General features: G+C 36.0%; 4 protein-coding genes across 5 annotated transcripts; 1 reads left to right on the forward strand and 3 right to left on the reverse strand.

The window, feature by feature from the left end:
• Positions 1 to 22,779: 22,779 nt before the first annotated feature.
• Positions 22,780 to 41,016, reverse strand: LOC100371284 (transmembrane protein 151B-like). Its single transcript, XM_002740801.3, has 3 exons — positions 40,639 to 41,016; positions 39,906 to 40,308; positions 22,780 to 24,483 (listed from the first exon to the last, which is right to left on the reverse strand). Exons 2-3 carry the CDS (start codon positions 39,933 to 39,935, stop codon positions 23,155 to 23,157), a joined length of 1,359 nt encoding a protein of 452 aa, XP_002740847.3. The 5' UTR covers positions 39,936 to 40,308; positions 40,639 to 41,016; the 3' UTR covers positions 22,780 to 23,154.
• A 12,965-nt stretch (positions 41,017 to 53,981) lies between these two features.
• LOC100371132 (TOG array regulator of axonemal microtubules protein 1-like) lies at positions 53,982 to 86,115 on the reverse strand. Of its 2 annotated transcripts, XM_085492624.1 has the most exons (22): positions 84,001 to 86,115; positions 76,048 to 76,183; positions 75,113 to 75,262; positions 74,926 to 74,976; positions 72,765 to 72,956; positions 72,373 to 72,656; positions 68,689 to 68,888; positions 67,976 to 68,307; positions 65,919 to 66,014; positions 65,329 to 65,501; positions 64,441 to 64,675; positions 64,097 to 64,211; positions 63,495 to 63,671; positions 63,064 to 63,256; positions 62,598 to 62,746; positions 61,878 to 62,036; positions 60,530 to 60,656; positions 59,485 to 59,603; positions 58,631 to 58,838; positions 57,743 to 57,959; positions 57,302 to 57,388; positions 53,982 to 57,103 (listed from the first exon to the last, which is right to left on the reverse strand). In XM_085492624.1, the coding sequence occupies exons 1-22, from the start codon at positions 85,909 to 85,911 to the stop codon at positions 56,850 to 56,852; spliced, it is 5,565 nt and encodes a 1,854-aa protein (XP_085348750.1). In that variant the 5' UTR covers positions 85,912 to 86,115; the 3' UTR covers positions 53,982 to 56,849. The 2 variants fall into 2 exon arrangements, with proteins under 2 accessions (XP_085348750.1, XP_085348751.1); XM_085492625.1 differs by lacking the exon at positions 74,926 to 74,976.
• A 5,950-nt stretch (positions 86,116 to 92,065) lies between these two features.
• On the forward strand, positions 92,066 to 117,134 carry LOC100370828 (kelch-like protein 28). Its single transcript, XM_002740798.4, has 4 exons — positions 92,066 to 93,278; positions 108,290 to 108,733; positions 112,838 to 113,046; positions 113,858 to 117,134. Exons 1-4 carry the CDS (start codon positions 92,359 to 92,361, stop codon positions 114,019 to 114,021), a joined length of 1,737 nt encoding a protein of 578 aa, XP_002740844.1. The 5' UTR covers positions 92,066 to 92,358; the 3' UTR covers positions 114,022 to 117,134.
• Positions 98,482 to 99,493, reverse strand: LOC146748261 (uncharacterized). Its single transcript, XM_085495902.1, has one exon. The coding sequence runs from the start codon at positions 99,406 to 99,408 to the stop codon at positions 98,482 to 98,484; it is 927 nt and encodes a 308-aa protein (XP_085352028.1). The 5' UTR covers positions 99,409 to 99,493.
• Positions 117,135 to 121,896: the final 4,762 nt, after the last annotated feature.

Below are 121,896 nucleotides of genomic sequence, written 5' to 3' on the forward strand. Positions count from 1 at the left end.
TTCCCTTCACATTCCCCTATATTACATAACAATCTTTGAGCTGAGGCAGTTATGGTTCTACAACCATCACCAGTGCTCTTGTACAAATATATATTTATTACTGAGGCCAAAGGTAACAACACAAATGAGATTCTCCGGTGTAACACTGACAGGTGATTATTCCCGAAGGATCGTGCATTATATGTTAGTTGTATATAATTTCCATCAGAAAATCCTGCTCTTGTCAAAAACAACGAATTGATTACACGTCAACTTTTTGAAAATGTTATTACACAATTCTCTTCTATTTGGTGAATTTATTATGTTGGGAGATTTCCCTAATAGGTCAACTTACCGACTTACTGAATGAAGAAAATACAGGTAATCACCATCTCTTGATTTCGCTAATATTGCAATACAGAAATATACATAGAATTCAAAAAATACATAAACAAACTAGACCGGAAATTAATTCAGGTGTGCTTTGATTGAAATATGATGATATTGAACCTGTGTGCCATTCGCGATTACATGGGTGAATTCACTTGAATCTGTTAAAGCAGGCTGAAGTTAAACCGCAAACCACCTTAGTAATCAGTAATCGATTTATTTCCAATAACTTAAAAAACAAATGACTTATTTAGGGCCATTGTTTATTTACATATCTGCTAGAGAATGTATAATGCCTGTGAAAAGAAGACAACCATCTCAGTTTTTGTAGTTTTGATCTCTTGACACGTTTAAAGAAAATGAGCACCCAAATAAAAATAAAGTATTTGATGTTAACATTCCAAACATAATTTTTAAATATAATTAAAACGGGGAAGAATACTCAGGATCAGTAAGAATGACTCGATGGTTTTTCTATAATATGTTGAGTGAAATGAATGTTGATGCTAAGCGTAACAACCAAAACGACGTAATTAAACAAACTGTATGGGAGTCATTCTATAAAACATATATAAACACGGGGGGAAAGATCTTGTAATGTAAATCACTTCTGAGTGTTAGACAGAGAAATAACTCGTGAAGAAATGATACGCCGTTAACAAAAGAAGGATTATTAAAGTCTGTAAAAGTAGTGCAATACAATACAGTACAATGCAAAACGACGTCAACAGAGAGACAGATGTGCTCAATATTAATCGCTGAATTCAATTGTTCAAGGTTCCAATCAACCACTTCAATTCTGTTTCCGGTTGTCCTTGAGGGCTTTCAGTCCGATTTGGTTTCAGAAGGAATTGCGATGGCAATAGACAATATTTCGTTCTGATAATGATGATTATTAATAAGCCTTTATTCAATATTAAGGAAAAACTGATTTCACATGTTCCGTGACCTAACAAAAGTGCGCCACCTCATGGTAGTGGTGTATAACTATTACTGATAATGGAATAACAGTCACATGTATAACGTAATCAAAGACATGTAGAGTTAAAACCAGTATTGCATAAATAGACTTTTCAATTATATTAAAGTAAGGCTGCAACCGTGGTCCGACATTATTCAATCTATTTGTGAACAAGCATCCAAATTAATTTGATCTTTCAATGATAAATTATAGCCTAGTTAGACGTGTTCTTCCTGCCAAAGTAAAATGTTTCAGCTCGCTTAGGGTCGGTTATTATTTCCCTCCAAATACATTGTATGCTAATTTTCCCAAAGAAGACTTATATCCACTCCCAAATACACCCTAGTTTACCATTCATAACCTCTGAATATTGTCCAGTCATATGCCGTACACGTGGTCATTTATACTGTGCATATAAGAATGCTTTTAATGCATCTTTGCAAATATCTGTCAATACCTAGTCCACTCTTTCATAATTCCATACTTAGTATAACCTAAAGCCCCTGCCACACAGAGTAATCCAAGTTCAACACAGGATATTTACATCATTTTGAATAGGTGTGAAGAGAATGAAAGGCATCTGATCAAAAGTGTGGGCGTTATATCCGATAATCCACACTTTCGAGTGCGTGTTTTTTAATTATACCACGAACAAACGATAAATTGAAAGATACATCGATTGGTAGCATTACCAGTGCACATCGCGTTGTTATTTGCTCATGATTAATTCAAAATACCACTTGACTTTGAAATGAACCTTCTTATTCCATTCGCCAGAGGCTGTGGTTGACGTTTTGAGTTCGAACACCTATCTTTGCCAACTTTATCAATAGTTGAGAAAAAAAAACTTTTTCTCATAGTCAACTCCAGACGTTAGATCTTGACTAAAGCTGCACAGGTGCAACATCTGATTCACAATAGCGGTTTACAAAATATGTTACAGTTAGTTAGCTAAGACAAGTTATGTACAGTCATCTGTTTCAATTATACACAATGAAAAGTGTGGCTGGCGCCCTCATGCAATTTACTTAACTCTGACCAAAACAGTTGGTTTATATATGTGCTTTGCTAATACATACATATATTATATAACGAGAACAATTATTAACGGTAGATTTTGTGGCAAAGAAAAAATGGCGACCATCTTCAAGAGCAATATTTATGATTCATATTTGAAGTGTCGACAATTCCTAAATGTGTTCAAGATTGTTTAAAATAAATTGTAGTGAAGAAATCTGATAACATGCGATGTGAGGATCCGCCTTATCATGCTCCCAAGTTATCTTCTTCGTTGAACAAAAAAAACCACAATGCACACAACTTTTAAGAAATATCATACAGATTGTAGACATAAGTGTTAATTAAAGTTCGAGTTACTTAATGTGGACGTTAAAACAACAAAATCAATCTGTGCCCAACTCACCCGTAACCAAAAAATTGGTTGACTGGTGAAGTTCAAGTTTAATAGTAAATCAAATTTTACCAAGTTCTAAAAAAAGTGGATGTGGTTTCTAAATTAAAATAACTCAAAGTCGATGTTCGTAACCCAATCGATTCATGGTCAGCAACTTATTAAGAGACAGTGAGAGTGACGTGGTACGTACCGTATCTGCATGCAATGACGAGATGATTGTCGTGATCGTGAGCTTGAATCCCGTGATCCATGTTGTAATATATGTGTGTGTTTTTTTACATGTAAAATTACATATGTATTTCAATTACCACACTAATCTTAAATATTAAACTTCGCGCATATTGTAGGACTTCGCGTGTTCTGCTTGACTAGGTTGGTTTTGTTTTGTAAGTTGGAGAACTGTGAGTCAATATGTGGACAAATTTCAGTCAATTTCAGTCAAAATCCACACATTGACAGGTTCTTCTCAAACTACGTGTTACTAAACTTGTACAAAAAAGTCACTAATTACTTCTCTAATTACGTCACCGTAATAACCTACAACACGGCTACTGGCTTCCTAATACGATAATCTATGGCCTTTTCGTCATTTTAGCGTTCACGAAATCAATCATTGACTGTCCTTGTGAACGTAATGTCCCTCTATATTCAAATCTACCAGCACTGAGCTAAATCACCATGAAATGACCCCAGACATAATTTACATAATGTAATTAACTGGACAGCAAAACCCTTAAAACTGGTATATTTGGGAAAAAAGGTAAGTTTCATGATTTGAAGGAAATAACTTTAAACCTGACCTTAGGGGATATGGCAAGGATGTGATGGGCCCGTATTGATCGATTGAACGTGTAATACAATGACAAATGAAAAGAGCCTATGGGAATTAATTGTCTAGCCTCATCTCGCCCAGACTAAAAATCCATCATATTAATATAAGCAGGTACAGTGTAATTACATGTGATTAACGCGAGAATATTAACATTTGAACTGTGTATGGCGCTCTTGGCGTTTTTGAAAAATTATCCTTTGATAAAAATGGTCACATATCATGATAATCTAGCTCGTGTGTGGGAATAACGCGAGAGCTTGTGTGTGGGAATAAAGTGAGTGTCCTTGTGCACGAGAGTACGTATAGCCGAAAGCAAGCTTACATTGATGTCGAACTCAGTGTTGATACATTTAGTAATCTATCACCGGCTTTATAAACAATGCATGTTTTAATCCATCATATTTAGTGACAACCCATAACAGCGCCCTACTATAAATAAAATGAAATAACGACGATCAATAGACGATTATTTTCATTCAAGACGTTTCAGTCTTCTTCGTTTTTCGTGATAGGAAGTACAAACAATGCAACCTGTTGTTCACCGGCATCGTAATGGTTGATGGCTTTTCAATATTTATTATTTGAGAAGAGGTTTTAATGGATCATGAATATTCAAGAAAGGCAAATATTCGAAATCGAAAGAAGTTAATTATGTCATCTATTATTTAAAGTACAATCAATTGATACGTCCGATGAAGTCTCTGTCTCAGTAGAGTGGAGATATTTGATTTATTTGCATATGCAAAAGGAAGGCTGGAGAACTCCCCAGATAATTCCACAGGGTGACTTAATTTATAGATGGAACAGACAATTGTGAAAAAAACACGCACATGCATGGGACAAACGAATTAAAGTATACTAGTATACCTGTTTTTTTTATTTCTGCATATTTAATAGTTTGTAAACCAAATCACATCGCCTATTAGCACGCCTGGCTAGTATTCAACGTGACCTCTGAACTAATCAGATCCCAACTGATAGTGCAGACAAGGAGTGGATGTACGTATATTCATGATAAATTATGGGTCGTCAGTTCTTAGTATGAATCACCTTTATTGACCTTCAATCGCGGAGTTTGACTCATTGTTTTTCTCGTTCAGAAATTGAAAGGTTTAATCTCTAAATTTACATTTTTTTTCTGTACGCGGGCGTGATTTGTAACAATCAATGTGAGGGGAATATTTAGCTAGGCCGCGTACATAAGCGCGAATTAAACGTGCAAATTGGTTTACGCGCATGTCTGGACGCCACCTTGTTTCAACTGACGAATACATCCAGTATATCTTGCCGTGGAGGTTCTTTTACCTCCATGATTTAACTCAGAAAATCTACTTCTATATGTATATGAGCTTCTTGACACACACTTCAAGTAGATAAAAAACGCCAAGTAATAAATTTTACTTTTTATAATAAATTAGATAATTAAAAATTGACACGATTTCCACGTTCGATCTGATTTTTTTTCAATATAAACCTTATTTAATTTGGAACCCATAGTACATCTGATATAATTGGTGTGTGAGTTGAATACGACTTTGACGTTGGACATGGACGGTTAATTGAAGGAAACATCGAAATATATTGCCTCCTCGATGTGTTCTGATGAATTATGTCCATCTTTCAGGTGCAAGTAGGCGTGTTCATAAAGAATGTATCGAATAATAACTCATCTGTAATTGCGTTTCCATAATAATTTATTTCCTAAAACAAAACACTTGTACATGCAGTTATATCACGTGAAAGTAGATAATAAATAAAGTAGCAAATAAATAAAAAGGAAATATCACTTTAGATAATGAAGATCATTTATAAAGAATATACCAATTCCCTAGGGCATCACCCGATATGATAGTATGTACCATCATTACTGATACAAGACAGCCAACTTGTCAAAATCAACACCAATTTCACAATATTTTGCAGAACATACACATGCTATACAATTTTGTTTTCCATTTTTGTCATTTGCAGTACGCTATGTCAGCCGTTTTTCTGCGTCTTATCGTCACATCGTTACCAAGGTGACGGTATCTGAGATTTGCATATATGTAATTCCATCAGTACCGTAATTCGATTTATTTAACTCGGTTCTGTTTTCTCTCCGACCTGTCCTGTCATATTAAATAATAACGACTGTAGCGCAGAGACTGTGTTTATTCACGTGACGCTCACCCCATAAAGTAATTAATTAGCGGAGTCATCGTGTTTTAAAATATAAAAGAGCTTTGTTTTGATTTAAACCGGCAATGTCACATTCGGTATAGTCCATGTCACATTTCTCATCACAGTGATGAATATCACGTGACGGTACACCTTGTTCTTTTATGACAAGTCTTCCCACGGTGTCTCCTCTGGTCGTAATATTTTACGACTATGTGACTTAATGGCAGTATACGAGATCTCACTTTACGGGATGTTAAATCGAAATGGGTGTACCAGAAAAAACGTGCATAATAAGAAGGGGGATTGTATGTATAAACACGCATATTAAGAAACATATTCATACTAACTCATCTGTGTATATGTATGTGTGTGTGTGTGTGTGTGTGTGTGTGTGTGTGTGTGTGTGTGTGTGTGTGTGTGTGTGTGTGTGTATGAGTATGTGTGTGTGTATGTGTGTATGTGTATGTGTGTGAACAATACCGCGTTAACAACGGTACTGGGTTGACGTCACCTGAAAGTCAGGTATGGTTAGTTGCACTGGTTCTTCTTATTTTGCGATTCTTTGTAACTTTAAATAGTGTGATTCTACATATTTCCCGAGGAAGAATTTTAATCATAGTTGAACTGAAAGAAACGCCACTTCCTAGTAGTTGTCGTGTTCGATATAGGTCACATATGCGTGCAACAGTACATTGTTGTTTATATGTGATTTGAACGCACTACATGGCGAAAAAAACTTTCTCCCCTTTGGGGATTTTTCAAGGTGATGTACTAGTATTTCGCATACCTTAGGGTGTGTCTGACAAGAATCAGGTTGTCTGCACAATGGTGAACGTGGCCACATGGCCGCCATTTTGAATATATAATGAGTAAACCGGTTTTCAGGCTCTGGTACTGGAAAATTATATTTAAGCTTTACGTTTTACATTGTACAGTGACACTGTCATTTTCCATATCCAACATACATTAATTCGGCACCTTTCTTATAGGAGCGTGGTTAATAAACCATCTGTTTTGAATATTTCGTGAGATTGGCTGTTATAGTTGTTTCTATGTTTGTATTCAATATTAAATGTTAGAAGAAATGCATTGTCAGTAACTTAACAATATCTCTATTTAGATTTCTTGAGTTGAAAACATCTTTAATCATCACAATCAAATATTACATCTGTTAAGTTGGCAAATTCTCTCATCCATTACTACTATTAAATCAACAATCTCTTGTGGCATTGCATCACCCTAAACCCATTTGAAATCAAGCTTTTCGTTAGAAATGTACCAGCCATGGCCATCTGGTATTGGTACCTTGGATGTATGTGATTGCGCTGCACCAAATAATTAGCTCTTCTTATATGCTTCTGGAGCGCTGGTTTGCAAGGTGGTAGGATACTAATATCAACTCCACTGTAGCTTGACAAAACTGTAACCTGCTTTGGGCTGAACTTTTGCATGAATAACTCAAGTCGAAGCTTGTTTATATCACATGATGGATAGATTTTATTGTACAAAATACACGTGAAATGCTCCAAACTTTCAAATACACGATCTTCTACATCAGGTGTAGTTCCTTATGTTAGGAATGTCTCAATAAATTCTGGATGCTGCTTTAGAATTTTCAGAGGCAATATTTTCCCTTTGCAAACAACGGCACTGATTGTGTCCCACCCAGAAAATGCATGAAGTGGGGGTAATGCTGGACATATGTCTTTCCCTGTTTCTGCAATGACTTTATGAACGTCTATAAGCCGTCTTTTAATAGTGAATTTGTAATACATTGTCCAAACAAAACAAAGACATCCGTATCAAGGGATCTTACAACAACTGTTTTATCTGGTGAATTTGAAGCAATATGAAGGCAGTGAAGGCCCTTCGACTATCAGTTTCGTCTTGTGTGAAACTCTTCGACCTCTGCCACTTCAGTAGTCAGTCCATCTGTACTGGACATATGCACATCTTCTCACACACAAACTTATCTTCCTAGTAACCTAAATGTATTTGCATATTTGTCCTTCTTCCATTCTTCTAGAAGCAGTTTAATCAATTGTTTTCTGCATTTGACAACTCTTGTGGTATTTTTGTAAGGGCACCTTTGATCATGTATGATTTTGATACACCTCTTTTGATTCTCTCTGCATATTTTATGGACATGGGAAAATATGTGTCGGCTACAAAATCCGCATGTTGTACCTTTGGAAGCCAGGTAAAAAATCTTTCGGTAAGTCTCCTAACATACTTGGTAGACCTTTTGGATTGGAAAATGCATTTCCATCAATGACATAATGTGTAATACTTTGGCTTGGCCGTTTTGCTCAGGCTACATTCAAGGTAGTGCATCAGTTTTGACTTGTCTGTCTTTGCAGGCGACCCATCAGATGTGGGAAAGGACCACGGTACAGGCCCCAGTGGATAGCTAAGTGCCTTTCCCAAGTTGATGTTATGTCTGGTTGCAAGCAACGCAAGTTGGCCAAGAACATTTCTTTTTGCTGTAATCTGTTTTGTTTTCTTCTTTCACAGTTTTGGCAAGTGGCGCAAATATCTTCAGTTTCAACTTCTTCATTGAATTGAATTGCTTTGTTTTATTGACCATTCGCTCTTCAACAAAAGAATTATATGCTGTTTTTCCAAGAGTTGAAGGTGAATGGAGGTCCCGTTCCACATCAGTCGGTGCTGGTGCGCCAGAGGAAACGTTCTGACATCCTTCCACGATGTGCTTCCAGGGCTATCCATCTCAACTATTTCCATTGTTGCTGAAACATACGCTGCTATGGTATACCATACACCATCTATAATAAGCTAAATAATTCGGACTGAAACCTACAATTCCTCCATGTGATTCCATCTGATTTAGCATGCCGATTAATACTCTGTTCTATAGTACTGCATTCCTGAAGGATGGAACATCTGACCTATTCACGCTGAATCCGTTCTGCCTTAGAAGTTCTTCAGCACCAGGATATGACTTGTCCAAATTAATTCAACTAGAATGTCTTCAAACCCACTGCACTGCAAGTGTTGACCAAGAGCACCAAGATATGAACATGTTGTGTGGAATATGCCTAATCTTACTAGAAAAGCACTGAAAAGCAGTGTGTTCTGCCAGATAATTGTATAGGCCTTCTTGGCTACAGCCAAATCAAAAGTGTTATCCAACTTCTCTTGATACAGCCTGTGGCAATCTGAAAATGTGTTGTAATATTGAATTCTCAATGTTGAGTCCTTCAACAAAGTCTCCAGATCACCCACAGACTGTTAGAAGCGTTGGCATACTTTACTGCCTCTGGGTTTGTTGCACCTGTTTTATCTATTTTCAGGTTTGGTTCTGTTTTTCCTTTTGCATAGTATGATTCTATTTTAGTGGAAATGTAGCTACAGATCGTTCTTTTGTGTCAGAAGAAACCTCTTGCATAATGATACCATGAGTTGAATGTGTTGTACCTGAACCGGTTGGTGTTTCTTCATTGAGGTCAAAATTGTTCCAGCACAAATGTGTCACAATATTGTTGTCACATATCACAGTTGACGGGAGAAGGTTGTTCTTTCCACTATAACATTACACATTGCTGTTTCAAGTTCAAGTTCAAGTGAATTTGAGTATGAAGCACAATGACCAAATCTATTCAAAAAAAATGGTCATGTGAGATGCCTAAGTGTCATACCAAGAAGAAGATGTTTTGGCATCACCATTGTGACCTGGTAACAGCTTTACAAAGATCCTGTGAAAGGGAATTGACCAATCTCAGTTTTTTGCCTGTTATCATCCATGAGAGAAATTCATAACAGAGGTGGGGTTGAATGCTACCACTAAGTAGGAAACTTTGAGATGGTGGCCATGGATTTGTCTCTAACATAAACTCCAAGTATATCTCTTTTAGCATAGTTATTCGTTTCACATTGAAACCTTTGATAATACTATCTTAAACATACTGGTACAGGTATTCAAATGCCTTGCCATGAGCTTTTTGTTCCTCCGTGGCCTATCTATCCTTAGTGTTCCTTTCATGTTGATCCCCTGTACGACTATAATCCTTACGACAAGAGAGATGATGGTGTGCTTCTCTGGCAATTAGGTCAACAACCTGCAACATGACCAACACAAGTTGGTCTTGTTTTTTCATTGCAGCATCTTTAATGGACATCTCTGCACTGTACCAGCTTTTCCTCTTTGCCTTGTCTATTTATACGATTTTTGTGGCAGAACAGGCATTCATTTGCAGGAAACAATACACATAGAGACTGTGTTGTTCTTCGCCTCTTTGAAGTACTTGGTCCACCTTCATCCTCATCAGGAAAGAGATCGTCGTTTCAATATCTTGGATACATTTATAAAATTGCTGTAGCACTACTTATGCAAGTTCTTGTTGGAATTGTTTGGTACATTCGTCCAAATGTCATGCAATTTTTCATTTGTGCCTCTTTTCCATAGATTGTTCGATCTTCTGAAAGCTTGTTTCAGTCAAAGATCTAATTTTCTTTTCTGATTTGTTTCTGGAATATTGGATTATGCATTACAGAGCCTTGTTCTTTGTTTGTTTGGATCTCAATCTTGAGGATTTCAAGTTGACAGGTTTTTCGTCAGTGTTGTTTACATTAGACATGTTGAAGTATTACTTACTGGCAAACTGGGTCGTAACAAAGGGACCCATTTATTTTTACTTACAATGAATGTTAAAAAACTTAATATGTCAAATAATAAACAAAACAAAAGTATTGAATTCCATGCATAAAAGAAGTGAATATCAACTGAAACAAATTACTGAGTAGATGATATAATCATATCACTGAAAGAATGATTAAAAACATTACACATGAATGAATGAATAAATAAATAAATAAATAAATAAATAAATAAATAAATAAATAAATAAATAAATAAATTGATTATTCAATTTATAACTATTTGTGTCTTACATTAATTAAAAGCACAATATCTGTATCTGGCAGTAAATATCAGCTATGTTTGAATATCGTTGGCTTTAATTTGTATTTTGACCAATGTCTTAAAGCATGGAAACAGATCAACTAGTACTACACGTATGTATACTATTTCTAAAAGACTTTCAAATCTGTAAATATACTGTAAAACATGTTGAAAAAGCGGCATGCAATTTTAGCGAATTGTGGTAAAATGACGTAATAGCGAAATGTTGATTTAGCGAATCTCTCTTGTCGTTGTTGATTTCTTTATTTGGCGGCCATTTTGAATTGATAATAAAGTCATGAATTAGCGAATCAGTTCTCTCGCTAAATTCGCGAAAAAGACATGTTTTACAGTAAATAGTTATTCAATCATTATTATTAGAGATGCAAAGTAAATGACATCGTTTTTTTCTATTTAGATTGACTGTTTTCTATTTAGAGTGACTGTTTGACGATTGTTATAAGGTGTTGGAGTTAAAATGAGTGCCAGTGTGCCACTGACACAATTTTCACATACAAGTGGTTTACATTAGTGTTAAAACAAAAAATCATGTGGGTTAATATATATCCCCATACAATTCATCTTAAGCGTCTGCAAACACGTTTTCTCATTATATATTCAAAATGGCGGTCGTGTGGCCACGCCCACCGTTGGGCAGATGGCAGACAACTTGATTCTTGTCAGACACACCCTAAGGTATGTAATAAAACATTACTTTGAAATATCCCCATAGGGGTGGGGGTCAAGGACCGGCCCATGGTCTAACTGTAGCGCCTAAATCATAAATGAATGTACCTATATATTGTTTTCAATTGTGTTCTACGGAATTATTCTGAAAAATATCTATTTTTGAAACCTGTTGCAACAATTTTATTAAAATATGCTACTGTAACACACAAAAGAATGCTGTTTCATGCACTACCTTGAAACTATGGCTTCATGGTTGTACATAATAAACCAACGAACACTGTCATGCGATTTATGAATATTGTCCTAAGAGAATATAATGTAATAATATGTTTTTCTACTGAAATTCATTGCTTTTTAAAAAAACTATTTATAAAATCCAGGTAACCATTGCCATGGCGCCGTCATTTGTAACATGAGAAATCATCGGAAAGTGTTGTGATCTTCTGGCGAAGACGAGCTGATGAATTATTGAACAAATTGAAAAAGGGTCTTACAAAAAAATCTTAAAACTCCCTTTTATATTATTTACTCCCTGAGGACGTGTTTTATATATTCCACGTAATTCCAATCGCTTAATATTCATCGCGCCAGCTGCGGGTACGCTTCCTGCCCAGACACAACGAGCTAGAAGCTCTGAGAAGTTGAATAGTATCATTTATATATAATTTATAACATTGTCTGAACTCTATCTATCTATGTAAAATGGTCCTGTGAGGTATTTAAGACTTTACGCAGATACCAGGCTAGTGTGAATGACAGTTTGTTGCTGCATTGCCAAATATTGAAAAGCTGTTCTGTGACCGTGTAACCACAGTCTGAGCATACCGTACGTAATTTTAAGACATGTGCACTTCAGCTTGGCTAATTTATTTCGCTGAATGTAGATATGCAATACTCTTTTATTAATTACATAGCATATTATAATAGTTTAATTTTATCTGAGACCTTAGTGCGTGCTATATTGTACGTATTTGTTCGATGAAGTGTTATTCAATAAACCAATTCACGATTATGTAGTGTGCTGTTGCTTTCCTGACGGCACTCACTAGATTGGTTGGTTATATTAATAAATAACAAGCCTTAGATCATCTTAGTTCATTTGTATAATGTGATGAGCTAGCATGTACAACATGTGTGTTTTCTTTACCACGAAACAATTCGCGGTACATTCTGACCAGTTGACAGGTGGCGACCAAAAACAGGGGGGTTACTGGCAGCCACGCCATTATGAGTAATGGTGCATCCCTGAATAGCCCACGTGTTGCAGCTGAGTACTAGGGGATAACGTAATCGTGAAACTGTAATTAACGCTTCGAGACGCTAGAAACACTTAGATATTTTGTAAACTAAGTGTCTTCTTGTCGATGTAGACACCGGGTCAATGCCGTGATACATGGAGAGACATAACAGTTATATAACAGTTTTTTATACTAATAAATTTTAAAAAAACGAAACCATTTCACGCTGACCTTCCTCATTTTGTTATATGTGCGAGGTGCCTCTGCCCATAAGTTCTGTCACATTTGAAAGCGCCCAAATGGAAAAGGAATAACAGTCACATGGCCGGGACCTTGCATCCCGTCAATGTAAGTAGATGGCACGCGTTCGTGGGTACGCCGTCATAAGTAGAATCGATGAAGCTAAATGTATAGATACATCATACAATGAGTTTTTTTTTCTCGAGTCAATTTCCTTTTATGGGCTTTCACGAGATCAATAAGTCGATGCAATGTTATTCATGTCAGTCTCCCCTTGAGGTACTAAGGTCGAATGTAGATATCGAACAGGATCATAGTATACTGAATAATTGATACGACCCAAGAGGTAGTCTCTTGTTTTGGCTGAATATATTCTACACTATGTCTGATATATTATACATGTAAGTGAAATATTTTGTCAACATGCTTCCAAATCAACTCTAACCGAATAACTGATGTGCGTCAATGAGTGATTAAGGGACGAAAAATGAAAAGGTCATTACATGGATCGTGATCTTCCTATATTCGCGTATTCTTTCTCTGACAATGACTTGAAATACGATTATATAGCGAGGTGGTTGGCTAGGCAGTCCTTGTGGTCGCCGATAATAAAATTATTAAAACAGTTATCAATCAATGAGCATATACGTAATAATAATAATACAATAATAATCTTTATTGAACTCGTAAATACGTTGGGACTTTTATAACATGACAATAAATAAAATATAGATAAATTCTCCAAGTTTAAGAACACTTACATAAGTAGCAATTTATTTTATTTTTATGTCAACCTTTCTCATCTTAGTAACACATATAATCTTACAGTTGAATTATAAATGTTTTAGTCACTGAAACATCGCCTTGAGTTTTCTAAAGAAATATTATACTATCGCGTGACCATGCCACGTGATGAGATGGTGTGAATGTGTGGATATCAAATGCCTAAGAAGTGTAACACGTGGGTGATTATTTTTTTAAACGTTGATTATTTTTTCAATACACCAGCTAGCTACTGACTCTCCAGCGTATCAGATGTTCTGGATCCAACGTATAGAACGTGGGGTCAAGTTATATCGGTACATGTTTAGTGATTAAATATTAAACGCATCGCCCAGAATACATGTAATTTGAAATTATGTAGAAAAAAACAAATTACGCTCGATATTTCACAGCCCCTCGGCAGTATGTGTTGAATTCGTATTAAAGATAGCGATGTTTTTTGCCGGCTGACAGATAAGCATACAGAATACGCTGCGCCAAAATTATCTGATTATTCAACGTGGCGGGACCACGAACACTCATTGCAGCTGAATAACTGTCAAAATTTAACTGTACGTGCCTAGAATACAGAATTCAGTGTTTTGCGGAAACAAACTCGGCATTTGAATAATAACGCCACTATTAGGTTATGCTATTGGGAATATCGCACAGGATCAAAGGTGGGAACTCTCTCCAAATAAGGCAAAGATGAACAGCCCCGTTCCACAGTGCGTTGAGGGCAGACATACCCTATAGAACTAAACAGTCTTGTCACGCATACTTCTTTGCATACGTTGTTCCCTTGCACTCCCGTTCGGCTGCCTCTGCAATGGTTATTTAGTAGAGTCGGTCATACATGTTATATGTTCTCAGATATTGTTAATGCCACTCTAGAGTATCATTGCATTACATATATTTTCCATTTATGTACGTCTGTGTATTCCGAAGCCGCAAGAAGGGGCAAAAAAATACAGCTCTCAATAATCTCTACTCCATCTCGGGGGTAGAAGTGATCTAAAAGTATCTCCTCCACCTGCCTTTGGGCTATTACGGCTGTCCATATTATTTAGCCGGCTTAGATAACCATTTAAACGCGAAGACGAATCATGCCTTTCTCTTGAGTGGGTTTTCACTCGTTATATTATTTATTTGTGCTGTCTCGACACAACTTTGCTTTTCTTCAATGTATCTTTAATTTTCTTGCGTGTTCTTTCCAACGATGAATGCAGATGACAATAGTCTATAATGAAAGCATAGTTATTCTCTCGAATTTTTTTTTCTTATTTTCTCAATGAGCCATGATTACTCGATGATGTACGCATGGGTGATGCGAGGGGACGGGGGGGGGTAATTATCACGTCTATACTACAGGTCCTAATATGGAAAATGGTACAATTACCATTGTAACCGGGGAAAATTGGTCACCTGTCGCTCAATTCTTCTGTGCAATCGTTACGTCTTGTCGGCCAGCGAGCTAGATTATAGCAGCGAGGAGTGGACAAATTATAGCTGTCAGGTGACAAAGGATTCGGACTGTCTCTATACTACATTAGACATTCAGCATGAATCTTAAAAGCAATTTGAGCATATTTTGTAGACTAGCTTATCGTGTTTCTTCATCTGAACTTAAATGATACATGCCTGCCATTTTGATCAGATTGTGTGCAAAGCTTGCCAACACGAACTGAAATACGTCATGGGCGGCATGCAAAGCAGATGCGTTATGACTTGAATATAAATTACATAATGGTATCGGTATCCGAGTCTATTTCCGAATATTCCGACATACTCATACATAAAATAGAACGACTGCTATAGGAACTATATCCTGAATAGGGTACCACTGGCTAACATTTCGTCGTTTCCTTATTTTTCAGACGGAACTGTCATTCCTTGATGGATCGGTGGGGGGGGGGGAATGGATTTGGTGTTATGATTGGGGATGACGGTTGTACGAATCGAGTTTATAAATGACCCACGACTCGTAAGGGTTCACGTCCCAAGTATGTTAACCATGAAAAAGAAAATCTTGCGAAATTGGAGAATTGGTTTGGGATCATTAAAATTGTAACGAACATAGATTGTGCTCGGAATATGTAATCGACATTTATTCAGCTGGAAACTGACCGTATTCTCTTGTGAAATGAACGAGATGAAATTCTGATCACAGAAACCTAAAGATAAACACACCACGGAGACTGACTGTAGTTATACGGTAATGCTGTGAATTCAACCACGAGTAACTAAGGGGTCTTAGTGAATCAATTTTTGATCGGGAGCTATTTTTTAGCTTTATTCATCGAAATTGGAAATCGTTATTTGCTGAGTCTGTGTGTGTAACAGAATGTTCAATACGCATTGTGATTGTTAATATATTTGCACATTCTAAACGGGATGATGTTTTTTTTCTCTTCAGAACTTACAGATGAACCCAACTCGCTGATATTAATTAAATTTTTGCTGTGATACAACAATGCATTAATAAACAACAACGACCAGAGTCGTACAACGCAATTTCAGTCTATCTTCAGTCCATTTTAAAGATCGGCTTAATTGTTTTCAAATTAGCAAGTGATGATAAAACTGTAGATTTACGTCGACTTAAACGTCTGATAATAGTAAGTGTGTGAGTGGTTTAATATTGTATACAGAATTGGACATTACTATCCAATGACTGGCACATATTTATTTGACCCTAAACTTACAACGTTCGTGTTGTGTTATTTCGCCTGGATGGGTTTCTTCAATTCCCCCACCTTCCCCACACTCGCTTCCACCTATGTAGGCGAAGCTCTCATCATTAATATAACCGATACGATCTAAACGTCTATTCCCATTCGCCAAGTAACCATCACAAATTTGTATGATCCTAACCGGCTTTATAGAGGTTCTTAGTGCATTCATTGAAAACGAAAAGCCTTCATCGAATCCAGAGATCTCTATCACCCCCTATACTCTAGTACCATTACAGGTATCGTATACTCGTACCTTTCAATCATTAACATGCAAGACCACTAACTAGTCAGCACTGGGACTTTCCCTTGGGTGATCAGGATTACTGGATGACAATCAACGTATCGGTCATATTCACAGTCGTAAAATTCATTAGTTTCGTCGATAATTCTCCAAGCCTCTGCGATGAGTTTTTATTTTGCCTAGGGTGGCAGAGAAGCGTATACACAATAGCGGTTTTATTGAGTTGTGGCGATGATTTACAGACACATGTCAAGAATTTTTGTAGTGAATTCGCCATGCAAATCAAGTCACCCTCACCCCATCAACAAAATACATTATAATGCGAGCTCTACGCAGGGTATGTATTACACGTAATAATTACAAGCAACAATTTCATAATATTGGTACAGAAATACACCACACACATTCGTGTAACTAGAATCTCGCGAATGCCTGCCTTTCGAATGAGATGAGAAACGTGCTGCCAATATGGTTTATTAAATAAATAATAACACAACGTAAATGTATGATATTCTCGATGCACAGATGCACAAATAGATTTTGTGCAAAAAAGAAAAAATACAGAACTTAGCGTAGTTATGGTAATATCTCCGGCAAAGTGAAGAAGTTGGGGGGGGGGGTGCCGAGCATCTACGGCGCCGTGTTAATAACTAGAACGTACATGATTTCAACCATGTATCATTACGGCTTTTAGTTACGCCAGAGAAAATTAAGTGCTACATTTTAATTTCCACACTTGAGTAGCAGGTGACACATTTGGGTTTTGGATACAAAATTAAAATCACGATCCAGCGTACGCTGCCAATTTGGTAATTCGAGTCGATGATTGTTATCACTGAGTGGTCTCTATTGGCTAGAAATAAATGAAGAAATTCAAGGAATCCTCCATTGGGTTCCGGACGGCGTAACTGACACGTGCCGAGACATTTTTTTGTATCAAATGGAATTAAAATGGGGCGCTCCAAACCTTGAATTATTTGTTTTCTTTGTTTCAGATATATAAATATGAAGAATCCAAGTGTGTATAATCAGGAGTAACCTTTGACCTTGTATGATTTTTTTGTATATATCTCCCCCTGCTAAACTAGCCTTTAATATCCACAGAAATGAGTGAACTGAACAAGAAAAAGAAACCCCCACTGTTATCTACTTACGGTTTAGATCACGTAAATAACAAAACGGCCGTCAACTTCAAGACATTTGATCGATGGTCTGAAACCTTATTTCAAACCAGTGTATATAATAAATGGAAGTCTCTGTATATTAACAAATGTCGATTAGATTTCGGATTTATCATTATAGAAAACGTCACTTTTAAAACCCAATTTGCCAGTTGTATTTGTAAGTGGATAGGGCAATTAGCCTCCGTACTGACCGAGCTTCAAAGAACACGAAGTAAGGTATAAAAGATACTCATCCACATGGAATTAACCCGTCACTAGGAAAACACTGTAAATAACGAGACAGACTGCTAAGATTACTTCCATGTCTTTTCAAATACCACCGTGGCTTGCGTTTTACCCGATAGGATGGACCGGAAAAAAAAATATTAAAGTCAGTGTTCGAAATAAAAAACTTTGCAAGTTGAGGCACACCGTATAAATATACATTCATTATTAGTTTATGTATATATTTAACTTGATCACCATGACGACTTCTGTGTTTTTTTTTACTGACTTTACGGTACGTACCTATATTGCAATTTTAAAAAAAAAATGGTAATCGTCTGCTGCTGACTCATGACCTACACGCACACGCTTTGAACATATAACTATTTATTCATCTTATAAATCACAATTCGACATTAAAAACTGACGAACCGATGAAATATCACGGCCCCATTCATTATGTTGCATACATTTTGCATACATTTTATCGTGACGTCACGTTACCGCCGTGATGATACACAATTACCGCCGTGGTGATACACAGCGCATTCTGGTGACCCGCTGTATATCAAAACTAACATTTCGCGAGAAAATATTTCACGAAATTATCACCTCGATTTGTGAAAATTTAACTTCAATAATTGCATTATTATGTCAAATAATTGGATTGAATATTTTACTCTGTGAGCCATCAGAATGTATAAACATCACTGTTCACGACAATTAGATCGCACTGAAAAACACTCTCATCTCGTTTGTAATCATGGTAACGGTTACCAAGTATATATAATTATTGTATATCATGTCCCATATTCTTAATTACGAATTCATCACTTTAATAATCGATATTGCAAAGGTCGATGACATTAGTTGTCAGATACGGGGTGTGGATCAACTTACACTTACACAATATGTATCATACACATAGAGAATTCTTATTACTGATATTAAAAAAAAGTGGCGCTGTTTTATTGTGAAAGAAATTAATGGGTCCTTTAAGATGCAATTATATACCTAGCATTAAACAAGATTAGAGAGGTGAAATACGTTTCTAATAAAACCGTTTTTATCGCCTTGCTTTCAAGAATATTTCTGTGAATAGCGACGACGGCTATTGAGAATTGTATTTATCCTCACTTACTGCGTCTAATAATGCCATCTCTGCAAATGACCGTCAGATTTTGACGACCACTGATGCTGTGGAAATAAGTGAGACAGTGAGCGGGCCGCCGGAACGTGCTAATATGGCGACCCCAAAAGAACAGTCACATTGCCACGTGTACCACGGTGATAGTGCACAGTGTATGTTATCATACAATAGACATCATCTAAATAGAAGATGGCACATGGCGATGGAAATGATTGTAAATGATCCATTATCTCATCAATCTGATAACAGGGTCTTGTTCACTTCATTAAAATAACAAAAAGCTACTTTGGCACAGGTAACGTAGATTCGCAGAAAAAAACAATAGACGTTTATTATTGTTCCCAACATACTACGAATCGCAGGTAAATCCGTGTGAGCATTGGACTCTATTATGGTTCTTTGAATTATCCGTTATATAAACGATCAAGTAAATACATAATTAAACAAACAACAAACAAACAAACATATACCACATTGTATTGCCATTGTATGCCGTTTATAGCATAGTAACAGCCTGGGGGATACTGAGATCTTTCCATCATGATCAGTATGGTAGAACTAACCTGTCTCACGACGTTCTACTAGCCTAGATCACTGACAAAGCCCCAGTCATTCTCGTTTATTTAGCATTGTCTAACATTCAATTGTCTTGATATGTTTTCTGCTTTGTTGTTCGTTTTGAGGCGCCTAATACAGTCACTATACCACAATGACAACCATATTTGCATGTATTTACTGCTGGGCCAATCTAAGTGCTGAACGACTACCATGTGACCCATGACGTAGAACCTATGCCTTTAAAAGAACGGAAGCGGTCTAGTTCTATGTCGTCATCATGGTCATCTTGTTATACTGTGAAAGGTCTCAATTGAAAGATACAGTACAGCTCAGTGATATATGGCTGGTTGCTAAGTAACAGTTTCACTGTCACGCTAAGAGATAGACGAGCATGCTCTAAGGTGATTGGACGGCCAAGAACCAAAACGTTCTTCCAATGGCATAGGTACCAGGTCGTGTGTCGTGCAACACTTTGATAGGTCCAGAGATACAAATATAATTGTAATTGACATGTGGTATAGTGCACATGGCTGTATTGAACGTCCGTCAATGGAGCAACTCGCAATCTTGGTAACCCTTTCAAAATAAACGAGAATGCGTGAGGCTGTGGATATATGATTTAGCGGCTGGTTTAGTATCATTTTAGCGTATCTCAGCATGGTAGTGCGTTTTTTTCTAATAAATGGTGATTCTTGTGAGATTCTGTGCTAATTAGCCCGAACAATTCACTGGCGTGCTGTACACGCATTGTAATCTATTTGTGATGTGTATATCTTAACGCTTTCGAACATACTCTTGTGTCGAGTGACGAACTTTCAATATCCGACAATGATTGTCACTTGTTCAGATACTCCCCCGTTCATCGTACGATGAACCCAAGGACACTCGTCGCTGATACCACCACTAACTGTAAATGTGTCTTTTTCATTAGCCAAGGACGATTCGATAAAAGCGCCGTTCCACTATGCAGTTGTACATGTGAAGAAAGCGGCGATCACCACATGTTTCCAAGAACGCATTGTTAACGTCTTTCGCAGACACACTGGCATCAGCACTATTGAGCGAAAAAACGGGTTTCGATGACAAATGAAAGCATTCAAATGATGTTTACGGAAACCGACTTAAAAAACGAACGTTGGTTCGTGCTCAATGCCGTTTTGATGGACAGCTCTATCTACGTAACATTAACCTCATTTCAACCAAGAATTTTCCCGGCAAAGTAGTTCTTCCGTCTAATAAAAATGAATTACAAACTACAGCCTGATATGCCTCTGACAACTACGAATTCCCAAGTTACTGTAATTACGCATATTGCGAAAGGCACCCTGGGTAAAGCTATTATAGAAGTTGAGTGAGTGGCCTTGCTTTTATGATACGAAGCGCCTGTGTGTGCGTGTATATTTTTTAAGGCTGAAATAACGAATAAGACTTCGTAGAAAACAGAAAATAGAGTGACAGTACGTCAAATAGAAGTCTTTGGGTTTAATTGAGAGTAGAAGCCCGGAAATCAGAGACTTTTGGTTTACGTCCGAATGAATAAATAATCCGTATTGTGCTGAAGGACGAAGAAAAGGTCTAATTTCCCCCAAGCGCATTAGCCAGCCTTATATTTAGTCAGAGTTTGGGTGTTAGTTAACCGACTGAGTGTGACGTGTCATTAACTTTTCTCATGCAGGCTACATAAGCTTCCTGTACAGGTTTGTATTAATAGCTTGTGTTTCATGTTCAAACCGCCGTCCAAGCGTGTGTTAGGAATTCACCGCCACACACAGCCAATACGTTATGTCATGTATTGCCCAGTGGCCCGCACAGTTCTGTATCTAAATATGGACGCGGAAAAAAATCCCCCACAGATGATGTCATTAATATTATCTGTATAAATCTGATAGTATAGAGTTTTAACAATATATCAAATCAAATTGAATCACAGACATGTCAGTACACACGAGACTACTGACGCGTGTTTACATCATATACACACACTCCAAGATAAAGCGTGTTGGCGACATTCGAGCTGATTTAATTGAAGTCATAAGTCTCGAGTGCAATGAATATTTTCTGTTTTACACGAATATGAAATTTATTGAACGGGGAGATGGTCGCGTGGCTTCTTGTGTGTACTTTTTATTTTATTTGCACGATCAAAACTGGGTGTATATTCGTCTATCTGTGTTATTATCTTCATCCAGTATATGATGTATCGACATGAATGACGATGTAATATTAATTTATCTTCTTTTGGCGAAAGAGCCGGCGTCTCTGGAGACACCTAAATCAGTCTACAGCAGTGATGTTTGGCGTTATGTTTCAGACGGCAAATACGCCCATTAAAAGGACCATTAACTTTTGAGACCATTTCTCATAGTTTTGTTGATTTGATTTATGCCATTTTTCAGAGCAATAGCTGAACCTGATAGTAGGCGGTTTTGAAGAAACACAAAACAATGTCACGTGATGCGACGAGATTAGGTTGGATTGGTTTGAAGAGCATGGTGTATAAAAACATTCCCTCATGCCAAATCAAAAAGGCGCGTATTCCAGTCATTTTACAGGAAAACGGAAATACGCCGTAAACAGCACATGTGAATAGCTTTTCAGTATTTGTACACGTAATTCGAACACGCTGCTTGGCGCTTTAAAGTGCGGTGGTTATCGCGCCGCGCAGTGAAGTACGTACTCATATCCACAAGCAATATGAAATAATAATAACTAAAAAATTAAATATAGTGCAATAAAAACGGCGGACGTTAAAGATCAACACAAGTCCGTTGATAAATCGATACAATCACCATCGTCGAATATGACAGAAACACTCACTAATTACAATCAACAATTCGAGTAGCATTGAATGAACCCAATTCAACCCCGGGGCGCGGAGGCGGGTATTATATGGATTGAACTCAGATTGCCATACCTTCGCATTACTGCTAACTCCGGTCATCGCTGGGAGATAATTAACTTTTTTTTTCAAAGCGGGAACCGAAAGCAATTAAACTACCGAGCGGCAACAATTTGAGCAAGCTAATCGGCCCACAAATTATTATCCCGAGAGTGTGCGTAAATATAATGTAATGCATTTCATGGGCGTTAAAAGTGCAGTAAACATTACAGACAACATCGTTCTACACGGAAAACACATTTATTAGGACATTCCCCATGTGCATACTGAAAACAACTAATAGAACCTGCACGACTGGCTTTTGAATAGATATGAAAATCGACGTGACCATATACAAAAAAAGATACTCATAAAATTGCATTCTTCCGTCACAGCGAGACATCTTTTCAAATGTATTTGAATATAATACTGATAATGTTCCCAGCTAATTGTTCATCCACTTTGCATTATGTCATTTTCCAAAGTGCGCTGTGTGCTGTAAAAAGCCGGTAAGTTGACTTCATCATGATCACCACAGAGCCGATTGTCTCCAGACACAATATTGGCGTTTTGCATAAAACCATCTCAACTTTTTTTTTCAATTTCTCATCTACGTTTCATAGCGAAGTTTCGATTGGTAAAGTGCAGTATTCCTCATCCTCGTTCAAGGGCCCGCATTCTATAGGAGTCATCAAGCCGAGCACCACTTCGTAAGCTGGCGGCGAATCGTCGGGCAGATTGTTCAACGCCGTGGCGCTCTCTTGCATGCTGCGCGCTCCGCCACGTTGAACGAACTCCATTATAGGGGACGTCTCGTCGCAGTCATTCTCGTCACCTACGTCCTCCTCGGGTTCCGCGATGGCAACCGCGTGTCCGTTGCCAACGTTACTCCTACAGGAGACGCTGTGGCGTAACAGGTTGCCATTGGCGGCGTCCATTAGCAACGCCTCGGAATAACTCGGTGCGATATGATGATTGTTGCTAATTCGTAACTCCAGACTTCTACTGCTATCGACAGTGATGTCACGTGGTATATGCACACTTCCGTTCCAGTTTTCCATGGACGAATACGTGGAATAATTCGTCCCAAAAAGTTTTTCAATTTGGTAATGGACATAAGCTGTTTTAAATTCAATTAAGACACGGATCGGCCAAGACAATAGACAGATGGACAAGAACCAAAATATAATTAGTGAAACATACCATGGAAGCTTGTTTGATTCGGCAAAAGCAATCATGTGTTCTTTAAAATCCAAATCACTTAAGTTCATGCCCTCGCGTGTCTCCATGTAATCGTCCCTACCTTCGTTCTCCCCGAAGAACCGCGATCTCTGTGCTAAGTAGTCATTCTCGGCCTCCTCGTTGGCAAATATGAAACTTTTAGTAAATTTGATCTTGGTGGCTGGGTACGCTTCCAGTGCCACCAGGTCCCGTGAAATGTCCTTCACTCCACACTCGGAGAAGTCGAAAGCACCGAGAGATGAGTGAGAGTTCACCCTCTCGTAGTACTCCTGCGTGGTAGTATAGGCGTCCCCGTTGCGATATCGCGTCACCTGCCTAGTCCTACGAATATAATGGTAACATATCGCCCTCCACCACACGACGGGGTATGAGTCTCTCATTCGTTGCATCATATCGTACACAACAGCGACATCCTCTTTATACTGAAGTTCCACCCTGGTGTGACAATGCCAACACTCGATCAGGTACACCATATATATTAGTATGAGGAACGCGATGGGTATGTAGATGTACCCGTCGTCACATGGGCTCCCTGTCACGTAAACTGGAATACCACGGTAGTTGTAGGCTCGCATAGTTACGGTTGTTAGGCGACACCAACCTATAATTCCAAGACTGGCGTAAATCAGAACAGACAGTATTAAGCATTTCCAGTGCGTGTCTCTGCGAAGAGATCCACAGAAGCTTTGCCGGATTGGACGAATCTGTAAAAAAAAAAAAGAGATGAAGAGATAAACAAGATTATAAAATAATCAACAAGAAAATTTTCTCGGAATTGCAGGTAATGTGTGATAAAATGAGTTCATCGACGGGACAGTCGTTATTAGTCGACTCAATGTCGCTGGTAACCATTTTAACCTTTCTTGAAGAACGACCCGGATTACAAATGGCGGCGTCATGTTGGTTTCAAGACTCGGCGCACGTCAGACCCGACCTATGTGGCTATTACCTGTGTCTACAAACCAAACCCAGCGTTTTATTTCGACGTGAATCGTATCTATAGCAACCAATATAGACAAACAACAGTCGATTAATCTATTTCACACTCGCGTGTACAAACACTTCGTCGCAACACAAATTACGTTTTGCTCTTGAGCAAATAACACCATCTACTGATGTTCCTGCTAGAATTTTGTCAATCTAATTTTGTTGTCATGGTTACTTTCACGCCAATTTGCAGATTTGTCTATTTGTTATTTGATTTCATTACTTGTTAGTATGTTAGGATGTCTAATGAAATGAATGAAACGGGTCACGACAGATTCGCCCATGGCTTGCCCATTCACGTGACAACATTGCTGAAAATAATATGTACATTATATTATGTAATGCTTTTAACTTCAAAACATAGCCATGGAAACACATCTCAGGAAAGCATAATGAAAATAATAATTATTACATTATATATGAAATCGGAATGTGTTTACAAACTTTTAGTCATAAAATGAACATGATATTCAGTCGCCGACAAACTGAAATGCTATCATTGACTTCTTTAAATTTGAAAGTAGACTGATAACCACATTAATAACGACATATCTCGGTTACTATAAAGAGCGATCACGCAGTCGCAACTAACTCTACGTCGTTTTGCGATCTTTTAATCGAACATGAGAAGATTTCCCCAAATATGGTTCGTCTAGACAGAAATAACAATATCTCTAATCAATCATACAATCAATCAGTCAGTGTCAGTACATTCACGGAGGTATAGATGGCGATATTAGTCGTATCACGCAGGAAAGATAACGTCATGCACGTATTCGTTCTAGCAGCAGAGACAGTATGGCGTCTCGGTGGGAGGTGTAGGGGTGGTGAGCGATAGCTGACTACTCGATTTTCTTCAGCATCTATGTATTAGTACATTAAAAATCAAGGTGGCATGTAATGGCATCTTTACACATAAAGTTGTGTTTTAGTGATTCTATTACAAAAACAAACAAAACATTGCGAGATCGGAGCTACTTACTAATTAATATGCCCGAAACTTGTAGTCCAAAACAATCAAATGTATGCGTAGAATAATTTGCCAGTAATTAACTTGCTTTATATACGAAATGGCAAAACAAATGAATTGTACCTGCAGCTTTTTTAAAAGAAATAACAAGAAGTTAAATTACTTTATGGCTTAATTATATGTGCTGATAGCGTAGATACGAGAACTGAATGATTGTGTCGTCTCACAGGCACAGTAACATGGCGAGTGACTGTTCTAGATCACTGGCCGGTGATATCATGGTACTATGTTTACAAAGATATTTACAACCGGAGAAATCTACTCGAGGAAATGAACCAAACATTATTTGATCTGTGTCCACGTGATCCACTGATCAGTACGATTACACCGGGTGATTTTAGCGATTCAATAATATTGTTTCGAACATCTTGAAATGTAAAGCTAATTTCCACAATTACTAATTGCATCGTCACAAAGTATTCCTGGGCCAGTGTACGGCTGATCATTGTTAGAATGCGAGGGATATGTAAGTTTTATTTATTAGCTAATTTGGGAAAGGCAACCATTTGTAAAGCCTATGACAATTCATCATCGTACATGATTAAAAAATAGCATGCTATAGCTCAATACAGTTTTTTTCTCGTCTTACAATACGCAGTACGCCTGACTGTTATCAATTTATGTCAGCGAGCATTGAACGTGACAGCTAGTCAGCGCACGGCATGTTTACCCCCCAAACATCGTGTCTGACTGAAATATTAGTGCATGATACTACCTAATCAGACTGAGGCAACACAATTAGAAAAGCCATTCCCTTTCACATGGTAAATTGTCTATCAAATCGGGGTAATGTATAATGTTGTTCAGTGATGTAGTTCGGATGACCACATGGTGATTACTATCCCCGTGCAAGTATTAGTGTTAGGTGTGCTTGGTATTCACTTGCCAAAACCTACCATTATTCAACCACAGGGACTGTGATTCAACAAACGATCATACAGCATATTGCATTCGAGACACGTGCCTCTCTGAATGCAGTCCCATACATGTGTCAGCTTAACTCACATTGTGCACGTGTACTATAAATCTTGATGCGTAAAAGTGGAATTGAGAGTTTTGATTTGCCATCACAAAGCCACCAGGCAAAGCAGTAAACTGTGAATCATTCCAAAGTGACAGCCGACACAAATAGAAAAGCTTGTGCGTTGCATGGTAATGATGGGCAGAAAAAATGTACGTTTGCATTAAAGGAAACTTGTGGATTAACGATCCGGGAAAATGTCAAATAATTCCCCCCGCGATCGTACTGACGATATACATTAGGACTTAAAGCTACTTTTGTTTGACGCAGTGTACAATGTAGTCACCTGCGTACAATAACAAGCACGGGACACGATATAAAGTTAAACCTACTTAGTTTAGTCCAACTCGTCCCCTAAAGCCAGGATAGCTGTGTCGCTGTAACTTTTCATTATAGTCCGAATGATTTCTCATTCCAAAGAAACTCGGGTAAAAAAAAAAAACGGACAGCGTCATTCACAACGAAGCAGCTGCTGAACAGCGTTAATGGGAATTCCTAATGCGCATCCATGTCATGTGTTAAGGTGTATCGTTTCCATACCTCTAGTATAAATTATGCCGATTCCATTTGATTATAGAATTCCCAAGAATATACAGTATTATTCTTAAATGATGTAAATAAATGATAGATTGAAATCAATTGTTGTAATGGAGCGAACGGGGGACTACGGTATCTATTACTGGACATAGATGATGATGTATCAGTTAACATATTCTGTACATACGAATATAGAAACGAATGTTTATTGTAATCATATTTTCAAACAACGTCGATGAAGTCTTCCATCATCTAGAGACACGCAACGACTCAAACAGATTCGAATTTATGCAGCGACATCATAGAAATACACTACAATGCGTCCACATCAAGTACTAACAGCTCATGACATCGATGATTTATTGTGGATGGTGATCATTTACTAATGTGTTGGAGGATTCGCCCGATAAAATCTGGCATCTCTTTACCAAGTAATAAACTTTAATCTGAAATGGCCGCCGAGTTCTCGTTGGAAGAGAAAAGCCGCGAGACTCAGGCTTATTTTCACACATTCACTGTCGTCTGTTCCAAATACCGTGGTTACATGGGTCAGCAGAACATTCGAAAATTATTCGCGTGGCTCTCCGCTCTTAACGAGATTTCAGCGGCCATTTAACAATAAAGTATATTCAGCGTTGGCTATACGAACAAGCATAATACGGGTAATTCTGTATGAGAACAACTGACATAAATACCAAACAAAAATCCTCACAAAGAGAGAAGATAACACTCACATTCTCTCAATACCCACTAAGAAAAACTCTTCATCGTTATGACATGAGTCAAGAATATGTGACCCAATTTACCGACGATCCATCACTACTTTCTCATCACATCTCAGCTAGTACGTGGGGGTTGTACGTGTTAGTTTTAGACAGCTGTTATTTTATTCAAGAACTACAACTTAAGTCAGTAATCAAAACATGTCATTTCTATCATCTCATGGGTATAGCTTGGCATTGCTTTGATGCAGTTTGAATTCATGATTTATAACACACAAGGTAATGAGTACTCTGCTAATTGTATGCAGTACGTTAAGAGAGTAATGATCTAATATACTAAAGACATACCCGAGGGTAACATTACACCTTGATGCTTTACATGACATTAGGTACACACAAACTTTCTAATTTGAAATGTCTCAAAGACAATCATGTTGATTTATACACACGAAAAATGCTTAAATATCATGACATACATAAGACGTCAATATTCACAAGTGGAGCAATTTGTGCTCACTTTGTTCGGAACATCTGACATCACTTCATGTATACCATAATGGATTCATATTTCGTTCTTTTATTGATTTGAATATGTTGTTAATTGTCTTGTTTCTGTAGATTTATTTTTGGTTCTTGAATTCCTTGTAAGACACGAACTATGCTTGGATATGTTATTTCTAATTTATTCAAAGTTTTGAATATTCCAATTTATTCTATATATAAAGAATAAATGAAGCTTCAGGGCCACATAATGTAACATTCCCAGTGTTTTAAAAGAGGTAATGTCAATCCTTCGAATTGCACCATGGAATCATGGGATTGCACATTCTACATTAATGTTTAATTGTAATTTCTGTCAGGTTCGGTACATTTGCTTTGTGGTCAGGCTCACAGCAACATGCGCGGTAATCTGTTTTTCTATAGTACATTTATCAGCAAAATGGTCACTGAATGACAAGTGCGCATGACTGGCTGCGTAAAACGTCACCAGAGGTTGTCAGCAACACGTGACACCCGATGGTGGATAAGCGAGCACGGATCCGTGGATAAACGAGCACGGACCCAACTTGTCGCGTTCCATATCAACGTAACCATAATTTTCAGCTTGAGTGCACTTAATGGAACGCCATTTATTATTAAATTCGATTCCAGCTCCAAGCCTCAATTCGCTGAAAATTTACAATACATTTCGCTCTGTTATCACTATTTTTTTTATCGAAATTCGTTGCGTGTTTTCGGATATTTTAATTATTGGATTGTATATTACAGCATTGCGTTCTTAGAAGAGAAATAGTTTGCATTTTAAAAACGATTAAAGCTGATAAGAATAAAAGCACAGTGATTAAAATCACTGGTAAAACGAATAATGTACAAAATAACTCCTATGGGTATGCGGACCTCTTATAGAGGGAAATATATCATTCACTATGTACTGGCGTTACACAATGTTCATATCATATATACGATACTCGTCGTGATTTGGTTATATTTATTACTGGTATTAAATTCGAAGCGAGAAAGCTGGTAATAAAAGAAAACAGTTTCATTCGCAATTACGCGCGCATTACACCTAAGGCCGTTAGCGGACATTTTATTGTTTTCTTTTTTTCTCAGCACGAGATTTCTGTTCCGATAAAAACTGTCTGAATTTTGTTTAAACTCTCCCATATATTATCATAAATAAATATTGACCATAATTTTTTCCTAATAGTTCGTGACAACCATAAATACCCATCTTATAACGATACACAATTTGTTTTCTTTACCAGATGAGCGAACACAATGCTTCCGGGGATGTGATGAGAAATTTGTACCATATGAACCAATGGGTAATGTCTCAAAAACGACATTTTCATGGATCTTCTACCCAATTTTGTGGGAAAACTAGTTTGTTATGTATACAAATATGACTGAGTTTTGTGAATAACAGCAAACAATGATACCACAATTTATAAAAATGGAAATCTGACAACAAGAACAAAGAGTAGCAGCAGCAGCAACAGCAGTGTCATTAGGACGCATCAGGGTCCATCTGAGTTCACGTTAAACTTTTAATCCAATACATATTTCTGTACACCTGCAAACCTCTTGACTCCGTGGGACAATGTAAAGTGTCCTCTCTCGCTCATCATTATTACAACTCACTTAAAACCATGAATGTACACGTATAAATTTTAATTGTTGTGAGTTTAATATACCAAGATATTGTTCTGATACTTGGTTTCCCTGGTGATGATTACCTACTTCCACACCTTGTCGGGGCAAGGTATTTGCAAGCTAATGGTTCTTCGATTTAGAAAATGAAAACACGCCTCCGACTAATAGTTTGCCGAGCATTAATTGGGTGCTACTTGGCCGAGCAGCTAATTAAAGGGCAAACAAGTAAAGTAATTGATGCACAAATGCTTTTCTTGCTCTTTTTTATCGCTTGCACGTCCCCACTCAGACAACCATAGACAACACTTGTGTTATTCCATGAACACTTACATTTCTCTCTGAATTATTCTCTTTGTTTTAAGTACGTGAAAGCAACACAATATCCATTTCTTTTTGTTCGCGCATATTTCAGTCGTTCGCTACGATCATTAAAATGTCATGCCGGCGTTCAATCACGTAATTCAATTGGGATTGTTAAGTCTCGTTCTTGCGACTCGCATTTTTTTCGCTGCTGTCTTTTCTTTGACGACTTTGAACAAAATAAAAAACTATTGCGTAACTTTTATACATTACTAAAAATAGAAATAAAAAAGAGAATTCTGATATTTAAATTTGGTGAGTTCATATTATCGGCGAAAATGAAATGAACATCAGGAAATAACAGAAATGAGCATATATCTTTGTAGCAGCTGAGGAAGTGTTTTCGTTGTGTTATGCATTCAGCAAAGAAATTGATACAATACAGCGATGCCTCATCCTTGTCTCTGTGTTCGCAATCGATTTCGTTGATGGAAATACCGTGTTGATAAATTCAACGGAAATCTCTATCTACACAAATAATCAATTAATGACCACGTATTTAGTAATCCAAGGTGGAAACCCGTTTTTTGGCTTGATAATTCTTTATAATAAATACAAGCGTACAAAATAGAGAAGAATTTTGTTTGCTCTTTTTCTCCCTCCTCGCCCGCTCGGCTCTCGCTCCGCCTCACATAACCAGTAGGATCCCTCCCGAATTGTAATAACTGTTCAAAGCTAAGTGGTGTGAATTGAAGGCGTAAATTCGACGATACCTCGTGGGACTTAGCTGTAAAAGTAATCATATACAGCCAATCGGGGAATTTTAAAAGAATGAACCATAAAAGATTATTCTGTACCGAATAACCGCACCTACTCAAATGAGGGGGAAAATAAAATATAAGGCGCTAGTAGAGCTTCTCAGGGTGGGAAAGCTGATGAGATGATGACTCATCAATAGCATAAAATTTACCCCTTTCAAAGCATCTGCGAAAAATTGAGTTGACATTTTCTGCTGACTTCATCTGAGTGCATGAATGCAAAAATTGTTTCCCAGTCATCCAATCTCTCATTGATGTGTTGTTGCTTCGACCGGGATTAATAACTGTTTGTTTTCTTTTCATTTCGCGAGATAATCATTTCTATTGTGTTGGCAAAAACAACTATAATAAGTCAAAAGAATGCACACATTCGACGTGATATTAGGACATATGCATAACATTCGCCGCGTGCGAATGGATGGTTTAAATTAAATCACCATAACATTATATGAAAACCCGAAGTAACGCAGTTTAATCAGAAGGTAAATGTACACATTGAAAATTGACTCTGATATTTCTATGCAATAATAACACACAACAATGCCGACTAAAAGTTTGTTTAAAAAACAGAGCTAAGAATTCTGCGGCCGAGACTGCAAATGTGCGTCAACTGGCGCGCTTCAATTTCACGTCGAAGTAGCACAAATTAGCACACGATTCGCTAGTCTAGTTAGTACGTAAAATTTGTGTTGTTTTGGTTAATCGCGATATTTGGACATTAAGTAATTGGTCGATTCCGACGACTCAATATTGGGTGATATCGTCAGCGTGTGTAGTCCTTTACACTGCTTTTATCGATATGCATATATTAACGTCGTGTACAACTTCCGCTCCAACCAATTGTATGTCTGATAAGGAACTCAGCATCCATCGAAACAGATTAAGTAGACTCAAGGACTGTCCACTGAGAAATAATCTATATCTTAGTCGAACTGTTTTTTTTTCAGATTTCGTGACTAGAACCGTTAAAAGTCGTAAATTGCGATATGAAACGCAAATCACATATTTGGCGGAAGTTCAATCGACTTGTTCATGTGACACTGGTATTTTATAAACCATGGGGGAATAAACTTGTGTTCTGTGTCGTTTTCTTTCCCTTCCGCATGATTTATACTTTACTTAAAACAAAAATACGTGGCTTTTAAAAATAGTTAAACATGCATATGATAATACATGGTCCCACATATGTATATAAATGACCGTTCTAGTGTAATAAATGACTAGTTAATATAAACGCATTTGCAATACATATTACGCCCTCAATCAACACAGAGGAATATAGCTATGGTCTGCAACGCGTATTCCTTCAATTTAATGGCGAGAAAAGAACATTTTAGGAGAAAAAGTATCCATATATATACGATTCCACTTTTTTCCGATAATTGAAATAATTTCAAATTTATTAAATGATAATTCAAGAAAACTGCACATTTGAAAATGCTTAGAAACCCTAGTTCGGTGATAATGTGTAATGTCTTAGAGTGTAGTAGTTTTTTTATGACCAAATTTGTTCAAGTTCATTTGATCGAACAAATCACTCCAATCTCGCCCAGTGATTTGCTGTGGGGAATAAGCAAAATGACCCTGATTTGAATGAATAAAAAAAGTGGTAATTTTTTTGGTTTAATGCCATTAAAAAGCAGTAATTGGCTTAGTTGTATGTGAAATGGGTTTCCAATGAAGAAGAAATGGGGACTGGAATTTTGTGGAAAAATTGACGCTCCTCTTAGGCGATGCAGAACACAAACATACAAGGAAAATATTCACGCATATCAAACAGAAGATAAATACGGAATCCCCGTTATTAAAAAATCGATAAAATGAAGCCTCAAAGTGAATCCGTTTGAACAGAGGCTTCCGAGTCTAAAGCTGAATTATACATTGTGTCCTCTTCCTGCTGTCTATTCACAGTTTTAACGACCAAAGTTCATGAACTTTGACCGACACAAGAAAAGGAAGTAATAAAATGCAATTATTAACTTGAAGGACTGAAACGAATATGTAATGAGCCTGACTATGTGTGTGTGTGTTTGTTTGTTTGTTTGGAGATTGACGACTACCCGGAGCTAACGTCATTTCGCAAGATTACACAAATCTCCACGTGTTATTATACCTATATTTGAACATATATGTCATATTGGAACATTACCAGCGGAAACACACTCACCGAGACGGTGAGATGAAAACAAATATATCAGCAATTTTAATTTGTTTCTTCATCTTAGGAATTTCCTAGAAGTAATTTGATTTGATTTTGTTATTACAAAGTTTGTGATTATATGCACAATAGTAGCGTGTGATAAAATGTGACTTAATTGGCAGATTCAATAAAAACACACAAATTCACTGTAATGTATAATTAAACAATTTAGTCATATTCTTGATTAATCTAAACGTCAATGAGTAATTTAATTTGATTATTTTTTGTGCTCAGTAAATACGATTATTATATTTACCGTGATTGTTTGCGTCTAGGCAGACTATATAGACTCATGCCAGGCGAGGGGTTCGGACTAAAGCCCCCTGTTTTTTTCCTGGAGGGGTTTTATCCTACGCAATTCAGGCGATCTAGTCCGAAGAATATCTATGTTTATTTATTGTACAATCCTTGTATATTGACCTTTCGTGGATAAAATCTACACACATAGGCACTTTATTGTCATAATTGCGGCAGGGAATCACTGATGTCATATTCATATATATCCAATTATGGGTTATGTAGTTATCTATAATCCGACGAAAAAGAAATTGACATGAGCGTGATGGGAACTGTTTACAGCAGCTAGACATGAAAAGAAATGAGCGCCATTGTTAGGATACATTATAAACACTACATGGGCCTTTAAGACCTAAAGAAAATCTTCATTCTATTACCCGTACAATTCTAAAAATAAACCATAGCATCCTCTCGGCGCTATATATGTATCAAATATGCGCATGCGCAGTCAACGCCATTCCCTGCCCTTTACATGGGAACATGGTGATGGCGACTGGAATGAATTCAGGATTATTTGCGTCGTGATTCACTGACTTGGTGTAAACCCAACTGAATGTTCGACACCGGGGCGTCTGTAGCTTCGTATGTACATGTTTATAACCAAGTATATATCTTTTGCGAATAAATAAAAGTAATCAGCTTTGAATAATTAAACCAGTAGAACTAATTAGAGAGTATTCACTTACATTTATCAAGATGGTCTTTTAGAACGCTGGTTTCAAAAAATAATTAATTTGTCTTGCATATTAGTGTGGTACGATCGCACCCTTTACCATGACGTCACGCCCTAGCATCTTATATAGATGTAGTAACGGTAGCTACCGTATGGATCAATCAAAACAAATATCGTGGATATCACTAATCTAAAAAGATTTGCTGCACACATCAGACCTTATTAAGGATATGACCTAAACATAGCGCAGGCATACTATTGCATGAGCAGTGAAGTTTAAAAAAAAAAAAAGAAATACACAAAACTTTGACGTATAATACAATGTTGTAGGTCCTTAAGGTACATTACCGTCATTACACATAGCTTGCATAACGACATGTAACTACGAGTGGACAGCGATGAAACCAAGCTAATAATCACCGTAATCTTGACATAGTCACGTGTGAATACATTGTATAGCGGATAACTAGATAAGTCGTGTATTTTTATCGTCTTTTAGCACAAGTCAATCAAGACCATAATCGATATCTGTCCAAATATTCAATTCTTTACATTGTGATCTATATATTATAGCTCTTACGGCGAATTAACGTCCAAACCTACGTCACGCGTGGCTTTCACAAGAGTCGAGTCTTATTGTTAACGAATACAAATAATTATAAGCGCCACACTCTGATACTTAGCGGCAGCTCCCGATGCATAAGCCCTTCCGGCGAATGCCGACCGTTTCCATGGCAACTCCGTATATCAACTGAATGCCCCAAGAATTAAATAAATTGTTATGATCTTGTTTTATTAATGAATAATGTCCTCAAACGTTGATTTGGCGTCCATGGAAGTGAAAGTTAGATTAAAAGAAACGAATGTCGTGCCATTATTCTTTTCACACTGCGGCAACTCGTAATGGGAGCCCGGGTCACGTACAAGCATATATCACAATGAACTCGATAAAACGCAACAGTAATGACGATTTCGGTGAGACAATGTTCGACGCCAACATCGATTTGTTTCATTTCAATGTGATGAAAAGCAAGAACTATGAACTCTAAATGGGCATAGATATGAGTAATGAACCCCATACATGACGAGATCGCCGTAAAATTTACGATTAAATCAAATAAGATGCGAAGTAATCTAGGTATAATATTTCTAGTTGAATTCCGAATACACACATGTACGGCTCTCATCAACGCGCCCTGGAAAGCATTCATAGCTACCCTGCCCAGACTGTATGCACACTTACACGGGAACATGGAGTGCTATTCACCCAGTCGTAATTGCGCTATAATAGCACAGTCGCGTCGTGCTTTGCTTACGTGGATAATGATGTATAATTGGAATTTGACACAATATACCTAGAGATACAGGCAGGGTCGACACAGTTACAGTTAAAATGTCAGAAGAGTTAGTAGGACGTCATCGAATGCCTTATTTATCGTTTGCAGACACCGACGTTCTAGGCGTATGTCGGTGATCTACAATAAAGCTAATATACGTACATATAGCATCGACAAGGGGGGCATCACAGATCCCATCACGGCACACGTGCGTCGTAATATACAATTTAAGTCACGGCGTTAGTGGTGATATATATACGTCCAAGAAAAGCAACCGACAACACATAACACTGAAATGGAGACGTCAAATTTCATCTTAGCTGTTCTGCGACGGAGACGACATATTAACGGCGTGATGCAGGCTTGTCTGACTTTGATAGATTGCGGCACAAAGAAAAAAAAGCCGTTTTTGCAAATAATTAAATACACATCTCAGATTTTCGAATATGTGTCTGAAAAGCTAGAACACACAGCGTTCCTGCAAACGCACGGGAGAAGGGGGGGCACGTCTAATAAACTATAGCTATACAAACAAAATGAACTCGGCTCATCGAAAATAAGAACAACCCACGTGTTTTCTATTGATGATAATCCATATTATTATTATATTGCGAATTAATAACGTGTTCATAGTAACGAGAATATAACTTGAAAATACACGTTTACTGAAAATGCGCCAACTGTCACGTGGGCATTCGAAGCCTCAGAGCGTGACCATATAATTGGGTTAAAATGACCTGTTCGAGATAAAATGAAACATATTCCAATGAAGTGAATCTGAATTTTTTGGTGCATTATTTAATTCAAATTGAAGCTCTTGACGGCTCAATTATCCATGAATATATTCAGTCTGGCGGAATTACTTTTAAATAATATGCAATTCCATTAAACTTATTTGGAGTAATGTCACATCTTATTAAAACTTCACATTAAACGTATATCAGAAAGGCCTACTGGCATTAGGAAGTTAATAGTTTTTATTTTGAACACAAGTATATCGGCGAGGGGTCGGCTACAATCCCCAGACAAATACATTCATCGACGCATTCCGTGAACAATGGCTACGTATTTAACCACATAGATGTCAAATATGTTTCCAGCCAATTTTTTGGTTCAAAACATGTTGCACATTATTTTTCAATCTCTTAATTTATGACAAAATAAATAAATATAATTTTCCACTGTCTGCAATTCTTGATCAAAATAGTTGAAAAAAAATTAAAAATAGTTATTCGGGTTTGGGAAAAGGAGATAACAGGTGAGGTGAACACATAGTGAACGCCTGACTTATTGCGCAGAAAATACTGCGCAACGAAAGCCGTTCGTTTTGAATGTTTAATATATGATATAGAAGAAAAGTGTCTATTCATTCATTACAAAATCAGAAATTCATAGAATTTTCTTCTGATTAATTAAATACAATTCACAAAAAGCCATATACACCATTAATCAGTTGTGTGTGTTTTCCTTCAATAATTTATAACTATGTGACATTAAATTATTGTTACATATCACATGTAAGTTGATTACATACATTATTATTATCGACATTACTAACTACAGTTTGTAGGTGGGTAGGTAGTGACGACACGTCCGTTGTCTGTGTGTCCTGTGAGCACGCACATTTACTGAAAATTGCCATTACATTCAATAACCAAATGTTACGGGAAAATGAAATTGATAATTTTCAAATTGTTAACGACAAATAACAGACCATAGTCAGCTTATATTTCTTTTATCCATGTCGGTATTTATTGGCATGGTTCGTTGTCGTACTTAGTTAGATGCGATATCAACATTTGATCTCCAGCTTGGAATTGTGGGGGTTGGACGCGGTAGTGTGACTCTTATACGGTTCGTCAAAGTCACGTAAATACCCCCTTCTCGTGTATCTCAATAGACATGTACGTACCGCAGAAATATTTGTCCAATGCAAAGTTGCCATAGCAATCATGATTTTCGTTCATTATGAAAAGACTAATTTTGGGAATAAATCCCAATTTTTATTTTTGAATTATCCCCACTATATGTGCTATGAAATTGTTACAAATATAGACAGCCTTACTTCCAAGTTCTGGCAGTGACATGTCGTATTAGTTATAATGTGCTGTGTATACACGGTTTCTTGGCAGATGACACACCCTCGACCCATTCTAATCCGGAACATCACGTCAAGTTAACGAAGACTTAAGATGTCCATTTATTACTAAGTGATACCCATTGACCCCCTCCATCAGAAGAAAGTGTAGAAAACGAACATTGTACATACAGACTGTTTATCATTTTAGTGTATAATACTGATGTGTATTATAGTAAAATACGTTGATGTCAACATTTTTAGCATTTTCTACGTATAGTTTACACGTAGGGACACGTGGGCATTACGAATCCTATTACTTTTGCCTCCTCTTCAAATATTCAATAGTGATTACCCCCCACTAATCCACTGATAGAAAACTTGAACTCGATTACAACGTAGAACTCATTGTGCCGTTCACTCCGTGATGATAATGTAACCTAGACGATGCGATTGGGATTGCGATCACGATCTTTTCAAAAACAGGAATAACGATCACCCAGGGCTTGTTTCATAATAAGAAACTTGATATTCGTTGTTCTTCCAATCAATCTCCCTTTTCATTACTATCGCTTTGAGGCTCTTTTCTAGAGAATGGTCTATAACACTTCATGTGAGGTGGGATTGGAATGGGTGGGAGCGGGCAGATTAAGGTTTACGTGTTGAACTGCCAGCCTATGTCCCTGAATCCTCGTTCCCACCCTCGGTAAAAGCTGAATATTTTATTGATCGTCGTATCCGTACTATTCTTCGACCACTCTATGTAAAATAAACGATAAAACAAATAATGAAAATAACGATAGTATTGGGAAATTGTGTCTCGGTAATATAATAACATCGGCGGCGTCGATAAACCGACGTCAAATAAAAACACAATGACGCGACTGCGAATAGACATTTCTACCGATGTAGGCTGTGTATACGAGCTCCATCGTTAAAGTGGAAAAGATCTTAGACTGCGTCAGCTGGCCTCGTTCGACACCGGAATTATCTCGTCATACTGTACATGATGGGTGAGTTCGTTCCGTTGCTCGGGCAACGCCGTATAAGAAGAATGTCAACTATATTTTTTGTATTTCATATTCAGTGTATAATAAGACGATAATACACATACAAAGGGCGGATGAATTCAGACTGATACTTATTCCACGCGTGGAAATGGGGAGCGCGGCGCCGAGTTGTCACAAGTTGCTTTTAAATTGATGGCTACAGTCCGTGATCACGCGCGTTGTTTCGTGACAGTAATAACACATTCCGCGAAATAATTCTTACACATATTCCAGTGCATATAAATATTTGAGATATATTAAAAAATATTAAATTATAATAACGAACTTTGTGTGAATAGGAACGTGAAATCCATACATTTATTTGTATCCGTCTGTGATACAATGTGCGGATAACGTCTCCGAAACATCGCCAACGCGCAAGGAAATTGAAAGCTAGCTAGCGTCAAAGCGCCTCGCCGCGTCGAGTTCGATACGGGTCCCACGCGACGCACACAACGCGTGTATAATACGTACAACATGTGACGGCCGTGGCATTCGTAGAAGAATGCGTTCTACTACGATGTATTACTTATTAGTGAAAGGTTGGTGATAACCGACATTAGCTGTGACGGAAATCGTATACGAGTTGCCTGTGCGGGGAGGTGGATGTGATTAGCGAATACACGTTTGTGTATTATGAGCGAATTCTTTTAAATGAGAACAACTTTTGAAATTAAACATAATACTAAAGCTAGTTAATAGGTTAACATTGTAAGACGACAACGGAACGAATGACCTTCCATACATACAAATACAGTTAATTGGAATACACACAGTAAACTACATATTCTACTGAATAAAACGAACACTGCCCTTAACCCTTAAGTGGCGTTTTCTATATATATCAATGAAACGAGTGCCGTTGAAATGAACAAAACACCTAACACAGGTGTACTCGAAGAAAATATGCAATATCATTACCTCGTTCTGATTTTCCGTAGCATTGCTCATTTTTCGCCGTCAGTTAAAACTTCAGACATGTCTTTCCCCTCAACGCGTCGGTCCAGCCAGCGAGTATACGTATATATACATATACAACTAAGACAGCCACAGCGATGTGAGTTAAGGCAACGGCAGTGCACGGTCAACTCACGCCACGATCACAAATAAATGCGAGTCACAGCATTGTACGTTCGTTAATACGACGAGATATTTTACGGTGATGTATCATGTATTCTCAGTACCCAGGCTGCCATTTTACGTTATACACGACAATGAATAATTCCACGGGAAATTTAGAAAATGTAATTGTGAAACTCCAAAGTGGCTCGATAATACGTCTTCATTAAGTGCCTACATGTGTGCCATCAGCAATTACCATCACCTAGACAAAGTGCAGAAAACAGAATTTACGTAATTATTTGCAAGTACTCGAGATACTATTGTAGCTAAGTTGTTACCAATTAAGCCCAAACCGATAAATACATTATTATCCTGTGAACCCAGTAGTTTAATCTGAATGAGGAAACCCGTAGTGGGCAATTCACCCAGTATATTTACATACGAATTGAGGCAACGGTGATTTACAGAGTGCAACCATGCTTTTACAACAACACAAAAACCCGTGTTGACACAAAACCAGAAGCAAATATACTTTGGAGAAAAAAAATGATTTCTTAAAAGCTTGCCAATCAGAATTATCTATCATACTAACCTTCGTGTCCACTTCGGGTCTTCTTACTCGTGTAAAGCATATACCCGTATACAATGATGACGGCTTCTCGAGGGCCGATCCACTGCCGTGAATGTTATTCGCTTACTGGATCGTAGCGGCGGCGGCGACGGCTTACTAGTATGTACATGGATGTGCTCATCAAAGCGCAGCTTTACGTTGTATTAGTTGGCCGGTCACGGCGGGGGTATTAAATTGCTACTAGCTTCATTGACATGCATATATTAAAAGATGTAGCAGCATATCTACATCGGCATATTCCCCTGACTACTTAACCCGACATCATTCTTAATAGAGACTTGGGTGAATGCATAACAAGCATGTAGGCCACAGTCTATACACCATACGTAGACTCTAACACACATCGCAAACCATCATGCTTGACCGATTAATATTTAAACGCAAGCGCATGCATTTTCCCAGAGTAGTTCCTTGCCTTATTACGCTCCTCTCCGCTGATTGGCTGTCGTCGTTATTCATTGACAATTCGTCGTATTCCAGGCGCATTTCAAATCGTCTTTGCGTTTAATCCCCTCCCCCCTCGATTCACCTCATAGTTTGATATTATAGCTCTCAAAGAAATTAACCTGAGCTATCGCATTCTATTCTGTACAAATTCTCGATGGACGTTGAAATTTAAAAACAAATGTCACTTAATTTTAACACGCGACGTATTATATGAATGTGTAGTCCGAGGGGAGCGAGTATCCACACGTACGTGTATATTACAGTTTGGTAACAAATATATCTTGTACGTAAATTTAGCGTAACGGAGATGCAGCTTCTTTACGAAATATTGTCAAGGTTAATTTTATTCTCATTATAAATAATACCCATGAGCGCTCACTTGTGAATTTTGAAGTCATCCATAATTCTGCTTGCAACGAGCGCATGAAACCTGTGCGATGTCGGCAAGTACAAAGATTCTCGACTCGCCCATTTGCCACTCCATTCACCCATGCGTTGCATCTCAACTGGGGCTGGTGCTGTACTTCAAAACAAACTATATTTGAGTAGCTGTAAGAATCGTAATCCTCAGCTACCTATTAAAGCAGTTACCATGACGAATGACCAAGTTTAGCGGAATGACAGCCCAACCAACGACAACTTACCCATTTCATCGGCGGACAACTTTTCCGCACGCACTAACACAAACACACGACGAGTACACCTTTCGGGCATCATTTAAAACATATCGTTAAAAAAAACTACAGTGGATTTTGCACATCGCTAAAGGGTACTAGTATATCTAACTAAATCAACTGCTTATTTAGACTGTTGTTCTCCGTAAAATTTACATCAAGGGATATTAAATGATTGCTGTCAACGTGGCACAATTTACTATATAATGCGCGCATCTTTACAACCGCGTAACCTCTAGCAATTGCAAAAGTTGATGTCGTCAAGCCAGTTGCAATGGACATATTGCTAATTCTTCTACTTTAAATGTTGAACACTGAATTTTATTAAATGCTTTATACTAGGCGGGTATTTATACATCCAACACATGGGGAGTAAAGAGGCTCACAAGAATAATTTTCACTCAAATACCTATACCTACATCTTGGAGAGATAAAACCAATTACTCGACGCGGTGTCGATGTCAGCTTTCCAAAACATAACAGATAATCTGTTTGCTTGTAATCCGAAACGATAATCCATACTGGTTTCTGAATCAATATCAGCGACAGTTCTCGGTAATAAAACACCCTGATAAATATTAGTAAAAAATTAAAACATAATCACATTGCTTTTGTAACATTAAATTTGCATATTATAGGGTGATGATCACGTGATGTAACATGCCGCTGTGATAGGTTAAAATGCATCGGCATTACGTATTCAGAACGATAGGCATCAACACCGTGCAGGGAATTGAACAACATATGTATTATAATTCTTTAGATTTGCATTCATTTTTTCGAGTCGTTTTGTTCTCAAACTGTATTAAAGAGTGCCGTGTGCACATTTGTCTTATACACTACAAGACATTAACCAAATAATATAAGAGTTCATATGCATTATAACTGATTGGAACTAGGTGCCACTGTGGGTGAATATTTAATCATCTTCTTCATTTTCTGAATAAATCTATTTATTTTGTTACTCAATGTGATATTTCATAAGATTTAGAGCATGTATACATAACACAAATAGTAACAAAGTCGGGAAGGGGGTGTCTAATACTGTAAATGCCTTCTGGACAGGATAGAAAAAGTCGCAACGAGCCTTTCCGATCATTATCGAAAGGTGGCGCTGTTGATTTCCTCCACTACTTCGTCAGGAGTGGAACTTTGGAATACTATTCTCTTCGAGCCACCTCCGACAAATTATTACTCCATATTAAATGTGTGTGATCCATCATGCTTGATTATTGCTACAGTTCAATGCATTAAGGTGATCGACTCACAGGGCTAATTTCAGTCTAAGTAATCACGTGGAGTCTGGCTTACTGTTCTGATTTCTTTATTCTATGCATCGGTCTCCAAGGAAATTTAACGCATTTTTTCATTTTCCTCTGATGATTTGTAATAATAAAGCAGTGTGATGCAATGTAAGTGGTACGCGAACATCGTATTGATTACAAAACTGCTTTGCGTTTGCGCAGTTGGGACTTGACTGAGATTACATTTGTAATGGTATCGGGTTATTTAAGTTTTGATGACGTCATTATCGGACTGTAACCTAAATTAATACTTGTTTCATTTTACATCACTCCACGATCTACATGAATACTCATTATACATTATTTTAACTAAGAGAAACACATACACGAGTCACTTTTTTTTTGGTTGCTTTTGCAAAAAAACAAAACAAAAAACAAAAATCTTGTGGAGAAATGATTATTCGTGGTCGATACGTATTCAAATATATTTGAAACAAATATCGTGATTACAATATATTGTAACCTATCAAAGTAGTCGGTAAATTATGAGAAAATACAGCATTCACTCATTTGAGAGTTAATGACATTACGCTGTAGCAATTACCCCCCCCCCCCCCCCCCGTTGATCTATGTACAAAGCAAACCACAACTTACGGTTGTTGACAGTCGATGTAAAGATGGAGACAAAGTTATGGATGAGAGAAGTAAGATGATATCTGCGCGAATGATGGATGATAATTTGTCACGGGTCTTGTTCAAACATGCACAATTTCAAAACTGTCGAATCACCACGGCAACAAGTCACTTGATGGTGAGAATTGAAATAATCCTTGTTTGGGTAAATATAACAGAGAAACGCACACACACCTTATTCAGTTCACCGGTTCTCATATACTACCGTACACATGTCACGGAGTTTGTATACTACATATCGCCATTATTAGCTAACGCATTCATAAAGCTGTTGGATTCCTCTAACTAGTCACTCATTTCTGCGGTTTCTTGTGCATAATGTGAACAGCCTATATTAGGGGCAAAACACATTAATTTAATTTAAAGTTGTCGCAAATATAATTCCTTACTTGGCCGAATCGTTTCCACTAATTAGATAGCAGGACTCACGATCTCCACTTTCTCTGTAAAGATTTGTTAAAGCACGGAGCTTTGTTTAAAACATGGCTCTGTTGTTTCCACCAATTAGGTAGCAGGATTCACGATCTCTATTGATTTTTCTATGGAGATCGGAACGTAAACGTCGCCATTTGGAGCGAGTAAATAAACGGGCGAAGGTTGAACCTGGCACACTGTCAGGGTAAATCTGAGCTGTTAAAGTTGCAGTATATGCTGCCGCATCCCCAAACTTCAATCCCGCTTCCAGAGTAGACCCTTATCTATACTCAGTAATCCCTGCTGATAAACAGTAATATTGTGTTTGTTTGTAGGAGATATTAAATGTTAGGCAATAAACTTGGCTTCTCTGTTGCATCTAGTAATTCTGCCTACAAACACTCTCTAAACAGCAAGAATGAACTTCAGGCTAGCCACAAAGTAATTCATGATAACTTTAGGAATTTCCTCTCCGGACACCAAAACCTTGCCCAGCTTATATTGAATATCTGAGCTGTATAAAACACCATTAAAGAGACAGAATTATAGCAGGTTCATACAAGTGGTCAACCAAAGGCCTTTCCAAATCTTATCCTCTGTTATTTCTACCACCACAGACGGACTTGTATCAAGTTACACATGCACCTACTTCGTTACTGATAAAAACGTTCTACACAGAAGATAACATCATCAATAAGCTTGGATATTTGATTGACAGCATGGGGTTTGGAGGCCATGTCTTTCAACAAAGCATTGTCATTTCAATGGAAACTAATTGTGCTTCTTTGCTTGTTGATTTATTTCTTTACTTATATGAGGCAGAATTTCTTAAGAAACTTGTGAAAAAATAAAAGACACAAGAAGGTGAAATTTCACCTTTAGTTAGATTGATGACACACTCTCCATCAACAATCCTCCCATCAATAATTATCTTTCTATGACATATCCACCTGAACTTAAAAACAAAGAAGTGACAGAATTAAGTTCTTCTGTTACATATCATGATGTCCTTCTCGAATTTGACCCTAAGAGTAAATCCATCTTTCTGCTGCACATGGTTTATACATTTCCCAGCTTTTTCGGTATGTCGGTATGTCAGATCTTGCACTGGATATGATGACTTTGAAAAACGTCATAGCCGCATGCCTTCCAATCTGCTAAGACAGAATTTTTTTTTTTAAAGAGAACGCCTTATCTCAACGTTCAAGCGTTTCTTCCGACGTTTCTATGGTTCTATGGCAGATAACATGAATTGATGAGAAAATACGACAAATCAACATACATTATACGTGGAAGGTTCCTCAACATACATCTTATGTAGAAGGTCCCTTCATGAATCCCTCAGATTAATATATGGCGGGTGCTACCGGCAGGGCAGGATATGCTCACATTTTTGTAAACACCTGATATCACTTCTTGGTCTTAACCTTTTTATTATTCGCAAATAACAACTCACCCCCCCATTGAGTATGTAATTGTGCACACGCAGTATAATAGATAACAAATAAAAGACATAAAATAAAATTGTAAACAGTAACATCACAACACTAAAAAGTGCAAAAATGAGGCCGATTAAAGATCACAAGCATTGTCGCATACGACTTGTTTACCACTTCCGTGTGACTGAGAATGTTCTAGAACCGTACTGTGTATGGGTGGAATTTTTAGATGTTGATTGAATAGGTAATAGGACACTGTAGAAGGCAATAGAAGGTAAAGGAACATTCTAGAAATTTGTAGTATGTTCCAGACTCATTATGTATGCTGATGTAATGGTCTATTTATAGACAGTGTGGGTATATATAGGGGAGTTGTTCAGCACTGAGATCAGATCGGAGATCTCGTTGAATTGTATTGGAGTTTAAGTATCTAGTTATTGGAGTAGTGGATTTTTACCGCGTTATTGTACTTGATGTTTGCAGAGTATAATAATACCAGTACCAGTTGAAACCTCATCTGTTGGCTCCGTGGTCGTATTTTATCATCGCCGCCAGTCTCACTAAACTTGATTTTGTAAATTCATCATATTTCCTGATTTCATGTGTATACTATTATATAGTGTTAGGCAGTTCTGAATACTTAATCATAATTTAAATTACAAATTAATGATAAAATGTTGGCTTATTGAAGAAGAAAAAATATTTGTGAGGAAGTTGCAATCCAATTCATTGGTTAATAAATATACGTACCTTTAAACAGTAAATGTATTAACAAAAAAACAATCGGCAGCTTCAAAGACCGCCCGTCCTTATAACAGAATTTTATAATCTGCAAGACTGTGTGTGCCAGATAATAAGGCACACATTTGCAGACTATACACAATAAAAGCACGGGGACAAGCAATGAAACCAATACACTATGGGAATAAATTAATATGCACAATCGTTTTGGATTACATTTTTAGCGGCATTATTCTGGAATTACATCCATTCAGACGCACACATTGTTCATGTACGACAACTACAAGGCATTGTAGGAATATTAAACTGAGCACACGCTGGGAACCTTCAATGACGAGTCACATTGCGGGAAATTGATACTCTGTATTAACAGCCTGTCTAGCTACGACGTCGCCCTTACTGCGCTTCTTTCCTGAGAAGCGGAGATATCGATTTGTTGCTGTTATCATCATTAGCGATATACAGCAAATGTTTGTACTATGTATACTGTGTACATGTTGTAGATGAGTTGGTAATCACGCTGTTACGGTACATAGAGATAATGATTATCACAAAAAAACAATCTGTTCTCATTAAAAGAAGATCGTGCCTAATGATGTAGGAAGTGCAGGAGCCACAGGACGCCTCACGCGTTGACGGTTATATTAAAACAAATCTCCGAGATAATAGTTCATGCATGGAGATATTCAGTATTAACATTGGACATCAAATAAAAAAAACACAAGAAGAGTAAAATGTGTTTTCCTATCAACAACGGGGATGGAAGGATTACACGCATGCGCAATAATCGATGTAGTAACACCTTGACGTAATACATGATGCAGATATGAAACCGGACACACGATATCTACATGATGCTGGATTGCCTTGAGGATCAAGTGATAAGAGAGATGTCAAATAAAAATCCGATAAGCTGAATGGCTTAGCGCCAGTAAACACTAGATGACGTTCGATGAGCAAGCGATTATATTAATAATCATTTGCTGCCTCGTTTTTTATGATTTTTGAATATTACCAAGTGCAGTGCATCGAACGAATACACTCATCCGGTAATTCACGGCGAATCGTACGATTTAGTGCCCGTTAAGAACGATTTAATGGTATTTCTGTCACTCTAAGTATAAAAGCTTCTCGCCCCCGGAGTTTAATTTCCGTCGATATCAAATAACGCTGAACTTCAGACTGCGAGAGGTCAGGGAACAGAGAAAATGACATGAGGGGTTAAAACAATTCAGAAGTCAAATCCGTCAAAATATTAAAAATGACTTATTGTTATTGCAAAATGAATCTGACATGCAAAAATGTGTTTGTGTCGACTGAGCGTATAGATCCAGGTAATATTGTGAATGTGATGTTGCCAGACGATATTTTATTGTGTCGCTGGTGGCGCTGTATCGCGTATTCCTGATCCATGTCACAATCATTGTATGATTTTTCTTCCGTCTTATTACGGAATACCTAAATGAGCATAGAACATGATAACTGTATATCAGTTCAGCAAATGATTCAGTTGTATTTTCTCTGCTTGTTTGTATTATCATATCACTATTTACAGACGAACAGTACTGCATTTTTGATGTTTCAAACAATTGTATACCCGAATAGTTCTGAAACACTTTAAAAAGGCTTTGGATTTATGTTTTACATATGCAAGAGTTTAAAACGTAGGATTGTTATTTAACATGCTTTTGTTTTCTAATTTCAAATTTGTCCATAGCATCTCTTTGTTGTGTTTGAGTGTATAATGTATTTAAAATTCAAACCTTTCACGAATTCTGAAATAAAAAGTGTAAATACAAAGGTAAAAACACTATCTAGTATATACTTGGTTGTCAATTCGCACGGTGGAGTATAACAAAAAATGCGACTACCACGTGAAACAATTCATTCCCAATTGAATATTCGAAAATATACCAAAATAGCATATACATAATATTAAGTTGTCTGAAACGGTTTCTTCATTCGTGTAGTCGTTTTATCATAAAAAACGATAGATAATGTAAATGCGGGGACATTCATTCTGACAATACATATGTTTTCAGAAAGCTGGGAGAATAATTTCTTGTGTTTGTCGAGTTAATATTTACTCAGGAGATTAGGTTAGGGAAGTTCCCGTAATTTTTTCGCTGTCATTTTACAAGGGGATTATCTTTGAAATGTTGTCTCTGAATGAGTATGCTCTTCATAGTTTCAAAGATTCAGACCGAATTCATGGAGTGTCCGCCATCTTGTGGTCATAACTCAAAATCAAAGGCTTTAAAAACACATGAAACGTCATTTAGCCAATTTTGTTAAGAGTTAAATGCGTCATAGCGAAAAGTCGCGATAGTCAAAAATAAAAGTTTCCCTAAAAAAGCGATAATTCGTAATTGGACACGGATAAACAACTAATTTGCCGTCAAATGTAAAATGATTCGATCATGACGGAAATTGAAAAAGTTGCTGGCAAGGCAAAAGAGGCAAATCAGCCGAGGTTGATAACATTGCTGTAAAAGGTAAACAGTACATTGTATTCCTGACCCAACTGAGTTTTGATTTTGAAACTATTTCAAGTATGATTTGACGAAAGGTTTCAAAAGCAATTGTCAATTGGCGTGTGTGTCAATTATATGGCAATACAACGAAGTTTCACAGAAAATAACAATATATTGGTTGATGGAACATGGAAAGGATATGTCCAAATCAGTATATACATTGATACTAGTGCCTCTGGTGTTTATAATGAACAGTGTCCCACTGGAAAAGTTGTAATGCCGGCTGATAATTTGCCTCCGAATTCGTTCTGTATTTGTTATTATATAACTATGAAAAAGGGCATCAATATTAATGATTCTTCTATATACCGATGATATTGTGTTGTTAGCAGACTATGTGTATATGATATGCAGTCACTGTTGAATCTTTAAAATGACGCATTAATTTTTAAAATGCTCAAAGATCCTCATCCACAGTACAATTACGAATGGGTGTTTGGCTTATAGTTTTAATTATTACACAAATCAAAGTCAAAGTCTTAATTAATCACTCCGTCTGGTTATGTAAATGCATGATGGAATACCATAAACTCGGTTTTTGACAATAATCTGAAATTTTGCACGTAATATATTGTGTACTGTAAATGTGAACAAACGATAACTAACCAACGATAACTAAACAACGATAACTAAATATATAATAATAATACATTCTAAGTCTTTACCATTACGTACAATAATTGCTGTTTTGTAATGAAGCCATTCGTGAAACCGTATGACAAGTTATATACATATCTCTTCTTCCAATTTCTGTCATCGGAGAAAGAAATATTGATGTGTAGTGTTGAGTGCCAAGATGGTTTGTATACATACTAAATAAATCTGTCATCATTAATTTGATACATGTATCTTTCCACTGGAATGATAAACTGCATCTATAGCTATCATGCCCCTCACATATTTCCACATCCTGGAACTGTGGGTTATCACGAATGTACACTTCCCTAGGCAATCCCCTATTTTAGTGAATTCATTCATTGTATTTTTCTGTGCTTTATTTTTTGTAATTACTTTGAGAGGTATTAAAGCCAAGCACTTTAATTTGATATGTTGGTGTATGTGTATTTCATTTCAGTAGTTTTGTCTTGTCTATCCCGTTCTAGCACTGAAAGAATCCCCTGTCCGGTGTGAGTTCTGTGGGTGCCTTCTCAATAGCAACAAGCAGGCCTTATACTGCGACATACTTCAAAAATACCCCAGTGATCCTTATACCCATGGCAACCTTTCACACCCAATAAATATTCAACAATCTAACTAAACTTAAAAGAAAACAAAAACAGGCCGACCTGCTCAAAGATTTTGAAGTTGGGAACTAATATCATGAACTAAATAAAATGAATGATAAATTTTTTAGTCAAAAACTAGAACTCAACATGAGATGTAATTTTATCAAAAATCAAGATTTTGGAAACAGAAATGTTACCGAAATATGTATATATTTATTCACCAAAATTGCAATCATTTTCAATGCAGTCACTGCTCAATATGCGAGTATCTTGTTTTGTAAATAACTAACCTAACTAATAACTAACATGTGACAATAAAACAATTGTACAAATTAAAATGTTTATTTCATACACTATAAATGTATGTATTAATGACCCTGGTGACACCTAGTGATTGCATAGTCCTGAAAGTTGACATTCAGTTGATTCAGTAGACTCTACTATTTTTGTAGATGTTGCGTTTACTCATTTAGGATTGGAAGAACAACATTTCTCTGACACTTTCAATTCAGCTGAGATAATGCCCATTTAAAATCATAAATTCATATGCGTTGTGTTTTATATTTTTAAATCAGTTTTGTTGTGTGTTTTGCCCCAATTGCTCACACAACCTGTATACATTGTAGATATATACCACAACCCAGACTGCTTGTGAAATAGTACTATTCAAATTAAGACATGTATATTGAATTGGTACTTCTCCACCTTGGGCGTACCAGACACTGCGATAGTTTGAATACTAATCTTGTGTACTCATTGCCAGTAATTCAGCTAGCATACCAGCTAGGATTTAAACAATATGCTATAGAGAGTAAACGTTCCTATGTGACATTGACATGTCAAGGTTAATAGGGCAATAGATAGATATGAACTAAATATGTAATCACCGGCAAAGTAAAACGGTAGTATTTTTTTTTTCTAGAAAGATTAGTCTCTCAATTGATACTGAAATCCAGGTCATTCAAATTAATCCTCGGTCAGTATGACAGTTCTTCGGTGCACTATATACGTTTGGAATAGCTCGTCAAGATCCAAATTTATGTCACAGCTACGTTTCACTGAGTTAACCAAAAATAGTTTTGGTAATAATAAATGTTTCGGTGAACAATGGCACTCAGAACATGGCAAAATCATTCGATGACATAATCTGTTGTGCAGAATACAGGGCGCTGAAATTTATTACAATCAAGTATAGTAAATAAAAAAAATAAAAACAGAAATGGTTTGATAATGATTTAGGTTTCGTTGACTCCATTCTTAGAATGCAGCACAAAAGGCTGAATAAACAACTTGAATACATAATGTTAAGTAAGCAAAAGACAAATTCTTTTAAAGAAACAATTTAATAAATAATCCAGTATGTTTTTAGAATGCAATTAATGAAATTAAGGAATTTAATAATTCAAATAGTAAAAAACAAACACTATCAGTCTCCTCAACAGGATGGATTGAACATGTTTCTGCCTTTTTCATTGTACATTCAATTGCTGTTAATCAGAATTCAGTTACTGATCAAGAATTAAAAGAAACAATCCAAGGAGCATGATATTATTTTAATCGCTAATCCTAGTCTTGATAAAGAGATCAGTGAGCAAGAAATATCCCGATACAATCATTAATTTAAGTTCTCAAACCCCTCATGAAGAACCTGCTTGAAGAAACGGTATTTTACCAACTGAATGGAACACCAGATGTCAACAACTATAGAGGCATTACACTTTCAAACTCTGTATCAAAAGTTCTGAATTAACAGAAGATTACAACTACTAAAATTTTTTTATTCTGTTTTCATAAAAACCATCGTACTACAGATAGTATTTTGATTTGTTTTGTTGATCTGTGCTTTTGATAGTGTTTGGTGAGATGGCATGCTATACAACTTACTGAAAGCTGTAGTTACAGGGAAACTGTTCCACTTGATAAGATCTATGTATTCTGTAACCAAATACGCAATCATAATTGCTTGTGGTTGCATCTATTCATTTTCATCATCTTGTGGGTTGAAACAAGGATGTAATTTAAGTCCCCTTCTAATCAACCTATTTATCAACGATCTTTCTCATACCATTATTTCTAATCTAGTTAGCTAAGATAATAATTTATTCAACTGTTTGTTTCATTTGCAGATAATATTGTAATAGTGTCAAATTCTAGTAATGGGCTTGAAAATAGATCATCTTAATAATTACTGTAAAAAGTGGAAATTACAAGTAAATACACATGTATATATATTATATTTAATAAGCAGGGAAAACCTATTTTTAAATTCAAATTCAGGTACTAGTAGTTAATTCATAAAATTACCTTGGCATTGTGTTACAAAATAGTGTAAATTTCAAACTGTCTGTGGGTAGTGCAATACATAACACTGCTGCTGCACGCTCCCACTCTTGCATACAAGCTGTGTATGCTGCCCTCAACGGTATATGTTTACGATTACCGTACTTTAAATTACCCACAATAAATATCATGATAGACATGATGTATGGGTAGGGTGATCACGATTCAATGTATGTGATTGGTTGGTTGGTTGGTTGTATGCAATATTTTGTAATCAACGTAGGCGCTTAATCTAGTCAGGCGATTTGGTATTATTATTATTGTTCATGCTATAAATGTGCAGGTTTATGCGCACTCTGAATACTAGTACTATGCTCATACTACCTTGAGATCACACTGTTAATATAAATATTATTTTAAATCTCGAGCAAGTAGAACATACTAAAACACAAACTACCGATAAAAATGCAAAACTGGTCTTTCTTGGAACGTTTTGAATAATTTGAAAGGATGTACACAATTATCTTATAGAACAGTATTTCGGCCCGGGTGTTATTTACTCCAATGTTACGTGTTATAATCATCGGTAGTTCACGGTGAACCAAGCAAAAAAAAAACATTTCGTTGAAGAGGACGCGGCGCAACGACCATCGCCCTTTAAATCATGATTTCACCTCTACCAAACAGACAACATGGAAAGTTGTTCTCCGTGAATCTTTATTAGGCCCCGTTTAATACATATCATGTAAATCAATGATATACACTGACAACAAGGTATTAACAAGCTGACCGGAATCACTGCGCCCTCTGGTGTCAAGATTGGAAACTCGGACTTAACAAGTGTGATGTAAGTAATTGTTATAACATTCTCCACCAAACAGAAGCCCGCTGTGCATCAGCATTACCTGAAATCATATTCTTAATTTTAGTACAATATATTTTTTAAATCTCTATTTAAATATTGTTTTCAGACATTTTATTTTATTTATTTGCTGGTATTTTTTTAAAGTGTTGGTAATGACAGCCCACATGTTGTAAAATAAGAAATCAACAAATACAAAGACAACATAATATGCAGGCAAAACGTCTACAGATCGCTTATTCCGCATCAAAACGAGAATCAGGATAATAAAAGTGATACAATCAAGTGTGATTTTTTTATCTGGGAAAAACCTTGGCATATTACCCAGTGAAGGGGAAATCTCAACAAAGATAACCATTTGTACTAGGCATGTGTAACACCGCCCTCTAGTGGTAAAATACACAATAATGTTGTTTACAACATTATCGTACACGATGCCCAGATGTTCCACCCACAATCAGCTGGCGTAAAAGTGGTAATAAAATACAATTAACTTACCAATATTTACTATATGGAAGCCACATTCAATTTTTTATCATTTTAAAATTACTCTCCTGATTCAAGTTGGCCTCTATATAACACAAAGATAAAATATCAAAGAAAATAATTATATATTACATCTTCAACCTGATTTCTCCTCGGAATAGAAATGTGTATTGGTAGTATTTTTACATCCCCTCCAAGGATGGAGTATCAACTACAGTATATAAAGTTAAAACGCAAAAAAATAAAGAATAATACAACCATAAATGCTTTGTTTGTTACTTTTAATAAACAGCTCATAAAAATACAGCAGACATTCCATGTCCACTAGAAGTAGTTATAATATACATGAACACAGATGAAATAACTACATGTACAACGGAGGTTCATTCAAGAAATCAGCAAGGGTGCCTCCGAGCCAAGCGCAGGTTCATTCAATACGTTATCATTCAGATAGCTTAAAAACATTGCTGTATAAAATTCATTCACAACATTCTGGGCAGTTAAGTTTTTACCCTTGACTATGAGGAAAAATGTTGATCCAAGCAGCCACATGGAGAGTTGCAAGTAAGATTGTTGTTAATTTGAAAGCCAGGATATTCATTTTCATGATTCCATGTTGTTTCAGAAAGCATGTCTGATTCAAAAATTATGCAAGCAATTTGCCAATAAAGGCACCAAGAATGTAAATTGTACACCAATCATAAATTAAGCAATTAGTGTTTTGCCATTTATTTTATATACTTGAGGCACTTGTGGAGAAATAACATTCTGGTTATCATGCAGTGTTACGAATAACAACATGGATTCACTAAATTAATTAACATGTTGTCAGATATTCAGATAATTTGCTGCCCAGGGATCAAAGTATAAAACTATAAACAAGTTTATCAAACTGATTTGAATATGTGATATCCATTGATGTGCAGGCACAAACAATAAAGATATATGATATTAGGATTAATATAAAACCACACCCTTTTGTATACTCTGCTGAAGGGCGGAGGTCTCTAATGAGAATAAGCTGTTTGACTGATAACATACTGATTAGGTCATCAGCGACACCTTCAACTGTGGCATTCAGATTGGGAAACCAAATACGATTTTATAAAACGGCCATTCAATGGAGCTAGCAGAACAATACGTACAATATTAACAGCATTCACTGAATAACATTTTTATAAAAACAAACATAGAGACACAAAAAGAAAATTATAAAAAAAAAAATCAATTCAATTCAATTCAAAGGAATGCAAAGTAGGTCGGTCAAATCAACGTCCATAATAATAGCGTGAGCATGTCTGACCCGGGAAAACAATAAATTGGTTCATATGCCATGGCATTTAAGGTGAAAAGCAGGGTCATTTTCGGAAAAGGGTAAGATTTCAACAGACACACCCATTCCGTATACAATGGCTGATCTCATGCATAAACTTGAAAAAAAAATGCAGACGAAAACGAAAATATCAAATATAAATACACGCGTCATTCAATCATCTATGTCAATAGGAAGTATCGCGATAAATATTCTCAGGAATATTGGAACGAAAACAGAACGAAGTGATATTAATTTGAAAAAACAATTGTAAAACTACTGCATGGAAACTACACATGAGTAGATCAAAAAAAAAGACTGTAGTGTGGAAGCAAGATTAGTTAAAAATAAGAAAAGGCTGCATAGAGATATCAGCCAGGAAGATGAAGAAATTGAAAATATAGTTACTATGGTTACTATTCATGGAATATAACATAGACACATAACAGATTAAGTACTTATGTGCTATTGTAAATATCATTAATTTGACTTATTATTAATACTACATGTACTACAAGTTACAGTATTTGAACACAAATACCCGGTACACTGAGAAGAATATTAGAATTACGGTTTTCTTTAAATTTAAAAACATTTCAGAAAAATGGATGGAATGTAAAACCAGAAAAAAAAAATCATGACAACAATCCGCAGATTTTCAATTTTAAGATTTCTTTTTAAAGATATATAAACTGTATAGCTGAGAAGGCTTTTTATTTTTAAGATAAAACTCTCAAAATGGTTACAATACTGGTCACCAGCAAAGATGACAGTTATTCATTTCTGAAAAACATACAGTAATCATGGACGGACATTAAAGTACTGTTTCCAGTGTACTATTTATGCATGGCACCCACATATGGATGGAATGACTAACTGTAAGATTCAAAGCTATGGAGGGATTTGGTTTTCATTGATGGGGGGAAAGGGAGAAAAAGAAAACACACCAGGCAATGTAAATTTCAAAATATTCCAAAAACCAAACAGAAGCCGGTGCATGGAATCAAATCCAATGATTTCAACAAATTACAATGACAAAGACAGTAACGTACTGTAATGTCAAAAAATGAACACGCTATCTACACAAAGTATAACCCTAAGATCGTCAATATGATACAATTTACAAAAATAAAAATATTCCAAATAGTATCAAAACCACGTTGTTGATTGCGCACAGACAGTCAGCAACTGAGCACTTCCCTTTTTGCCACTATAATATAGACATCATAACATCAGTGTCGAGCCATCAGAACCCTCATCAAACAAACAAAACGCTCAAAACAAAATAGGTTCCAATACTGTTTTGTCACTCTAAATTTACAATTTTTGAAAAAATCAAAGATTTACAAATATTATCATTTTTTACATACATACAAACACACATACATACTATGTGTATATATTTACTATATAACATTGTACATTCAGTGAAAGCACTTCTTTCAAAAATCGTCTTTTGAACTTCCCTCCCTCACTGAAACAAAAAAACTGCCTCCTACCACAGAAAGTGAATATTATTTCAAAACACTGCAAGTCTGTTTACTGGTGTGTTTTTTTTTGTTTTTGTTTTTTCAGTAGAATTCTTCAAAAAACTAATAAGACTGAAATAATACCAATAATTTCAATTCTGTTAAAAAAGTTTTTTTTTTTTTTTTGAAAAGTATGGTTCTTCATTTAGAACCAACACACACACAACACTTGGAAATGAGTGAAAAAATTGAATTTCCAGCATTAACATAATTAGAGATCGGAAAACTACAGCAGCTACTTTAATAGATCCTATGTACCAAACAGGCACACTATGCCTGTTTTTTCCCTCTCTACTGATTCTCGAGCATATCTTGCAAAGTTTTATAATTTCTAGGAGTCAAAACTGATTGTGCTTGATCAAGAAGTGATTGTCCCATAAGAGCAAACAAGGTGTTTGCCAAGTTGGTTGTTGCTGTGCGTATGTTGCCCGTACCACCGGGGACAGCACCACTGCCGGATGTATTACTAAGTAAATGCCATAATACTGGTAGAACCTGACGTACCACAGTCTGCTGTTTGCGCGGGTAAACTTTGGTACTTAGATCTGAAAAAAAAATCATCATTGTTTGAAATTGACATGATTACATCATAAATAATATACTCAGTAGAAAACAAGAGTGGAATTCAGTGTTGTTGACAGAGTAGTTTTTGGTAAAATGTTGAAGTTCACAATGAATCATTCATTATAATGACTAATCTTAAATGAAGCTACATTTTATGAAATGAACATTGTCATACTCACAAGCTAGCTTGTCAATCATACATGGTTTGATTCTTGCGTTACCATACTGCGCTACATTCGCAAAAGGCTGCAGCAACAGAGAATTCTCTGCAAGAGAAGATTACTTAAACATTATTAGGAACATGATGAAAACACACATACAATTTATGGTTTTTCATGAACACGTCATGACACGTGCAAAACCATATTGTATAGTGATAGTTACTAGTAAACCTACTGTTTAATTACACAATATTTTGCCAAAGTTTGAACAAATGGTTGACTTTAGTTATATAGAATGACACGTGATTGGTGAATGGTTAATTAATAAACAGACGCAGACACCAAATTTGACTAGGATGAGTTGTTCGGCAACCGACTTCATTAACAAACCAGAATCATTCTCAATATTGGAAGCAATGACGTTGTTAATCATCATCACTAAAATTAAGACCAACTTACCCACATGCTCCACGAGAGAGTCAAGAACACTCAGGGTTGTTTGATGGATCTGAGCATTTTTTGAAGCTAAATTGGTCGCCAGAACAGGAACAACAGAATTAATCACAGCACCGATATATTCTCGCAATCTTGGCACAATTTGTAACATGGCAGTTAACGCTGTTAAATTAACTTTACTATTAGAATCAGATAACCGAGGTGTGTAGCTATCGAAGATCTGAAAATAAAACAAATATATAATTTTGATAGTCATCAACAACACGTGTGCAGGAAAAATATAATATAAATCCATCCATTTTTAGGAATTTAAGTTGACAATTTAATTAATTATCAAAGCTGATTAGCATAACTTAATATTCAAATCCATTTCACATGAATGAATTACCATCACAAGAAAAAACAATGTCCACTTTTTTTAAGCTAATTTGCATAGTTATTGGCCAATCAATTGCCTTTGATGAATTCATAAAGTTCAAGCTATCTTACTAGTACAAGTAACTAATCACTGCACTTTCATTCTGTTTTATGTACAATATGTTTTTTTAAATGATCACAACATATCAGAAGTTTTCAATACCGTATTAGCACATGACATGATATCTATTAGCTTACAAACTATTAGCGTGAACAATAAAAATTGTGCTTGAGCCTAAGATGCTCATACAAGACATGAACTTGATGTGCTCCCCTGTGTTAATTGATTGCTAACTTTGCAAATTAATTGAGCTGATTAATTCAATACTAATTGGTTTGCATTTTCCTTTATTTTTATAATGGCAGAAACCAGAAATGTGAGTGGCCCAGTCCTCTTTTTGAACTGACGCATACACTGTTCTGAAATGATTTGTTTTTTTCTTGCGGGCATTAACAAGCAGACATCAACTATACCTTAATAATATTCGACACAACCAGATCCACATTGTGAGCTGTCATATCTAGGAAATCCTGCACAGCCTTATACCTATCTCGCCAATCACTTGCTGATAAGCCTGAGCAAAGATTTTGTACAGTTGCCATGCTGGCCTCATCCATGCGTGGTGATCTGCGTATCTTCCTTGTCGAACTAGGTGGTGTCAAGCCATTAGGGTCAGCATTGCTATTTTGGAAAAAGAGTAAAGATTACGTCAGCGCTCAATCATGTAAGCCGTGTGTAAAGCAATGCCAGCTGCTACTCACAAGAGTATTTTGAAAACCATGCATCCTGATAATTCACTGATGTTTGCTCGTCAACAACAACGGTTACAAAAGAAAATATCATTCTTGAACATTAATCCACGAATACGAATCAAAAGTTTGTTTAAATTATGTTAATTTTTATGTTATAGGGAAGGGGTTTAATTAAGAGAACAGTCTGCAAAAAAACATGGTTAGAGTAGGTGGGTGTTAAAATGCAATGCAAAATAATTCATTCTTGTACATTTTTTGCTTCACAGATGCGTTCAGTTAATATTAATTTTTATAGAGTGGAACTGGGAAAAAATGTTCAGTTTTAGACAAGTTTTCAGTTGGTCTTATGAGTGATTGAACTATTGTGTAAAGTAATACATACTAAACTATGCATTGTTACAAGGACTGTACAAGTGCAGTTCAAACAGTTTGATAGTGCTTAGTTTCGCTAGGGATCCGTGGTGTCCATGTAACTGTATACTATTCTTATGTTCAATTGCTCAATCTTCTATTACACCTTATGACTCAATTCAACACAATGTTATTTTATAAGAGGTGAAAGGAAGAGGGCATACCTTCCGGCAGAGTTTATCTTTTCTCGAGAGCCAGAATTAGTCCTCATTCCGCTGCCACTGCTTGGGTATGTGCGCCTGGCTCTGGCAGATGGTGTTTCCGAAGGCATTTCTCCAAGACCCTAAAATATGATGAACAAGTCATTGTTAATGACACAGTCTCTGTTGCAACTTGGAGAAATGTTATTTATGCCTAAAATAAAGTAAATTGGCCATGGGATCTCAAATTGAATTGTTATGAACACGTATTGCTACATGAATATGCAAATTACTGGTCATATGACCAGGTAAATTGTACCGGCTTATTTGTTACAGTGTTACCCAATGAGAATCTTCTTAACAATGTTCCATATCAGGAAATTAAAGCACTTTACAACTTGATGAGAACAAAGCACAAGTCAAATATAAATGTGTAGCAATTGACTAACATACAATGTATGTTTGAGAATATACAACTTGGAGTGTCAGTTAAAGTTTACTGACACCCACACCTCAGCATGTCCAAGATAACACATTTTCAAAGAACAAAATGGCTGCCAGTCAGCCATCTTAGGTCGAATCACTAAATCACAGCATGTGCATATGCCTCACATAAATTACTAGGCACATGCAAAGAAAGAACAAATTTGATCCAGAGGATTCTGAGATATGACTCGAGACGGATAGGCTGAGACCGAATTTTAAGTCTCTACACAGGGACTAAAAAAAACCCAAGCAATAGAAAATGGATGATTGAAAACAACTACTAGACACTTATTGATCGAAGTGAACAGATTGCATACAATTCTAATTCAGGTAATGTTTGCTGTTAGAAATAAAATGAGACAACAATAAATCATCAAATTTGGGTATAGTGCTGCCAAGCAAATAGCAAGCATTGCTCTCAAAGTTGAGACATCATATCTTAAGTCACCAAGATAAAAGTACTAGAAATACTATAGCATCTGTACTCAAGTGTTTTGTGTACTACTTTCTATGCACTCCATTAAAGAAAATATTCATGTTTCAAGGAGCACTGCAACCACTCTACATACGTTATGTTACTTACATCTACTCGAAGTTTTTCTAGAATTTCTCTAACTTGTCTCAAGTCTTTGTGGGGTACATATTTAGCTAATAATTTCTCAAAGTCTTCATGGTTCATCAGTTTATACATAATCTTGCGACCATAATACCTAAAAATATAAAACAAGATAAATATCAAACCATTCAAATTTTTGATTGTGACACTTTTTTGCGATTTTTCATGAACTAAAAAAGTCACGATGTTTAAAACAGGTACGCATTTTGTGCTGCCAAATTGTAGGTTCCTGTTAACTGCCATTGTTGTGACTTTCATATCTCGGTCAGCAAAATAGAGCTGGAATTTATTTTTGAGATAAGTTTTGATTTTAAAAATGTGATATGCACAAATTTACATCACATGCTAAATCGTGAAATTTAATGATTTTTGTGATATAAATTTAATTATTCTACAGTAGTTGGTATAAATTTAATTATTCTACAGTAGTTGGTATAAATTTAATTATTCTACAGTAGTTAGAAGAAATTTAATTATTTTACAGTAGTTAGTGTAAATTTAATGATTCAACAGATATTAATACAACTATAAATTTAACAGTTCTACAGTAGTTGATATAAATTTAATTATTCTACAGTAGTTGGTGTAAATGTAATTATTTTACAGTAGTTGGTGTAAATGTAATTATTCTACAGTAGTTGGTGTAAATGTAATTATTCTACAGTAGTTGGTGTAAATGTAATTATTCTACAGTAGTTGGTGTAAATGTAATTATTTTACAGTAGTTAGTGTAAATTTAATTATTCTACAGTAATTGGTGTAAATGTAATTATTTTACAGTAGTTAGTGTAAATTTAATGATTCAACAGATATTAATACAACTATAAATTTAACAGTTCTACAGTAGTTGATATAAATTTAATGGTTCTAGTAGTATTTGGTAAAAAAGATATGATTCTATAGTAGCTGGTCTTAATTTATGATTCTACAATAGCTATGACTAATAGGTTATTTATCTATCATCTCCAGATGACATTAGATGGAAATTCACCACACACGTAGCAACCAAACATCACATAGACTGTCTTGTGTAGTGGGTACTCAGTCAACAAAACAAAACAATTTATAATGCAAAAAACAAACAACCCCACAAATAAAGTCAGAATGACAAAGGTTTTGAAAAGCATGGTCTATTATAATGAATTAGACACGAACACAGTTTACTTGTGACATTCTTCAATGATTACATGTGGAGAAGGAGAAACTCAAAAATCTACAAACAAACAAACATTCATTCATTCATTCATTCAGTATTCATTACTAACACTATGTGGACATTGTCTGAGTGGAGACAACGATTACTGGTTATACTCACCTCGTTTCTGGCGATCCATCCACACAGAATTGTGCGGCCGTAGGTACGATCTTATCAGTGATGTCTTTGATACCGCTTAGAAGTCTGCCAGGTCCCATTCTCTCCACAACGCCAACCAAGAACTGGGCACATGTTTTCCTTACTGCTATACTACGATGACTGCAGGCAAATAAAATAAATGCATTTATAGTGATGATTATCCTTACACCCCGTCAAAACTTCTACGAGCTAGTTTTCAATTGATAGAAGTGTATCTTAAAGAGAAGCGTAAACAGTGCATGTAATGTTTTCACTAAATTACAACTGGTTTTGACCATAGATACTCCTCTCTCATTTATGTAAACACACTAATAGAGCAAATACTGAGTATAGATTTATATATTGACGTAATGAGACACCAACTCCCAAACTAGCTTCCATCTATTTGTATTATTAATAGTTGGGTATTCACAATCAAAGAAACAATCAGCTCATTAAAAAAAATTAATTGAACAAACTAAAATAATTGTTGAATACAACACAGCTACCCAAGTCATTTCAATATATTGCATGGCAATGCAAATATCACTTCACACGTTGACCTCAATAGAAGCTATATGCAAATTACTCAAATTGTTGCGGCATGCCACAACTACAGTACATAAAGAGCTATAAAAAAGCCCTAATTCAAGGCGATTAGACAAGACTAATGTCGCGTGAAATACAACATGATTGCCTCACCTTGCACCTCCCGCCACCAAAGCTACAAGTGCACGTTGCGGAGTAACAGACTCCACCATTGCTGCGAGAGACTTGTCAACATCTTCCCGGATAAATCCATTGCTCTCTCCCGCTTTATGCAGGAGAACCTTACATAGCTGGTCCATATCCTTAAAAGACGGGGGAAAAATGGTAAATAAAATTGATGGCCAAAGAGATCTTTAGTTGGTTAGTACTTAATAAGTCATGACAAAATATTAAGTCATAAAAGACATCATAAAGTTTCTGTATTATTATATTTTACATGATGACACGATTTAAAGGTCAACAAAAGGTCACTGCCATAGTAACTCTCCCTCAACAGATTTAAATAGTTCAGACAGTTCAAGGGGTGCCACTGATTGTGCATACACACCAGATGAAGTAACAATACGATTGCAACAAGAGTCACATAAAAATAAACATGAAAATAACAAAACCTACTAACCTTGTCTAAACTTGACCTAAGATGCGTGAACATATCTGCTACAGTACAGATGGCAGCTCTAGATACTGATGAACGGAGATTTTTGATCTCTTTTAACAATGCCACTATGACTGTGTGTAACTGTAAATTCAGTACATCAGGGTGGAATATCGTTAATCTTCTTACATAGCGAATGCCGTCCAATTTGACCTCCCTGAATGAAATATACATAGAAATGAAACATCGCCTTTCCTCAATAAATGCCACAGTCAAAGATTTTCAGGCCTCAAATGTTTGAGTACAGAATTAATATGTCCCAAGTTCTGTGTATAACAGTTTAAAGTTCATTTTGCAATACACACAGAGCACAGTACAATGTAAGTTGACAAAGGAGTGGAACTGACAGTTTAACTCAATGTTAATGTGTAAAATGGATTTTCAAATCCCCTCACCAATCATCTTGATTCATGAATCTCAGACAGTCTCGTAGCGAGCTTTCCGGGTTTGTAAACGGCTTCAGTTCTTCACCATCATCATCAGGGTCATGCTGTGACGAACTGCGGTTCAATTTTGATTTTGATGAGTTTTTCGGCGTTGACGTAGTCTCCATTGAAGCATCACTACTTGGGCTAGAAAGATTGGACACGGAGAAACCCATTTAGTTTGGCAGTCACTAGGTACAAAAGCCACTGTAAATATGTTATCTGATTGGTGATGGCCAAACGTACACACTGACGACCTTTGGAGTTCAGACGGGGTCAAATATTCCACCACATATATGCAGGATAAAATGAAAGAAGTGCCCACACATGTACGCTACATCGTTACTATGTTGATGCTTAAGTTTCACAATTTTGAAAAGCTTTTTTTTTTAGGACAGTACAAGCAATACATAATGTGAAAGTATACAAGACAATACTGAAATGAAACTAATCCCTGCCTAGTTGTGGAGTTGGAGGGCATGTTTATACCTGAACAAAGTAAATAATAGAGAAATGTATTCAAAAAAAAAAGAAAATACAATATACGTGAAACATAACAAAGGTCAACTCACGATTTATATGATTTTTTCTTTGGCGTTGTTGCAACAGGTGGTTTTCCAGTAATAACTTTGGACTTTGTTGTTGAAGTGTTTAAAGTATTAGATCCTGAACCAGATATTGTTAATGCTGAAAAGTAAAGAAACATTTCATTTCAGTCAAGTATGGCTATTGTGGGCAAAATCAGAAAAGAATTTGAAAAAATAAATACATGATGGCTGAATGACAAATAAAGAGGTTGCGACATCTACGTCGGTAGATGTATACAAAACTGTATCTGAGTCATCCCTTAAAATGAATGAAATTGACACCCAATGCGTCAAACAGGACATTATTAAATCTACATGAAAGGACTCACTGTCAAGCCCAATCTCCTCAGATGTACTATCCATTTTTTTAATCTTTTCTTTTTGTTCTCTGGCTTTAATTCTCTCTTTTTCCTGCTGCTTCTGCCACTTCTCCCTGTCCCTCTGTTGTTTTTCCTTCTCTGCTTGCTTCTCCGCTTTTCGTTGTTCCAGTTCTTCTTTTTTCTCTTGCTGAATTCTAGCCATTTTATCCTTGGTTGACTTGGACATGGATATGCTAGACGGTTCCTGAAAGACACAATGTAGAATATAGTGTTTCCAATTCCTCTACAGTATGTTTTTTAATGTTTAATTTAGAAAATCTGCCAGCTGGTTGTATTTGTTTGTTAGCATTTCCACCCACAGGCTGCAGTTGAAGCCTCAGCTACCTTACTGAAGGAAAGCTGCCACATTTATTTTTTTTATTGGAAATTTTAACTTTCCATTGCATTTTGTTTTTGTTGGATAAGTTCTGTTTTCAATAAAGTTGCTGAGTGAACAAATCTCCGCAGGCTGTTTATAATGATATGCACACAATTGTTGAGAAGTTCAAAAGAAGTGAATACGCAGATGTGTGATAGCATGACTTAATTCACGATATACGACAACCAGTCTACAGGAGCCTGAATTTGACATTCACTTGCCCAAAATTGGCACATTTTTCTACCAGGCATTATTGGTGTACAACTATCCCCCCCCCCCAAATTGTGCATTATACCTTCCATCAGAGTTGCAGTATGAATGCTTGTTTTCTTCTGATCTCTGATCTCGGCCTGGTCGCATGGACGGTACTTACAAATACCTAACCAAAGCAACGTTGTTATAAATGACACATGTTTACATTCCAGAATTAAATTAAAATGACGAAAAGCAAAATTATAAATATTTAGGCGTGCTCTTACCTCATCATCAGAACTCTCATTATCTTCAGTGCTATTCTGTTTAACCCCAATGCCATATACACCAGGGGGAAGACCATTACGTCCTGATTCAGAATCTTTACGCTCTTTGCCTCTTTTGGAGCGATCACCGCTGTACTCATGACTGGGAGGAGCGTAACTTGTACCAAATACCCCTGTTACAAGAGAAGCCATATTGTTAGCATTCTAATAACAATTGAGGCTGAGGTGACAAGATTGTCTGCTTCTTATAAGTTGTCAAGATACGAGACACCGTGACTTGTTTTAAACTTTAACCATGTCCAACCAAGAAGTGGCATGTTTTTCATTTCAAACAGCAACACAAACAATGATATTTCAACTCGAGGAAATCCAGTGTAAGAAACAAGGGTCACGGGTCAGGGGTCAGGACAAAATAGCACAGTGAAACATGCTACAGGCAAGGATTATTAACACTTCAAATTCAAAATTCACAGAACAAGTTTTGTAAATTATCACAACCCTAGTTTCGTTCGAACAAATACCATTTATTCAACAGCTGATAACTATATCACTTTTATCTGTATAATGTTGATATCAAGACAGCACATTACCTTTGCCAATGACTCCTACTTCATCTGTGAAGTCATCAGTATCTACGGCTCCAGGGTGGTTTAACGAGGCCATAGTAAGCGGTGATACAAGTAAACCTACAGAAAATAAAAGGTTGGCTAAGTGACGAAAAAAAACATTCTATGTTTTTATAGTTTCTAAAGTGAAAGTAGTTTTAAAGGAAAGCGTTGTCACCAAAATAATGGAAGTATTTAAATATCAAATTTCCCCTTTGTACATGCAACATTAAACTCTATTAAACTGCAATATGGAGTTCATCTCAATGTAACAGTGAACTTGAATGCAATCCAGCAGATGATTACTGAACAAAAGCAGATTTATCAAGTCTGGAAATACAACTTTTGCACTACTGAAAGGAACTGAAAAAGTTTATATCAGAACAAATTTTAATAGCTGTCACACAGCATGGCAATTAATATATATATATATATATATATATTTTTTTTTTTTTAAATGAAGAAAAAATATTTGCTAGAAATAGAAACTCACAGTCACTTTGAACAGACAAATTTGAGAGGAAGCCACCCAAGGTATATATGAACAGCTCTGCTATGACAGCATAGTTCAAAATAACAAACAATACATCTGACATAATAGAAACCGATCAGCGATGCATAGCATCCCATTTTACCTAAATACTAATTTGTTGTTCAATTATGCACATATTTGTATGAGCAAGTGATCACGCTACATAGAACACAAGCAGGTGCAATCCAGCCAGGTGTTTTTTTTAGAGATACAAATGTAACAATTCAATATATGACGTGGTAGGGGTAGTCGGTATTGTCTGATTACTTGAATATGCATTGTATGCAGTTATACATTGTATCGTATTTATTAGCATTACAGTATAAAAAAAAATTAATTGATTTCACAGTAACAAAAAATGTAAATATGAGATTTAATGAATTGTTGAATGTTATTAATTTCCTTTATACAGTTACTGCAGGTCGTTTCACTCTGAAGTCAGCAAAGAGTAATCTAATTAATATGCATTGTGTTAGTTCATTAGTATATTTCATTAAGTTAAGGTTGCTCAATTTAGTTTCACAAGTCTTTTGAGGTTGTTTATATTTTGTGGAGAGATTTCTTTAGCTATACACATGTACAAGGTCATATGTGGAAATAATATAGACCTAATTATTGAGATAAACATGATATGACTGTATGTGCATTTAAATACTGAATTAATACATGCAACTCTAAGAGGGAAAATATTAGATAATAACAATGTATCTGCTGGAACTACATTTTAAAAAGCAATCAAGCAGCCAGTAGGTTGATATAGTTTTGCTGTATAGTTAAACAGCTGAAAATAGCATTTTTTTACCAAAAATGACAAAAATATTCAATACAATTAGAGATTTGAAGTAATCGTCACAAAATTAACAAATCTGACTCAAGGTCTCTACATATAAACTATCAAATTAATTCCTGATTCCCGAATTACTAACAGACACAATGTAATTCTATTTGTGTATGTGTAACCTACCTAGCAACGGGCGAGGGGTAGGACAGAAGTAAAAAAAATTCAAAAGAACAATAGACATGCAACCCCAGAAGAAGTCAGCGGCATATTTGAAAAAAATTTTAACTGACAGTAGAGTGTGGGTGGGTGGGTCTGTATAAATGGAGAAGCTAGTTGAAAGATGATTGCACTTTTATTTGAGAGAACATGTTTGGAATTTTCAAAATCTGTCCCACCTCCTGGTTTGTTGACCTCAGGTCACGCAATATGTGCAAGCACACAAATGATGAATTCACACACGCTCAATTTTGAAATCAGGAATTGGGCTAGTACCCGGTAGTGGAAAGTAGTGGAAATTAGCATAAAATGAAAATGTATAATTGACCTGACGAACAATCAGTAATATGAATATCTACACTCTGTCGACTAAAACAACGGAGCTAAAATGGAGCAGTTCCAGTAATCTGCCTTATTGCTAACACATGGGTGATTAAGCGCTTTCAAATGCGATGAAATTCATTCATTTTTTTTTGGCAGATGGACTGTCTAATAATATGTTGTGTTGAATACCTTTGTTTTGTTTCCTTCTAGCATTCCCTTTCTGATGAGTTGGTATTGGTGGAGAGTCAGTCCTGAAGACATCATTTTTACCATATCCCATGCCCACCACACTGACATCCGATTGGACCTTATCCCTGAATGTAACACCACCAGTTGGACTGAACTCAAACGGGTTAGGTTCCAGCTCCCTGGTAGTATCAGTATCCCTGGAAGAATCCCTGGAAGAATCCCTGAAGGTGTCCCTGGAGCTGTCTCTTGATGTATCTGAAACTTCCCGATCGCTTGTGGACACTCTGGCAACGCGAGGCCTATTGCTGAATGGTGAATCAGGATTTTTCTTGCTGTTTTTCAGAGAAACAACAGAAAGCAGTTCATTTTCATTCGACTGCATTCAGGAAACAAGTAATGAAATTTAAAGGAACCACTCTTGTCATTTATCGTCATTAGAATGACGTAAATGATACGTACGGTGCATTATTAAGTGATTCATTACATTAGACTTAATAAAGAGTCTGGGGGAACACATTTGTTGTATACTTTGGTAGATTATTCAACTGTAATAATTTACAAAAGTGGCACTGGTTATTCTGATTGTTATTTTTGCCTGTTCCAATGTTCCAATTAATGAAATAAATAAATAAAATTTCAATCTTTTAGCGCAGGATGAAGTAAGAATATTAAATTTTAAAACACCCTTCTAAAAAAATAACAACACTTCTTACCCTTTTTTCTTTGGTGTATTTTTGGGTGAATCCTCCAAACTTCCAGTATCATACAAAATGCTATAAATACCACTCTCATCCATGGAATGTGGCGACGGTGACCTGGAGGTGGTGTTACTACTAGTCATACTGTCTGCTCGCCTCGCTGCACGTTTCCTGGCGGCACTGTTCCGCAGAGACATTAACGAGTTTTTCATTTGCTGCAAGAAAAGAAGAACTCAATGTTGAACTGATCAAATTTAATACAACCTGAAATAGAACCACGCAATGAAAATTTTAACCAAGAGCTACATATGTATCTCCGTGTTGGCAACAGAGCTGCACTGAATGTGCACAGGAACTCAACAATCGGATAATCAGATATATTTACGATCTTAAACAGATGCACATGTTTTTTTCTGACCCTGTATTGAATGTATTGTTATTTATTGCTATTCTGAGCATCTGATTAGTCAGATACGGTAAATTCTTTTACATGATAGACGTCCATATTATAGTAATATATTGAACAGCTATAAAAATCTCAGATAGGAAGTGGTTACAGCACAGCCTTATACAACATATAAACACAGGATAAATAAAAAATAACACTATGGTACAAAAGTAGAATATTTATGATTCTTCTTTGATCTTTTTAGAAGACTGTTTCTAATTTGTAGTGCTATATGCATAATAATTCTAAATGTTCACTAAAACATTGAACTGAAGTAAGTTGTGTTTATGTTAATTATTTAAAGTGCCTGTGCAATGCCCACCCTCACGTATCCCATTTTAGATCTGTGTCCCACTGAAATGGGCAGTTATTGATTTTTTTGCTAAAAATGATTACTCGTATTCAAGTAAATTTGGGATATTTCTCGTGTTGTAGCCACGGCCACCTATCCTGAAACAGTCGACTGTTTCCGGATTTCCGACTCTCGCCGAAAGTGCGCCACCAAATGACAAAAATGTGAGAGGAAGTCATACCCCCCGAGCCATAATAACACTGGTCATTCAGTATAGTTTTAAACGATATACATTTTTCAGTCGGCGTTTTTTCTTTTTTTTTTTTTGTCTATTTTATTTTTTTTTGAGAGAGAGTTTTTAGTTGTTGTATTGTGCTGTGGGCAGTTGCAGTGAAACGTATAGTCATAGTGTATGTATTCACACGTTTCTAATCGATCCGAAGGTGCGACATCAGTGGACGAAAGCCACTTAACGTAAACCTGGCGCAACACTTTTGAAAGAAATAGATTCCGGACCAGCCCATAATCACCGAGGCGGATTTTAGAAGAGAGAGAGAGACGTCCGGCAAGTGTTTGCGATCGTGATCGTGATTATCGTTTAGTCCCTGTTAGGTAAAAGGTAGCAATAATTTTGACAGTGACACGAAAACGAACCGTCGGACAAACAGGAAATTATACAGCCCTTACACACTTCTAATTGTTTTCATTTTCGAAGGCTAAAAGTTTCTGAATTGTTTGGTGATTGGTGTTGAATGTCGAATTCACACCTCTGTTCTTTTTTTACCTCCATGCTTGCAGCTTGATCTGCGTAATAATTTATGAAATAAGAATTCAGGCTTGGTCGATGTGTTTCCACCTAATAAAGTTTTAATATGATGTTATAATTATGACAATCACGCCATGGATCACGTTAACTCGAATCACGTCTGAATTTATCTGTATGTGTGTCGATCTCGATTATTTTTGTTATCCAATTAAACGCCGCTTTTAATGCACTTGCCCTCGTCGTGACCCGACGCGTTCACCTATTTCAACAAAAAGTCAATTTATTTCCACGCAGCTGTCATTTATTTAGTAACTGTGATTTGTCATTTTTTTAATTATTTTATAGTGATCACTATAGTCTAATGTTTAGAATGTCAGAATATGTTCTCTTTTATTTTAATTTTGAAAGTTTTACTCACACGATCGATGAAATAAAACAGTGTAGTGACGTGCCTAGTAACCTGCTAAATAACGAGATAATTCCGACGTCAAATTCTATTTTGTTCAGCGACAGTGTACAAATGTGCGCTGGTGTCGGTGACGATCACGGTGACCAGCTACACCAGAACGGACATATTTCGCATCTAACTCAACCCCATGCAACAAAAATTGATACTATGTGTTCATTATGGTCCATTCTTCCTCGACGAACAAGTACATAAGTGACAATTTAGTCAAAGATGAGAAAACTGCAGAAGAAATTTGCCTTATTTACACGTATCAGCAATGCAAGCTGCCATGCAACTTTCCCTTCTGACGTAACAAGGGGAATTTCTATATGCAAATGAGAAGCTAATGAGGAGCCTCGTTTTAAAATACACAAAAATAAAGTTGCCGTAGACTGAGTTTAAAACACATTTTTTCACTTAAAAAAAATAATTCGTGCTTAGAAACATAAAAATTAATAATAATTATGTATCAAATGATAATTTTAGGCTTGAAAATAGCAGCCATTTCACAGGCACTTTAACACTTGTTTTCATTACTGTGCATTGGCAGAAACGATGACCTTATACTTGAATTGCCAAGTCCATGTGAATATGAATTATTCATTTGTCTCTCGCATCGTAACTTAAAAAGGTGTGATTTTTATTTAAATAATAATATTTATGATCAACCAAATTTCCGGGAGAGGCTAAAAAAAAAACACAAAAAAAAATAGATTTTTTAATTTTCCCAGCTGTGGTGTGAATAGTCACCACTAAGCAAGGTCATAGGATTGACTTCAGATATTACACATGGCGAGACTGTGCGTAAGGTTCAATTAATAATGCTATCAGAACAATCATTGGACATTGTATTGTTAGTGTTTGAAGATGCTTGACATGTTAAGTAATACATGCACTGCAATCAATACAGCTACCCATCACAAAATCAATATCTGATGTGAAGCATTTTCCACTAAGATTAGACTGAGATGGTTGCATGGTGAATTTTATTCAAATAATCACATCCAATGATTCTGAAAAATTGCCTAAGAAATCTAAATCTTTGCTTTAGATTTATCTTTTTTAAATTTAATTCCTGTACAATTTCTGTTAATGTCTTCCATGTTGAAAGTCATCATGATATTTTCCAAAAAGCATTTACCTATTTAGGTATGATCACATGATGTCAATAAAAATCATACTTCACAGATCTTGAGTAGGTTTATCGATGAAAGGGGCGATTTACATAAGAGAAATAAGTAAGACAGCATACTGATTTATTCTTTGACAAAATCGGTAGGTGATGTGATCTGTCGTCAGATCGGTCGCTGCTATGCGATCCCTGGTCTACAAGCTGTTATTGGGTCGCCAATACACACCCTTCCATACTTCTTTAAACATCACTTCAAATACATATTTCCTTTTCTGATACAATAGACAATTACTTTCATGTCTTTACAAGCATTGAATCTACACTTTTTAAATCAGTCTAAACAATGAGAACTACATTGTACAATATGATGCCGTGACTAGGATTGCCCACAGATTAGTGTATAGTGCCAGTCGGGAAAAAATAGGATATAGAAAAACAATAGTAGTTGTATAAATACATGTTTTTAGATTTTTAAACATAGTGTGCAGCAATCATACACAATTATTAATTTGCTCTATTAGAAGCCCTAGATGAATCTTGTCATTTATGTAAGTGTATGTACTACTAATAGAGCTAATATGGTACATATAATATTCAGCATGTCCAGACTTACATCTCTGTCAATATCATCCTCTTCGTCATCCCAGTCAGAGTTTGTTCCTCTACTAGAACTGATAACGTAGGCACCAGAACGCTCGCTTTCGGCATCCGAGAAATTGGATTTCGCAGCAGACCCTTTCTCATTCAACTGCAATGGCGGTACATGTTTCGTTTTCTTGGATGCTGACCTTGCTAAAGTCGGTTTGAGAGGAATCGAAGACGACTGCACTTTACCAGACCTCTTTGAATCATCATCAGGCCATTCTGGAGGTTGTGTCGTGGACGGAGTTGTCGGCTCTACGAAATAACAAATCAAACAATAGCATCAATCAACATATTTAGATTATGGTACATACACTTTAAATTAGAGAATATGATGGTTATACAGTGGTCAAGACAACTCACCTGACAATGGACCCACCCTTTTTCTGGCTTTGGGTGAGGTATCTTTAGCAGGGTCAGGCCACGAGCTAGCAAGACTCATTCTCTGGGATGTGTATTCATCTTCTTTAGAAGAGCCAAATGATGGGAAATAGCGACTGTCTTCATCTTGACGGCTAGTACGTTTCTTGCTGTTGGGCAGAACTTCTGGCCCGCCTGGAAATAACAGCAAATCAGTCAGAATTATAGCTTACAATCTATAATCATCACAACATTAATATATCTTCGAGTGAGTACTAGTAATTAACAAGAGAACTAAACACACTGCAGAATATAAGTGAGAGAACTGATTTATTATTATTGAACAAAGTCTGGACTACTGTACAGTTTTATGCACACACACACACAGATGGGCTACAGACTAAAACAAGTATTAACTGCTGACAATGCGCTGTCAGCCTTATATCATGTGTATTAACATTTACAGAACTTATTGTACATTTGTTGAACATAACAAGAATAAATTGTATTATCAAGAATATCACAAATCTAGGGTACTGTCTTAGAGAGATGAAGCTTTATCAAAAAACAGACTTTATCTGGTTAACATCCAAGTGTGTTGAAGGGTGGTTGGTGGTGGTGTGTGGGTGGGTGTGTGGGTGGGGGTTGGGTGTCTCATCCTATTTTGTGTTACTGTGTACATGTAAAAAGTAATTTTATCAGTGTGAATGTTTATTATTACTGACAATGACGGCTGTAGATAGCCACAGGTAGTAAAAATTTTATATTAATGCATGGTGATACCTTTTGTAACATTCTATACTCATAACACGTTGCAGCCATAGTCAAATATGAAATCATCCAGATATTGATTATTAATGTTTTGAATACCAAATTCTAATTTTGAAAACAAAATGCATTTGCATATTTTTGTCCATATTTTTTTTAAAAGTTCTGATCAAAATGGATATTGACTACATGTTTGTAAAATTTGAAAAAAAAAATGATATGAGTAAGCTGACTTCAGCACAAATGAATTGTAGCGTTTCGTGTTCAGGTGAGACTATGCATCATAGGATACTTTGCACTAGTTTGCATTCACTGTCAATAGATTTATAAAAAAAACACATTAGTATAATAATAACATTATTCTACTATGGAGGTAAAAAAAAAAACAAGACAGTGAGATCAATTAGTAATGTAAACTGCAATGATGACGACAGTACTTGTCTGCAAAATGAAAGCTCCTTTGTCCATCCATGCTATGTTTGCTGTACGTGAGCATGCAAGGAAAAAAATGGAGTAAAAAGAATATATTATATGTCGGATACAACCTTGTGGGAAGGCAATACTACAAATACCGTATGTGTTCTATTACAAAATGTATCTCCAAGTGTTAAAACCATTTAAAACTGTTTTGTGAATTATTTTGACAGCATAATTATCTATGTACATACATTATTAATGCATCAAATATGTCAAATTTATGATTGTATTTTTTTACATTCATAATAAAGTATAATTCAGCATTCTTATCCACAATCACACTAATGTATAATCACACTTGATAAGTTTCTCTCTCAGCTTGATGGCAAGACTAGCCAGAATCACAGCTGTAATAATGTAGAATTTCAACTGAAAATCAATTATAGATTGCCTGGAAACGTATTAGACTGGCTCATGACGTCAAGAATCGAGTATAAATAATATCAAGGGATTATACATGATTATTAGTTTGAACTCCGCAGATAATAGCAGTATCTTGAACAGAGATCACATCTATTTTAGTAACAATCACTATTGCACTGCAGACTCCCAAAAGATATCTGAGATGATGTTGTGATCACATCTTGACATAAACACTTATTATACTCATTATAACCCTTTGAGAGCCTTAATTTTTCCGCAAAGCATATTTACCATATTTTTTCCTGCTTTTTAGGTATTTTTGTGAATGGTGATAAAGTTTAAATAGTTAATAACTGTGATAAGAAGAATAACACCTCTTCCCAATCTGAAATTATGATTAAATTGGAAGTGCACTATCAAGGTTTAGAAGTGCAAGCGGGAAGAGTTCCCCAGGACATTAACTTGTGTACCCAACTGAGAGAAAAGAAAGGGAATAGGGTAGGTTTCACTCATGACAAACAAAAATAAATCACAGCAACATAAATGGCAAAATTACCAAAATATTTGTTGAATGCTGCTCCATTGGTGAGTTTCCATGGCGTCAAATCTTTAAAGGAAATAAGAAGAAAAAAAAGAGGGCGAATAAAAGGGAAATCTGTTAAACATGCGTTATAGGTAACATTTCATGCAAGTATAGAATGAAATTTCAAGCAACATGTGACAATGCTTCTCCAAAGACTCACCTCTGTCGGTAACAGGTGCACTATGGCTACCAGACGAGTCTGTAGTTGGCACAGTGGCACCAGGATGTGTATTGCTCAATGAAGCCCGCTCTCTTTCTTTCTTCAGTTTGTTCAAATAAATTAAATGATAAGATCCACCAGCTCCAGGTCCTATTTCACACAAGTAATATTATTATTCACTTTTTATGTAATCCAATGGTTTATTTATAATAGTTCACTGCTTATTCAGCCAGGGAACAGAAACATAGAAAATGAATCCCAGTATGTAGTAGAAGTAATATAAGCATTATATTTCAAACAGGAAGAGGTACAACTAGAACTGTCAAAAAAAGTCCATTAATTACACATCAGCAAAAACTGAAAATTATTCAGTTTTGCCATAAGCCACTAAATTCCTGGTACAGTAATTTTTCAGGATGTACACAAGTCTTGATGAGAAAGAAATAAAGCCACTACACTTGAAAAAGCTGATGTTTGCGTCATTGGTCATGAAGTACATTCAATAGACTAAATAACTATTCATCACAGTCACTACTCCTTTTCTTAAACGTGATTGCAGATTATTAAAATAAGAGTAAGAGAACAGGCTACAATAGGTGTCCACCCTGTAGAGACTGTTTGCAATATGTGCTCAGTGAACTGAAGACGTACTTGGCGAACGATACGATTCACTCAACCACTTGGAGTACGTACACAATAGATTGCCCACTAATGAATTAGAAAACGAGAACAGTAGATAAACTCGTACAACATCAATTATTTAAAAATATGGGGATTATTTTTAGCTTGTGGTTTATTCAATAATCATCAAATGAGATAGGAAGTGGCGCCGCAATTTTTAACAAAATATCGATGCTGCTTCATTAAAGTATTAAAATTCAACATAGGTAATAAGACACACAACATATACCAGTTTACAGTTTAAGGCAAGTTACCTGAATCAGGCGAATGGTCCCTGGAACCACCGGAACCTTTTATAAGTCTGTGGGACTTGGTAATATCGTTGTTATCCTCCAGGTCATTCCATGTATTCCGTGCTTTCAGTGGCGGTTTGTCATGGGACTGACGTTTCTGATGAATGCAATAAGATATGAGAAATATATTATTGATAAATCATTTTCTAATTTAGTTGCACTTGCACACAAACAGAATTTGATTTCATCCTCAGTTAATTGTTTATTGTATAGAAAAGCTTTCAGCACTATTAAAACACATACATGTACATGTGTATGTAGTTACCATGATCAACAAAATGAAGAGAAAACAAGCAGAGAATTGAAGATATCATCACAAAATGAACAAATCTGAGAAAAGTCTACATGTAGAATCTATATACGTAATATCAAAGCAATTGAACTATTGGTTTTTAACAAGAACTCGAAAATATCACTTTTTACCAAAAATTACAAAAATATTCACCAAAATTAGAGAATTGAAGACATCATCACAAAATGAACAAATCTGAGAGAGGTACACATGTAGTACCTATATATGTAATATCAAAGCAATTGGACTTGCGGTTTTTAACAAGAAGTCAAAAATATCATTTTTTTTACCAAAAATGACAAAAATATTCACCAAAATTAGCGAATTGAAGATATCATTACAAAATGAACAAATGTGAGAGAGGTCCACATATAGTACCTATATATTTAATATCAAAGCAATTGGACTTGCGGTTTTTAACAAGAAGTTGAAAATATCACTTTTTACCAAAAATGACTAAAATAATCACCAAAAGTAGAGAATTAAAGATATCATCACGAAATGAACAAACCTGAGAGAGGTCCACATGTAGTACTAATATATATAATATCAAAGCAATTGGACTTGCAGTTTTTAACAAGAACTCGAAAATATCACTTTTTACCAAAAATATTCACCAAAATTAGAGAATTGAAGATATCATCATGAAACGAACAAATCTGAGAGAGGTCTACCCAAGGTACATATACACGAAGTATCAAAGCATTCAGGCTTGTAGTTTTCAAGAAGAAGTCGAAAAAGTAAAACATTGACACGGACAGTCACTCATATGATAAGCTCAGCTCGACAAAGTCGACAGCGGAGCTAAAAAACAAGATTATAACTTTATTAGTTACATCATCAATGACAATTTTAATTAAACATTTAAAAAAAAAAATAATGTCTGTCTAATACATGTACAATTGTTTGGGTTTTGAGATTCATCAATTTCTGGATTGTAAAATAAGAACTTGGTATATTACAAATCTGAAAACAGTGGTGTGTATAAATGTACCACTAATCTCATAAGTTATGAAAATAATAATATTTCAAATATTGAACAAAATAATCTAATTTTTTTTTTCTTTCAAAACCCCCCTTTTTAAAACAATTTTGCATGTCCCCGGTGACCTAAGAAAAAACACAATATATTTCAAAGCGAATCTATATAAATTCCTGTTATTAATAATAACTAGAATCAATCACAATAGGCAGCACAATGAACAATTTATATACAGCCAATAAGCGGTGTACACTTCAATAATATATTTTAATTCAATAGATCTTGTCAAGGTGACATTCACCAAACAAAGGACACCCACCATGTTTTTTTTACGGGAATACCTTTTTATTGTGGCGTCATAGTATCTTAAAGAATGCTAATAAATAAATGGAAAGCAATAAAAATAACTCCTCCATTTAGACCTATTTCCTGACTAGATTTGTAGATTTGATCAAGGTTAATCTGGGTCAAGGTAATTGCACACCTTACTGAAGATGTGAACACCAGAACAGATTTTAATGATAGATTGGGAATGCAATAAATGACAAAAGTCAGCAAAAAGAGGGTAGGAAAGCTGAAACAATATAAAAGAGCTTAAATTTAAATTTTAGCTAATTTCTGGGGGGGGGGGGGGGGTTGTGTTCCAATATTTTTTGAAATAGTATCAAATTATCTTTTCAAGATTTAACAAAAAAAATGTTAAGCGTAAACTTAACATTTACCATCACATTCAATACACATGAAATAAAGCAATCAGAGAGATTGTTGTAAGGTCACAGCCTTTGTTACACCCCCCTACAACAAAGCCCCATCCGGACCCAGCCCTTGTTATTGATATGATGACAAACTTAAGGTAATGAATGTCTACCTAAAGAATAGAGTTCACTACCACTTAAAAGGCAAATCTATCAGTCTAAAAGCATACAGATCAAAAGCAGAGTCAACATTTATTATAAACACTTTTCTAGCAACAATGTGACAGCATGACCAAACATACATGTAGGAATGTAAACTCACAAAAAAAAAAGTATTGATAAAAATGCACAAATAGTTGGAATTTTAAACAGCTATTTTACGTTGCGAAGTATTGACATAATTTAGAAAATCTGATTTTGTCAATGTTTGATAGGAAGTGTACACAAGGCACCAGTAAACAAATCAATGACGCAGTGGGATCATGACTGCGCCCGAATACAGAAGTACAATGTCTAATCGTACATCCAGCATACTTGTTTACATTACTATGCCAACAACCTGGCATTGGCATGGGTAGTGTACGACCAAGAAAAATAAAATCAAGGTCATGGTACTATGCATGCACGCTAGATTAAACAGACAGTGACCGAATAAAAAGAGTATCCAACAGAAATAAAATCCTTGTTGAAAAAATGCCAGGCTTAATAGAATGTAATAATTTTCCTCAGTCAGTCAGTCAATTGATTGAATACAAGTATAGAGATTAAAACTTTAACTCTTGGATAGTGAGTAGAATAATTACACAACTAAACAGACAGGTAAAGAATTTGGATTCAATCTTTGGATTTGTGACTATAAATAAAATCTTAACTAATTAAAGGTGTCAGTGTGCTCTGTAGCTTTTATGAGATGTTGAATAAATAATATACTTTTAATGTCTTTTTTTCAGCGGATGAGCGAAGTGATTTCACCCGCTTTACATATTTACTTTTGAGCGACATCAGCTGCATGTTTGTTTATGTGATACTCAGAGTCATATAAAATTCCCTTTATGGTGCCAAATAAGTAAACACATTGCAATATGTTGAGTAATAGTACATTATTATAATAATAGCATGGAAATAGCTAAACAAAAAAAATTTCTTTGCCAACATAACATTCTACCCCAGAGTTTACTTATCTGATGCAACAAAAGTCATTTTGGCTTGATATCACGTGATTAAAAAGCGCAGCTTTTAAATATTCTGCAGACAAGTTAATTCTGATAGATACTAAATAAATTACAGAATCATCTATTTCTGAGAATAGTTTAATTATTCTATAAAATGCATTTACTGCACATCAAAAACAACTGAAAACGGCAGGACCACAACATTTTTGTTATTGCGGCTGTCCAGAGAGCTCTATATTCCAAATTGATTTGCTTATCTCTGAGTTTATTGGTAGAATACCATAAATTATCTACCAAGACAGCTATATGTGTAATTTAAACATTTACAGTCCAAATATATTCTTCTCGAAATTAATATTCACATCACAAGGATAAAAGCAAATACAATACAAGGTTTCAGGTAACATAGTTTAACTCTGGTGACCTTCTCCTTTGTTTTATAATATTATTTTGTTTATCATAGTTTGTTAAAATATGAATATGCATTGTCATAATTAAATTTGAATACAAACAAATCTTAGGATTATATTGGGGCCAAAAGTAGAAACAGTCAACATTTTTTATCAGATTTTGACTACTACTTTCCAAATTTTTGCATGATATTTTCACATAGGACATCTATCGTTTGAACTAGGGGAAGATTTTATACTGATGAATTAGGGGACCAAGTTTGATAAAGTTTAGAACAGAATTAGTAAAGTTATTGTGCACACATTAACAATTATTAACAACAACAACGACGCCGACACTGACAAGAACGACGCAGACAGACATTTTTCTCTTAATATACCTTTCCCCAATTATCTTTGATGATATCATTATGGGTAAGGTAAAAATGATATCAAAAATTGCAGCATTGGTAAAATGACCATTGCCAATTTTCATACAATAATAATGGGTTCATTTGCATGATATAAAGTTTTCCACTTCGGACAAGTAAATTTAAGATTGGTGAGCAGTTGTAACAAAACATCACGATTATACAAAATTGAAAGCAAAAATTCACATTTCAATGAAACAATCACTCATTACAGGTTTTTTTTTACTTTCAATCACCTTGTCCACGGGAAGGAATAACTCCAGTTAAATCAAGACTCCAGACAACAGGCAGTAAACACCCAAATAGTGCCAATAAAGTACTAGATTATTAAAGGTTTCTAGGCGGATATGTTTCTCTACCAATAACTGAACTTATAAGAGTCTTTTAATAATAATTTTAATGGCAAACAATTCAAGCTCAATATTAGCAAAGCAGTTAAGTCAAGTTCATTCAGACCAAGAAGAGGCGTGGAACTCGTATGGTTTGCTTTTATCCTTGTCACAGCAATAATCTTGAAGGCAATATCCCTTCACAAGAGTTATGTATGGGTCAAACATGTATAATTAGAGTGGCCGGATTTATGACGACAACAATGAGAATGAGCAGACGACAACAATGAGAATGAGCAGACGTACAATATGCTCAGTCCAAGGGCACCAGACTAGAGAGTGTAAATAATAAAGGAGCTGAGGCAAACGGTGCAGACATGTTTGCACCTGTATGATAGAGGGAAGGCTTAGCATTGGTGTGGACGCTCAATCTATCCGCAATGTTCAATTCAACAATTACACGATAAGTGTTACTGTGGACGCCAAGTGGGTAGATTCAGTAATAAACAGCGGAGGCGTCATAAACCCCAATAGGAATGGTTTTCACTATGGTACGAAGGCAGAGAAGTGACCCCTTTCAAACACAGTCAACCTGTCGTTATGGGGCAAACCTATTCAATATCGTCTCAACTAAATACCTAGCGCTTATTGTGTTCGGGACGGAGGCCACAATGGCTACTATGGGTTTTCAAAGGAATTATTTATAACAGGTTTCCTTGGGCGATTTTTTTTTCAGTACAGCCATTATAATAAGACACTATACCCAGTTCTTTGTTGCCAATGCCTGTACAATAGAGTACAAGATGGCTGCTGTGAGTTGAATAGAAAATAAGCTATGTGTCCAAGATAAATAATACACTGGACATTTAAATTTTAACAAAAAAAAAAGCTAAGGATATTTTCTAAATAAATTCCAACAAATGCTTAACAAAATATATTACTGCCAAAGCCAATGTATACGTTCAATATTAATGGGATGTAATGCTGTTAAAAGATTTAAAACATGAAGACGTTCTTTTTTTTTGTCTCTTTAAATTTATAATAAGCTTAACATCACAGCCAAGATTATCACACAGCATTTATTCTGAAATCATACAACCACTAATATATGACTAAGAACAACATGGAATAGTTCTTCCACCGAACGAAAATTACATTATTATAGTTATTATAAAACACTCAACTTTCACTCACTCACTCAACTTTCAAAGTTTTTTTTTTTATATTTTACTGGTATACTATACCGGTAATTTTTATGGCGCAAGACAGTGTAAAGTACCTGGGGGCACGTACAATAGATTAATGAGCTGAAAAATATAATGGCCGGCTTTATCAACACAATCTAAGGGAACAATCTGTAAAGCATAATTGTTATATGTGTCTTTGATGATTCCACAAAGACATAATGATTGAATTATTGTACCGAAGTATGTTTTTTATATAATAGTGTGAAAAAAAGTGCTGTCAGATCCGGATGCATGCCGTATTATGGGTCTACTGATGTGTGGACTTTTATCCTTACATTTTCAAAATTTGGAGATGGCCTTTGATGGAATGTGCAAAGCTCAAAGTGGTCAGCTTGGCAGTATTTCGTCTTGTATGTAATGCCAACTATGCCATACATGTTGACTTTCTGCACAAAGATTGTTCACTGGTTTACATCAAGTAAATGTACTGATGCAGTGCCATTTAGGTTGTGCAGCAATTCAGTTAAAGGTGTTATTTGAGGTTGACATAATAATTTCAGATATGTTACCTGAGAAAACAGAATGAAAACTATTGACTGCGACGAACAATTCTATCCCAAATACAGACAGCATCTACAGTGTGCGCCAAAGAAATGACAAATTGTATTTTTTTAAAGCACACGTTCAAAATACTGTAACTTTCCAATTAGAGGTATAACACAACAGATTTAATTACTGTTATCAAATTCAAATCACATTCCCTAGAACTTGAAAAGAAATATTTAATTATGTCCAATATCGAATGAAATGTGACAAGACCACATCAACTAGAGTAAAAGATATCACACCCACCCCTCACAGACTGAGATATCACACCCACCCCTCACAGACTGTGGCTGAGCGCTGGCGCCTTTTCACCTTTATGTTTATTCATGCAGATGTAATATTGCATGTTTATCATTAGGAAGGAAGTGTTTCTTTTACCACATTTCCGTCAGTTCTAACAAATGTACATCCTTGGGTGGGAGTCATCAAATATTCATGACCTGTTCTCTCCCCCTATCAAAATGACTATTAATTTGTTTGCTTGAGAGCATACAGCAGAGTTGTGTATTTCCTCACGTAATTGAACGTCTAGTGAAGAACTAATGAATAACTACGCAATTTTTCAAGATGTACAAAGATTCTAATAATAGTCATCATTAAAAGTCATCCTAGAATTAATTATGCAGGCAACATTTACTACTCGATAATAATCCCTTGCAAAACATCAGTGAATTTCTATAAATACTAATGTGATGCTTTTACACTGAGCTACAATGACAGTAGCACTAGTCTAAGTGGTAGTTTGGCTAGATTTAAATCACAGATTTAAAACTGATACGAGAGACTGCCAGACTACGTTCAAACGCATTTTATAATAATCGCCTGCCATTACAAGAATATATCGACCTTGGAAATCAAACCTGTTACTGTTGTTATAAATTATGATGAATGCATCAGGCAGTCGTATTAAATGGTGATTTACATGACAAAAGATGTCAATTTAGTAGAGTATTTACGTCATGCTTCCTATCCATTATCACAACACATAGAACAAGCAGAGAATATAGCTGCTGTAACTGTTTGTGTTTAGAGATTGGTTTTCAAATGCTAGATGCTATACACAGTGATTACTTATTTCGGACAAGAATCAAAATATTATGCAATGATTTGTGTTTAGTCTGGTAATTATTTTTTATGGGACATCATTATGTAAAATTAAATTAACATGGTTAACTGATAAGCCATGCCACACCTGCATTGTGTGACAAGTGTGACAAAGTTAACCGAGTTAGAGACTGTGTTGTTGGTTGACCCAAATTTTTTTTTGAAGCAGAGGATGATGTTTTTTTTCACAGAGAATGACTACACAAAAATTACTAGTCCTTATTTGAACGACTTAAAGACAAAGTCACATTTGATTTATTATACACACAAGTCTGTATGTGATCAATTCAAATAATAAAGCTTGGCAAACTCATAGAGAATCAAGTACTGAATCACACACAATGTATTTCTTCTATCAGTATTAGAAGCTCACATTCAATAATTTTTTTTTGTATACTGAATATTATAATTTCTCACTTTGACTATAACAGGGCAAATATTGTATTAATTTTTTTTGAGCGAAACAGTTCAAAAAAATAACTAAATAGATAACTTCCAGTTTTCAGAATGTGAACATCAATAAAAAAAATCAATAATTTGTCATGATTATTTAAATATCCAATAATTTGTTATGATTATTTAATTTTTTTTTTTAAATTCAGATATTACATATAAGAGCGTCATTGTATTTCTTTTAATTTTATTTTTCAGTTCCACGAAGAATAAAATAAAAACTCTAGAAGTTCTTCAAACTTGTATCTCCATTGGTTTTCAGTTTTATACATACCTGTATTGGGGCACTATTAGGATGAGTCTTGTTGGTATTTTCTGAATTATTTGATTCTCGATTATCTTCATTTGGCAGTTCTTCCCATGGTAGTTTCTTTCTATTTTTGCCTGCACTGTGGTATCTTCGTGGTGCTGGGGTTGGCCCTGTTTGTTCTTGAGATACTCCGCCAGACGTAGCCCTCGCTGATAAAGGTTGACTGAGTTCACGATTGTAATGTTGATCATTGTGGCTTCTTTCTCGTGCACTGGCGGTGCCACCACCAGAGGCTGCCATCACCCATTCAGCATCAGCACCAGGAGGAGCCCCTCTATGTGTTGCTGAAGAAGGTAATGGTATAGCATATTCCACAAGTCCATCTTTGTTTAGTCTCGGAAGCTGTCGTCTAGCTAGCCGTGCCTGCACAGCTGCCATAACCCCATCCCCTTCCATGCTGAGTTCAACGCTGTCAACGGCAGTGACCAGCGGTGCTAGTCGTCCTGCACCCATTGCTTGGGCCAGTACAGCAAATGCTTCCAAAGATGCTTGCCTCACCTTTCTCTTAGGATCAACTAGTGTATGAGCTATGGTCTGACACAACTGTCCAAGATCAAAGTCATAACTGGGAAATGTCAATAACGAAGCTATCACTACATTCAGAGCTTCTTCCCTAACTCTAGAATTTCGATGTTGTAAACAGTCACCCAGTAAACTTAGGACAGGCTTTGGGGTGAGTATGTGCATCAGATTCATTAAAACCTTCATGTTAGCTTGCCGTATCACAATCTGGTTGTCCCCAAGACGTTTTGTAAGCGCCGTCATTAGTGATTTCAGGTAGGGCTTGACACCCTGTCCAAGTTTGTTAACCAAAATACCAAATATTTCTAAAGTCACTGTAGAAACTTTAAAGTTCACATCATCCAATAAGTTGCAGAGAAAGCTGATGTATCCTAGTAAATGTGGCAGCAGCCGTGAAGTATCAAACATGCTGTTCATGATATTCCTCAGTTCTTCAACCCCCTGTGCTCTGACACGCAAATCATTCTGGTCAAGTAACTGATCCATTACTCGCTTTGGGATAATGCCAAATTCTAAGTCTTCTATATTAATTTTTGGATCATTGTGCACACTTTTCCATGAACCACTACCAAAAACACCTTTACTACTATTTAGATTAACATCATAGCCATTTTCCTCTCTGTCAGTCAACTGTAAATATGTCAAACGAACTGCTTTTGACAGCCTTTGAATGTACGATTCAAATACCGCATCTCCAACCAGGGAACGGATTCTTTCTAATGATATGATCGCAATTTTCCCTTCTTCGCTGTCAGTGTTTCCGTGTAGCCTTTTGGCTAACGCCTGTGTCACACTATATAAATCTTGCCTGGCGAACTCAGGTGTAAGAAGCAACGGGAAGTTAATAGTCGTCTCAGCCCTCACTTTGGGGTCAGGGTTTTCTAAGCCATGTTCAACAATTGCATGGAAAACATGTTGGACATCTTGCGAATGCTTCATGTACAAATGTAACGTTTGGATAACAGCCTTACGAAGAGCCACTTTACTGTCTCCAAGATTTGATACTAATTTTGGGAGCACTATGGACATACAGTTATCAAGATCCTCCTCGAGACCGGCAATCATTTCTGATATTAGCTGCACGCACATATGCCGGACCGTCCAGTTCGAATCTGCCAGAGCTCTCGACAAACCCCGAAACAGGGACGGCATACTTTCGAACGGCAACTTACCGCCATGTTTGCGGACTTCAGTGTTAAGATATTCTAGAATTTCCGCTCGCTGTGCATAACTATCATCGCAAAGCTGGTCCAGCACAACATCTTCCTCCATAGTTTTTGAAATGTTTCTTGTTCTCATGAAGTCTTCATTATTGATGTTATACACTGGAAACTTGGCAACCGTACTCGCCATCCAACTCGATGCTTACGTCGCCAACGGCGGACACATTCAATATACTAATCCGATCTACCTAATGCTAGATAACTGACGTAACATCGTGATCACATGTTAAGTGATTCCACAGTGGTAAAATATCGTCTAACTGCGGTAAACTTAAGTTGAAAACCATGTAAATCTGGGATCAAAATGGCGATCACCAGCTCGCTTGAGATCTTTCAATCACGTGATCACAACAAGGTACCCGGATGACACGTAAAGCTACAAGCAGATTGCAGCCAGGGTCAAAGGGCATGTCCAAGGTATAAGCGTGGTGTTTCCATGGTGAGGAGACTATACACAATACCCAGGTCAATGATGTCAGATTCGCCAATGTCAATATCAAACAGGTGAAAACAACAACAACTAGCAAAGCTAGTACAAAACATTTTACTGCCCACTGTTAACATCCTTTTTAATCGAGTTTCGATGTTTTTTTGTGAAAAAAACAACATAGGTCTTAACTGAAATAATAATTATTATTTTTATTAATATATATTGAAACATATTTTACGTTAGGAAACCAGACGCTCGGTGTGCCACAATGACATGCACTTCTTTGATGCCACACACAAAAAAAAAATATTTAGTTTTTCCTGCACCTAAAAAATACTAGTTTTATTTTTATATTATGTTTGCCGCTACTAAATTTCCGAAAGTAGGACATCATAGGTTCGCCGGACCACTTGCCATATATACGTCCCCTCCGGGGGATGTTGTGTGTTAATAAATAAATAAATATAGACAGAACAGGATATCTTGTATGCTTGTGTCAATTTTCTAAGAATTGCAAATAAAACCGTTGAAATACAAACTAAGTTATTAAAAATACATTGTCCCACAATACATTCAAGCCAAATAATTACACCATGCATGCTTTATTGTGTTCGGGTGTGTTTCTTAATAAAAGGAGGGGCGGTGTAACATGAAAACATCATTGACATTCTTGTTATAATTTCCGTGCTTTAGTCCTGTTATGTTCGTGATCCCCCTGCTGAAAATGGTCATACACTACTTACTCGTGGAAACTTTATCACCATGATGAAGAAATCCGAATATTTTAAAACTTCACCCTGTAAATAATGGCTGGCGCCAAAGCGAAGCAACTACATTGTTTGCGAATGTGTACTTGTTGGAAATTAGAATAATTCGTGAATTAACCGCTTGTTCAAAGCATGCTTTTATCTGCCGGGTTTTGCATTGCGTGAAGACAAGTGCTTTCTATTGTGCATATTAGTTTCGTTTAATCAATTGGCATGTTTAGCCACGAATCGGACGAAGCGTGTTCATACGAACGACTTGTTTCCAGTGTCAATACTGACCCCCCCCCCCCCAAGCTACCGGTGATATTTGTTTTACTATGTAAAGGCGGCACCTACGTTTTTATTCATTTCTCAGCTGATTTCTGTCGCGTTTTAACATGTTGGGATCGCCGCCCTTGAGGGCAGCATACATACTCTTTCATTTGTGTTTGTTAAAAATACAATACGAACGAAAAACAGGTGAGTGTTGTTTAATACTGCATGTTAAGAACCAACTTACATTTTTCTTTTTCTTTACAACACACTGTGTAATATTTGTTCGATAAAAACACTGTTACAGCAAAGACACTAGAAATAGTGTCTTTGGTTACAGTGACTGTTATTCGTATGTAGCGCCAAAACATACTAGTACAATGTATATGAGAATTACATTGTTTATTTGAAAACCCAGGTTTGTGCTACAAGAACAGCGTTCTTAGTATATTATCAATCATGACTCAATCTATTCATCAAAAATAATGTTCTCGTACATATTACTATTGCGAAACCGCGCGAATCTTAAATTGTAGGCTGGTGACATAGGTTCAAAAAAATATATATTCTTAATGAGTAGGTTTCTATCTTAATGATTTCAAGCGTGACAGACTTGCTGTTGTTTTTATGAAATATTGCGCAATTTTGTGTTTTGTTTTTCCTTGTTTTCTACATTTTATGTGGTATTATGTGCCCTTGTTGCCAGGCCTGCAAATTTCTGCTTCTTGACTGATTGCTGCCGTTGATGGCGTGCTTGAGCATATTTGAGTCGATGCTTCGGAATAGTTTCCTCATAGCAAAGTCAATCTCTGCTTCTTGCCACCTAGCAGAATCAATCACCACTTTGAATAATTAACTCTGTCTACTTGAACATGACATGTACTATCACCCTTGGCTATGTTCTGCAGTTACCGTTGTTAGGTCGACTATATACGTCCATTCTACACACTCTGATCTTTCCAAATACTAATGGCATTTTAGCTCTACGTTTGTAGCACGTCAGATATAAACTCCTTCATTTGAAACATATTTTTTATTTTATTTTTTTTAATTGAAAAAAACACAGTTAGTTTACCAATAGAGACAAGTGATGGTGATGCCACAAAACATCAAACAAGAACACTTTCATAATTTCACAGTGAAATAGACAATATTTTATTTACTCTCCAAGCTGAATTTGTAGTAATCCTGTTTCTCATAAAATTGGAATAATAAAACATTCAATGTTTTATGCTTTATGACTGTCTTTAAAAATGAACGACTGTCTTTTTTTAATATTTTTAATTACGCTTTATTGTGAACCATGACAAGGAAGTTGTAGTGATTTATTTATTTTTATGCATAAAGGACTTTTGTTATGCTTCAGTGAAGAGGTCATGTTCACAACAAGACACTTGTATGGATCGATACAACTCATAATTTGATAATAAAAATGTCCCGTACTTTTTATTAATCATTTTCTGTTTAAACTTACGTTCCCGATTATGGCAGTAAACTTTTAGTAGTACGTGTATATTAATTAGTATTAAAACAAACTTTTTCTCTCGAAAAAACAGTACTAGTTCATTTGCATGGATAACTTATATTTTGTATACCTTACACACAAATACGAGTTAATTATTCAGCCTTCTTTGTAAACTAGTATATTCATCTACTTAACTTGAACTTCTTACAAACTGACCGTAAACTGTTTTTTTTTTTATATTTGAGGCATAATAACGCTATCATGATACAAACTAACATCTAATGGAACGAGTCTGGTTACTAATTCACGTTCTGAAATGTACCCATATTATTATTAGCAAACGGTCTATAAACTAAAAACTTTAGCACATTTAAGAAAATCTTATGATTTCAGTTTCTATGGATAGACATTTATATGACTTTGATATCATGACGTTTGTCGATTAAAAATATATTTAAAAAAATGAGGATGTCATCAAAGAAATTATCGACACCATTAATGTGTTGTTACGATGAGTACTTTTTAGTACGACACATACACGTACCGGTGTCGCGGTACCTAGGGTATCAGTCTGTCGAAAGTTTACGAGTACAATCATATACTCTGGTTGTGGTATGTGACTTACATGATAGAAGAAGACATTTCTCTATTTTTGTGCGTATAGAAACATGACGAGTAAGGTCCCTTATGGATATAGATTTCAAAGACAAACCTTACATACCTGTTCATAATCCATGAATTAGTGGCATCGATTTATACACAGACGTGCGGGTTGTCGTCCGCCACCGTCTGAGGGCGCAATTCATGCAATACTCAATATTGTGACAACTATTATACTAGTAACTGTTATAGGCGCCAGGTTCCACCTTTTTTGTCTAGCTTAACGTTGATCGGCATAATTTCATGAAAATATACCTTCAATTCGTGAAGTTCATTGGTTACCACAGTCAGGTGGTATATAGAATGTCGTAAACCGACGTGAACATACCGGGAATTACCTTAGCAAAACGAGAAGTAACGGAAGGGCTGGAAAACTATTGACGTGTTTGCGTGTTCACACATACTGAATTTTGGGAGATTATATATTTTAGTGAATGACGGTAATTTTGTCATAGACTGGCTCTGTCGTGGCAATTTTATATATTTTTTTTCTTAAATCTTATCATATAAACAATAACTGGGCCAGTCCAAATTTGTCAGTGCAGAACGCTTTTACCCTTGGTTCTTAAATTGAAGATATTATGTCATTTTTCAATTCGTATGACCAAGCGTTGGCTGTTGATCCCAACTACCGCACGTTCTTTTTCACTGCTTACTAATAGCTAACTAATATCACACAAGCTAATTTATGTTTGTTCCTTATACAAGCATACAACTACACAACGTATATCATCGGGACGTGAGTGAGCAATAACTTGAAGAGTTCGCCTGTCAATGACCTCAGTAGACTTTATATTGTAAATACGATTTATTCAAATTATTCAGCATTATTTGTAAACTCGTTAAATAAGTCTAAAGACAAGTTCTAGATTCATAGATGAATTTATGTTTTTATTTGATGGCTTATTTTTTTAAAGCGCGGTGGTCGTCGCGCAGCGCGTGTTCGAATTTCATGTAAATAAACAATGTATTTTACACGCGTTGTACACGTCGCTGTAAGTCCCATATCGAACAAGACGCGGCGCGACGACTGCCGCCCTTTAACCAAATGTTTCGTTTCCAATAAATCTGACAATAATTGTATGGTGCAGTGTACATTGATACTGAGTATATTGTAAAACTCGACGGGTTACTGCATTTATTTTGTTTCAGTACGTGAGTGAAACTTTAAAATGAGATGCTTCCTCGGACTGTAAAAAATGCCCGTACTTTCATCATAGAATAGACCATTTTCCGTTCACTGCGAGAATCACGCGTTATGCGTGAAATCGAACGTAAAAACAGCCTGAGGACAAACAAAGGTCATAGCGTCGTAGTGGCGTCAAACATCGCGTGAGATTCGACAAACGCGAAAGTATTTTGGGGGACATTTCCATGTCAATAATGTGCTGTACACATTTGATGATAGACAATTTCGATTAAAAGAGGATATTCGAATGCAATATTCCTCTGTCGAAGATCAGCCGGTCGGTGTGAGCTACGAAATAAAGAAATTCGAGTTCAAAATCAAATCGTTCGATTTTTGCGGCAGACGTTCGACGCGCGTCTTTCATGCATCTCGCGAGATCTCGCAGTTGTACGGAAAATCACCAATTAAAGCGCGGTGGTCGTCGTGCAGCGCGTGTTCGAATTTCATGTAAATAAACAATGTATGTTACACGCGTTGTATACGTCGCTATGAGTCCCATATCGAACAGAACGCGGCACGACGACTGCCGCCCTTTAAAATTACAGTATGAACGAAAACATATTTATTTTTTTATTATTGAGTTTGCTGTGCTCCATGCTGTGGATCAAATTATGATATTATAAATTAAAAATGTTTCATCGGACGCCGTAATATTCAGATGTGTGCTACAGGAAGAGCGTTTTCATGTAATCATTAATCATAGTCAAATGTATATATTAATATACAGTATCAAACAACAACACTACATATTTTACTCGTCCCTAACACATTCTTACCCCCCCCCCCCAACAAAAACGGGGGATTTCGGCCGCACGTTCACTCTGACTAGTTACAGACATGATGTCTAAAATGTGCAATGGTATAACTTAGGGCTTGATCAATCTAAGTTCAATGACAGGACAACTTACTAGGAATAAAAATATACTACATGTAAAGTCAGTACGTGTATTTGTCCGACACTAATTTAATTTGTAATCTGTCTAACACAAGTGTTTTTATTTTCTCCGCTGTAGATGTTTTTTTTTTCACCAATCTTGCAATCACCCGTAAAATGGCCCACGATTCGGCACAAACAATCACGAACGCTGGTAAGTGGACAAATAAACTTTAAGCAAAAATGATTACGGAGAAATAAATACTTTTCATGGGGTGTTGAAATATATATCTGTAAGGGCTTCCTCAAAAGCCCCCCCCCCACACTTCCCAGTTTCATTCGTTTTACTCGCAAAATTATCACTTTTATTTGTTGCATTTATCCTTAGTTTTAGATGTCACTCGAGGTCACAGTGTTGCCAGTACGAATCACTAATAACATCTTCGTCTTCAAAACTCACGCCGCCATGCAAATACGGCGAGTCTATTTTGAGATGATGAGCATCACCATGGAAAAGAGTGTAGCTTGCTTGCGCGCAGTCGTCATGGGACGACTAAAGCCATTTAGCTTAGTGGGGAGAAATGGTGATGTTTAGACATTGATACGGTGTATGGATAAAATAACACCCATGTATGCAAAATGACTGTATAAAGCAATTCAAAATAAGCTTTATTATGTTTACAGCTATATAACGTGATATCTGCGCCTAGCGATTTGATGACAACGCAAATATAGGGTTCATTAAAGCCAGCCATATTGGAATTGAAGACCGGCTAACAGCGTCTAACTTGCGTAAATCGATCTGTTTCCTTTTCGTCCATCATTCACGTTTGGACAATCAGAACGCTAACACGGTGGTATCATGCTAAATACCTGGTAGGAAGGTTTTCGCAGTTTATGGAAAACTGCCAAATCGTTTAAGGACACGAAGACAATCAGAATGGACCTGACAGAAGACGCACATAATGCGAACAGTGTGGTTTGTATCGGTGAGCTTGAGCTGTACTCGGAACATCTGCTCCATGGACTAAACGAGCTGAGGCAGCGGGAGGAACTTTGCGATGTGGTCCTCCGTATAGGGGACACTAAAATCCGGGCTCATCGCGCCGTACTTGCCAGTTGCAGCCCATACTTCAAGGCCATGTTTACCGGGAACATGTGTGAACGAGAAAAGGAAGAGATCGAGTTCAAATCTATCGACGAATCTGCCATGAAATTATTAGTCGATTTTGCCTACACGGGAAAGGTGCATGTTTCCCAAGTTACAGTACAGTCGTTGCTGCCTGCTGCCGATCTGTTACAATTGAAATCCGTTACTAAAAAATGTTGCGATTTTTTAGAGGGACAGTTACACCCAAACAACTGCATTGGTATTGCCAAGTTTGCTGAAACTCATGCCTGCTGTGGCTTGTACCGCAAAGCATACACTTACATTTTTCAACACTTCGAGGATGTAATTGAAACAATTGAGTTCTGTCAACTGGAAGGAAGTGAGGTGGCCGAACTGTTATCCAGTGATGACCTGAACGTCAAATCGGAAAAGTCCGTATTCCACGCTCTTAAAACTTGGATAAAATACGACATCAACAAAAGACGATGCTACCTGTCCAGGTTACTCCCAAGTGTTCGGTTACCATTACTGACGGTGAAATTTCTGACTCAGTCCTACGAAGCTGACCAGTTGATTCGCGACGACTACACCTGTCAAGAACTAGTGAATAAAGCTCTTAAATACCATCTCGTTGCTGAAGAGAGACTTCGCGTGTCTCCGCAGATGGAGAGAAGTATCCGCCCAAGAAGAGAACCTAAAGTCATCTGTGCTGTTGGTGGCAAAAATGGTCTCTTTGCGACCCTTGACAGGTAGGTACTAAACGCTATAAAGCACACAGAATAAAACTTTATGACTGCAGTTTATTTGAATAAACAATTTCCAGTTTGCTTCAAATAAATGTATTGTTTTATTACTAAGCTGTTATTTATGTTTATTTCAGTGTAGTTCAATTAATTTGCGATATCGTATTATTTTAATTTATGTGGGTTTTTGTGTCGTAACTACCCCACCACAGAAGAAAAAACTGTTCATATCAATTTGTTTTCCAAATTTTATAATTGTGCTTTTATTTTGATTTTTTTTCTTGAATAATTTTTTTTTCATTTTTGTTCTAAAAATTTAACACAAAATCTCTAAACATTTTCAATTAACACATGCAATAACCTAAAACATTATTTTTTCTTGATTTATTTAAACCATACTGTCACTTGTTTGTAATTAATCCTAAAGCGTTTGTCCAAATAAATTTTCCACAGAATGCCTCTGTTTAATTTAGTTGACGAGAAAAATTAGATATTCAGAAATAGTACTATTAGTACCTGAGGATTACAAAGATGGCAAAATTCAGATATAATATTAGAAATAATTGGTGTTATAGGATAACACCCCCAGGAAAGCTCCACAATACCTGACCTTTAGGCCCGGCCTTTAGAAGTCATACATGAAGCCTAATTTTTTACACACCCATGGTAGTTTATAATTCTGAAGAAATGAGGAAAATTTGTTTGTATGCAAATACATCTGTCCATCAAATATTAGGATTCATCTGAATTCAAAGTTGTACATTTCACAGCTGTGGTGGCATCGTACAAACACATTGACTCAATGTGAAAACATTTTTAGTTCGTAATAATGAAATCATCACCAGTTGAGCAGGTTTCATTCAGTTTCTTGTTTCCTTGTGATATATTTGTTTTAGCATTTAAAATTCTTGGCTCTTTGTAGTTTTGAATATGTGTTGCTTCTGTCATTAGTTAACATATATGCACAGAATGGATTAAAACTGGAGTAGTGCATATAGAATGAGTCACCATACATGTCTAGACACAGTTTCAAACTATCCAGTAATTTGTAATATTGGAGTATAAATCTGCACTGGTGTGTTAAGTCTATTCTGTCTCATAAGAAGCAGTTAAGTTATAATATTGGTTGTTGGCAAGCAATTCAATATTTACATGTATACTTCAAACAGGAAGGTTACTGGAGTTTATTGTTATGAATACATTCTCTCTCCGTTCAGCAACAAGTGATTTATTCATTGGCACGTCCCACCAGGGCCATGCTATTCTTATATTGTATGGCCGCTTGCTAGGAGTCAAGACTATATCTATCCTCGTGTGGACAAGTGTCAACAATTGCTTTAAATGGTCGTAAAAAGTAACATAGATGAATGGGTAAAAGCAGAAAACTGTAAATATGGGGACGGGACTGTTAATGCAACAATGTAATGACCCCTGCTTTGTGGTGTTTACAACCATGTATAGGTGTGTTTAACCTGTATGTGGTCTGTACATTAAGTGGTTATAAAAGCTGGCCTTTGATCTTGCCTCTAGACTGTAGCGTGTGATCTAAAATTGATGTTTGGTTCTCTGGTAATGTATGTACCACCATTTGAAGGTTACCGCAAGGTTGAACAAAATAATATTAAATAATGCTGAACATATTTACATATATATTATGCAGTTATTTACTCTAGATATAACGTGCCTAGTCATAATTGTTCCAAGTTGCTAAGGCAACAAAGTTTCTATATTTGCATGTACCTATTTGCTGGTATATTCATATGCACTGTTAAGAGTTGTACATGTGTGAGTGCTGATTATATTCATGGTTTTCGCATTTTGTTGGACATTTTGATGTTGAAAGTACTGTTCGTTTTTTATTCTGTAGACCAGGCGTCAAAACTCTGCATTGATATGACTAACTGAGGTTTAGACAACCAATTTGTGTAACTAGGGAAGTCCTGGTGTAGAAATGTGGCACTTTATTATGCCAGGTCCATGTGTGTAACCTAATGTGCTTTGTCCCACCGTCATGTTCGAATCGGTAGGTTTGAAGCGACATGTGCAACGTTTTTTAGAATATTAGTATGCGCATTGCATTACGATTGTGGCATTGAAACTTAAAAGAAAAACTCTTGTACAATGAATGAAATGTCTCTGTTCTGAAAAATGAAAATCGTTCAGTGAATCAGACATGCTATCAAACTAATCTTGTTTATTTCACAGTACCATGGTAACAACGATTCACTGCTACCACCAATCTTTGATATATCTAAACATTGATACGAGTGACCATCCTAAAAGTCTTGTCGCTATGTACGAACTAAGACTTAAGCTAATCTCGTACGTTTGCATATTGCCATAGAACCAATTGCATTAGTTCTCACATGGGAGGATAACTGACTGGCTGGCTGACTGTCGGCCATCTTGCTTTTTGAACATACTACTATATATCTCCAAGGCTTAGGGACCATTTTCAATCATATTTGGCACATACATCATACATACAGCAATACATGTTCATGTCAGTTTGTTCCATAATCAGATCAAAGATGGCCGATTGGCATCCATCTTGTTTTGTTGAAAATGTAGCATATTGGACAAGACTTGTCAGTTTTCATTCAATTCAAATTACTCAATATGAAATCTAGATCAACCTCAATTTTTTTGTGACCAATTTTGGCCGACAGAAAAATTTGTTAAAGAGCGAAATTATTGCATATACAGACAATGACAAAATACTTTTAACAGTACTGACACCCAGATACTACTATACTATTTTTTCTCCAAATTTTGCTCACGAAATAATTAGTTTTGAAACACTGCCTGGTTTTTAGAATACAAACTCGCGTTGAAATCTTGTTAATGAAGATGTTGAGTGACATTCAAAGTGCATCATTTGTTGCATGAAAGTCACATTTCCATCAAAACACAATTGCTTGCAATGTTTAGCTTGCGAGCTAGCATTGTAGAAAAAGGCAAAAGTTAGAAGAAATTACATTTACATTACAGTACTTTTACCTTAATTAATCTCTTCTTGTTAAAAAAACATCATTCACAAAAATCAATGCCAATGGATCATAATCGCTTTTACCTCTATAATAATGAAATTTACTTTCGAAATGCATTCTTTAGGAATCCTGATTCTGATTGTTTAATAACATTCTTCACCTATCAAGTCAAAGGACATTGTGGCAGGTCAACTCATAGCTATGAGTCCATAGCACTTCTTGTATGTGTATTTAGTCTTTGTGATAGTATTTCAGTATGGTAATTCTGGTACATTTGGTATCCTTAAAATTATTTTTGGATATTTCATATACAAATTATTATTGTTATTATTACAAACTCGTCCTTTTCCTGGTATTAGTAGCTCTTTGTGTTCTAAAATGTAAGGACTATAATGGCCAACAAAAAATATTTGTTATATATTTATTATATAAATATTTGTTCATACATCACTCATGACTTGGAGAAGATTGTTGGATATTCTTGAATCTTTAAAATTGCAGGAATATAGGAATTGCTGCATAAATTAAAAATAACAAAAAAAAGCATGTTGTGCAATACTGTTGATGTGCATAGTAATGAGGGTGTTACTGATATTAATAATGTACTCATTTACATACCAGGAATGCAGGAATTGCTGCATTCCTGGTAAATGAAAAAACCCAAAAACAAGCATGTTGTGCAATACTGTTGATGCGCATAGTAATGAGGGTGTTACTGATAATAATAATGTACTCATTTACATACCAGGAATGCAGGAATTGCTGCATTCCTGGTAAATGAAAAAACCCAAAAAACAAGCATGTTGTGCAATACTGTTGATGCGCATAGTAATGAGGGTGTTACTGATAATAATAATGTCCTCATTTACATACCAGGAATGCAGGAATTGCTGCATACCTGGTAAATGAAAATAAACAAAAAAACAAGCATGTTGTGCAATACTGTTGATGCGCATAGTAATGAGGGTGTTACTGATAATAATAATAATGTACTCATTTACATACCAGGAATGCAGGAATTGCTGCATAAATGAAAAAAAAGAAAAACAAGCATGTTGTGCAATACTGTTGATGCGCATAGTAATGAGGGTGTTACTGATAATGTAGTCATTTACATACCAGGAGTGCAGGAATTGCTGCATAAATGAAAAAAAGAACAAGCATGTTGTGCAATACTGTTGATGCGCATAGTAATGAGGGTGTTACTGATAATAATAATGTACTCGTTTACATACCAGGAATGCAGCAATTGCTGCATAAATGAAAAAAACAAAACACAAGCATGTTGTGCAATACTGTTGATGCGCATAGTAATGAGGGTGTTACTGATAATAATAATGTACTCATTTACATACCAGGAATGCAGGAATTGCTGCATACCTGGTAAATGAAAATAAACAAAAAAACAAGCATGTTGTGCAATACTGTTGATGCGCATAGTAATGAGGGTGTTACTGATAATAATAATGTACTCGTTTACATACCAGGAATGCAGCAATTGCTGCATACCTGGTAAATGAAAATAAACAAAAAAACAAGCATGTTGTGCAATACTATTGATGCGCATAGTAATGAGGGTGTTACTGATAATAATAATAATGTACTCATTTACATACCAATTGCATAATAATAGCTTAATGTTACATGGAGTTTTGATTCATTATTTTTAGTTCAGTACTACTGGTAATTCCTACACAAGCTGTCATTTTGATTTTAACACTGCCAATTTCAGCTAGATTCAGTGGCATGGTGATTCATACAGTGAAGTAAGAATCAATATATTTTGTTTCTTGAATTCTTTCTTGTACTCTCATAATATAATTCTGCATTTAATCTTTATGTAGCTTTACTATTAATCTTCAAATTTATGATTAAATTTGTGTTTTCCATCAGTCAGACCTTTTTGATGACTCAACCTCGCTGGTATATATATTGACATGTACATGTGTGCTATTTTTTTGTAGTAACAAGCAATTATTATGAGACGATAATATCTTAAGCTCACATCTGAGTCATTCTCTGTTGATTTCATTTCTTAAGTTAATTTACCTGTGGATCATACAAAGGAATGAAGTAGAAGCTAACAAATGTTGATTTATTATGTTTACCCACTGCCTTTGGGCACTCTCTCCATCACCATCCACTAAAATAGAAAGCATTAGCCTTGAATTGGTTTCTCATTTCCTGCATAAGCAATGGGCATCCAAATAAATAATGCTTTATAATGCTTTATTCATGTTCAGAGAGAATTCTGGAATTGTCTTTTTCTTCAAAATGTGTTCTTTATCAATTTTGAAAGCTTTGTGTATTGTACGTTGCTTCAAATCAGTGCCTGTTGTGAAGTGCTTGTGCACTATAGTCTTTCTGTCTGTCTGATCGTATTTGACCGTGTCTGTCTGTCTGTCTGTTTCTCTGTTTCTCTCTGTCTGTCTCTCTGTTTCTCTCTGTCTGTGTTTCTCTGTCTCTCTCTGTCTGTCTGTTTCTCTCTGTCTGTCTGTTTCTCTCTCTCTGTCTGTTTCTCTCTCTCTGTCTGTTTCTCTCTCTCTCTGTTTCTCTCTCTCTGTTTCTCTCTCTCTGTTTCTCTCTCTCTCTGTTTCTCTCTCTCTCTCTGTTTCTCTCTCTCTGTTTCTCTCTCTCTCTGTTTCTCTCTCTCTCTGTTTCTCTCTCTCTCTCTGTTTTTCTCTCTGTTTCTCTCTCTCTGTTTCTCTCTCTCTCTGTTTCTCTCTCTCTGTTTCTCTCTCTCTCTGTTTCTCTCTCTCTCTGTTTCTCTCTCTCTCTGTTTCTCTCTCTCTCTGTTTCTCTCTCTCTCTGTTTCTCTCTCTCTCCGTTTCTCTCTCTCTCTCTGTTTCTCTCTCTCTCTGTTTCTCTCTCTCTCTCTGTTTCTCTCTCTCTCTGTTTCTCTCTCTCTCTCTGTTTCTCTCTCTCTGTTTCTCTCTCTCTCTGTTTCTCTCTCTCTCTCTGTTTCTCTCTCTCTGTTTCTCTCTCTCTCTGTTTCTCTCTCTCTCTGTTTCTCTCTCTCTCTCTGTTTCTCTCTCTCTCTGTTTCTCTCTCTCTGTTTCTCTCTCTCTCTGTTTCTCTCTCTCTCTGTTTCTCTCTCTCTCTGTTTGTGTCTTTCTGTCCATGTCTGTCTGCCAGTGTCTGTTCATTTGTCTGTGAATCTCCAAATTGTTATCTCTAAAATCACAAGGACTATTGTTTGAAATATTCAATGTTATGAATATGCACAAATTGCAGGTAATATTTGATAATTTCTGAATTTTTGCATGTTTGAACACCATTCTGAAACATTACAAATGAAATTTGTGCAAATAATCAAATGGAAAGCAAAAAAATGATAGCGATATCATTCAAACACGTTGAAAATCTTTGAAAATTGTATGTTTAGTAAAATGTTCCATCAATTTGCAAAAATTCGGACCGTCACCTTCACATAAATCATAAGACTGAAACGTAACTTGAGGAATGATTTTAGAGCACAACATTAAACCTAAAACTTTATTATCACTGTACTTGTAGCTAATTGTACGCTGGGTGAGTTCATATTACACACGTCTTCATTTTCAAATTCGATACATGGTTTAGAATAGGAACAATCAAAGGATTTTGTGGTCCAGTGAAGCATGTATTGACCATTGCCACACTACAGATGGTTGCTATGCAGAGAACTCTTTTTCAAGTGTCAATGCTCACCTGAATATGGACATTTGTGCCTTTGCCCTCCAAAAAACACTCCTGGACAGTAATAGTTTAATAAATTGTACTGTTTTATGCTAATAAAATAATACTTTCACCGGTTTTGATGTAGTACCCCCTATCCAAGGGGTCCCATTTTAAGTGCCTTAGTACAGCAACGTAAGAGGACACAAAACAAAAGATGTGAACACACAAAACTTCGGTCCTTAAATGACAATATTGTCATTATTTGACAGCAAAGTATGTGTCATCATTTGCTATTGTCTAAAATCTAACTGTGTAAATAATATTCATATTTGAACAGCTACAGTTTAATTAGCATATCAACAACTTCATCCAATCTTTGACATCCATTTGGGAGGGGATTTGGAAAGTCTTGTGACCATCCATCTCCAAAATGACGATTAAAAATAAAATGTCTTTTCTCCCCCATAATTTATGACAATTGATCAAAAGATGCACTTGACCAATGGAATTGGTTGTTCTGTGGATCTGTAGTCGTCATGTCATCTGGGAGTGCTGTGTTTATCATGTAATGAAGTGTACATATCCAGAACTGTATGGTTTTCATAATTTTGAGTAAATATTGATATTTCAACTGTTCTCAGAGGAAAACCAAAAATTATTTTTGAATGCGTCAACTGAAAGCAAAGTGACTTGATTCTCCATTTAAACCCCTTGTATAATACTTTGGCATAAATAAGCATCTTGACAAATGACACAGTGTCAATTTAAGTTGCACTGATTTCAATTTTGACGAATTGTTTAATTTCCTGCAACATGAATTAAAAATCTGTTTCCATTTTTCAGAGATGAGAATTAATGCACCTGAGACTATTTTTCTTTACAGTGCAATTTGTTTACTGTCAGCAAGCAAGTATTAATTCTATAAACCTTGGTTTTCCCCTGTCCTCATTTCATTCAAAGTGCCTAAAAAAAACATTATACATTTCGATATTAAATTTTTATAATGTTTCTGTTTAAAAAAAAAACATTTTCTCTGACAGGCTTCAGCAAGATTAATTAATTTTTCAAAGCTATGTCACCAATTTGTTTTCATAATTGCTAAGAACCCATTTTTTTCCCCAACCTTGGCCAGCTCTGTTAGTATAATAAAACAAATTGTTTTAATTATATGGTAGTTTCATTTTTGTGTTAACACATAATTCTATAAAATGCTTTGATTTAAAAAAACAACAACATGGAATAAATCCATTTGTGTATAACTGGTTCAATGTCGTTTTATTCAAAGCACTTTGAATCTAAATACCTGCGTCAGCAGTAACCTAGAGCGTGCAGTCACTGTTGACCCTATTCATAATTTCTCTTCTAAATTTTTTTTTCCCTTTTCATAAAATTTTCTTGTTAGACCGTTTGAATGTTATTGTTGGATATTGTTCTATTTTTATTTCAATCATTATGCAGGTTTCATCTGTTGCTTAAGGCCTTAATAACTTATTTCCACATGTTTTTATTAAAATCTCCAACAAGGCTAACCACTGTTGACAGTTGCCTAGCAACTCTAATGCATTATCTAGTACTAGCAGAATGTCCTTACCTTTCTTTAGCTTATCAAGCATTTTTGAATGCTTTAATTCACCATTGATAATTTAGCGTTAACTTGGGATGTAAGGAAAGAAAATATGAAGGGAAGTGATTTTATGTTATGTATGGTTGTGTGTGCAAAAAAACAGATTGGTTTCAAATGCATGGGTTGACCTCATATCTGCAGTTTTCTGTATTTGAAAAAGAAATAATTTTGAGAATGTATATGATATGATTATAGTGTTTTTGCCTCATTGTTACAATTTTTAGTAAAATTTCTGGTGATTTGTTCAACTACAGGGATCTCAAATTTGTTTGTTTTCTGATGCGTATCTCAAATTTGTTAGTTTTCTGACAATTACCGGTAGCCATTTTTTTGCTTTGAAAACAGAACTGCTCTATATTTACTGTGTAGGTACCCCAGGTATTTTTTTTTCCAGTTTTCGTGTGCAAAGTTCAAAATGACAAGAACTATTATTTTGGTGTTTTCTCGGTCATGTATCAACCAATTTCATTAGAAAAAGACATTATGCAATGAATATATAACATAAATATGTCAATTAAATATCACTGACTGGTTGCCATTTTGGAATAAAATAGACCTAAATCCTAAGTCTTGCAAAGGACTTTATATTTACTTAGAATTTATTTTCAGTAAAAATAAAACTGAACAAATTGTTTTCTATGTTTTACCTTCAACTCATCAAAATTCAATGCAAATAAATGTCATACAAAATGTCTTTTCAGCGAAAAAATAAATCCAGCTAAAGTAGTGATACATGTCCTCAACAGGTTCTTGATGATGGTTTTGTCAATTTGGGATTAATTTGTTATAATAATACATACTGGGTTGCAGGTGCATTGTTTTGTATATTGTTTCTAGATCTTTCTAAAAAAAATTTTGCACTGTTATTAATAATTAGCAACATTAAGTTTTCACATCTCAAAATTATAGTGGAAATAATAAGTATTGTTTATGTCCCAGCATTTTTGTGTGCTTGCTGTACATATATGATTGCTGATTATTTTAAAATATGTTGTAATATGTATCATATTTGCTCTATTTGCATGCGAGTTGTTTCTATTCTCAAAATAAGTAATATTTTAATGATTTAGTATATACAATAATTGCAGTTTGTGGTTTACATGTGCTTTTATTGGAGATGTATTTCTGAGAGGGTACATTGCTTGACACATGAGGCCGGGAACAGCCACTGGTGGTGCTGTGTACAATCAAAACCTATTTAGGCTTGTCTACGTTCATTCAGACTTGAGTGTAAAGGCCAGAAACAGTTGTTAAATTTGGTGACCAGTTTAGTATGATAGAAAGCGTGTACAGTCTTCAAATTACCACAATAGACAGAGTGGGAGTCAAAACTGAATTTACGTGATTTTCCGGTGTTTCATAATAAATGCTTTCTATTAATAATTGCACGAGTTATGCATATGTCATAACCTCGTTAAAGGTTATTAGTAATTCTAGTTCTCCAATAACTCCGGATACATTGTATGTACATGATTCTGACGATGTTACACACCCGGACAAACTGAATGTTTAGTCGTAAATTATTATTCTCATTCTTTTAGACACAGACTACTAGTATTTTAGATGGTCACATTGTGATGAGAAAGACTTCTTATTAGGGGGCAAAGATTGGTATGTGTTAGACCTCTGTCAGCATAAAAATATCCGCATGTTATTGATCAGCATCATCCAGTGTCCATCTGTCATCATTTGTATGTGTTATCCTTTTCTTGGAAACCATGTAAGATTGCTTTGATACATGATACAGGTACCCTGTTTGGATCCTTATCAGATTTGTTAGTATCGCTGTCATCAAAAAGGACACAGCAGATATATATATTCTTATTACTGATTATATTGTTACATCCTCTGCAGTGCATCATTTCATTCTCACACAGATTATTTTCATCTAGCAGTATAACAGTGGATGTTGGCGATTTCTTCCAGATTTGTTAGTTTCATGATAACTCCTAATTTTATTTTTGACTGCAAGCCTGATTCTGTATTTATTTATGACAGTTTCTCAGACATGTTTATTTCAAAACCTTTCCTATGATCTTATTTCAAGTGGGAGGGGTGGGGGTGTGGGTTTCTTTGATATTTGAACATGAATATATATTGTTGAACATGTTGACTGGAAAAATACGTTTCATTAGAGGTGTACAAATGTTTCGGCTCTATTAAAGAGCCTGAGAAATGCATATCATTGCCTTCACAGATTTGTGACCGTTAACTCTTGGAAAATGATCACTGTTAATTTCATTTTTAAAACCTCTATGCCCATTATAGAAAAATGGACCATAAGCTACGTCCCAAATATGGAAATAGTTTGTATTATTTCAGCTCTTCAAGGATAGCTCAATGTTTATACCGGAAATGTTTGTGTGAGGATTACCTATCGCTAAGGCAACAATGTTTTAAGTACATGTACCTGCTGTCGCTGTAGTACCACTGTTATTATCTAACTTGGTTGCGATGTTGAGGCATTATGTCGTTTGTGGGTGTACCAACACAAATCAAAACAAATTCACTTTGCATGGTTTTCCGACAATACAACATTTAAGGTACAAAGCCATAAAACTGACAAGAACAAAGTGGGATAGACTGTTGCATTACAGCCTGGTTTAATATTCGGTACACACAGTTTAATATTTTTTATGTCGGCTGCATCAAAGTCATTATAATACTGGAGAAAACAAATAATTATTGTAACGCTGTCCAAACTTCCAACACGTATTCAAATTCATATTATCTGCCTATTTTGAAAAGTAGCACCCATGCATTTCACATGGGTTATATTAATGTCATATCCAGTATTGTTTTTATATTACATGTACCAGGGTACTGTAAAATACTTTATTTTTGCTTGGAATTAATTTTCGCTATTTTCGCTGAAGAAATGTTTCAGTGAAAATAAAATCCAGTGAATATACATTTTGTCTAATATTTTACATTTAACTTGTTAAAAATCAGTGAGAATAAATTCCATACAAAATACTCAAACTTTTGTCACCCCCAACCCCCAACCCCCAACAGATCAACTTTAGCCAATAGTTCTATATTTGGTCCATAATTAACAATTAATATAAAAAGTAATTATATGTTTAAAAATGTCTGCAAGCCTATGAATTGATCATGCAGTTATCTCTCATTTCTAGCCATGTAACCCCTCCCCCTAATTATAATGGTTGCACCCTATGATGTATATGAGGTAATTAGTAAATTGTAATACTTATATGCATACTGAGAAAATGCGTCAATTAATAGTGGATCACCATGGAGATAAATTCATTTACTCTTTCTAGGCATTTCAAGTAAAACAGAATGCATATACGGTTGGTGGCATGACGTTATCAAGTCCTCTACTCCATGGAGGCACTGATTTCTGTATTCTTTTACCGTTATACGTACTTTGGACTGAACACAAATAATGGTAATAATAGTGATTGTCAAGTACTACAACCCTGCATAATTCTGCAGTAACCAAAGAAAAGCTGCAAAAATCCTATTCAATAGCTTAAAAAAGACTGTGCCATTGTAGGATACTAAAATGTACTGTGTTTTCCCTCAATGCTGTTTGTGGGAGGTATCAACCAAGTTCAGTCGGTTTATAAACTGAAAAGGTTGGATAAAAAAAAAATGTTTTCCTATTTGTACTTAAAAATTAGTTACTCAGACTTGAATTAAAATGGCCTTTTTTTTTCAAATGTTGTTTGCTTTTCGTATTTAACTGTTAAGTATTGGGCAGATTTCTGCCTTGAGGAAATCAACAGATACATGTATCACCTGGATTTGTTTTCAGATGTTTTTTAAAGATAATTTATCTGTTGTTAAGGTTGAAAATATTGAGGTGGTTATCCTGTGAATAAAACCTTCTTCAATAATAGTAATAATTTTTTTTGGGTCACATTTATTGTTTGTTTCCAAAACGTCACTTACCCCTACACACTTCATATACTTATTTCTGAACGCTGAAAAACACTGTGTAGATTATGCGATGTATTATTCACAAGTTTCTGTAAATAGACTGTAGAAAGTCATTCGAGACTACCGGCGCACAAAGCATGTAATTTACATGGCTCTGTACTGCCGAGATTGCTTGAGAGAGAATAAAGTATCGTGTCGCAGGAAGGGCCATCAGGTGCTGAATATTTTCTATTTATAGCGCTTGGTGAATTCATCTCATTTGACGCGGTTCAGAGTGCATATCATTGGTTGTGGCAGCTTGCTATTGTTAACCTTATCTATTCCTGCCGTATTTCATCAAAGTTTAAATATAGCTTGAACAATTATATTATAGGTAAACTAAATGTTCAATGTGTATTCACCATCTCACCTCCTTTGTTGGGTGTTGCAACAGACTCTTGGAATTGAGAGTCCTAGTTCGTATTGGGATTACAAATTTGAAAAGATAAATTTTTGTCATTTCTAGCACTTTAGAATATGATATATATGAAGTGCTGTTTTCCAATTAAGACCCGACCGCAAATGTGAGAATCGGCAAATGTGGTATCGTCAAACATTTTATTTGCAATTCTATGACAGTACCTTCATGAAATTTCATCCTACCAAATGCTCTTGATATTATGGAATTGCGATAATTGATTACGGCAAAAATTATTGTTTTATGTAATGAGATGTGAATAATATCAATTTGAATTATCAAACCGCAAAAATTACTAGCTGTCAAAAGAAAACCATTTTAGGTGTGAAAATCTCCCCAACCTCGCACACAACAAAAGAAAATTACAAGGAATTATAGAATTTGAAGAGTATAATCATTTAACACCTCAAATGTAATATTCAAATGTAATATTCAAATGTAATATTCAAATGTAATATGTTTCAGTTATTTTTTTAATAACACCTTCAGTGAACAGGCATTTACAAGAGAAGTAAACCCTGCTGCTACCTAAGAGGAAGTACCGGTAGTAGAATTGAATATTTATATTTGAAATGTTCGAAGTTGTGTGCGTATTGCAATAAATACAAAATTCACAAGATATTTTTTTGCCAATAGCCAAACATCACTAAATAGTTTTGTAACTTTGGTTGTGATAGTTTTCAGCATCTTGGGGTAATCAAGTCTCAAGTAGCACATGCTGATTCTTTTCTTAATGGCCTTTAGGTTCTCCACATTTGAATATACACTGTATAGAACGATTCTAAACATTAAACATGTGTACATTGAAGATTACGTACTTCCTCGGTTAGTTGTTTAGCATGGTCCCAAAGGAGAATTCAAACAGCAATGCATGATGGGTTTTTTTTTAGTGAAGACAATTATAACTTTAACTGTTCAGTGCATCGATGTATATCAGTAACATTTGCGAACGCTGTCACTTTGATTTTTGATGAAGTTACTCAAAATTAAAAGGATTTTCAATTAAGTTTTGCCGACAATACAACTTAAATTACAAATTATTAATTTTTGAGTACGAGATAATGTGCATTGTGAGTCATACATCCCAATATTTGAAGCAAATTTGTGAAAATTTTAGTAAAATGTGACCTTTGTAAGGTGTGATGATGTTCCTTGTTTTATTTAAATAAATATATTTAAGGCTCAATGATGAAATACTTAGTTATCTTTTCAGCTTTCTATGGTGACAACAGTATGTTTGTGTGCATCATAATAACAGTGGTGACGTGGTTACTTGACAGCTTTGCATTATCGTCACACCCTGCTTTCAAAATAAACATTACCAAAAGAACTTGGTTAATAATAGAATCACCCTAGAGCGTGTATTATTAAAAGAGAAAATGGATGGAAATCTACACATCTTTCTATTTTTGTTGGTGTCTATCAACATTTGCAGATTTTTCATAAAAGCATATTTGTTTTCAGCTCTGCTCGTACTAAGCTGGTGTCGTAACTAATTGCTGTCAATTGCCCGAATATTAAATTCTCTAAACCTATGTACCATATGACTTTCATTTTGTCATGCCTGAGCTGGTTTTCACCTGGTTTTGCTTTGGGGAGATTAGAATTTATTTTCTCGAATTGTTTTTTTCATTTTTTTAATATTTTTTTCTTTTAACCTCGAGCTACATGTGTATGTGTGCAGATCATGATTCTCTCTGATGCGGATTATTTCTATTCTGAGTCTGTGGGCTAGTCATCCATAATAGATGTATTTTTTTTTTTAATATTTTTGTGCCAGGTGCAAAGTGCTCAGATATAGTGCATTTTCCTATCTTAATGGCATATAATTTAATGAACTAACGTGGAGTTGAACATAAGCACCTGTAGACATTGACCAGGGTTTCCCCATCCATTAGTGAATATAGGTTTGTATGTTGCACACTCAGGTTGGGGGGGGGGGGGGTGACCTTTTTTAGTGTTCAGCCGCAGGCTAGGATTTTTACTTTGCATCTACGAATTAGGGGTTCTGCACACTTACCACTGAGCACAAATCCATCTCTTAGACTCACCCACGTTAAACGCTCAAAAAACGTTCAACCCTGGGTCAGTACGTCACTGACTCAAGACCAAGTTAAGCTACCTGGTTGATGCAGTGAAATTTGACATGGTGTCACAATAATGGTAATATTGGCACATGCATGTATGAAACCCTGCCATCCTAAGCCTGGCATATGGTTTCTATGGCAAATGCATTGGTTAGCTCTTAAAATTTGCAAATACTGGCCCATCTTGTCTGTTATAGTTCATTTTGTCTTTTCTTTTCAAAGTCATTGAATAGCAGGAGTTACTTTTCACCATGTTGCAACTCTTCTGATAAATTTTTTTTTTCTTCTCACAGTTTGGAAGTATACTTGCCACAAAATGACAGCTGGACCGAAGTGGCACCGCTAAGTTGCAGGCGATATGAGTGCGTTTGTGCTGTCCTTGACAGAAAGCTATATGTGATTGGTGGAATGAAATGCATCGTAAGAGGTGGAACATCTATCCGTCACCATGACAACAGTGTGGACCGGTGGAACGCTGATAGTGACACCTGGACTAACATAGGAGGCATGATCAAATGTCGTAGCAATTTAGCGGTAGCGGTATTGGAAGGGGAACTCTACGCCCTTGGTGGTTACAATGGTGAAACCTATTTACGAAGTGTAGAGAAGTTCTGTCCAAGGACAATGCAATGGAGATTGGTGGCACCGATGCTCAAAAGCCGTAGCTGTTTTGCCGCCGCCGTCTTAGATGGTATGATTTATGCTGTGGGAGGTTATGGTCCAACGTACTTAAACAGGTGAATATTTTGTCAATCAAACAATATCAGTGTCAATAATTCGTTAGTCGCTGACCAATGACAAAATTGATTTTTTTTTTTGAATATACACATACCTACAATATTGGTTGGCATGGTAGCTGGCAAACATATTCTATTGTCTGTTTCGACTCCTATCATCTGTAAATGAACTGTAATATTCCATGCTCAGTCTAAATCAGTCTTCTTTCATATTTCCCTTGAACTATTTTGTCAAGGTAAACATTTAGGATGGACGCTATCTAATTTAATATAGAATCATAATAATTGAGCTGCATCATAATTTGAGCATTTTTTTTATAATAAAATCTGCCACTTATGACTATTGTGTGTATCTCTCGTTTTAATAACATTGATATAAAATAGATATTCAATAAGCCGCTTAGGCGGCATGTTTGTTGCGTAGTGCATAATGTTTATGGCTGTGTCTGAGCTCTTACTGTCCTTTTTTCATTGATTTATTATGTTACATGTGTTTCCTACTCAATTGCCAGTCAGCACACATTTTCTAATTTGAAAAAGGAGAAGTACCCTCTATTATATAAGTCTATTTTTAGCTGTCTAGTCGTTCTGATGTTGAATCAAGCTGACACCAATAAAACTCTTGATATAGAGCCATACATTAAGTAATTACCATTGCATTTTAACTTAATATACTCTTATTTGTGGCTATTTTTAACATCATGACCCTCTATACTCAATTTATTCTTGCAATTGTGACGTTTTACATTCAATTTATGATTTCAATACTTTAGAAACTGTTTTATTAATATTTTTAATATAGCCATACCTGACTATTTTTACTTAAACTACCGAAAAATGTATTCATTCAAGTCTGTCTGTCTGTCTGTCTGTCTGTCTGTCTGTCTGTCTGTCTGTCTGTCTGTCTGTCTGTCTGTCTGTCTGTCTGTCTGTCTGTCTGTCTGTCTGTCGTTGTTGACAATCTTATGATTTCAATAACAATTTGTTTGCAAACTTTGACAATTATTTCCATCTGTATAAAATCTTGTCTATTTTCAAGCATCTCACTTTTTTGATAAAAAATATGCCTGTACAAGCTATTGTTATCAATAGACTAAACTAGCTTTACATCTATATGTCATAGTGGTTTATGTTTATTGCAGTGTTTACACACTACTTGCCTACCATCAGTTTGCCATTAGAGGTCATTGTTTTAACCACAAGATTTATAAGACAAGTATATAACTTGTACGAGCTAGAGACAAATTCATGAATATAAAACGATTAATGTTCTTGTGGCAATTGTACGTGGCTTTCATGGTAACTACATCGTACTCATTAGCACTATGTGTTGCTGGCTGTATATTGTAACTATAAGCCCTGCTATAGGCATCTGCTTTTCCTAATATCAAGCTGATCACTGATAACAGTATTATTAAAAGCAAAATGTCTACTTTTTACGACATGCCTGTTCCTGCCTTTTTCTCAAATTTTGTTTTAAGCATTAGGAGTTGTACATTGTTTAATTTTTGATGGCTACTGTTTTTATTATTCGTCATGCTGCTGTGTTTTTTTTTAATTCTGCAAAGTATATATACGTGTACAGCCTGTTGCAGTTATATCCTTTTCAGACAGTTTTAATTTAATATTTATATACGGTTCAAGCATGCTTGATATTATTATCTTGGCTATATGTTGCATCTCATTTATTCATACTATTAGTTTAATTGCTTTGAGATTATGCTTGAATTAATAGATCTATATTTGGAATTTGATTAATGTTCTCAATGTGATGTGTGTAATAACCTGTTGCTGCTGTTGTCACTGGTACATGTATCTCCAAAACCAGTGGCCCAATTTTTTTAGACAATTAGATGTTTTTACGAGTAGAGCTAATTCAAGCTCTAATTTGTCTTCGTTGTCTTGCTGTAACTGACAGGTGTGTTGTTATGGTATTAAGGGGAAATGTCTTGTGTTGTGTTGTCATTCATATTTTTCTCTTTATGACAATTTTAAGTAATATTTATTATCTTTTATCCTTGGCAATTTTTTTTATATAATTTGACCACAGTCAGCTGGCGCACACGTGATAATAAAATAAATACGATATTTACTAAATTGGGGCCGCCATCTTGAATGACGCATAAAACTAAATAAGAGACAAGTTGTGAAACGCGTTTTTCAGATTCCTACAAATCAAGACAAAAATACCAATCTTTCACAAAAATACGGTCTGTTTGAGTTGTATTAAGCCGTTCGTATGCAAGGGATTTTTCCACACAAAAACGACGAATTTGGTCGAATTTTGTTATCGGTTGGCTTAATATAATTCAAACGAACCGTATTTTTGTGAAAGATTGGTATTTCTGTCTTGATTTGTAGGAATCTAAAAAACGCGTTTCACAACTTGTCTCTTATTTCGTTTTATGCGTCATTCAAGATGGCAGCCCCCATTTAGTAAATATTGTGTTTATTTTATTATCACGTGTGCGCCAGCTGACTGTGTGTTTGACCAATTTTATTTGAATTGTTTACTGAGGCAACACAATGTACATAGTTTTTACCCCCCCCCCCCCCCCCCCCGGACAAAGTCTGGGAGGGGGGGTTGTAGTTTCGCCTTCGTCAGTCCATCTGAAGTGATTACTCATAGATGGCTAGACCGATTTTTTTGAAACTTGACAGAGTGGTCAACATGTGCACGTCAATTTATTTTCTGATCAAATGCAGGAATTTGCTGCTCAAAGTTGCATTCCCATTTTGCAAATCTGTGAGGTACCATTTTCTGACAAATATATATATACACCATCGAATATTGAGATTGTGAATGGATAATAAGAAATTAACCGCAGAATATAAAGACAGCCTCTTAAATTAAGCTAAATTTGTAAATAATAGAAATTCACCGAATTAGGAGACTTTGTTCATCCTTGAATGCTAGTTACATTGTAAGTATGTTTATAAAGAAATAAGACCCTCCACTACTTTCAAAATAAATTGTTCAAATCTTAATGACAGTGAAATATCCTATCATAACTATGAATTACATTTTATTTGTAGTCTTGTGCATATTAATTAGTTGATTTGCATGTCTATTTCCCATGCATTCGGTGGTTGAGTTGAAACAAAAATAAAATAGTATGTGTCAATGTAATGAATACCATGGATATGATTCATATGCTGTTTGCATATGTTGCTATTGTAACGTACACGATTGCCGCTAGTATTGACAGTCTTTCATGGAAATAGATTTGATGGGGTTTATTGAGGTCAGCTAATGTCTGGATGGCGTCCTTTAAATCTCTCATGAATTGTACTACCATCAACACAGTTTTATTTAAACTGATACTTCAAGTGATTTGATTCATTGAACAAATATGGCTGCTGGTTCCCATTCACACACTTTATTTGGAATTATTCTTTGCAGAGAATTTCAAGCACCAGGCTTGAATTTTTGAAGAAGGAAAAATGTATAATAAATTGATGAGACAGACTATTAGTTGCAGGGCTTGAACATTTTCTTGGAGAGAAAGTGCAATTGCTGCATATCACTTTCATAGTCATGGTTAGGAAACTATAAGTAATTATTCGATGAACGATTTATTTGAAAAAAAGTCCCATTCAGTTATTTTGTTTGACATGGTCGGTGTGCACTCTCAGTTTAGATAAGAATGTCTACGTGATAAATAAGGTACTGATTTATTGATGGATGAATGAATGGTGATTTCCTCGGAGAGCAAGGGGCGCTATTCTTATTATAATATAAAATGATTTATTATGAGAGTATGTAATGTTTACACATTTGTATTTGTCACATGTATCAATGTATTACTATATATAACATTTGCTTTGTACTCCTTTGTGTAACATGTGTCTATATTTAGATCTGCTGGTCCACTGAGTCCTCACGCTTGTATAGTTGCCTTATTAGGCGAAATAATTGAGTACGCAATTAATGTCTCGCTGAAGAACTGTAGCTTATTTTTCCCAGTCTACTGATGTTTCTTCATATTCAGTATTGTCCTTGGTATTTCCTGATACATTCATGTATATTTGATTGCATGGGCATTGTTAACTATTAAAATTACTTGTTTTTTTTATCTTACTTTTTTTTTTTTCATTTGACAGTGTTGAACGCTATGATCCGAGTCATGACCGCTGGGAGATGGTAGCCCCAATGGTGGAGAAGAGAATCAACTTTGGTGTAGGCGTGTCACGAGGTTTTCTTTATGTGGTGGGTGGACACAATGGTGTGTCTCATCTAAGCAGTGTTGAGAGATACGATCCACATCGCAATGAGTGGGTGTTGGTGGCACCCATGGATAAACCAAGAACTGGTAAGGGGTGGATGGGTATGATGGGTGTGGCAGGTCAAAAAATCGACTTTTATATACTCCCATTTGCACTGTTTATAGTAAATTGCAAGGTACCCAATGTAATTAAACAGTTGCATGTCATTTTCAGCAATTTGGACAGCATGTAACAGTACCTGCAGAAAACAATCTTATTTGCTGAACATGCTCACTAAAAAGACTTGGCATACTTTATACTGCTAGTGGTTAGGTTAGATGGATAAATAAGACTTTCCAAAAAAAAAACACTTTAAACAGTCACATCTGAAGCTCTGTTCAATGTGTCTAACAACTATGATATCAGCTGCTGTACTGTCAATTCTATATCTGTATTCTATGGGCTTTAACAAACAACAATATTTGCCCTACCATGTATTTATTTACCTTGCTGTGGTGATCAAACCATAGTTTTCATTTCCCCCCCGAGCTTGGTAGATCGAATGATAAAGTTATATATTTGCATTTTGTAGAACACAAAACAAGTTATATTTATGACTGATGGTTTTAAACTTCATCCCCTGTGTATAAACTAATCTTTCAAACCGAATGGTGTTAATTATTTTTTAGCATTCGTCGCCTACTTTTGCACGATTTTTATACTCGAATTAACATTCGCCAAAGCAACCACCCCCCTTTTCAAAATAGATAAATAAGTGGCATAAATGCAGCTTATTAAAATCCCAAATTTTATATACTGGTAGATCATTATTTTGAAGCTTTGGAGGAGGGGGGGAGGGGCTTCCTTTATGCACATTGTTGCTCAGTATACATTGAATATTAAAATTTTGTATTTCAGGTCTTGGTGTAGCTGTTCTGGATCACAAGCTTTATGTCGTTGGAGGCCATTCCGGTTCATCATATCTGAACATAGTGCAGTGTTACAATCCAATTTCTGAGAAATGGTCCACTGTTAACAGTATGTCTACTTGCCGCTGTAATTTTGGTCTTGCTGCCCTATGATGGAAGTGGTGAAAACACAATGCATGATGATTTGAACAAATTTTGTTGCTGTTTTGGCAAGTTGGGAACCAAGAAAGAAGAAATGTGATTGGAGATTTCTGTCTATATATAGTTCACTTGTTGTGGAAAGTGTGTTAACCAAATAAATGCGAAAGAAAGAGAATATTCTTTATTTTGGCTTGGTGCTGGAACTGCTGCTTATTTTACAGAATTGTAACACTCTGACAATTTTTCATTCAAAAGAAAATTTACAAATCAAATGTTTTTAATTTAAGATAATTTTTTTTCAGAAATGGTGATTGTCTTGATATTAATGTTTAACTTTTACGTGGAGAACAACAGATGCTCAGTTTTATCTTAATTTTTATATGCAATTTACGTGCAGAATTTTTTGTTGTCATATTTTTTGTTTTTAAAGCTGGTGTTCTACTTCAGTGTTGATTCACTGCTGGGTAGATGGTGGTGTGGAAAAGCCAGTCAACAGATGAAACTTTTTTTTTAATGCTTTTGTAAATATCTTACTTATGAAAGAAGTAATATTCACAGCTGACAGTCCAAGGAGAAAAGTGTGAACATACTTGGTGAGATAAGCTTATGCTAAATAATGAAATGACTTCAAATCGAACTTCAAATGCATGATTCAACTGGTTTGTGTTTGGATATTTCAAATTTTTTTTTTTTAAAATTTGATCCATGTGCATCAAAATCAACAAAAACTCTATTTTAACATTTGTGTCCCAAAAAAATTAAGGTGGCCACATTTTAATATATTTAGGGATAATTTCATTGTTAATTTTTAGACCAAATGCATAAATTTCAATTGCCACATTTGCGGAAAAAAAAAAAAATTATTGTGCATGGTGACAAAAGTTTACATTGACGTTCAGATCTTTAAACCACTTGTTGATTACAAAGCAAATGTTTCAGCTAATAAAAGACAGTTTTCCATTTACCGAGGTGCTGTGCGTGAAATCAAATGTAAAATTAAGACAAACAAAAGGTCATAGCATTATAGTGGTGTTGTGAAACATTCGTCAAACGTGAAAGTATTATTTTGGGAGTATTTCCACGTTTAATAATGTGCTTATATACATGTCTGATGATGGTCAATTTTGATGAAGTAATGATATCTCAATTCCATCTGAAAGAATGGCATTGAACTACAATTAAAAAGAAGGGACAATCAAATCATTCGATTTTTTTGTTGCAGACGTTCAATCCGTGTCTTTTGTGCGTTATCGCATATTGTGAACTATTTTTTCTTCATGCTGTTTATGCACAACTTATTGACTATTTCATGTACATTTTTTATATATGAATTTCGCTTGTTTACTTTGCAAAGTAGCTCAGTATGCTTGTGTATAAAGACAGTAACAATGACTACTGTAGAGGGGGGGGGGGCAAGTCATTGGAAGAGCACACAACAACCCCCCAACCAGAGATTCTGAAAATTCTGTTGGGTACCACTGACCAAATTTTTAGTAAATAAATTTCAAATCCTTGCCATTTTATTCACAAAGATATATATATATATATTGAAAAACTTAATTCAGAATCATATACTGGTATATGATATATATGAAATGTTAAATTGTTAATTAAAATAATCCTTGTCCATGTATTTTCTAGATCACTTCACCCTACCTCTCTAACTATTATCAGCTCGGCAGCACCATGAGTAACTCTACGACATTCAACTGAATTTTAACTCTGCAATTGATCATTTATTTTATTGTCTTAGCGATCTACTGCATTTAACCTTTTCACCACCAGTTTCCTCTTTTCTTCACAAATTCACAAAAGAGTCCTGTTTATAGTCTGCACTTTTCTTCAGTAGATTGGGACAAAAATAGCCAAATTTTTTGAGTAAAAACCAAAAATTGACTCAAATTTTGTCTGTTGGCTCCAAAGTTAGTGTTCATTTCCAGAAATATTGAAGAATATAAGGGAAAAAGTGCAAAAAAAAAAAAAAAAAAAAAAATTGTGCAACAAAGTCTGGTGGTGAAAAAGCTGTACATGATGGTGCTTTAGTTCCTGGTGAAATCTAAACAGGCATGTGAACAACTGCAGTAGTTAAAATAAATTTAGCAATAATCACTAGCTTAAGCATTTACATAAAATGACTAACGATATTTTCTCTCTCCTGGACAGCTTTTAAAAATAAAAATGACATTTCGGTTTCATTGATGAGAGTATGTGAATCTAAAATATTTGACAGCAAGACGTAATCAGATATAAGCGCGAGTACTATCCTTGCATGAAATACAGTAGAAATTGGGGGGTGGGGGTGGGGGTGAATGTTCATGTTGCATGAGGCTTTTGTTGTGGATCTTGTACGGCTATGTTTCTTTATGCCTCAAAATAGAAATTAAAAACCTGTGTGGCTGATGACTATATGTAACTGCATTTACTGTTTTCACAGAATAATGTTGGATTGAGTAGGAAATCATTTTCACTATTGACACTAAGTGCCTAGAATATATTTGTCATATGTATTTGTACAAGTCTGTTTTTTAATCTGTGCCTTGTTGAATAAATCAATGGGTCTTCGCTATACTGTAAATTACTGTCTGGTGGAGGAGAGTAGAACAAATGCGAGTTGGTATTGTAATTTATACTTTATAAAATACCATGAATGCAATAATTTTGGACAAAATAGACATAATATCCAATGGCCTACAGATCTATTTAAAATTATCAAATAAAAAATAAATTGTCTATTAAAGGTGAATTTTGATTGACTTTGGCATTCAAATTTGACGCTACATCAATATTTTACAATTATTTGGAAAAGTGAATTTGTAAATCACTACACAACATATATTACAAATTTGTAGTAGTTTCCTTGAGACATCAAAGTGATGCAGTGCCTATTTTTAGTCAAGGATATGAGTTTTATCATCTATCAAACATCACATTGCAAGATGTGCACAGATTAAAAATAGAGATGACCCTATTTTAAGTGTCTAATGACAATGAGAGCAGAAAGAGGTTCAAGTATTGCAGATAATACAGGTGATCTAGGAGATGAGATGATTTAAAGATGTATTGCTAATTGTTTCATTAATGAGGGTGAAATAAAATTCTGAAGACCTTCTTGGGATTCAAGTGCAGCTTGGCTGAATGTATTTCTATTATAAATAAAGCCTTCTTATTATCTTTGTTCCTATAGCAACGAATTAATGCAACTTTCCAGCTTGCTGAGATTATAGTTTGTGTAACCATTAATCAGGGTGGCGGGTGGCGACACTATAATCCCCCCCCTCAAGAATGTACAATTACCAATTAACTAGCAATTTTATATTCAAATTAAATATTCTTCAGGCTTCTAATTACATTAGTATGTCAGTGCAGTTACATAAATTTAAAGCGTATCCAATCACTGAAATGACCACTATCTTTGAAGACAGTATGGAATAAAGCCCGCAAACAAATATGTATGTGTTTAAGAAATGTCCATTTCTCCATACTACTATCTGTATACATATTTATACAAAACATTGACTTTTATTGGTTTTATAGCCTTTTAAGTATAGCATATGGAAACTATAAGAGGGTATTTATTCGTTAGTACAAGAGGTTAAATTTTAAATTGCACAATATCAGTGAAGAGTTAGTAACAAGGGAAACAATACTATGGTAACAAGGTTAGATTAGTTTGTCAATTATTACTAAAAATAATTTATTGTGAAACATCTTTAATAGACGTTGCATATAAATGCAAAATTGCATTTAGTTAACATAATGAATCATGTCACTTAGCAGCACATTTAAAGAGTTACGTAAGCAAATAACACCGAATAAACGGCAAGGTAAAGACTATGTCTAATTATAGTGAATACGTACTGCATGCGTGACTCGAACTGGCGCTCGCGTACGGCACCTAAGACATAGACATAGTCTTTACCTTGCCGTTTATTCGGTGTTATTTGCTTACTTTACTTCCTATGTCGACAGCAACTATGAGTTTAAAGAGTTACAATGGTTCAAGTGTTGTATTAGAAGACAATTGGTCTGTGTTAAATAATACAAATCAGGGTAGTAAGATTGGAAAACCCCCTAGATTGACCATAAAGTGATATCAGGGCAGCAAGATTGACAAACCCCCTAGATTGACCATGAAGTGATATCAGGGCAGCAAGATTGGCAAACCCCCTAGATTGACCATGAAGTGATATCAGGGCAGCAAGATTGGCAAACCCCCTAGATTGACCATAAAGTGATATCAGGGCAGCAAGATTGGCAAACCCCCTAGAATGACCATAAAGTGATATCTGGGCAGCAAGATTGGCAAACCCCTTAGAATGACCATAAAGTGATATCAGGGCAGCAAGATTGGCAAACCACCTAGAATGACCATAAAGTGATATCAGGGCAGCAAGATTGGCAAACCCTCTAGAATGACCACAAAGTGATATCAGGGCAGCAAGATTGGCAAACCCTCTAGAATGACCATCAAGTGATATCAGGGCAGCAATATTGGCAAACCCCCTAGATTGACCTTAAAGTGATATCAGGACAGCAAGATTGGCAAACCTCTTAGATTGACCATAAAGTGATATCAGGGCAGCAAGATTGACAAACCCCCTAGATTGACCATAAAGTGATATCAGGGCAGCAAGAATGGCAAACCCCCTAGATTGACCATAAAGTGATATCAGGGCAGCAAGAATGACAAACCCCTTAGAATGACCATAAAGTGATATCAGGGCAGCAAGATTGACAAACCCCCTAGATTGACCATAACGTGATATCAGGGCAGCAAGATTGACAAACCCCCTAGATTGACCACAAAGTGATATCAGGGCAGCAAGATTGACAAACCCCCTAGATTGACCATAAAGTGATATCAGGGCAGCAAGATTGGCAAACCCCCTAGAATGACCATAAAGTGATATCAGGGCAGCAAGATTGACAAACCCCCTAGATTGACCACAAAGTGATATCAGGGCAGCAAGATTGGCAAACCCTCTAGAATGACCATAAAGTGATATCAGGGTAGCAAGATTGACAAACCCTCTAGAATGACCACAAAGTGATATCAGGGTAGCAAGATTGGCAAACCCCCTAGATTGACCATAAAGTGATATCAGGGCAGCAAGAATGGCAAACCCCCTAGATTGACCATAAAGTGATATTAGGGCAGCAAGATTGGCAAACCCTCTAGAATGACCACAAAGTGATATCAGGGCAGCAAGATTGGCAAACCCCCTAGAATGACCATAAAGTGATATCAGGGCAGCAAGATTGGCAAACCCCCTAGAATGACCATAAAGTGATATCAGGGCAGCAAGATTGACAAACCCTCTAGAATGACCACAAAGTGATATCAGGGCAGCAAGATTGACAAACCCCCTAGATTGACCATAAAGTGATATCAGGGCAGCAAGATTGACAAACCCCTTAGAATGACCATAAAGTGATATCAGGGCAGCAAGATTGGCAAACCCTCTAGAATGACCATAAAGTGATATCAGGGCAGCAAGATTGGCAAACCCTCTAGAATGACCACAAAGTGATATCAGGGCAGCAAGATTGACAAACCCTCTAGAATGACCATAAAGTGATATCAGGGTAGCAAGATTGGCAAACCCCTTAAAATGACCATGAAGTGATATCAGGGCAGCAAGATTGGCAAACCCTCTAGAATGACCATAAAGTGATATCAGGGCAGCAAGATTGACAAACCCCCTAGATTGACCATAAAGTGATATCAGGGCAGCAAGATTGACAAACCCCCTAGATTGACCATAAAGTGATATCAGGGCAGCAAGAATGGCAAACCCCCTAGATTGACCATAAAGTGATATTAGGGCAGCAAGATTGGCAAACCCTCTAGAATGACCACAAAGTGATATCAAGGTAGCAAGATTGGCAAACCCCCTAGATTGACCATAAAGTGATATCAGGGCAGCAAGATTGGCAAACCCCCTAGAATGACCACAAAGTGATATCAAGGTAGCAAGATTGGCAAACCCCCTAGATTGACCATAAAGTGATATCAGGGCAGCAAGATTGGCAAACCCTCTAGAATGACCATAAAGTGATATCAGGGCAGCAAGATTGGCAAACCCTCTAGAATGACCATAAAGTGATATCAGGGTAGCAAGATTGGCAAACCCCTTAGAATGACCATTAAGTGATATCAGGGCAGTAAGATTGACAAACCCCCTAGATTGACCATAAAGTGATATCAGGGCAGCAAGATTGGCAAACCCCCTAGATTGACCATGAAGTGATATCAGGGCAGCAAGATTGGCAAACCCTCTAGAATGACCATAAAGTGATATCAGGGTAGCAAGATTGGCAAACCCCTTAGAATGACCATGAAGTGATATCAGGGCAGCAAGATTGGCAAACCTCTTAGAATGACCATAAAGTGATATCAGGGCAGCAAGATTGACAAACCCCCTAGATTGACCATAAAGTGATATCAGGGTAGCAAGATTGGCAAACCCCCTAGAATGACCACAAAGTGATATCAGGGCAGCAAGATTGGCAAACCCCCTAGATTGACCATAAAGTGATATTAGGGCAGCAAGATTGGCAAACCCTCTAGAATGACCATAAAGTGATATCAGGGTAGCAAGATTGGCAAACCCCTTAGAATGACCATGAAGTGATATCAGGGCAGCAAGATTGGCAAACCTCTTAGAATGACCATAAAGTGATATCAGGGCAGCAAGATTGACAAACCCCCTAGATTGACCATAAAGTGATATCAGGGCAGCAAGATTGACAAACCCCCTAGACTGACCATAAAGTGATATCAGGGCAGCAAGATTGGCAAACCCCTTAGAATGACCATAAAGTGATATTAGGGCAGCAAGATTGGCAAACCCCTTAGATTGACCATAAAGTGATATCAGGGCAGCAAGATTGGCAAACCCCCTAGATTGACCACAAAGTGATATCAGGGTAGCAAGATTGACAACCCTCTAGAATGACCATAAAGTGATATCAGGGTAGCAAGAATAGCAAACCCCCTAGATTGACCATAAAGTGATATCAGGGCAGCAAGAATGGCAAACCCCCTAGAGTGATCATAAATGGATATCAGAGGAGCAAGAATGACAAACCCCCTAGATTGACCATAAAGTGATATCAGGGCAGCAAGAATGGCAAACCCCCTAGATTGACCATAAAGTGATATCAGGGAAGCAAGATTGGCAAACCCCTTAGATTGACCATAAAGTGATATCAGGGCAGCAAGATTAGCAAACCCCCTAGAATGACCATAAAGTGATATCAAGGTAGCAAGATTGGAAAACCCCTTAGAATGACCATAAAGTGATATCAGGGCAGCAATATTGGCAAACCCCCTAGATTGACCTTAAAGTGATATCAGGGCAGCAAGATTGGCAAACCACCTAGAATGACCATAAAGTGATATCAGGGCAGCAAGATTGACAAACCCTCTAGAATGACCATAAAGTGATATCAGGGCAGCAATATTGGCAAACCCCCTAGATTGACCATAAAGTGATATTAGGGCAGCAAGATTGGCAAACCCCCTAGATTGACCTTAAAGTGATATCAGGGAATCAAGATTGACAAACCCCCCTAGAATGACCACAAAGTGATATCAGGGCAGCAAGATTGGCAAACCTCTTAGATTGACCATAAAGTGATATTAGGGCAGCAAGATTGGCAAACCCCCTAGATTGACCATAAAGTGATATCAGGGCAGCAAGATTGGCAAACCCCCTAGATTGACCACAAAGTGATATCAGGGCAGCAAGATTGGCAAACCTCTTAGATTGACCATAAAGTGATATTAGGGCAGCAAGATTGGCAAACCCCCTAGATTGACCATAAAGTGATATCAGGGCAGCAAGATTGGCAAACCCCCTAGAATGACCATGAAGTGATATC

The sequence above is a fragment of the Saccoglossus kowalevskii genome, chromosome 2 (assembly GCF_978046115.1).
Source record: "Saccoglossus kowalevskii chromosome 2, keSacKowa6.1, whole genome shotgun sequence".
Taxonomy (NCBI): Eukaryota; Metazoa; Hemichordata; class Enteropneusta; family Harrimaniidae; genus Saccoglossus; species Saccoglossus kowalevskii.

What these genes read in the sequence shown, in the direction of transcription:
- LOC100371284 (XM_002740801.3), bottom strand. Translation starts at nt 39,935, where the DNA reads ATGAGCAATGCTACGGAAAATCAGAACGAG. An exon ending in CTACGGAAAATCAGAACGAG is followed by an intron (nt 24,484 to 39,905) that starts GTAATGATATTG and finishes TTTTTTTTACAG; the next exon opens with ATTCGTCCAATCCGGCAAAG.
- LOC100371132 (XM_085492624.1), bottom strand. Translation starts at nt 85,911, where the DNA reads ATGGCGAGTACGGTTGCCAAGTTTCCAGTGTATAACATCAATAATGAA. An exon ending in TTCATGAATCAAGATGATTG is followed by an intron (nt 63,257 to 63,494) that starts GTGAGGGGATTT and finishes TATTTCATTCAG; the next exon opens with GGAGGTCAAATTGGACGGCA. An exon ending in TATGATTGACAAGCTAGCTT is followed by an intron (nt 57,104 to 57,301) that starts GTGAGTATGACA and finishes TTTTTTTTTCAG; the next exon opens with ATCTAAGTACCAAAGTTTAC.
- LOC100370828 (XM_002740798.4), top strand. Translation starts at nt 92,359, where the DNA reads ATGGACCTGACAGAAGACGCACATAATGCGAACAGTGTGGTTTGTATC. An exon ending in CTCTTTGCGACCCTTGACAG is followed by an intron (nt 93,279 to 108,289) that starts GTAGGTACTAAA and finishes TTCTTCTCACAG; the next exon opens with TTTGGAAGTATACTTGCCAC. An exon ending in CATGGATAAACCAAGAACTG is followed by an intron (nt 113,047 to 113,857) that starts GTAAGGGGTGGA and finishes TTTGTATTTCAG; the next exon opens with GTCTTGGTGTAGCTGTTCTG.
- LOC146748261 (XM_085495902.1), bottom strand. Translation starts at nt 99,408, where the DNA reads ATGAACAGACACTGGCAGACAGACATGGACAGAAAGACACAAACAGAG.